Source organism: Gymnoscopelus braueri, assembly GCF_963280865.1.
Source record: "Gymnoscopelus braueri genome assembly, chromosome: 15".
In the NCBI taxonomy this organism is placed as follows: domain Eukaryota; kingdom Metazoa; phylum Chordata; class Actinopteri; order Myctophiformes; family Myctophidae; genus Gymnoscopelus; species Gymnoscopelus braueri.
The window spans coordinates 38214946-38341162 of record NC_137620.1 but is presented as its reverse complement, the minus strand read 5'-3'; the positions used below and the strand labels follow the sequence as shown (position 1 = coordinate 38341162).

Genomic DNA, 126217 nt, shown 5'->3' with positions numbered 1-126217 from the left:
CACATGAACAGTACATGTTGTGTGTTCTATAATAGGAGTGGGACCAACAATGATGCCAGAGCATTAGTAGAGCTGCAACTACCAATTATTTACTTAGCAATTGTTCTATTGATTAATCAAATAATGGAGTGTGTTGTTGTTTTCTTAAAATGTTCATACAAATCAACATTGAGAAAACATCCAATGTATTCTGCCTGATTAACAACTTGAGCCCTATTTGATCCTTAGCCATACAATGGTGTTGTGCAAAACATTATAATTATTATAAAATTGAGCAGTTCCATTAGCAGTTCGCACCTCTACATGGTAGCAGTGTAAAGTAATGCCAAGCTTAGACAGTAATGTAAACATATACAGGTCCTTATGTAGGCAAACAGGATATGTTTTAAGAGTATATACAGACTATGTAGGCTACAGTGTGCACTACAGCTTAGAATATACAAACAGTCCTCCCTGTCATCAGGAGAGAGTGTGTTTACATAGTGTCACCCTGCCTGTTGTCGACTACTCATATCACTATGGATATCACTATTTATATCAATGCACATCAGTCTAGGCATGATATCACTTGACAGGCTGCTCCGCTGTGACTCACATCCTGTTCTGACTGAGTCTGACGGTCAGCCCTCACTTGACCCTCATGTGAAAGTATGGATCCACCAAACACCTTAATTAAGACCCCGAGAATCCAATTTCCTCCAGGCTTAAGTCTGCCTGATTCACCAACACGAGAACAGCAGAGACAGACTGAGAGAGAGAGAGAATGACAGACAGACAGACAGACAGACAGACAGAGAGAATGACAGGCAGACAGAGACAGACACAGACACTGTAGACCGACACACAGACAATGTGGACAGACAGACAGACAGACAGACAGACAGACAGACAGACGACAGACAGAACAGATAGATAGATATATAGATGTGATCTTGAAGACAGTCAAAAATGAACAACATTTTTGCTTATATAAACACAGACACACAAATGCAATAACACGTGTCACTTGACAACACCTAGATGACGGGGAACACTCAACCGCACTGTGTGTGTGTGTGTGTGTGTGTGTGTGTGTGTGTGTGTGTGTGTGTGTGTGTGTGTGTGTGTGTGTGTGTGTGTGTGTGTGTGTGTGTGTGTGTGTGTGTGTGTGTGTGTGTAACATGCTTCAACACAGTGAAATACAGATATTTCCTTGGGTTTTTACAACAGCACTAAAGACTGTCAAAGCAGCAGGAAACACGCACCTGTGTGTCAGACGGTGTGTGTGACGCGTTTACAAACACAACAGTTGTTAGTATATCGGTACACACATGAAGTAAAGTAAAGTAAAATATAACTCTTACCTGTTTGAAATGACGGTAGTATTCGTCCCAACACACACCTCACTCACACACACACAGCTTCCTCCTTCTCTCTCGGTCTCATTAGGTATAATGCGTGTGAGTTTCGGTGTGACGGTGGAACCCCTTCACGCTCCCTAAAGGCAAACGTCAACACACGCAGTAGCCACCGGCAACCGTCCCATCTCCCGGACGGACGACTGCTCAGAAGTAGAAGAAGTAGGCTAGAGCCAGTGGTTCTCAACATTTTCAAGCCGCGACCCCCCAAAATAATCATATTTGAACTGGGGACCCCCCAAAATAACCATATTTCAACTGGGGACCCACCAAAATAATCATATTTCAACTGGGGACGGGACCCCCCAAAATAATCCTATTTCAACTGGGGACCCCCCAAAATAATCCTGAACTGGGGAACCCCCACCCTGTCAAGCACCTGGAATTGTGGGAGTTTAATAGAGCACCGAAGTCCTGACGTGACTCGTTCATCCCCAGGTTTGCGGAAGTAATTTCTCTATGGAGAATAACATTGGGTCATCTTAGAATCGTCTCATATAAGAATTGTGGTCCAAAAATAAACACCGCGTGTCGGCGTTATTGTCAGGGAGGGGGTTCTGTATCGTTTATGATAGTCAGTCACTTATATTTGATACAGTCTGTTTCTGGCGAAAATGTAACTAATTTGGCGGAAGTAACATTAGCGTTTTTTCACCGTCAGTTGATGCTTCATATCCATAAGAGTCAACACGCCGGGGTCATTTGTTTATTTTTGGAACACAGTTCTTATTTGACGCGATATTAAATACGTCTATGGGATTCAGAACGGGGGTGGAAAACTGCGAACCAGGTAGACAAACAAAGGATGTGTAAATGACGTCAGACTTCGGCGGTCTATAGGCATTACATTTAGTTTCTACAGATAAATAATGTGAAAATAGCCGATCTACAAGCTCACAACGCCACACAACACGAGGCATTGTGAGCTTGTAGATCGGCTATTTTCCAAAATGTTTGCCTGTCTTATATTATTTGACAATTTGGCCAATATTTGACCAGTATTTATAGTATAGTTTGTTGATTACTTTTGATGCAGGAGTAAAAAAGGTCTTAAAAGTCCTTAAATTGTCACTTTACTGTCATATGGGGACCCCCCCCCCCCCCCCCCCCCCCAAAAGAAAACATGTGGGGACCAGACCCACAGATTGAGAACAACGTCCACATAGCGTGGTCTATTTACGCATATTTTAGCCCTGAAACATGACTTGTCATACCATGACAGTCATGGTGCCGAGTCCCCCTGGTCTAAAGTTGTGTTCGATTTTTTCACATTGCCATCTCTCACATAAACATAAACGTTCAGATTTCAAATATAAAGTGCTTACCACCGAGCCACGGATGTTACACGGCGATGCGGACCGCGATGAGTACCCGTATCTCCCGTATTGTTCAATAAAAAGCATTTTAATCCCATCGCCGGCCATTTTCTTTTTTTCTTTTTTTTTCTTTTGTAATGTATCAGAGTGCAATACACCTCCCAACCATTAGTGTCGCATGGTTGAAAGTATCGGAGACAATTTGGAGAAAATGGCCGGCGATGGGATTAAAATGCTTTTTATTGAACAATACGGGAGATACGGGTACTCATCGCGGTCCGCATCGCCTTGTAACATCCGTGGCTCGGTGGTAAGCACTTTATATTTGAAATCTGAACGTTTATGTTTATGTGAGAGAGATGGCAATGTGACAAAATCGAACACAACTTTAGACCAGGGGGACTCGGCACCATGACGCTTGTATACAAGCGTCATGTGAACCATGGCTACGCATATTTAAGCTTTAAGCTTTGGAAAATAGTTGTGCGTAATATTTTTTGTCATAATTATTATTAATAATAATTAATAGTTCAGTTATAAGTGTGTGTGTGTGTGTGTGTGTGTGTGTGTGTGTGTGTGTGTGTGTGTGTGTGTGTGTGTGTGTGTGTGTGTGTGTGTGTGTGTGTGTGCGTGCGTGCGTGCGCGCGCGCGTGACCAGAGAAGGCTCTGGTCGCGACGGTCTCTCCGGGCTATGGGACGTTGACTCAGCTATTCACGACACGCCTCAATTCCGACGGACACTCCCACACCTTGACCATATTTGGTGTCTCTACTCCCGCCAATCAGAGCCAGCTGACTCCACCGGTGAGGTGAGGTTGGGTGAGGCTGAGAGAGACACACACACACACACACACACACACACACACACACACACACACACACACACACACACACACACACACACACACACACACACACACACACACACACACACACACACACACACACACACACAGTCAGTGGTTCTCAAACTGTTTCATGTCGAGGACCCCCAAATTCATATCCTATTTGGCCACGGACCCCCACCCCCATCTGAAAATGTTTTTTTCCCCCAGGGAACCACATACGTATATGTATACAAGATTATAGCATTGTTAAAATGCTTCAAAATGTATGTTCACATTTTTGTGATGCAAGGCATTGTGCGTTTGTAGATCGGCTATTTTCAAATAGCCAATGTATAGGGTTAAAGTGGTTAAACAAATGTTACATTACATTACATTACAGTCATTTAGCAGACGCTTTTATCCAAAGCGACTTACAATAAGTGCATTCAACATAGGTAGGGAACGAAAACTACTAATCACCAGAAGTATTAAGTGCATTTTCTGCAAAAACAAGCAACCAAGAGTATACCTAGCACTAAGGTAAAAGTGCAATATACCTATTTTCCTTAAACAGATGAGACAACAATAGCAAAATCAAATGAGCAGGAGCTAAAACAAATAAGTGTATCGACTAAACAAGATCCAATAAAACAGTACAACAATAACACAAGCGTTCGTACAACTAGTTAACAACAAGTAGGCCAGGCAGAGAGGATGGGTAGTGTTTCCTGAAGAGGTGGGTTTTCAGCCTGCGGCGAAAGATGGGCAGTGACTCTGCTGTCCTGACATCAGTGGGAAGTTCATTCCACCACTGTGGGGCCAGAACAGAAAAAAGTCGTGACCGTGTGGACCGGCCAGAAGGACCCTTGAGTGACGAGGCAATCAGTCGCCCCGAGGTGGCAGACCGAAGTGGTCGGGCAGGGGTGTAGGCATCGACCATTAGCCCGGAGGTAAGAAGGAGCTGTTCCTTTCACTGCCCTATAGGCTAGCACCAGGGTTTTAAACTGGATGCGTGCCGCTACGGGGAGCCAGTGTAGAGAACGGAGAAGGATAGTTGTGTGGGAGAACTTGGGGCGGTTGAACACCAGACGAGCCGCAGCTTTCTGAACAAGCTCCAGAGGTCTGATGGCAGATGCCGGAGCACCAACAAGGAGGGAGTTGCAGTAGTCCAGGCGGGAGATGACAAGAGCCTGGATGAGCACCAGGGCTGCCTTCTCCGTGAGGAAGGGGCGAATCCTCCTGATGTTGTAGAGGAGGAATCTGCAGGACCTTGTCACTGATGCGATGTTTGCCGAGAACGACAGTTGATCGTCCAGGGTCACACCCAGATTCTTCGCAGTCCGAGTTGAGGTCACCACAGCATTATCAATGGTGATGGCCATGTCTCGGTGCGGACAGCCCTTCCCCGGGAGGAACATCAGCTCGGTCTTGTCCAGGTTGAGCTTCAGGTGGTGCGTCGACATCCACTCCGAGATGTCAGCCAAATGTTGATGCTATATTAACATTTTGCAAGGACCCCCGGACAACATTTTAGAGACCCACTGTCACAGCCTGTGTCATTTATGTTTAATTTGCTGCAGATAAGATGGGGAATTATATTGTGATTGTACCCAGGCTTTGACATCTTTGACAAATTTGACATGTTGTACGATAGCTGCTATTCTTATTCAATTATTCTGTTACGTTAAACCTTTCAAGTGACTGTACTTCAAACGCAACAGTTTTGGAGGCAGTCTGTCTGTCTGTCTGTCTGTCTGTCTGTCTGTCTGTCTGTCTGTCTGTCTGTCTGTCTGTCTGTCTGTCTGTCTGTCTGTCTGTCTGTCTGTCTGTCTGTCTGTCTGTCTGTCTGTCTGTCTGTCTGTCTGTCTGTCTGTCTGTCTGCCTGCCTGCCTGTCTGTCTGTCTGTCTGTCTGTATGTATGTCTGTCCATGTTCACACCAGTGGACAGTGGTGGAAAGTAACTCAGTACATTTACTCAAGTACTGTACTTAAGTACAATGTTGAGGTATTTGTTTTACTTTACTGGAGTATTTCCAGTTTTCAGTACTTCTACTTGTAACAGATTATTTCTACATTGCAGTATTGATACTTTTACACTCCACTACACATTCACACTGTCTGACTCTACTTCACACTGGCTGCTACTATTGGAAGATGTTGCGTATGGTGCCAGCTCCTCTGGCTGGTTGAAGAAGGCAGTGCACTCTCTTCCAAATCAACCACTTTAAACCCGCCGTCCCTCCTATATTTTGGGCAACATTTTTCAAAAACATTCCAAGAATATTCATATTTCCAGCTTAAAGCTCACAACGTGTCGCATCACGACTCGAGAACGTGGCACGTAAGCTTGAAGCTTTGGGAATGTTAGAATAAAGGCTTGTATGTGACAAAGTATTTCGACCACTTCGCACAACTGAGACAATATAAAACAAAGTGATGCCAAAGGTAGTGGAATTTTAGAGCCTACTGGGAAGGTAGTGCTTTGCATGGTGAGCTTGTAGATCTGCTATTTTCAGGATTTTTTTTATACATTTGAAAACTTGTGAAATGGGACATTCTGCCTAATGAGTACTTTAACTTTTGTCCTTAAAGTATATTTTGTACAGTACTTGAGTAAATATACTTAGTAACTTTACACCACTGGCGGAGGGTTGGCTTGGTAGGTAGAGCAGCAACATCAGATAGTCTAAAATAAATGCTGAAAATGAGGAAGAGCCTGTTTGTGAAATCTAGACAATCTGAATGCTATTTGTGTCATGAGTGTGGTATTTATTTCCCTTTTCCAGGCATGATACTGATCCCTAACCATACCAAAACACAACAGACTCACTGTATAATGAGTATAGGCTAGTTTACATATAGGCCTACTTTGCAACACATTTTGCAACATTTGATGTGATTTAAATATGTCTGTTTGTGTGATTTGTTTTGTTGCTGGAAATGGTCAAATAATGTGACCATGTTATTACTTATCTAAAAGCAAAACACTGTAAAAAAAAAAATAGAATTACTGGGGCGCCCGCTGGCCTAGCGATCCAGGCGCATACCACATATGCTGGTAATCCAGCCTGACAGCATGTCGCGCGTTCGACTCCTGATCCCGACGACCTTTGCTGTGTCACTCTCCCCTTTTCCTGTCAGCCTACTTTCCTATCAATAAAGGCAGAAAAAATATATATCTTTTTAAAAAAAATAGAATTACTTTGATGAAGCAGGATTTGCATGTTTCTTCGGAATGTTTCATTGAAAAACATTTGGAGATTAAGTTACCAAGAAGCATGCCACTGTCAGAGTTAACACAAGCAGGCCAGCACCGAGGAACAAACACATTACATGATCTTCAAAGAGAACAGTGGCTTTTAAACAAGGGCAACGATGGAGAACATCAAGTGTGTATTAGTTGGAAATGAAATAACATAACAATAAAGAAACAACCAAAACCACATTATTCATTGGAGGGTAAACCCATGTATATCTTATCTCCCTGTGGTCTCCAGAAGGTTTCTATTAACCTGCTGGTCAAGACAGACCTGCTGGCAAGTGTAGAACAAGGTGCTCTTTGTCTTCTCCTCGACTCCCCTGGAGACTCAAGTACATTTTTAATTCCAGACTTTACTCGTAACAGACTACTTTTACATTGCAGCATTGATACTTTTACTTAAGTAAAACATGTGAGTACTTATTCCACCACTGCGTCATACACGCCAATGATCTGTATGCTACCCCTCTCACTTAAACACTTACACTATACAGATGTTCCATACCAAACACAAACATATTTCACATTCATGTTTCAATATACAAAAATAGCCACCTAATTTCCCTCTCAGGTTTCCTTCCACCTGTAATGAAAATAAAAGCAAAAGCTACATGAAATAAGGTAGGGTGCTGCCTCTTCAAAAGTGAAGAATATGAATCTTGCAATGCAAGTTGCAAAGCATAGGTGAGTGCTTACAGTATATGTCACATTGTTATTTATTGCTGGCTTTGCAGAGGACAGCGTTATACTTTAGCACAAGACGAGATCGAGTTGTTATAACGAAACTAGTTTTTGTTTGGCCAAGTAGCTTCAGTAGTTCTGTTGTCCATTAAGGCGAACAGGTGTTGATGATAAAGTCTAGTTGGAACATTATTGTGATTCCATGTGTAAGGTGTGCCAATCAAACCTGAGAGTCGAAACAGACACGTACATGATGAGGATTTAACGGAATGCAGTGTCACAACAGTTTTGATGATGTATCAAAGGTGTGAGGGTGGAGAGAGAGACAGACTAGGTAATAATAACACATTATGTTCCATAATAGTAGATTGTGTTTTTCATGTTGTTGTGTTTCCATTGTTGACTGTCCTGCATCATTCTTTTCTCCCTTTTAGAATACAAGACAGTCCAGAAACACCAGTTAGTGCAGAGGTAATCAGGTCCAGCACCGCCAGTCATGGCATTCCCTGCATGGATGCAGGCTATGCCTCTAGCCCTGAACCATGACTGTCATTGTCATATCATGACAGTCATGGCGGAACTTCAACCTGGTTTTGGAACTTTCTCCATTTACAACCCGTACATCTACATAAACGTTCAGATTTCAAAAATAAAGTGCTGACCCCACGGCCATGGATGTAACAAGTTGAAACGGGCGGGTCTAAGTACCCGTATCTTCCGTATTGTTCAATAAAAAGCATTTTAATCGGATCGGTGGCCATTTTCTTCGATTTCTTTCTTGCACTCTGATACATTAAAACTCTATGAGAAAATTGCCGCCGATCGGATTAAAATGTTTATAGATAGACAGTATAAAACATCAAAAGTACAAGCTTAAAACACTTGCAGAACTGCAACTTTTGATGCTTTTGATGCTTTTGTTATGCTCTAATAGGCCGTTCATTTACGAAAAAAAACACAAAAAGTTAGAAAATGGAGATACCAGGTTTCTCCCCGACAGCGACGATATGGGATGTGCAATTGTACATGTTCTATGACCTGTTTATATTTTAGGACATAGCAGGCTCTTTTAAGCCACTCTGACAGCAACATAGATGACATCACATACCTGTGACTTTGGAGGTAGGTATAGAGGAAAAGACAGCCAATGAGGTCATTGGGAGGTTCACCTGTTGAGTATCAGTTTGTGCTTGGGGAGACAGAGCCTGCTTGTGAAATACTGACAGTCTGCATGGTTTATCTACTTTCAGTGGTGGATTTCATTTTCTGGTATCGCCGGTGACCTGCTCCATCATGATACTCTTGGGTTGATTGCTCTTCAAAAGGAAACTTTTATCTTTATCCTCATTTTCCAGGTATGATACAGATTCAAAATGTTTTGTTGCTAGGAATGATCAAATTAATACACTGTAATTCTGAAACAAATGCACAAGAGTAAAACTATTGTAAATAAGAAAGTTTACTTAACAATGTTGTTACTTATCACCTGTGGGGATGAAATAAATTTGGTGTAAAATACAAGTACAGGATTTACAGTTTCATGAAATTGTTTTATTGAAAAATGAAAAAAAAAAACATGTTAAGATTTGTAGATAAGTAATGAGGGAATGTGATCTTTTTCAGGGCTACAACAACACAAGCGTATGCAGTACAGAGGAACAAATGACATGATCTTCAATGAGAACAAATGAAGTGATCTTCTATGAGAACAGTGGATTTTGAACGAGTACAACAATGCAGATCATCAAGTGTGTTTTAGTTGGAGATGGCTTAGTGGGTATATCTAGTCTTTTAGTCACCTACATGACGGACACATTTCCCACTGAACTACCAAACACTGTACCGACAGTTATGGACAATCATTCAAAACTGGCAACGATTGGCGGTGAAGAATACAACCTCCAATTATACGAAGCTTCAGGGAGTGAAGACTATGACAGGCTACGCCCGATCATGTACCCTGGAACAGATGTGGTTCTGGTGTGTTTCTCTGTCGTTGATCCCTCTTCATTTGAAAACATCAAAGAAAGGTGGATACCCGAGATCACCCACTACTGCCCAGGGTGCCCCTACCTGCTGGTGGGCCTGCAGACCGATCTGAGGGACGACCCCTCCACCGTGGAGACACTAGCCAGGACGAGAGAGAAGCCCATCCCTCCAGAGAGAGCAGAGGAACTGGCCCGCCACCTGAACGCTGTCGCATACGTTGAGTGTTCTGCTCTCACTAAGGAAGGTGTACAGGATATATTTGACCACCTGTTTTTAGCAGCTCTGCAGGGTCACTCTGAGCCCAAAGAGATGCACACATGTGAGCTGTTATGACCCCTTACTAAGCTTTTGCTTTAGAACCGTTTGGTGTTTGTTTAAACAGCCATCAGAGCCTGTGACTGCAAAATTAAATGAATCAAAAAATAAGTATTGTACATTCCAGAAGTGTTGCTGTTTAGTGGAGGTGGTTAGATATCCATCTCATTTCCATAATAGCCTTTTAATTTTGTTGTTAATCTAGATGCTACATATTTTCAAATCAAGGATGTGTCTCCAATACTATCACATTTAATCTACAACATTTTAAACAAATCAAGCCCTTCCTGACAGTTGGTGCCGCTAGGACATATACCTACATTGTATGATTTTTTTTATCTCACATTGATTATTGTTTAACTGTGTCTTTCACATGTGTGATGACACTTAAAAGTATAGCCTATAAGAAAGCCATAAAAGGTATATTCGACACAAAGCCTTGATGTATTAACATCAATGCAACATCCTGGGGGGGAAAAACATAGATATATTTGTTTTGTATGTGTGTGGCAATTTTAAGATTTTTAACGTGTCATGTACAAAACATTACATGGACTATAACTGCCTCCTCTGGTGAACTCATAAAAAGAAAGACTGATAGTGGCATTGACACTAGCCCTGCCACCAGAGGGGACTGTGAGGTACAGTACAGGTTAGACACACTTCCTTTGCTCATAATGTACAGTTCAGTGAAGCATACAAATATAAGAGAATGTCCACCATTAAGACTAAAATCAAAGAATGTCTGTGACAATTTTATAGTTAGGCAAACTTATTATTGTTAATGTTTTTGTTGTATTTCATTTTATAACACACATATTCTTTACCCAATCTGTGATTTTTTCTTTTATTATGTATTATGTTGCTGCTATCTGGTTTTATTGTTATACGTCAGGGACACTGGATGAAAATTTGCATCTTTGCTAAATCCAACATAATTACACTGTATGCATTATGTATCTATTGTTCTTATTATACGATGCCATTGAAGTTGACGTGGTCGTGTTTACACATATAGGCAAACACACAAAACATGAAACAATCCAAAGTAGCATGTGTAAAACATTTGTAGGGGAGAGCGGGATAGGTTGTGACCCTTTAAGCTTTTCTTCAAGTGTTCAGAGACATGTTTTTTTTTTAATCTTATTAATTAAAATCACTTTGAAAGCAGGTGTGCTTTTCTCTGTCACTTGTTGTGACTTGTTGTCTGAGAGGCACAACCGAACCCCTTTGTTCCCGGACCTAGGCACAACCTAGCCCCCTGACAACGTTCTTTGTAAAACATAATATAGGTCTTGCTTTTTGATACTGACAGTCAAAGCTTACATGAGATGATAGTGGACAGATAGATGATTAAAATGAGGTATATTGTGACTGTTTGACGACTAATATTGTCTTTGTCACTGCAATGTTCAATATTCCGTAAACAGCTCCAACCCCAGCAGAGCTGGATCCCTGAATGGACCTGTCAGGCCCAGGCTGCAGTGGCTTAAAGGGCTATTTCACTTCACAAACATGTTTGGGGTCATTTTATCATCTACTGAGGCTTTTGTGAGCACCCTATACCCCATTTGGAACCTCTGTTGCTATGAGCACCCCAGACAGTTTTTAAGTTGCTTGATTCAATATTTAGATAATTGATATTAATTTGATCAGCCACGCCCCTTTCACAAACCCATTGTAACTGCAAACTCTTTTAACCAATTCATCAACAACATGAACATGGCTCTGGTGACTGATATTGTCCTTCTAATACGTGAGGGGGCCGTGTTTTTTTCTTCTTTCTCATTTCCCTAAAAATGTACGTGGTCGTGTTTTTGCTGCCCTGAAATCACCATTCGCTGATCCCCCTAAGTTGCCCCTAATAAAACCCACAAATGCATCATTGTCCCTATATGCACTTTGTGCTCGCTTGGTGCCCTTCAAATCACACATTGTTATTTACATAGAGGACTTTGGATCAACAAAATACATACTTCTTTTTTTTAATACTTTATTGTCTCCGCCAGGCCGAAAGGCATGGCGAGAGAGTATGTTTTACCCCCTGTCCGTCCATACAGATTTCGGCCAAAAATCCCCCAAATCGGTACACAGTATCTCTATAGTCATTAAAAGAAACGGCTAATTTCAGATTTTTCATATTCCATCCTGATTGCCAAAAACTGTCTTTCAAAGTTTGCAGGAGTACTCTGTTTCGAACAAAATGCCTCAAATCATGAACACAGCATGCAATTTCCGTGAAATTTTGCACACACATTCCCATTAGGCCGAGGAAGAAATGCAATTTGAAAATGTTCAAATCAGCCTCATGGTGGCGCTGTAACAGGCCGATTCGTGTTTTTACCTATAACTGCACCGATCAGTGTAAAACTTTGTATGCACACTCTCTAGAGGCCAAGGAAAAACCTTTGCCCTGCATTTTTCACATTTGCCTTTTATAGCGCCACCAGGAGGCAGACTTATGTAAAACATTTTTTTTTATATTAAGCCTTCAGATTTGATCCAAATTTCACGCAAATCGGGACACATGATCTCTTTAGTCATGTGATCAAGACGGATCTGTTTGATTTTTCATATTCCATCCTGATTGGCTAACATTGACATGTAATGTTTGCAGGAGTGGACCGTTTTGAACAAAATAATAACCTACCTGACCTGGCGGAGACTTGTGCTCCGAGGAGCACTTTTTCTAGTTTTAATTATTTTTGTTTTTAGAACAAGCAGGCCAGCTTGGGCATCAATAAAATTGGTACATTTCAGATGTTTTTAACACTCATTATATTACGGGCTATTCAGTCCAGAAGAGAGGGATCCTATATTAAAGCAACATCAGTCCTTTACAAAGTTCTCAGTCCGTTTCTCCTTGATGCCAAAGTCCATGGCCATTTGCCAACAGATATTCCATTGATTCACTCCTAATCCTAACAGCACGGTGAGCAGGCCAATATAGCAAGAAAATAAAATAATAAAACAGAGAAATAAAATACAAGAAATGTAAGTTTTATATAATACAATGACAGTGATATACCTCCACCATAGCTCAGTTTCACCTACGTATACCTACATACAAACATAAATACATACTCAATCCCCCACATACATATAAAGATCCTTCACAGAATATCCATTTTCATGTATAATATCCATTTCAACCAGTATTTATAAAATGTATCCATACAGTCTTACAGAGAATGTGAGTTTCTCATTTTCCATATGTTTTGTACAGTGGCTATCCACTCCCCATTTGTTGGCGGGGTTTTGTCCAGCCACTTTCTGGTAATTGCCTTCTTGCTGGCTAGTGGCTACCAATAATATTTTAAGAAGGTACTTATCCAGGGTGCTAAATTTGGTTGGTATATTACTCAGGTAAATATTGGTAAAATTACATTCAATCTCAGATCCCACTATTGAGTTGATATCTGATGTCTTGCCAGTAGGTTGAACACGTTTTCTGTATAGGTCAACTCTTCTCACAGGGGCCCTCATCCAAGGTCATTTCGACTATGCATGCTTCTCATGGTATCACAACACCACTAAGGCCTTAAAAACAAGGCTCCAGACATCCCAAAATAAACTGGTAAGGCTACTTCTTGGCCTCAATCATACAACCCATCTAACCCCTGCTCATTTTGCTAGGGTTGGATGGCTCAGGGTTGAGGACAGAGTACAGCAACTTGCTATGGGCCTGGTCTACAAGATTCGACACAACATTGGAATCCCCCTGTATTTGTCAAAATACTTCCAAAACGTAAATGAATCGTCCACGATCATAACACCAGAGGCAGCCAGACTAATCATGTTCAACACAGATTTGGCACAAACAAGGGAATGAACTCCTTCTCATGCTATACAACAAAAATGTGGAATGCCCTGTAAAACCCTACTCACTTTCAAAACTGCCCTAAAGAATCACCTTCAGGAGGCTGCAATTCCAAACTGGCCCCTGTCAAAGTCTTAACCTAATCATGTTCTTCCATGACAACTCTCTCCAAAGGAGCTAGAAGTGGTGGATAGTAGGGCATTCACAACTAATGATTTTTACTAGTCGACTCATTTGACCAAGTAGTAGTTTTTTTTTGGGGGGGGGGGGCATTGTTTTAATGCCATCCTACTACTATATTACTATTATTATTATCCTCCTGACCAGTGTTGGAATAGTTACTACAACATAGTAATATGTTACTTATTACATATTACTTGTTTAAAAAGTAATGTAGTTACTTTACTTATTACTCCCTGCCAAAAGTAACTAGTTACTTATTACTTAGTTACTTTTTTTTTCTCGCCCCCAGTAATTGCATCCTTTCTCCCCAAAAGTCTGACTTTGCATTTTCAACATTAGCAGTTGTTTTTTTCTCTTTTCTGCAGCCTACATTGTAAAATCCTCATTGTTGATTTAACTCTGAAAAGTGTTCTGTACACATGACGGGTCCATTTGGTTCTATTTGTACACTCATTTCAATTATATTAACACTAAGACTTTTACTGTGTAAGTGTGTATGAATTCATAACTTACAGACTAAATGAAAACCATTTGACTATGAATTGAATACTAAGGACCTCAATGGAAACAAGACCGCAAGGACTTTTTTGGAAGTATTTTAAATGTATTTCATGTATTTTTTGCCTAAAACAATATTCAAATTCAAACACCTGGGCTCAAACAGATAATGACTCATCATGAGACACAATCTTTGAACAACTTCTGTTGTTTATTAAACAAAATGTATTCTAATAAAATACAAAAATAAAAAGGCTCCCATAGCAACACATATCACCAGTCTACCATTATATCAATTGACCAAAAACAACACAGGATCAAATAAACACACTCAAACCCAGAGTACCACCAAGGCTCGTGAAAAAAAAGTAATAAATTACTTTTTGAAAAAAAGTAAAGGTAATAATATTACTCAAAACGTGAAAGTAATTAGTTACTTTACTAGTTACTGGGAAAAAGTAATAATATTACTTTAAGTTACATATTACTTTAGTTACTTTCCAACACTGCTCCTGACCTTATTTTTATGGCGTTTTAAGGGAAGCGCTTCTGGCACAGCAGCACAGCACCACAGCAGCGTCTCCAAGGATCCCCATTGCCCAATAATAGGCTTTTATTGGGCATACTTTTGACCCCCTTTTGATAAAAAAATTAAGTCAGGAGGATAATAATAATAGTAAGATTGGTCATTACTATGGCATTAAAACATTTTTTTTTTCCCTCAACTATTCGACTAGTACCAACAAGGTCGACTAGTGGTTATACTAGTCGACTAGTCGACTAGTTGGTGAAAGCCCTAGTGGATAGTACACTACATATATTCAGCCATTTTATCATTCTTACAGTATATTTGCTTTATATGCATGCACAGAGAGGGGAAGAGAAGGGGAGAGGAGGGAAGAGGAAAGGAGAAAAGGGGAGATGAGGTCGAGAGGGAGGAGAGCGTCAAGTATGAGAAAGTTTGTCTTGTGTTTTCACCAGAGAGAGGTTAATGCAATGATTATCAACATCATACTCTTTATTCATTGACTTTAAAATCAATCTTCCCAACTACACCCTGCATGCGCTAAGCACATGTTCACCTCCCCCCAATCATTAAATCCACCCTAGTGTGCTTCATTGACTATATGCTCTGATGTCAATATTGTTGTGATGTGCAATTTAACATGTTATATGACCTGTTTATATTTTATGATTATGACATAGCAGGCTCTTTAAGCAACTCTGACAGCAACATAGATGACATCACATACCTGTGACTTTGGAGGTGGTTAGAGGGAAATACAGCCAATCAGGAGGTTCACCTGTTGAGTATCAGTCTGAATGGTTTATCTATTTCTTTCTAGTGGTTGATTGAAAATAGATCTCGTCTAATTCATGTTCTGGTATCGCCGGTGATCTGATCTGATCATGTTAATCTTGGGTTGATCTTCAAAAGGAAAGGCTGCTGATCGCTTTTCATCAGCCAGGCTTATCTACACACTAATCAATCACACCATCATTCCCTCAACAAGGTGGTCCGTTTAAATACATCTCTCTCCTACACTACACTAGATCACTGCTTCACTTGCTGCCACACTCTGCTGCTGCTGCTGCTGACAAAGCTTGGCTGTATTCCAGTGTTCCTGACTGAACTGATCTTCAACCCCCATTTCCAGGTATGATACAGATCTCTAACCAAAATATATATTTAAAATGTGATTTGTTTTGTCGCTAGGGATGGATGGTAAAATGTAAAAATGCTGTAACTGAGAAACAAATGTAAAAGACTAAAACGGATGCAAATAAGGATGTTAACTTAACACTGTTGAAAGTGTTAAATATAAGTAAAATAAAATACAAATAAGTGTAATAAATAAAATAAAAATATAAGTACTTTGATGAAACAGTATTTACAGTTTCATCAAAATGTTTTATTGAAAAATGTAAAGGAAAAAAAACATATTCCATTGTGGTCCTTTGTAGATTTGTAATGAGGAAATGTGTCTTGGTCGTGATCTTTTTCAGGGACACAACAACGCAGAGGATTAAACACAATTATCTTCAAGGAGAACAGTGGATTTTGAACGAGGACAACAATGCAGAGCATCAAGTGTGTTTTAGTTGGAGATGGCTCAGTGGGTAAATCTAGTCTTTTAGTCACCTACGTGACGGACACATTTCCCCACAACACTTGCCCAACAGTTTTTGATAATCATTCAAAACTGGCAACGATTGGCGGTGGTCGACAATACAACCTCCAATTACACGATGCTTCAGGGGTTGAAGACTATGACAGCCTACGCCCGATCATGTACCCTGGAACAGATGTGATTCTGGTGTGTTTCTCTGTCGTTTATCCCACTTCATTTGAAAACATCAAAGAAAAGTGGATGCCTGAGATCAAGCACTTCTGTCCAGGGTGCCCCTACCTGCTGGTGGGCCTGCGGACCGATCTGAGGGACGACCCCTCCACCGTGGAGAAACTAGCCAGGAGGAGAGAGAAGCCCATCACTCCAGAGAGAGCAGAGGAACTGGCGCGCCACCTGAACGCTGTCGCATACGTTGAGTGTTCTGCTCTCACTAAGGAAGGTGTACAGCATGTATTTGACCAGGTGGTTTCAGCAGCTTTGAAGGGTCACTCTAAGTCTAAGCCCAAAAAGAGGCCCTGCAAATGTGAGCTGATGTGACTCCTTACACTTTTTCTTTGGAACAGTATTTAATAGTGCACTGTGTTTGTTTAAACAGCATTCAGAGACTGTAACCCTACTTTTCTTTTTAAAAGTATTGTACGTTCCAGAAGTGTTGCTGTTTGACAAGTGGATCAAGTTTAGATTTCCAGCTCACTTCCATAATATCCTTCTTATTTTGTTGTTTATCTAGATGCTATAGGCTATATTTTCAAATCAAGGATGTGTCTCCAATACTAATACTAATCTTATGTACAACAATTTAAACAAATCAAGCCCTTCCTGACAGTTGGTGCTGCTAGGACATACCTACATTGTATGATTTTATTCCACATTGATTATTGTTTTTCAAACTTGTCATTCACATGATGACACTTAAGAACAGCTAAGAGATATAAGACAAAAGTATTCGACAAAAAGTCACTGTCTTAAAATAATGTTAATTTGTTTTGACAATTTTAAGGTTTTTAAATAAATGTGTCATATACAAAACATTACATGGACTATGACTTACGCCTCTTGGGAAAAGAAAGTATAGGCTGGAACAACCTAATAAACAAATATACAAATATAAGATAATGTCCACCATTCAGACTAAAATCAAAGAATGTCTGTGACTATTTTATTTTATTGTTTTATTATATATATGTATATTGTTTTATTTTATAGGTACAGTAGGCAAACTTATCTTTGTTAATGTTTTTTTTTTATTTCATTTTATAACACACATATTCTTTACCCAATCTGTGTTTTTTCTTTTATTATGTATTATGTTGCTGATATCTGGTTTTATTGTTATACGTTAGGGACACTGGATGAAAATGCATTTGCATCCTTGCTAAATCCAGAATAATTACACTGTCTGCATCATGTATCTATTGTTCTTATTATACGCTGTCCCTCCCAAATAAACGAATAAAGTAAAGTGTACCAACAATTTTGGACAATCATTCATTATTGGCGATGATTGGTGGTGAACATTACCACCTTCAACTATGGGAAGGTTCAGGGATGAGTGAATATGACACAAGTACTTGTGCATCCTGGGAAAGATGTGGTTCTGCTCTGTTTCTCTGTTGCTAAATCCACTTCATTTGAAAACATCAAAGAAAGGTGGATACCTGAGATCTACCATTACTCTCCAGGGTGCCCCATTGGTCATAGAAGTGTTGGTGTTTGACAGGTGGAAACACCAGAATTATTATTCTGCTGGTTTGGGGGTGTTTTGTCACCCAAAGCAGTATTTGAATGAAGACTTTTGGAATTAAAGTTTATTAGTTAAAGTAGGCCTGATTGATTGATTGATTGAAGTACTTTATCTAGAAAGACATGGAAACAGAAGCCTACATGGAAGTACAATTCACACTACACGGTCCTCTAAACTGGATCGCTCATAAAAGCACAATGGCTTATTTAAAATGAGATCCCCAAGCACTCAAATCATGATGACATTTAAGAAAACAGACAGATATACACTACTATGCAGAACATCATACAATCAGCTTACAGGTTACTGGTATGAAAAACAAGAAATATGTACAATAAACAGTTCGAGGAGGGGCGGGGCGGGGGACGGGGGACAGAGGGGCTTAGGTTAAGACTTTAACAGAGGCCAGTTTGGAATTGCAGCCTCCTGAAGGTGTTTTTTTAGGGCAGTCTTGAAAGTGAGTGGGGTTTTACACTGCTTTACTCCTTTATTCCTTTGTTTGTGCCAAATCTGGGTTGGACATGATGAGTGGAGCTGCCTCTGGTGTTGTGATGGTGGACTTCATTTACGTTTTTGAAGAACTTTGACAGGTACATGGGTATCCCAATGTTGTGGTGTATCTTGTAGACCAGGCATGGTGAGCAGGCCTCCAAATAGCAGAAAAATAAAATAATAAAACATAGAGAAATAAAATACAAGAAATGAAAGTTTTATATAATATAATGCAAGTGATATACCTCCAGCCATAGCTCAGTTTCACCTACTTATACCTACATACAAACATACATACTTACATACTCAATCCCCCACATACATATAAAGATCCTTCACAGAATATCCATTTTCATAACCCATTTAGACCTGAGGCCGATTCTAAAAACGCCTTCTAAATCCTGAAGTTTTCTGAAAAACATATGTATTAAAAAATTACAACAAATGTATGTTGCTATATACTGTACATAGCAACAAGAACCCCAAAAGAGGCTTCCCGCCCAAAATGGGATAATATCCTTTTCAACCAGTATTTATAAAATGTATCCATACAGAGTCTTACAGAGAATGTGAGTGTCTCCATTCTGTATATGTTTTGTACAGTGACTATCCACTTCCCCTTTGTTGGCGGGGTTTTGTCCAGCCACTTCCTGGTAATTGCCTTCTTGCTGGCTATAGTGGCTACTAATAGACCCCTTAACAGACGACGTCACACTGGTTGCAAGCGTCATACTGGTTGCAAAGGAAACCCATTCTGTCATGTCTCGCTAGGACGCGCCTCACAAGCCAACACACACGAGGATGTTGAATGAACTGAAACCAGCGCTCCCCGAAACAATATGTTGGGAATTGATTGCATGAAACAATCACCTGTGTGTCCAGTCTCAATGTTAGTACACAAATAATTGGTCTATAAAGAATAAAACAGAGTTAGAACTTCACTTGTAGGTACAGTTGAAATATGGATTGTGGTTGAAGGAGGTTGTGTGAGAAGTACTGTAGATTCAACTGGAATATCTTGTCTACTGCATAGCGTTAGTGCAGGACTGAGGTCTTTGTAGTTGTATAAATGTGGAAACTCCATTCCTATTGCATTACATAAATGTTGATGACAATAAACATTTAAGATAAATGCCATAACAATCCAATTTTCAGTTTATAGCCATTTGACATCATGCAGATGTTTTTAAAATGTCCCTCATGTCAAACCTTCCACAAAGTTTCATTAACTTACAGACCTTTTTCATGAGAAGCCAGCCATGCCCACTGCCACGCACCCTTTAGCCAATTGGTGTGAAAACTTAAGGTGAGACAAGTAAGTTCAGCTGATGGCAACAATATCAATGGTCAGGAAACAGTCATTTCTGACCTTGGCTATTAGCTAAGGTACAACAATGTCACATGATGACAAACTGCATCATCATTTAAACATCTTCAAGTAGAATGATCCAAGACATGAATACAAACTGTCACTGGCAGGTAGCTGAATCATCTTGTAGGTAAACAAGGGAACCAGGAGACCTGGTACTAACAGACCCCTAGTGGTTGAAAGATCAGAGCACTACGTCACGCTAAGCTTGGCCAATCAAGAAGAGGACAGAAGACAGACCTCTTTTATGCCCATGTATGGAGAAGAATGTTTGGAGAGGGGGACAGACAAAGCCACATAGGCCCCCCTGGGTCTGGCAAAAATCACACCCAGTGTGAAGTGAGCGGTGCTATTTATGAGCGAAGTTTTAAGTTAATTTCATCATGTGTCTCGCTAGCCAATCACAGCACGTCCTGCAAAGATAAGTATTCAGACCCTTTGCTGTGACACTTGTATATTTGCACCGCTCGGTGCTCAAAAACAACAGTGGTCATCACAGTGATGGAAGCTCACTTAAAAAGAAAAAGTATTGTTTTTGAAGTGAGTGGTGCTATTTATGAGTTATTAATTTCATCACGCGTCTCGCTAAGCCAATCACAGTACGTCACAGCCAATCAGCCAATCACAGTACAGCGAAAGAAAAATTTTCGCGACGGAAAGAAAAACTTTCGCCACGGATAGGTCCCAAACCCACTTATAGGAGCGGCTACACCGCTCAAAAAAAAAAAAAATGTGTGTATATGTATGTATATATATATATATATATATATGTATTGACTTTAAAATCTTCCCAACTACACCCTGCATGTGCTAAGCACGTGTTCACCTCCGACCCGATCACCAAATCCACCCTAGTGTGCTTCATTAATTGACTATGCTCTGATGTCAATATTGTTGTGATGTGCAATTTAACATGTTATATGACCTGTTTATATTTTATGACAGAACAGGCTCTTTAAGCCACTCTGACAGCAACATAGATGACATCACATGCCTGTGACTTTGGAGGTGGGTAGAGGAAAAGACAGCCAATAAGGAGGTTCACCTGTTGAGTATCAGTCTGTTTATCTATTTCTAGTGGTTGATTGAAAATAGATCTCGTCTATTTCATTTTCTGCTATCGCCGGTGATCTGATCTGATCATGTTAATGTTGGGTTGATTATTCTTCAAAAGGAAACAGTCTGCTGATTGCTTTAAATCAGCCACAAACCAATCACACCATCATTCCCTCAACAAGGTGGTTCGTTTAAATACGTCTCTCTCCTACACTACACTAGATCACTGCTTCAATTGCTGCCACACTCTGCGGCTGCTGCTACTGCTGCTGCTGCTGCTGCTGCTGCTGCTGCTGCTGCTGCTGCTGCTGCTGCTGCTGACAAGCTTGGCATTATTCCATTTGTTGCAGTAAATGGTTAAATCTACTTTGACATGAGTGTTCCTGACTGAACTGATCTTCAACCCCCATTTCCAGGTATGATAAGGTCTCTCTAACCAAAATATATATTTAAAATGTGCTTTGTTTTGTCGCTAGGGATGGTAAAAAATGTATAAATGCTGTAACTGAGAAACAAATGTAACTTAACACTGTTGAAAGTGTTAAATATAAGTAAAATAAAATACAAATAAGTGTTAAATAAAATAAAAATACAAGTACTTTGATGAAACAGTATACAGTTTCATGAATGTTTTATTGAAAAATGTTAAAGAAAAAATACTTGATTAGTCAGAAATGTAAAACAGCCCATGGTACAGTAAGACATTAAGGCTAAAAGGATAACATAAAAAAGTCCTGGGGATTTGTTTCCATTGTCGTCCGATTTGTAATGAGGAAACGTGTCTCGTTGTGATCTTTTTCAGGGGTTACAACAACGCAGAGGATTAAACACATTGAAATTATCTTCAAGGAGAACAGTGGATTTTGAACGAGGACAACAATGCAGAGCATCAAGTGTGCTTTAGTTGGAGATATGTTAGTAGGTATATCTAGTCTTTTAGTCACCTACGTGACGGACACATTTCCCCACAACACTTGCCCAACAGTTTATGAGAAACATTATAAACTGGCAACGATTGGCGGTGGACAATACAACCTCCAATTGTACGAAGCTTCAAGGAGTGAAGACTATGACAGGCTACGCCCGCTTATATACTCTGGAGCAGATGTGGTTCTGGTGTGTTTCTCTGTCGTTTATCCCACTTCATTTGAAAACATCAAACAAAAGTGGATACCTGAGATCAAGAACTTATGTCCAGGATGCCCCTACCTGCTGGTGGGCCTGCGGACCGATCTGAGGGACGACCCCTCCACCGTGGAGAAACTAGCCAGGAGGAGAGAGAAGCCCATCACTCCAGAGAGAGCAGAGGAACTGGCCCGCCACCTGAACGCTGTCGCATACGTTGAGTGTTCTGCTCTCACTAAGGAAGGTGTACAGCATGTATTTGACCAGGTGGTTTCAGCAGCTCTGAAGGGTCACTCTAAGTCTAAGCCCAAAAGGAGGCCCTGCAAATGTGAGCTGATGTGACTCCTTACACTTTTTCTTTGGAACAGTATCTAATGTGTTTGTTTAAACAGCATTCAGAGACTGTAACCCTACTTTTCTTTTTTAAAGTATTGTACGTTCCAGAAGTGTTGCTGTTTGACAAGTGGATCAAGTTTAGATTTCCAGCTCTTCCATAACTTCCATAATATCCTTCTTATTTTGTTGTTTATCTAGATGCTATAGGCTATATTTTCAAATCAAGGATGTGTCCAATACTAATACTAATCTTATGTACAACAATTTAAACAAATCAAGCCCTTCCTGACAGTTGGTGCTGCTAGGACATACCTACATTGTATGATTTTATTCCACATTGATTATTGTTTTTCAAACTTGTCATTCACATGTGTGATGACACTTAAGAACAGCTATAAGACAGAAGGTATTCGACAAAAAGCCACTGTCTTAAAACAATGTTAATTTGTTTTTGACAATTTTAAGGTTTTTAAATAAATGTGTCATAACTGCCTCCTCTTGGGAACTCATGTAAAGAAAGACTGATAGTGGCATTGGCACTAGCGCTGCCACCAGAGGGGACTGTGAGGTGCAGTTTAGACACACTTCCTTTGCTCAAAATGTACAGTTCAGGGAAGCATACGAATATAAGAGAATGTCCACCATTAAGACTGAAATCAAAGAATGTCTGTGACAATTTTATAGGTAGGCAAACTTATCATTGTTCATGTTTTTGTTGTATTTCATTTTATAACACAGATATTGTTCACCCAATCTGTGATTTTGTCTTTTATTATGTGTTATGTTGCTGCTATCTGGTTTTATTGTTATATGTCAGGGACACTGGATGAAAATGTGCCTCCTTGCTAAATCCAACATAATTACACTGTCTGCATTATGTATCTATTGTTCTTATTATACGCTGTCCCTCCCAAATAAACAAATAAAGTAAAGTCTACCAAACATTTTGGACAATCATTCATTAATGGCGATGATTGGTGGTGAACATTACCACCTTCAACTATTAGTTCATGAGCCAGAGCCCCAAAATTGAGTCATGATTATCAAATCGGTTAGCTTAGTGGTAGTTATCATGCGTTGAATATGTGGACCCCTATATTGTCACAGGATAAGTCACCAGTGCCGACGCACGTCATGCGTGGCCCCTAATAAAACCCACAAATGCATCATTGTCCCTATAGGCTATGCACTTTGTGCTCGCTTGGTCCCCTACAAATCACACATTGTTATTTACATAAAGGACTAGTAACTTTGGATCAACAAAATACATTTTTATAACTTTTTTTAAAATACTTTATTTTTATTCTTTTTCTTTTTAGAACAAGCAGGTCAGCTTGGGCATCAATAAAATGGGTACATTTCAGGTGTTTTTAACACTCATTATATTACGGGCTATTCAGTCCAGAAGAGAGGGATCCTATTAAAACAACATCAGTCCAGAATAAAGTGGTCAGCCATTGTATTATTGCATTTTCTCCAGCAATTCTGGGATTCCGCTGTACCGTTCTGTGAGTACTTTCTTTTCGGAGTAATACAGAACCTAATCATGTTCTTCCATGAAAGCTCTCTCCAAAGACCAGAGCTAGAAGTGGTGGATAGTACACTACATATATTCAGCCATTTTATAATTCTTACAGTATCTTTGCTTTATATGCATGCACAGAGAGGGGAAGAGAAGGGGTTCAAGGGGAGAGGAGGGAGGAGGAAATGAGAAAAGGTGAGATGAGGTCGAGAGTGAGGAGAGGATCAAGTATGAGAAAGTTTGTCTTGTGTTTTCACCAGAGAGAGGTTAATGCAATGATTATCAACATCATACTCTTTATTCATTGACTTTAAAATCTTCCCAACTACATCCTGCATGCGCTAAGCACGTGTTCACCTCTCACCCAATCACCAAATCAACCCTAGTGTGCGTCATTAATTGACTACAGTATATGCTCTGATGGTTTATCTATTTCTAGTGGTTGATTGAAAATAGATCTGGTCTATTTCATTTTCTGGCATCGCCGGTGATCTGATCTGATCATGTTAATCTGGTGTTGATTGTTCTTCAAAAGGAAACAGTCTGCTGATTGCTTTCAATCATCCACGCTTTCCTACACACTAATCAATCACACCATCATTCCCTCAACAAGGCGATCCGTTTAAATACGTCTCTCTCCTACACTACACTAGATCACTGCTTCACTTGCTGCCACACTCTGCTGCTGCTCCTGACAAAGCTTGGCTGTATTCCATTCGTTGCAATAAATAGTAAAATCTACTTTGACGTGAGTGTTCCTGACTGAACTGATCTTCAACCCCCCATTTCCAGGTATGATACGGTCTCTCAAACCAAAATGTATATTTAAAATGTGATTTGTTTTGTCCAGGGACGTGCTGGCCACTGGGAAATGTGGGACAATTCCAGAAAGGCCTGTCCATTCCAGGCCAACCAGGCCGGCCGTTTTAATTTACGTTGGCCGCACAATTTACGGGCCTCTCTATCTGAGATTCCCATGTTGAATTAGGGGCCCAGCACGTCCCTGGTTTTGTCGTTAGGGATGGTAAAAATGTATAAATGCTGTAACTGAGAAACAAATGTAAAAGAGTAAAACTGTTGCAAATAAGGATGTTAACTTAACACTGTTGAAAGTGTTAAATATAAGTAAAATAAAATACAAATATAAGTGTTAAATAAAATATATATATAAGTACTTTGATGAAACAGTATTTACAGTTTCATGAAAATGTTTTATTGAACAATGTAAAAGAAAATATATATATATGTTTTCCCCCAATTGATTACTTTATTAGTCATAAATGTAAAACAGCCCATGATGAAGACATTAAGGCTAAAAGGATAACATAAAAAAGTCCTGGGGATTTGTTTCCATTGTGGTCCTTTGTAGATTTGTAATGAGGAAATGTGTCTCGGTTGTGATCTTTTTTAGGGACTACAACAACGCAGAGGATTAAACACATTGAAATTATCTTCAAGGAGAACAGTGGATTTTGAACGAGGACAACAATGCAGAGCATCAAGTGTGTTTTAGTTGGAGATATCTTTGTAGGTAAATCTAGTCTTTTAGTCACCTACGTGACGGACACATTTCCCCACAACACTTGCCCAACAGTTTTTGATAATCATTCAAATTTTTTGAAAAGAACGATTGGTGGTGGACAATACAACCTCCAATTACACAAAGCTTCAGGGAGTGAAGACTATGACAGGCTACGCACGACTATGTACCCTGGAACAGATGTGGTTCTGGTGTGTTTCTCTGTCGTTTATCCCACTTCATTTGAAAACATCAAAGAAAGGTGGATACCTGAGATCACAAAACGCTGTCCAGGGTGCCCCTACCTGCTGGTGGGCCTGCAGACCGATCTGAGAGACGACCCCTCCACCGTGGAGAAACTAGCCAGGACGAGAGAGAAGCCCATCACTCCAGAGAGAGCAGAGGAACTGGCCCGCCACCTGAACGCTGTCGCATACGTTGAGTGTTCTGCTCTCACTAAGGAAGGTGTACAGCATGTATTTGACCAGCTGGTTTCAGCAGCTCTGAAGGGTCACTCTAAGTCTAAGTCTAAGCCCAAAAAGAGGCGCAGCAGATGTGAGCTGATGTGACTCCTTACACTTTTTCTTTGGAACAGTATTTAATACTGCACTGTGTTTGTTTAAACAGCAAACTGTATCTTTGTTAATGTTTTCTTTGTATTTCATTTTATAACACACATATTCTTTACCCAATGTGTGTTTTTTCTTTTATTATGTATTATGTTGCTGCTATCTGGTTTTATTGTTATACGTTAGGACACTGGATGAAAATTTGCATCCTTGCTAAATCCAGAATAACTACGCTGTCTGCATCATGTATCTATTGTTCTTATTATACGCTGTCCCTCCCAAATAAACAAATAAAGTATAAAGTCTACCAACAATTTTGGACAATCATTCATTAATGGCGATGATTTGGTGGTGAACATTACCACCTTCAACTATGGGAAGGTTCAGGGATGAGTGAATATGACACAAGTACTTGTCCATCCCGGTACAAATGTGGTTCTGCTCTGTTTCTCTGTTGCTAAATCCACTTAATTTGAAAACATCAAAGAAAGGTGGATACCTGAGATCTACCATTACTGTCCAGGGTGCCCCATTGGTCATAGAAGTGTTGGCGTCTTACAGAGTCTTACAGAGAATGGAGTGTCTCCATTCTGTATGTTTTGTACAGTAACTATCCACTTCCCCTTTGTTGGCGGGGTTTTGTCCAGCCACTTCCTGGTAATTGCCTTCTTGCTGGTTAGTGGCTAACAATAATATTTTAAGAAGGTACTTATCCAGGGTGCTAAATTTGGTTGGTATTTTACTCAGGTAAATATTGGTAAAATTACACTATTAGGTTGATATCTGATACAATGTCTTGCCAGTAGGTTTGGATTGCTGGACAATCCCAGAATAAAGTTGTCAGCCATTGTATTATTGCATTTTCTCCAGCAATTCCATGATTCCCGTGTAAGTGGTGGATAGTAAGTACTACATATATTCAGCCATTTTATAATTCTTACAGTATATTTGCTGTACTGTATATGCCTGCACAGAGAGGGGAAGAGAAGGGGAGAGGAGGGAAGAGGAAAGGAGAAAAGGTGAGGTGAGGTGAGATTGAGGTGAGATGAGGTTGAGAGGAAGGAGAGGATCAAGGATGAGAAAGTTTGTCTTGTGTTTCCACAAGAGAGAGGTTAATTAGACTATAATTATGCACATCATACTCTTTATTCATTGACTTACAGATCTTACCAGCTACACCCCGCATGCGCTAAGCACGTGTTCACCTCCCCCCATCACTAAATCCACCCTAGTGTGCTTCATTAATTGACTATATGCTCTGATGTCAATATTGTTGTGATGTGCAATTTAAGGTGTTATATGGGCCCGTTTCACGAAACCTGGATTAGGGATAAACCGGGTTTAATCGGCTATCCTCGCTTAAATTATCCAGGAATCGGTTTCACGAAAGCTGAGTTAGCTCGGCAGATTAACTTAGCCAGTAAACCTGGATATGTTTATCCATGACCCGGTTTCACGAAAGAAATTTGAAGCAATCCTGCCTTAGTTACCATGGCAATTTAGCTGTGAAGTTAGCCTGGTCCGGACCAGGCTAACAGCCAAGCTTTATTAATCCAGTGCCTTGTTCTTCAAGTTTTGTGAAATAGCTGTTAGTCCAATGACTCCAATCATAAACCAATGAGTTTTTCCACACTTATTCAATTATTATGCAAAAATCGATGATCTACAAGCCCGATTTTTTTTGTCTTACGGCGGCCGGGGGTCCCCCGCCCCCGTGGACCCCCGGACCCCCGTGTACCCCCGGCCCCCTGTGTACCTCCGGACCCCCATGGACCCCTGGCCCCCCATGGATCTCCGGACCCCCGTGAACCCCGGACCTCTGTCGGGGGTCAACGGGGGTCCGGGAGTACACGGGGGGCCTGGTACTCCCGGACCCCCGTTGACCCCCGTGGACCGGGGACCCCCGGCCGCCAAGCTTTTCACTTGTAGATCTTCGATTTTAGAAATTAGAAAATGATTCTAAGTGTTTATAATTATAATTCCAACATTCACTTAAACTCCTTTGAATTATATATTTATGGATTTGTATATAAATTAATTGCATATTTTTGGACAACATGTGCATTTAATTTGTCGGCAATACTTTGCCACGCTTTCTCCCTGGATCTATATTTATTGCGGCCGTGTTTCCTTTCTTGCTTATTATTATACATTTGACTTCCTTGTATGATTCCATGAGCTGCTGTTCAGCCACAGAGAAGAACGCTGCTCTGGTTTTGGGCTCCATGATTGGTCAAGTTCAAGGATTCTGCTATCGACTTTCATGGTCTTTTATAGGAATATGTGAACTCACATTCAGCCTGGTTTAACGATCCTGGTCCTGGATTTGCCTTTCAAACCAGGATAATTTAATTCCGCTTTCGTGAAATAGACTGTTTATATTTTATGACAAGGCAGGCTCTTTAAGCCACTCTGACAGAAACATAGATGACATCACATACCTGTGACTTTGGAGGTGGGTAGAGGAAAAGACAGCCAATCGGGTCATCAGGAGGTTCACCTGTTGAGTATCAGATTGTTCTTGGGAGACAGAGCCTGCTTGTGAAATAGCCTACTGACAGTCTGAATGGTTTGTCTATTTCTAGTGGTTGATTGAAAATAGATTCATGTTCTGGTATCGCCAGTGATCTGATCATGTTACTCTTGGGTTGATTGTTCTTCAGAAGGAAACAGTCTGGTGATTGCTTTCCATCAGCCAGGCTTTCCTACACACCAATCACACCTCATTCCCTCATCAAGGCGGTCTGCTTAAATACGTCTCTCTCCTACACTAGATCACTGCTTCAATTGCTGCCACACTCTGCTGCTAACAAAAGCTTGGCTGGATTCCATTTGTTGCAATAAATAGTTCAATCTACTTTGACGTGAGTGTTCCTGACTGAACTGATCTTCAACCCCCATTTCCAGGTATGATACAGATCTCTAACCAAAATATATAAATCTGATTTGTTTTGTTGCTAGGGATGGTAAAAATGTATAAATGCTGTAACTGAGAAACAAATGTAAAAGAGTAAAACTGTTGCAAATAAGGATGTTAACTTAACAAGTGTTAAATATAAGTAAAATAAAATACCAAATACAAATATAAGTGTTAAATAAAAGAAAATATAAGTATTTTGATGAAACAGTATTTATAGTTTCATGAAAATGTTTTATTGAAAAATGTAAAAGAAAAAGAACATTCCCCCCCCGATTGAATACTTTATTAGTCAGACATGTAAAACAGCCCATGGTTCAGTAAGACATGAAGGCTAAAGGATAACATAAAAAAGTCCTGGGGATTTGTTTCCATTGTGGTCCTTTTTGTTTTGATTTGTAATGAGGAAACGTGTCTCGGTCGTGATCTTTTTCAGGGGCTACAACAACGCAGAGGATTAAACACATTGAAATCGTCTTCAAGGAGAACAGTGGATTTTGAACGAGGACAACAATGCAGAGCATCAAGTGTGTTTTAGTTGGAGATATGTTAGTAGGTGTAACTTGTCTTTTAGTCACTTACGTGACGGACACATTTCCCCACGAAACATGCCTAACAATTACTGATAATCATCCAAAACTGGCAACGATTGGCGGTGAACAATACAACCTACAATTATACGAAGCTTCAGGGAGTGAAGACTATGACAGGCTACGCACGTTGATGTACCCTGGAACAGATGTGGCTCTGGTGTGCTTCTCTGTCGTTAAGCCCTCTTCATTTGAAAACGTCATAGAAAAGTGGATACCTGAGATCAAGCACAACTGTCCAGGATGCCCCTACCTGCTGGTGGGCCTGAAGACCGATCTGAGGAACGACCCCTACCAGAAGCCCATCCCTCCAGAGAGAGCAGAGGAACTGGCCCGCCACCTGAACGCTGTCGCATACGTTGAGTGTTCTGCTCTCACTAAGAAAGGTGTACAGCATGTATTTGACCAGCTGGTTTCAGCAGCTCTGCAGCCCAAAAAGAGGCGCAGCAAATGTGAGCTGCTGTGACCCCTTACACTACCACACCCCCTACACTACTTACTTGCTTGCTTTGGAACAGACCAGTATACTGCGCTGTGTTTGTGTAAACAGCATTCAGAGACTGTAGCCCTGCAAAACTAAAAGAATAAAAACAAGTATTGTTCAAGAAGTGTTGCTGTTTGACAAGTGGATCAAGGTTGGATTTCCAGCTCACTTCCATAATATCCTTTTTGTTTTTTATCTAGATGCTATAGGCTACCTTTTCAAATCAAGGATGTGTCTCTCTCCAATACTAATTTTATGTACAACAATTTAAACAAATCAAGCCCTTCCTGACAGTTGGTGCTGCTAGGACATACCAGTATGATTTGATCTAATATTGATTATTGTTTTCCAAACTTGTCATTCACATGTGTGATGGCACTTAAGAAAATTATTCATTATACGCTTTTCCTCCCAAATAAAGTAAAGACTACCAACAATTTTGGACAATCATTCATCAGCGTCAATGATTGGTGGAGAAAGAGATAAATCATGTTTTTTGCTTTAGAACAGTATTTAATACTTTATGGTGTTTAACTCATTTCAGTACAAAACTCTAACCCTGCGAAACTAAAAGAATTAAGAAAAATAAGTATGCACAGCGTCATGTCCCCCCTGGATTCCTAGGGAGAAGAGGGGGAAGGAGGAGGTTGGGGTGGAGGAGGATGAACTTGAAAGCCCGAACGAGCCGATCTACAAGCACAGTAGTCTCGACCCATGTTTGGTCTGTTGTGGAGCAGAACAAACAGGTGTAGAGAGATCACAGGTGTATTTATACTGTGGTGACTACAACAAGGATTGGCTGAGGTGAGCAGAGGCAGGTGTAGTGGATAGGGGTGAATGGGGCGTGGCTAATGAGTGAAGGTACTGTAGGTGTGGTAGACAGGGAAGCGATTGAGGACGGGGAGTGGCTGTGATAAGCAGAGGGTGGTCTCCACTCCTGAACCTACGTTGTATACAACTACATTACATTCTCTGCAGCAATGTCTTGATAGAAATAAAGCACTAACTTCCCAGCAGGCCTGGAATTTCGTAATTTTAGGGGCAAGGCCGCTTGGCCTTTGGTGTTGTCCATTTTCTTTAGGGCACAAAGGCCAAATGCCAGGGCAGGAAGGCCATCAAATAAAATAAGATTTTATTCCATTGTAATAATGTATTGGATTTAAGGGTTAAGAAATAATGTAAAGGAGTCCGTTTTAAACTCTATAGCAGAGAAATCAGAGATCAGGTGGTGTAGTTTTACATTGTGGCCACTAGATGGTGCACATTAACCACATTTAATAAGACATTATACAAATAAGGAATAAAACAGAGCTAGAACTTCACTTGTAAGTACAGTTGAAATATGGATTGTGGTTGAAGGAGGTCGTGTCAAAAGTACTGTAGAATCAACTGGAATAGCTTGTCTACTGCATAGCGTTAGTGCAGGACTGAGGTCTTTGTAGTTGTATAAATGTGGAAATTCCATTTCTATTGCATTACATAAATGTTGATGACAATAAAATGTTTAGATAAATGCCATAACAATCCAATGTTTCAGTTTATAACCATTTGAGATCACAGATGTTTTTGAAATGTCCCTCATGTCAAACTTTCCACAAAGTTTCATTAACTTACAGACCTTGGCCCAGCCATGCCCACTGCCACGCCGCCTTTAGCCAATTGTTGGTGTGAAAACTCAGTGGAATCAATTCAGCGAAAGCTAAGGTGTGACAAGTTCACCTGATGGCAACAATATCAATGGTCAGGAAACAGTCATTTCTAACCTTGGCTATTAGCTAAGGTCAATGTCACATGACAAACTGCATCATCATTTAAACATCTTCAAGTAGAATTATCCAAGACATGAATACAAACTGTCACTGGCAGGTATAGCTGAATCATCTTGTAGGTAAAAAATAAATATATATATATATATATATGTGTGACAGCCGGAAGGTAGACGGAACCCGGGAGCAGTATGGGTTGGCGCCCCAGCCTGCGTCTTCCGTGAGGAAGAAGCCCAACAAACCCACGGTGAGGCCTTTTAGGAGGGCCTTTCAGGCAAGCCGCAAGTGGAGCCTCCAGTGCCACCACGGCCCAAGACACCATCACGCCGGAGTGAAATGTTTGGAGCGGGGGAGTCTGGTGCAACGCTCAGGTCCTGGACCTTGTGAGACGAAGGAAGGGCCCGGACAGGAGGCCATCCACAGAGCCTAGTCCCTCCACGTGCCAGAGCCTCCCCCGGTCCCGGCAGAGTAGTTCCGGAGAAGCGGACTGAGGGGCCCTGTCTTTCCCTAAAAGGACTGACCGTGGGTAGCTACTGGGACGTAAGTCGGGGCTTGATCAACCCCGGCTGGTTCACCTGGGCGAGGGTGTATCACACAACAAACAATGGCATGAAAGTGAAATTACTCACTTTCTAAATGATAAAATCACAATCTTTAAAATCACTAGAGGTGTGCGTAGTTTGATACAACTTAGGTTAACCTTTCAAATGCAGTGTCATCCTTCTACGTAAGTTAAGTTCACACGGTCAGAGATTAGAACAGAGACAAATAAGGTTATTTATTCACTATGGGGATCTTACTGAACACTTTCTTTCTCTTTCAGTTCATCATAGAGGCAAGGCCTGTTCCAGCTGAGATGCGGATTGACTTGAAACAAATACAGGTTTTGGTAGTTACCTTGCCATGATGTAAATCCAAATACTGGCAAGATATCTTCAATATGTTGCTCCATTGATTAGAATATTGATATTCCACAATAGTATCCTCATTGACTTACAGCTCTCAAAGTAACTCTTTTAGCACATAAACAAACATACAAATCTGTGTAATCAAAGGCATTTGAGGTTTGAGGTTGTGTGAAATTGTGTGTTTCAATCCTAGGGATAGGTTGAGGGTTATTTCTCATATACGTCCAAGCTGTCAGACAGTTCTGAGAATTGACACATGACTGTAATGAGGTTTAGTAACAATCTATTGTTATCTATCTTACTACATTCTATGAATGCCACATAAACTACATTTGTAATATTCCATTGTGGGGTGATTACCTGGTGAATCTCATTGACCAAGAAACATTTGTGACATCACATACTTGCATACATGCTCACATGTGACATATGGAGTGGAGAGTGGAGACAGTACTGTGGGTTGGCCTGGATGTGTGTAGAGGGAAAGACAGCCAATTAGGAAGTCAGGCAGTTCACCCGTTGAGCAAAGAAAGAGCCTGCTTGTGAAATACTGACAATCTGAATGTCACAAGTGTGTGACACAGATTTCTGTCACAAGCGTGATCTTTCCTCTCCCTTTTTCAGGTACTGTGTGATTTTTATCTCTAACCATTAGCCTAATATAAACACAACGGTCGAAATAATAGCGTTGACGTTCACTCACTGTGAGTAGTTTACATAATATACTTTGTAATTTTGCAGTTAACTCATTTGTTTGTGATTTGTTTTGTGGCTAGGAATGGTAAAATGGATAAATGCTGAAACTGAACTGATGCCAATGTGAAAGGGATTAAAATAAACCACTGTAAAATAGAAGTACTTTGATGAACAGGATTCACATGATTCATGGAAAAGTTTTTATTGAAGAATGTTTTGAAAAAACATAAAAACATTTGGTAACATTTGCCTAATGAGGAAACGTGTCACGGTTGTGATCTTTTTCAGGGTTACAACAGAAGCATATGGCCAGCACGAAGGAACAAACACATGAAACGATCTTCACATGAGAACAGGGGATTTTGAACAGGGACAGACATGCAGGCCATTAAGTGTGTCTTCGTTGGCGATTGCCAAGTGGGTATATCAAAGCTTTTAGTCACCTACACGACTGACGAATATCCCACTGAATGGATAATAACGACCATGGACACCTATTCAGCAACGGCAATGATTGACGGTGAAGCTTACAACCTTCAGCTATTTGAAGGTTCAAGGATGGATGAATACGAGAGGCTACGGCTACTTATGTACCCTGGTACAGATGTGGCGCTGCTCTGTTTCTCTGTTGTTCAACCCACTTCATTTGAAAACATCGAAGAAAGGTGGATACCTGAGATCACACAACACTGTCCAGGGTGCCCCTACCTGCTGGTGGGCCTGCAGACCGATCTGAGGGACGACCCCTCCACCTTGGAGAAGCTCGCCAAGCAGAACCAGAAGCCCATCCCTCCAGAGAGAGCAGAGGAACTGGCCCGCCACCTGAACGCTGTCGCATACGTTGAGTGTTCTGCTCTCACAAAGGAAGGTGTACAGCATGTATTTGACCAGGTGGTTTTAGCAGCTCTGGGTCACTCCAAAGAAATGCACAAATGTAAGCTGTTATGAGCCCTTACGCTTTTGCTTTAAAAAGCATTCAATACTGTACGTTGTTTAAACTCATTTCAGCATGAGACTGTAACCCTGTAAAACTAAAGGAATCAACAAAAAGAAGTATGTTGTAGAAGTGTTGGTGTTTGACATTTTGACAAGTTATTTTTTCATTTCGTTTTTAATCCAAACAGTATGAAGATTGTAATGTGAGATTGTAATTGTAACCTGCCTTTTTTATTCTATTTTATAAACATGACTTTAAGTTAAGATTGTATGTCATACTCTAGAGTCTAACTCTATGCCACTCCCCGAAGCTATCATAAAATAAATCTTCACTGATCTGAGCTTATCCTGTGTACTTATTACCTACTATGTCAGTGGTTCTCAAACTTTTTCATGTGAAGGCCCCCTAAAATGACCCCCAGAAGCAATGATTTGAGTTAAACATGTTCACTTTACAAATATATATATATATTCAAAGATTTGCAAAAAACTCACTATTTATCAAAAATAGCAGATCTACAATTTCATAGCATGGCACAGAGTGCCGCACTATGAGCTTGTATATTTGCTATTTTTGAATAGCCAAAGTTGCAATAATAGTTAAAGTGGTTAAAATGATTGTGACGCAATATAAATTTATTTAGCTGGGGACCCGCTGGTACCCCGCCAAGGACCCCTGGGGGTCCCCGGACCCCACTTTGAGAACCAATGTACTATGTATGATCATGTACACTTCAAATGGAACCTGTGACATCCTTACATAAGTGTGGTTACTCTTTAATAACCTGACAACACGCCAATGCACAACCAATGGTGAGGAGGACTATACTACCACCACTCCTGCGTGTGTGTGTGTGTGTGTGTGTGTGTGTGTGTGTGTGTGTGTGTGTGTGTGTGTGTGTGCGTGTGCGTGCGTGCGTGCGTGCTTGGTGTTGTACATTATATATACCAAATTTTTTTTTGTTGATTTTTTTAGATTAGATATTTTTTTGTTCCTGGTCATCAAATTATTGGCTTAGGAATGCGACAAAAACTTAAAAATATCCATGAATTCAAGTCTTCATGGGGTGACTAATCAATAGACTAGGGTGAACTATCCCTTTAAGGAAAATTAAACCCTTTCAATAGGCTTACCGTACATCGATATTTATCATCTATCCGTAGTGTGTGCAACTTCCCCATATTAACAAATATGTTCGGTTTTTGTGTTTGCCACACAAACGACTTTCTTTGTACAACAATACAGGTGTTGATAAATGTGTTAAAAAGAGATGTCTGTCTTCCTGTCATTCAATGTTGTGACCTTTGTGGTCTGTGGGTATTACGCACACGGTGCATGGCAACACATTGTTGTGAGATTGTAAATCTCACAACAATGGTATTACTCACTATTTTTGGTGAGAAATACCTGCAGTCAACTACGTTTACTTCAGGCGTTAGTCTTTTCACTGCATTGTCCCACTCTGAGGCAAGGCTATTATAATTAACTAAAACTATTTAAATAACTAAAACTAGAATTGGAAAAACATTTCAGTTAACTGAAAAAAAAAAATCTAACTGCAGCTGTTTTGTGTGTCTATACGAAATGAACTAACAACACTAACTAACATCATAGAACAAATGTCCTTAGTTTTAGTCTTTGGCTTTGTTGAATCTCACCCCTGATTAAAAGTAAACTGAAACTACGCCTTAAAAAAGGAAACGAGGAAACTTTAATAACCTTTCTTTGAAAGAGCATGCATGAACACACATGCATACCAATGCAAGCGCACAGAAACACATACCTGCATAAACACACACACAAACACACAAACTCAAAATAGTATCAGATGGAAACATTAAGCGCTGAGCCGCCACTGTGATGGAGGTTGTGTGTGTGACTGTGGTTTCAACTTTCACAAACAGGCTGTTTCCTTTGTGGATGGTGAGGACTCTATAATACCAACCTAGTCTTCAGTGATTAATGTTGGTTATAGCCTGTTTTCACTCATATTGCTGTTGAATGTATTTTAAAACAGATTAGACATTAATGAGTGAACAGATAAATGCTCTCTCAGTGTGTGAATAAAAACTTTTCCTCCATGGCGTCCATAAAGGGAACCCAGTAGCACAGGTGCATGCTTCAGTGAACTGAAGTCTTACAACATTCCTTACTGTATCTTGCTTGTTTAAAGTCATGTCGACTCTGTCAGTCTGTAGATGAATGATACATCAAATCCATTTCTCCAGCTCATGGGACACGTATTCAGGGGGTCACCAACAAACCCAGCAAGTCCCACACACAACAGATCATAGTTTCCACTCAAACACACACCCACACAGTGTGTGTTGAGTGCATGTTGATTACTACTGTTCAACATGCCAAACAGATAGGCCTGTTCCTGACTAACATTAAAGTCAAAGACTACCCTTCTCAAAGTGGGTTCCAGGGGGTACCAAACTTAATTAACATTTTAATTTCATTGTTATTTCACTGGCTAGACGGTATAGCTCAAGGAGAGAATGACTTTTCAGATCATACAGTAGGTTTCACTCTCTCCACTGTTATCTTCCCATCTACAGTAGACAGTTGTACAACTCTGCACTAAATCCAGTCTGACAACCAAAATATTCCCCTATCGGGGTCCCTGGCTCAACCTCTTTTCAAAGGGGGTCCAGCAGCGTGTAATGCATATCAGTTTGGGGGTCCTTGACATGAAAATGTTACAGAACCACTGTATTAGACTATTACTGTCAGGCACACGTGGAAGGACTCATAATACAGACACAGAAGGCACTGAAAACAGGTTTTATTCACAAAAAAATCCAAAACAGGCAAGGGGCAGGCAAAATCTAAACTGTGGGAAGCAGGGGGTCGATATCCAGGGGGGGGGGGGGGCAGTCAACGAGGGCAGAGGTACCGGCAAGGGCTGGGCAAAAACTAAGTCTAGGGAACAAAACAGAGATCAGTAACAGCAAAACTTGGCTTAGAAACTTGGCTTTAGAACAACGCTTGAGTGCTTGCAAGCAAGACAATCTAGCAAAGGGCTGGAGAGAGGCTGAGCCTTAAATACTGTGGGCATGATTGCAGGTGAGTGAATGCAGGTGGTCACACTGGCAGGCACCAGGTCCAGACACACCCACACCCACTCCTAGGTCTGACTGTGACAATTACAGCCTTTAGTGTAACAACACTTGGAAACCACTGTTGCATTCTGGTACGTTACTCATACTGACCAGCCTTGTACTGTGCCAGGCTGTGGAATAGTGTCCATCCATCCATCCATACTGCGGTGTGACAGCAGAACAAGCAGCACTGCAGATCTCCAGAACCTGACGCATAGGATGGAGTGGAGGGTGGCAATCAGTCCCTTGCATCGTATATCAGGAGTGGAATGATTACAATTACAATTTAAGCAGCCTATCCAGAGGGACTAACAAAGTGCAAATTCTCATGAAACATTGTGGAATGAACACTATGCTGCCCTGAATATATGGGGGTTAGAAGGGTCAAAGGTCAAGGTCAGAATACAGGTCACGGTCAAAATTGCGTAATGGCTCATATCTCACGTATGGAGAATGGAGAATAAGACAATTTGGTGCATGTTTTTTGTTTTAATTTGTGAATGACCACGGAGTGACCATGTGTCTTATCATGGAAGATACAACTTTTATGCAAGATATTAATTTCACTTCAAAACAATGCATAATAACACAACATCTATTTAGACCTGCAGTGAATGAGATCACATCTTTATCTCAGCCTCTCTTGCAAACAATAGGAAGGAAGAGCAGACCTGACTTTAGTCAAAAATACATATGAGCTCATTGCATCGTTCAAACATCCTCCTCCACCTCCATCTTCTCTCACAGCAGTAGATATTAGTTCACTGTGAACAAGAAATAGAAAGGATTTTCAGAGGCGTTCATCACAGGACAGGATGGGCCAGATCTTGCCCTGCGTGCTCCTCTGTGAGTATACTGTATTACTATTATTACTAGTGGGTCTATTGAACTAATATTGACTATTTTTGACGACAAGATTTGGCATAGAGGGGGGGGGGGGTGCAGACCAAGTACAGAGCTGACTCTGGTCAAGTTCACACAATTTTTAGGGTTTGCTTTATTATTGTTAAAGGGCTGAGTTTGAATACATTAAAACCATTTCAATTGAATCAGTGCTGTAGTTGTCAAAATACAGCAGTGATGATGCAACTATACAGACTATAGAGACAGCCTCTAATGTCACCTCCTAATAGTATACAGTTAATTAATTTATTAATTTACGCATTGACAAATTATATTATAGTTTGATTATAGCTACCTAGGAGCTGCACATTTGTTGGATATCAGAATATTATTGCAAATCATTTTTACATCCATTCTATACCACGTCAGGTCTGAAACTGACGTTGGTGTGTGCAGCGTCAGATTGTGAGCTTGTATCCTGCTTTATGAAACCATAACCCTTTTTAGCATTTTCTTCAAACCACTGTCCACACACAAATAAAAGCACAATGCAAGAATGTGCTAATTCAGTGGTTTCACTAAGGACCCCCAAATTGATATATATTTGGCCGCGGACCCACATCTAAAAATGTTTTGTGCCAGGGACCCCCAGAAGAGATGATTTTTGTGTTAAAATGATTTTTGTTTTTTATGTCAGAAATAGCATATGTTCAAGCAAAGTGACCCGCTGTGAGTTTGTATATAAAGTGGTTAGAATGATTGTGATGCTGTATTAACTACTTTTGCTGGGGACCCCCTGGAACCCCCTCAAGGACCTGGGGGTCCCCAGACCCCACTTTGAGAACCACCGTGCTAATTAGTTTTCTGATTAACACAATATTCCAGGAATCCTGTCTATTTTGGTCAATTATCTTTAGCCTTTGATATTCATAAAACATTAACAGAATGGACAAGCTATTGTGGCTTGTTATTTGTTCTTATTGAACTTGAGTCAACTATAACTGTCTATTGGTGTCATGTTGATTAGGAATAATTAAAATGCACATATATTGTATATGCTTAGTTTGATATTGTCTCATCAAATATGTTTCAGTGCTGAGTAGCTTCCTCTTCTATGGACACAGTCAAGGTGAAGACAGATTTTCTATCTATTCTCTTTGTGATCTTCTCAATTTCTCAATCGTCTCAGTTACAGTATGATACATATTTATGTCAGTTTAATTAATTTTCTTGTCACTGTGATTTAGTGACAGAGAATTTGGATTTATTTTGCTTGTGTGTGTGTGTGTGTGTGTGTGTGTGTGTGTGTGTGTGTGTGTGTGTGTGTGTGTGTGTGTGTGTGTGTGAGTTGTAGAGAGACCAGACGCTGCTCTGACCCTGGAGCCCAACAAGTCCCAGATATTTACTGGAGAGTCTGTTGCATTCATATGTGACATGAGAGAAGGACAGCAGTCTGACTGGTTGTACAGATTAAACAGAAACAGCCGAACAGTTTTCAGTTTCTCTACTTATAATAGAGTTCAACTTCCATCTGTAAAGCTAAACCAAAGTGGTGAATACCAGTGTACTGGACTTCTTAAAACAGATAACCAGGTTAAAAAACAAACTAATAAAGTGTCTTTGATTGTATCAGGTAAGACATATCATCCTACATTCTCATCAATCTCATGTAGATCATTCGTAGAACTCGTACATTTTTCCATCTTTAATGGAATAGTTCACCCATTTGGTGTAGAGGGGAAGGAACAGGCCAAGTATAAAACCCTGGGGGACCCCGGTCAATGAAATGTATAGGGTTTAAGTGGTTAATAATGTGACAATTCTGTGTCCACAGCCCTGCCTACAGCTACTGTGTCATTTTCACCAGAGCCTGTCTACAATGGAGGGACACTGACTCTTACTTGTGCCATACAGTCTGAGTATACAGACTGGACTTATAGATGGTTCAGAGGTGAGACTCCAACTGAGGTTACCTCCTCCGGTAGACACGATATAGTTGAAAACACCCTCATCATTAGTGAATTGGAAGCTTCTGACCAGGACAACTACTGGTGTGTAGGTGAGAGACAGTCCCGTCCTACAACCTCAAAACACAGCGATAAGAAACGATTTGCAGTTATTGGTAAGAGGAACATTTTACACCTTTTAATGTCTGTTCTATGATAACTAAAGAAGCTACAGTATGTTCTAATGTCTGTGACTGACTGTACAGCATCTGTGTGTTCATGAATGTGCGATGCAACTTGTTGACTGCTCTGCTCAATCACTGTGTGCCTTGATTAGTGTACTTCATGACATATCAATATCTTCAGACAAATATCACGTCACATAGAAGACAATGTTTTTAATCCGGAGCGATGTGCTTTCCAACAGCCAAACCCCAGTCTGTTCTGAGTTTGTCTCCCCTGTGGTTGAGTCCTGGAGACTCAGTGACTCTGAGCTGTGACGTTAAAGAATCATCTGAAGGCTGGAGGTTCTACTGGTACAGGGCTGTTCCTAAACCATCACCCGACTCCTACACTTATGTGCTCGTACCTGGTAGCCAGCATGGGACTGTAGAGGGTTCCTACATCATTCATGGTCCTGGTAAAGGCACAGGAGGATATGTGTGTAGAGCTGGGAGAGGAGACCCAGCTTATTACACTTTGGATAGTCAACCTCAGTTTGTGTGGTCTGGTGGTGAGTGTGACTCATAATTCCTCATTCTTAATTCTTCTAGGTTGTTTTCTTAACAACCTTCAGGACAAACCCAGTGAATGACTGACTGATTCACTCTCTCACTCTAACTCACCTTTTTTCTATTTGTATTTCTTTCATATTATCTGATCTTTCTCTCACTTTTCTTGACATTATTTCACTCTGTTATTGCAACACTGCTCTTTGTTTGACATCTTATCCTGTGTTGTGTTATAGATCTTCATTCTTCAGCTTCTCTCACAGTGAGTTCTAACAGAACTCAGCACTTCATCTCTGAGTCTGTCTCACTGAGCTGTGAGGGAAACTCTACTGAATGGAAGGTGAAGGGGTTCACTTCTAAGCGAGGATCCTCCTGGTCACAGTGTCTATCTAGCAGCGTGTCAGTTACCAGATATGCATGCAATGTCCCCAGCTTTAAACCTAAAAGTGGTGTGTTCTGGTGTGAGTCTGGATTGGGAGAGTACAGCAATGCTGTCAACATCACAGTACACAGTGAGTCCAGTTACTTAATTCACTACCTAAAATACATCATTCCGTCAACTCATTAAAAGTTAAAGGAGAATTCCACCCGACGTTTTTCTTAGCTTTTTTATGATGTGAGGGAAACTCTACTGAATGGAAGGTGAAGGGGTTCACTTCTAAGCGAGGATCCTCCTGGTCACAGTGTCTATCTAGCAGCGTGTCAGTTACCAGATATGCATGCAATGTCCCCAGCTTTAAACCTAAAAGTGGTGTGTTCTGGTGTGAGTCTGGATTGGGAGAGTACAGCAATGCTGTCAACATCACAGTACACAGTGAGTCCAGTTACTTAATTCACTACCTAAAATACATCATTCCGTCAACTCATTAAAAGTTAAAGGAGAATTCCACCCGACGTTTTTCTTAGCTTTTTTATGATGTTATGTTATCCTAGGACAAGTGGCACAGTAGAAAAAACTCCAGCTAAAAACCTGCGCCTATGGGACTTGCTCTAAATCACGTATTTTAATAGCTTTTTCTTTTTGAGAGAGAGATCTAATGTTCATAGTGAGAGAACACTATGCAACGTGATTGAATGCGCTCCACCGGAAGTCTCCCTTTAGCGAGACTTCCGGTGGGGCGCCGGAAGGTGCGTGTTTTTAGCTGCGTCGGACCCGGAATGGAGTTATGCTTCATAAAAAAGGTAAGAAGAATGTCGGGTGAAATTCTCCTTTAATGTTTTTGTATTTGTTCAGTGTGAATGCTACCATGTGGACTGTTTTTAACTGTTTTAAAGATGGTTCTGTCATCCTGGTGAGTCCTGTTCACCCTGTGACTGAGGGACGTTCTGTCACTCTTCAATGCAAACACAGAACAGACAAGTCACTGTCCAACGTGGACTTTTATAGAAATGAAGAACTGGTCCAAACTAAAACCAATGGAGAGATGATCATACCTGCTGTATCTAAGTCTGATGAGGGCTTCTACAAGTGTAAATATTCTGGGGGAGAGTCACCACAGAGCTGGGTGGCAGTGACAGGTAACAATATTATGTAAATGTAAGCGGTATTTCTTTACTTTGTCATAATTCTGTATGTATGGTAATTATTTGGAAAACACAGAATTGTGCTTAGTACTAACTTCAAGCAAATCTAGGCAGAATAAGAGTTAAGAGTCACCCAGTAAAAGTTTCTCAATTATATGAAAGAATGAATACATTTTACAGATTTGTTTGTAAACTATTACAGAATAACATACACGACAGACAGAGATGTCTCCCAGGTTATAACTTATAACAGTATACTTGAAACATGTTTTGGGGCACTATACAGCCTGAATGCTAAAATGAGTTGTTTAAACTGCGGTTTAATCTGTTAACATATTTATTTCAAATGCTGTTTCCATTACAGTCATGGTGACTCAACCTTCAGTGCCTGGGCCCATAGAACCGATTTCTCCACTTATAGTGGCACTGGTTGTAGGACCTCTTGTTGTGATTCTACTGACCATCGTTCTGGTCCTGCTGTGTCGATGCAGAAGTTCCAAAGGTCAGAACTACTACTTTAGACAGTGGTGTAAAGTAACTAAGTATATTTACTCAAGTACTGTACTTAAGTACAATTTTGAAGTATTTCAAATTTTCAATTATTTTATTTCTACTCCACTACATCTCAGAGGCAAATATTGTACTTTTACTCCACTACAATTAATACAAAAAATTACTTGTTACTTTGCATATATAAATTATATTTTAAATTAATTACTTATAATTACATTTTATTATAAAACATACATTAACAACTTTAGCCCTATTTTATACATAGGCTATTTAAAAATAGCCAATTAGTAGATCTGCTATTTTCAAACATTTTAGTACTTTTACTTTTGGTACTTTAAGTATATTTAGATGCCAATACTTTTGTACTTTTACTCAAGTAACATTTTGAAAAACAGGTAATTTACTTGTAACAGAGTATTTTTATATTGTGGTATTGCTACTTTTACTTAAAGTAATACTAGGTAACGTTTTCAACAAAACTAAAGTTAAATTGTATATCTTTTGCGAGTGGCAAAAGTTTCACAACACCCACTCCGTGAATTTCACCCCCGGAAGCCTTTTATTTATATATTTTCTATTGAACGTGTACGGGGGGGACTTTCCCGGGAAAATGACGTTCCTGGCCAACGTCATGACGTCGTGGCCGACGTCCTCAGGAACTACCGCAACGGTTTCCTGTTTGGCCAGGAACTACCGCGCTATTAACAAAAAGGAACCTCACGCTGATTTTAAGATAATGTAGGATTGGAAGATCGAAAAAGAACAGAAAAAGAAAGCACAGCTCATGGTAACTAATGCTCCACTGGCTAAGAGAAACGATCCGTAGATAGTATAAAACAATTAAAAGATCGCTTTTTGAAACGCTTCCGGCTTCCGGTGAAAACGAATGGAATTCTGGGTAATCGAGGACTAGGGAAATTGTATGCAGTGACGGTAGTGACCAGCAGAGATTGCTAAAAATCGTTATTTGTGATTCTGCATTGTACAACTTTATGTAGCCAGTCGGGAAATGTCCCTCCTAGGCTACTGTGGAGATAGACATGCCACAGCCCCTCCCACTTCCTGTTTTCCAAATTGTTTGGTTCACTATAAAAGCCACACTGAGCAGAGGCTTCTCCCTCTTCGATCCCTGTTGTAGCAGGTTGCCTCTGCTCGGTGCAATGCCCTGGGTAGTGTATATTGTAGATTATAGGTGAAAGTACATGTATGTTTTACCTGCTTGAGGCTGACCCTTTGTTTGTCACACTTTAGGCCCTGCTCCATAGTGACTCTGCTCTCCTGTGTTGTGCCTTCCACATGGGTTGTGTTCAATAGTCAGACAGAGGTAATTGTCATTATTGTGTTTGTATATAATAGATCTGTCTTACAGTGTATTAATGTCTATCATTTGTTTCTTTTGTAGACTATGACTGCCACTGCTGTTTTGTTATGTTTGGGTTTTGTTTTATATTTATTTCAGTTATTTTACTATTTCCCCCAAGAACTATTGAAGCTCCTCTTATACTGTTTTTATACTCTATTACTGTGAATAATAACCTTTTCTTCCCTCCCTTGGTTACAGCCTACCATCCTGTAGTACTCCCTTTCCCTTCTCGCATTGCAGTTTTTACCTTTTGTGTATATAGAGTATATAGTCTATATTTTTTATACAATCTTTAACTTATGCTATCTAATAAAGTGCTTTTGAATTGATTAACTGTTTAATAAAAACCATTGTAATCTTGGGGGAAAATCCTTGTCGCAGTCCCATTTATTGTCACATGTGTATTAAGAATCTGTTCAGTTTTGAGTATTTAAAGTGTCTGTATTTAAAGTTAACTTTTAAACCAAACCCGGGCCACGGCCCGGTTACATTCTGGCGTAGTCGGCAATGACACAGTGACTGTTTAGATGGGCTTATGTGACAAGGATTTATACATTTTTATTCAGTTATTTTTTTTGGTGGGATTAAAACAAAACAGCAGTGTGCACGTCGAAGAACTGGTTCGAGCCCCAGTGCTTCCTTACATTATCCCTCCCAACCAAGTTGAAGTGCTCCCATTAACCGTGCTGCATTGACTCTTCCTCGTTCATGCCATGGCCGGTGAACTTCAAGAATTGAGGGACTTGGTTCAGCAGCTGCGAGCCGATAAAGACCAGCTAATGCAGGACCGAGCGGTAGCCTCTCAGGCAGATGTGGTTGCAGACTCTAGTGATTCTGATGGCCCCCAAGACCCTGATCCTAATGATCCTCTCCCTGTTGAACGTTTGCTTTATATCCAGAGGGAACGAAAATGTCCAATCTTTAGGGGGACATCTGGGATTCCAGTGGGGGATTGGATTGAGGAGATAAGGGCTACTCTGAGAACAAGACACTTGAGACCTGTTGACCAAGCTTATTTCATATACGATCACCTCAAGGGGACAGCAAAAGATGAGATTAGGTACCGGCCTAGGGCAGAAAGGGAGGATCCTACGAAAATCATAACTATTCTTGAAGAGTTGTATGGTGGTTCAAAATCTTATGTTTCCTTGCAAGAGAGTTTCTTTTCAAGAAAACAGCAGGAAGGGGAATCCCTTCAAGAGTTTTCACATGCTTTGCAATGTCTCATGGAACAGGTTGACCGTTGTGCCCCGAGGGAAGTGCAGGGTGGGCCAACCCTCCTTAGAGATCAGTTTGTTGAACATGTTCTTGACTCTAACCTTCGCAGGGAGTTAAAGCGAGTCGTTCGCCATCATCCTGATTATAGCCTCCTCGATGTAAGAGCAGAGGCCATTCACTGGGAGCGAGATGGACGACCTGAGGAGCCAAGGGGTAGGAGTTACTCAGTCCGATCCTTTAGTGCTATGCGGTATTCTGAGAGTAAGGCACTTACTAGTGCTGTTAACACCAAAATGGCTGAATTAAAATGCATGTTGCTGAACCAACAGGAGCAACTTCATAAATTGACACGGGGCCTATTTGCACTACAGGCAGCCTCCAGGCCCCCTTCTAAGCAGACATACCCAAACACCATTATATGTAATCGTTGTCAAAAACCAGGGTACTATGCTAACCAGTGCAGGAACGAACGTGTTAATTCCCATGTTCAGCCACCTAGGGCCCCATATCCTACAAGAGCAACCCTTGCTGCTCAGCGGTACCGCCCGGGACGCAGTAACCAGAATGCCTATGCCTTGTCCAGGCAGTATCCATCTCAAGGTGAAGCAATAGCTGGGCCGCGTAGCCCCGGGACTCCTGTGCCAGAGGTGGTCCAGGGGGCTGTCGTGGATGCCAGGTCGACGGTCCAACATGCCATCTCTGCGGTTCCAGAGCGATCAAATGATGACCTGAGGGCACTCCAGGACGACGACCCAGACATTAGCCAGGTCCTTCTGTTTTACCAGCAACGACGGATGCCAGGCCGGGTGGAGAAACGTGGACTCCAGCCTACAACATTAAGGCTGCTCCGCCAGTGGGACCGTCTGACGGTGAAAGATCGGCTCCTCTATAGGACATACCAACGGCCTGATGGTGGAGAGTATGTGTACCAGCTGGTGCTTCCAGAGGGCCTGAAGGAAGAAGTGTTCCGGCAACTGCACACCCATCACGGCCATCAAGGTATTGAGCGCACTACAGAACTCATTCGACAGCAATATTATTGGCCAGGTATGGTAAACATGATTAAAGACTGGTGCAAAACATGTGAGAGGTGCAGCGTCGCTAAAAATACACAGCCACAGGTTCAAGTGGCAGTGGAGAATGCCCGGGAAAGGATGAGACGGGCACCAGGACAACACGTCTATCTTCGGGACCACTCCCATAGAGGAAGGAGTAAAATCCAGGTGGTGAAACCTCCCAAGCAAGGAGATGCAGTGTATGCAGTTGCCCCACAATATAGGCCGACAGAGGTGCGTCACGTTCATCGCTCCAGGCTCAAACCTGTTCCGAGGGGCCATCCAATTCCTGTAACTCGGCCGAATCCAAATATGACAAGCCCTGACGCAGGGGAGCGATACACAATACAGACCCCACCTGAGGCAGACCCGGTGTGTCATCCTACAAGACCTACAACAGCTTGGCCTGAGGCCTTTACTGCCACCAGTTCCTGTTCACCCCCCCACCCCGAGGTAGTAAGAAGGTCCAACCGTGAGACGGCTGGCAGACACTCTAACCCTCACCATCTACCAGTGACGGTAAGGAATAGAAAAAATTGGACTACAAATTCAAGGATACTTGGCTTTAACAATACCACTCCACCACTCTTCAGACCCTGGTCTTAGCAAATTGTCGGGTCGCCAATTTAAGAACCCGGGGGTAGATGTAGCCAGTCGGGAAATGTCCCTCCTAGGCTACTGTGGAGATAGACATGCCACAGCCCCTCCCACTTCCTGTTTTCCAAATTGTTTGGTTCACTATAAAAGCCACACTGAGCAGAGGCTTCTCTCTCTTCGATCCCTGTTGTAGCAGGTTGCCTCTGCTCGGTGCAATGCCCTGGGTAGTGTATATTGTAGATTATAGGTGAAAGTACATGTATGTTTTACCTGCTTGAGGCTGACCCTTTGTTTGTCACACTTTAGGCCCTGCTCCATAGTGACTCTGCTCTCCTGTGTTGTGCCTTCCACATGGGTTGTGTTCAATAGTCAGACAGAGGTAATTGTCATTATTGTGTTTGTATATAATAGATCTGTCTTACAGTGTATTAATGTCTATCATTTGTTTCTTTTGTAGACTATGACTGCCACTGCTGTTTTGTTATGTTTGGGTTTTGTTTTATATTTATTTCAGTTATTTTACTATTTCCCCCAAGAACTATTGAAGCTCCTCTTATACTGTTTTTATACTCTATTACTGTGAATAATAACCTTTTCTTCCCTCCCTTGGTTACAGCCTACCATCCTGTAGTACTCCCTTTCCCTTCTCGCATTGCAGTTTTTACCTTTTGTGTATATAGAGTATATAGTCTATATTTTTTATACAATCTTTAACTTATGCTATCTAATAAAGTGCTTTTGAATTGATTAACTGTTTAATAAAAACCATTGTAATCTTGGGGGAAAATCCTTGTCGCAGTCCCATTTATTGTCACATGTGTATTAAGAATCTGTTCAGTTTTGAGTATTTAAAGTGTCTGTATTTAAAGTTAACTTTTAAACCAAACCCGGGCCACGGCCCGGTTACATTTAAGTAAAATATCTGAGTACTTCTTCCACCACTGACCAATTATAATCACTAAGCAACTCTACATAAAACATACTGACTACTATGGCATGGTAATTTTAAGGTTCAAAGATGTATGGCTTTTTTTTTCTTTACAGATCGATGTTGTGCCAGGTAAGTACAATATAGATTTCTGTCTATTGATCAACATGACAGCAGTAGATTGCATCCTGTTTTCTACTTCATTTATGATACATTTCTTATGCTTTAAACACAGTCCCGTTCAGACCAATCATCAGGACTCAGCTACAGACCAGAGAACCAATCAAAGTGCGGCTCCTGATGATGTGTACTACTCACTGCAGCACGGTCAGTCTTTGAACCACTCGTGTTGATTAAATGTCTTATTTTATATCAATTACACACCCCATGAAGCATTGAATGGAGATTTTTTTGTTTTTGGCACATTCCTAAGCCAATAATTTGATGACCGGCAGATGCTAATGTCAAAGGCTCTTTGAGTCTCCTATCAGAGAGATCACCAGTCATCAAATTATTGGCTTAGGAATACGTCAAAAACAAAAGAATCTCCATGAATTCAATGCTTCATGGTGTGTGTAATTGATAGAAAATAAGTCATTTTTGTGGTGAGCTACTCCTTTAAGGATGCTTCTGACAAAGCCAACTGGTTCCAATTTAAATAAATAAAAATGTCAGAACTGAACAATCAATTTCCTTTTAGCATGTGTATTGTCAGTTAATTTTGTGTAAATTTTTCCTAATTAGTAGAACATTAACATTTACAATGTAGGTATGTGTGCGTGTGTGTGTGTGTGTGTGTAGGTGTGTGATCTGCTATTTTCGGCAAAGAGCGGACCATGTACAGACGCCTGGGGGACCCTTTAAGTGGTTCATGTTTATTATGTTTACTTTTAGGCAACACCAGTATCTATGGAGTAATCCAACACTCTGATGACTATGAAAACGGTACAGTATGTTTAAAGATCCAAATCCAATTATTTAAATATATTTGGTTTTATTGTGGAACATTAATGTTTCTGATTCTATTTTTGAATCTAAATCAGTGCATAACGTTTGTACAAAATAAATGTCATTCGTCAAACAATGACTATCCTTTTTGGAAGTACATTGGGTTTTTTTCTGTGTTTTTCCTAATTAGCATCATAATTATAATAATTAATGCTCATTTGTTTACCTTCAGGCGATACAAGCGTCAATGAAGTAATCCAGCACTCTGATGATGACTATGAAGATGGTGCAGCATACTTTTTCAATCAAATTACATATGGTTTTATTGTAGAATCTTAAGGCTAGGAGTATAATTTGTTCAGGTTCAGATTTATCACTTGATTTCTTGCACCCTGCAGAGTAGTAAGTTCTCAGTGGGTAAGGGTGTTGACCCACTGTCAACTGCTCTGTCACCAGACCGTTTTGTTCACTGCATGGCAGTGTCACCACCTTGTTCACAGGCTTTCACTTGTATTTCATCATTGTCGTTTATCTTTTTTGCCATATGCTATTTTATCTAGTTGGTATACCTGGAACGGCTTCTGCTGTTGTGTCAACCAATTCCCCATCTGGAATTAATGAAGGTTATTATCTTATCTTATGTCTGTAGTCAGATTATAATCACTGAGTAACTCCTTCATAAATCACACTGAGTACGATGGCATAACAATTTAAAGGTTCAAATATTTATGATAACTTATTGTTTTTAATTTACAGATGTATGGGGTGTCAGGTGAGTACAGTTACAGTATTGATCTCTGACAGCAGTAGATTCCATCTTGTTTTATACTCTAACATTCATGATAAATACTTATATTTTAATTACAGACCTGTTCAGTCTCATGGAATCAATCAGGACTCTGCAGAGGAGGAGGCCAATCAAAGTGGGGCTCCTGATGATGTGTACTGCCCACTGCTGCACCGTCAGTATTTGATTGACTGATTGATCAAAGACAGACAGATAGACATACATACATACATACTGTACAAACAGACAGACAGACAGACAGACAGTATTAAACTCAGTATAGGTAGAGATTAGACGTCTGACCCTAGCCATGTGCACTAGGTCTGACTAGTCTATTCTTGGTCTATTCTATAAAACCTGAACCAAATCACAGTGGTTAAGGACACTTCTGACAAGGACAACTATTAATTTATAACGTTATACTGTAGCTTAACATAAGTGCATTAAGTCCATCAGTTTAGATACATTTGTTTTTTCCTGCTAAATTAATTAGCAGAATGATTAACACAATTCAAGCAGCTGAAGAAAAAAAAAGAAATGTTTTCTTTTTACTTTTAGGCAACACAAGTATCTATGAAGTAATCACACAATCTAATGACTATGAAAATGGTACAGTATACTGTTTAAATCCTCTCATGTCATATACTGGTGTCCAGAGTTATTCATATTTTGAGGTCAACTGGTTGGTGACTAAATGTCCATTAAGCAGAGATATCTATGTGATTTCATTAAGATGGAATGGGAATTGAACTGGGTGAAAGCCGAAACTCTGACAACCAACTGAGAGGTGAATGGACCAACATATCCATTAAACTATTAAAATATTACTGATGCACATTCTGCAAAGCTTCTAACTGCCTTTCAACTCATATTTCACTCACAGAATCACAAGGAAGGAATGAGTCTACGTAAGATGAAACCCTTTGATCTCTGATCATGCATGTGGAGGTAATGCTGTGCATCAACATAATTATGTTTATGCTGTTCTTTAAGACAGTGATCCTCAAAGTTTTCAGGTCGCGACCCTCCAAAATAATCACACTTGAACTGGGGACCCCCCCAAAATAATCATATTTGAACTGAGGACCCCCAAAGATAATCATATTTGAACTGGGGACCCCCCAAAATAATCATATTTGAACTGAGGATCCGGCAACATAATCATATTTGAACTGCGGAGGGGGGGGGAGTTATCTGAGGATCCCCCAAAATATTTTGGGGACCTGACCCACAGGTTGAGAACCATTGCTTTAAGACATATAAACAGTTAATTAGAAATGTTACCGCAGTAGATAAAATGGCAGACTACATTGTACTGCATGTTCAATGACAGTCTAGCCTGTCCGTTAATACTGTAACTTTGTTTCAGGTCCTTGGATGGAGACGTGTAGGACAACCCAACATGACAGATTGTTAAAAATGTCAACTCAGAGAAATAAATGTATAGAGTAGACCTATGTTTATGTGCTGGCATGGCTGTGAGATGACTGGCCCTTTTATACATAAAGCACCGCCCAGAAGTATTTGGGGTGAATATGAAAGCTTTCTGATAAAAAAAAAATTAATAGAGGGTGTATTAAGTAAGAATAAAAAATAAAAAATAATTACAACACTTGATTGGATGAACATTTCTCTCAGTGAAACAGAAAATACTTACTTTATTTTTTTATTGTGGAAGCTGAGGAAATCAAACTTTCAATATAGACAAGTGGCTAAAGGTGATTTTTTTTATTTGGTAACCAAGCAGCAATGGTTCTTCAAGATCTATTCTGAACACCGAGCACATCATCTTATCATGACAATTTTGAACAAAATGTTGTGGAAATTGTAATAAATTAGGATGCACCCTATTCTCCTCTGGAGGATGCACTCCAGAGGAGAATAGGAGTCCCTGTTTTGTTTTCATCGTGTTCCAATCTTTTGCTTTGTTTTGTTTTTACTTCATGTACACAGTGTATGTCATACTTTTAAATGATCGTACATAATGCAGGTTGTTGGTCCACAAGACCATGATTGTAATGACCCTATATACAGTATGTTGGTGTATAGCACCCTGAATTTGCATGTATAGTATATGACCATGTATGCATGTATATATAGCCTATTTGATATCTGTGTTCTGATGAGGTAATAATAATCAAGACACGATGGGTTTAGCACCTGTTAGCTTGCTTGAGATGTGATTGCTTTTAATATTGTTCATGTAACTATTTAAGTGTGACACTGCCATCCGCCGTGTATTTGTGTTTGTTTTGTTATGTTTTTATTTCTGTTTCTTTCTTCTTTTTTCCCGCTGAGAATTAGAATGTTTTTTGTTTTATTGTAAAATATGCTTTTAAATAGTTTTAAGATGTGTATTGTTCACTCTCTGCAAGGAGGCTTCTTCTTCTTTCGTGTAACGTCAGAGGTCCAACTCTGTGTCGTGTAGCCATGCCCGCATCTCTGGTCCAAGGTCGAAGAGGCTGGCTTCCGAGGGTGGTCTAGGGCAGATGGTGATTATATGGTCAGCGGTCTGCTCAGGGTCACCACACTCGCATGCCGCACTGTCCGCCAAGCCCCACGTCTTCATTGATGTTTTAAAGCGACCGACCCCAGTTCGTAGACGGTTCAGTGTGGTCCATTGCCGGCGTGGTAGGTCGTCTCCTCCAATAGCGCCATCTCCTGGGTCCCAGATGTAGCGGTGGATTCGGGAGGGCCCGGCTGACTCCCACTCCTGCTTCCAAGCTGCTGCCAACCATGCATCTCTGGAGATGTCCTCAGAGGTGGAGTTGAGCATCTCTTGTGCTGCCTTGTTGTAGGGGTGGCGGGACTTGAGTCTGCTTGGAGGTGCTGGTGTTATTGTGGTGTTGTGCAGGATGTGCAAGGAGGCTGGTCCCCAAGGAGGGAAGCACTGGTCACCTGGCCTGTTGTTGTAACTTACCATTGTCTTTGTTTTATATCATATTATGTTGTTTTGGGGGGGGTTTGTATCATAAACGTGGAAAATAAAGAAAATCTCTTTTAAGAAGATATAAACATAACATTGTTCTTTGTGGGTGAATTGTTTACTATATGTTTTACTCTTTTACTCCACTATAATTATTTGAAAACCTTAGCTACTAGTTACTTTGTAGATTTTGATTACTATTACAACACCCACATTAACTACTTCAGCCCTAAACTGTTTATACTTAGGCTATTTGAAAATAGCAGACCCCAGCGGGGTCCCGTCCCAGATCATTAACTTAATGTGCAACATTGTTTTCTCACTCAACAGTACAAACCAACATACAGCATTGACAGGGAATCTGCACAGTTCTAAAGCTGCAATTTAATGACTTTTAAGACCTTTTCAATACCAAATATTACGCAAAAAAGAGGCAAACATTGTGAAAATAGATTTACAAGCTTGTAGTTCTGCTATTTTCATTCCTGAAATGTTTGGGAACCACTGTACTAGAGTGTAATCGACATAGTCTATACAGCAATGATTACTATCACAATATAGAGATACTCAAACACTTATTTTAACAACACTTACTGGACCTTTAATTAATAAAAACGTTATTTTTACCAATCTCGGATACAAATACATGTACATGAAGCAGACAGTGCTGTTTTCATTGATGCAAAGCAACACTAAGCTGTTAAAAAGGCATTGACACGCTGCCCTCTGCTGGAGACAGTTGGCATAGCAGTCTGTGGTTCATTGGCAGACCATTGTTGCTGTTGGCTGGAAACCTTGTATCTCCATATATATATTATTAATTATTTGTTATATAAATCAATGTTAGTGGTCACCCTTTACATGTGTCCGTCTGTAGGTTTTACAAATATTTAACCAATTAAAAGCAATCAACATAATTATAATCTCTAAATCTCATAACTACGTTGAAACGCTGTTTTTATTTGTAATTTCCTGACAAGTAAGGGTGTTGGAAATATAAGGTTTTCCACCCAACAGCAACGATATTTGCTTTTTTTACACAACACAGATAACAACAGAACAATAATTTGTTTAGATCAGACAACACAAGTTGGAGTGAAATTAGTTTGGCACTAGAGTTAAGAGTAAAGGCATTAGGGATACTTCACTTTCGGGCCGGGGACACATTTAAAAATAAATGAAAAAAGTTATGGAAAATTCATGGCCCCCTCACACATTAGTAGGACACTGCGTGTCGTGAGGGGGCCATGAATTTTCCATAACTTTTTTCATTTATTTTTAATATTTTTTTTAAATGTGTCCCCGGCCCGAAAGTGAAGTATCCCTTTAGTGCTTTAAGGAGTAGTTCACCGAACAAATTACTTATTTTCTATCAATTACACACGCCATGAAGCCTTGAATTCATGGAGATTTTTTTTTTGTCACATTAGAGACAATAATTTGATGATCGGCGGAGTCTCCGGTAGTTTCCATGAATTCAAGGCTTCATGGGGTGTGTAATTGATAGAAGAAAAGTACTTTTTTTGGGTGAACTACTCCTTTAATAAACGCAAAGTTTAAAGGATTACTTTAAGTTAATTTCCTAGTTAAATACGCAAACATTCATACATGATAGTAACCCGTGTGAAATCAGTGGAGGACCAGTATTGGCACTTTTCTCTTTAGAGCAACCATCGCTTATCACATGATGCTGTGACAACGTGAAGCCCCATTTATACTTCTTTGTACGACGGTGTCGCGCGTTGAACATAGCCGATCTACAAGCCCACAACGCGCCGCGGTGTGCTTGTAGATCGGCTATGTTAGGCACGCAACACGTCGTACAATGAAGTATAAATCGGGCATAATGTTCCAATGGAGACGTTGAAAAGATTGAATGAACGTGTGTCTGTATCTTTAAGACACAACCTTCGTCTTCGCTGTGAGGTGTTGACTGGTGGGAGGTCTTCATCACTAGTGCACCAAATACTCCTGTAGACATTAAGACAAAAAATATGAAGAATGATTTCTAAAAATCACAGGAATAATTCAGCATTTAATTCAATATTTTCGAGGTAGATAAATATTGATCATTATCAACACGTAGAAGTTGTTTATCACAAACCCATAGACGTGTTAAGTCACAAGTCCCGATCATGCATTAGAAGGACAATATCAGTCATCAGAAGCAGGGACGTATGTTTTCACTTTTCAATGAGTCTAACATGGAGTTTGAACTTGACGTTGAATAGGTTTATACAGTAGGAGGGTCAAATGCATATCAAATATGAAAATATTGAATCAAACAACTTAAAAACTGTCTGGGGTGCACACAAAAGCTAGAGTAGACGTTAAAATGATCCCAGAAGTGTTTGAAAGACTAATCGATGGAGTCAATTATTGAAAAAATATATAAAACTCTTTCTGCGTCGATTCATTGATGTCTAAAATATATATTATATACATTTATTAAATTAATCGAAAAGATTATCAATAGAATAATAACGGCCTTATTCTCGTGTGTGAAATGTGCATTATAAATACATAAAATATAAATGAATATGAACGTACAATATGAATGATTATATGCCAGTGCTCACCTTGCGCTTGTTGAGTTTGATCTGGCAGAAGGAGAAGGCTCCCACCACCACGTAGACACCCGCTGCTATGAAACAGTTGTAGCTCACCTGGTCAAATAGACCATACACCGTGGTGGGAGGGTTTTTACTGTGGAGGGGGTGGGGATATGTTAATGAGTAGGGCTGTAACTACATCATTATTAAAATAGGGCTTAAGTGATTAAAACCAGGAAAACACAACACATATCATAATATTACAATAACCAAAATACCAGACCATATCCTGCCTCATATCATGATATCAATATTAGTGTGTGTGTGTGTGTGTGTGTGTGTGTGTGTGTGTGTGTGTGTGTGTGTGTGTGTGTGTGTGTGTGTGTGTGTGTGTGTGTGTGTGTGTGTGTGTGTGTGTGTGTGTGTGTGTGCGCGCGCACGCTCGTGCGCGCCACACACGTGGCATCACTGAAGCTATTCTTGAACTGTGACTCACACAGACACACTGTGACAATGTGGGTTTTTCTTTAGCAGGGAACTTACATTATAACATTTCTCCAACACCCTGAAATAACAGGACACAAACCCACCCCCTCTGTAAAATCCTCAGTCTTAATCTAACCCAGAGAGTGTATAAATGGAACAGTATACCAAGTACATTTATTTGAGTAATGTACTTTTGTTTTTGATACTACGATTTAGCCTGAAAGTGAATGAAAAAGTAGGGTTTTTTTGTGTGCTTAAAGCGATGTTTTGGAAGCACTGACATACGACTCAATACAAGACACTTTGGATTAAACTCTTGAGCATTGTTTTGGAGTATATAAACAGACTTTTGATATATAGTTTTTCTGCTGTTAATGTTGGACGCTAAGCCTATTAATTTTTATTCATCAAGAATTCTCCTAGTTTTTGGATTCTTCATTCACCATAAAGTAATGTGAGAAAAACTATAATTCTCTTTGTCTTCAAGGCTTCACAGGGTTAGTCATTTTTGGGGTGAACCATCCCTTTCAACAGGTCTCTGGACAGGCTCAAATGAGCATTGTAACTCACTCTCCACTGATGTCTGCTTCTGTCAGAGGAACGTCTTCGATCAGCACCGCAGAATGAGTCTTAAAGAAGATTCCAAGCATGGCCTGCAGGTGGAGAGATGGAAATAATATATTTTAATAAAACAGCGAAAAAAGCAGATCTACATGCAAGTTCATAACTATTCACGTGTTTTTATAAATGTATTAAAGGACGACTTCACCGATTTTCAACCTATCTTCATATAATTGGTCCTCACTAATACTCATGATAAAATGGTAAAAAAAAATCTACTCGGTCTGTGTCTCAGAGGAGGGCTGTGGACAGTTCAGAGTCCCGTCTACCAGTGACATCATCAATGGGGAATCCAAGCTAATAGAAACTGCAGGCTTTCTATTCCTGGAAAGTTGCAATGCAATAAAAGAAGCCATTGTTCTCGTGATAATAAAAATCTAAATAAAAAATGTGAAATCTTGTTGGAAAAATAAATCAAGCCTAACGATGATGTCACTGGTAGACGGGTTTCTGGACTGTCCACAGCCCTCCTCTGAGACACAGACCAAGTAGAAAAAAATGGTACCCTTTTATCATGTATTAGTGAGGACCAATTATATGAAGATAGGTTGAAAATCGGTGAAGTCGTCCTTTAAGAGCTTGCGACTAAATAATAACTACATTGGATTACAGTTTTTTTTCCTGAAATTTCCTGAAAAGTAATGCTTTTGGACAAGGTTTCCAACCAACAGCAACAATATATAATGCAGCCTAATCAGTTTTATTTAAAAGTAGCAATACCACAATGTAGAAATACTCTGTTACAAGGAAGGGTCCTGCATTCAACATTTTTATTTGAATGAAACTATTAAAGCATTGTCATCAAAATATACTTGAAGTAGCAAAGGTAAAAGTATTCCTTATGCAGAATGGTCCATTTCACAATCATATTATTGTATTGTAATTAGTAATGCATTAATGTGTTCATCACTTTAATAATAATACATCATACTGTATCACTTAATGTAGATTTCATAATAATAGACAGTCTAAATCTGCAACGTAGCTGGTAACTAAAGCTGTAAAATAATAGTGGATTAAAAAGTACAATATTTACCTCTGAGATGTAGTGGAATAAATACATTAATGTAGCATATGGCATGTAAGTATTAAAGTACATATAACTTTTAATTTGACTTAACTACAGTACCTGAGTAAATATACTTAGTTACTTTTTTTGAACTAATAAACTAATGAAGTCATGCAGGTCATTTTATATTTGCCTCTGAGTTAGCCTTGGATCAGGACTATCATAATTTATATATGTATTTTATCGATTTTGACATTTGCAGACTAGACAAATACATCTATGATAGACTTGATCCAAGGCTACCTCTGAGTGATATGGAGTAGAAGTATCAAAAACTGGAAATACTCAAGTAAAGTACAAGTCCCTCTAAAAACTGTACTTACATACAGTGCTTGAGTAAATGTAGGCTACTGTAATTTTTCACCACTGGGTTGAATATACACAGACCTACTAAAGTATGAAGGATTTTAAGAATATGCTATATAAATATTTATTTGTAAAGTTAACAAACAGACAGTAGCAAAGCTACTAATTAAAGTCCATACAGTAATAACTATTACAACATACAGTAAAGTACTTACCAACATAACTACTGCCCAGATACTGATCACAATGCCACAAGTAGCTATTTTGGGTCCACAAACCAACACCATGGCTGTTAAAACACCGTGACGAGGTTGTAAACAACTAGACTAATGATCGCCCGTGGTTTTCAGGTTGTTGAAGTGTTAGATAAAATATTACATTAAGTATTAAGTAAGAAAAACTGGTCGGAGTTGAGGGTTTTTTTCGGTCAAACTTTGTGTCACACTTTAAAGAGTCAGCTGACTTCTCCTCATTAACTGAAGAAACGGGGAAGTGGCAGTGTTGCCACAGTTAGCGAGAGAAACAAGCAACAACGGTCTAGGAAAACAAGCCCAAAAGAAGCGTTAAAAAATACGGTTAAAACCTATATGTGTATACAATCTAACAACGCGTCGTGATGTGACGCGTTGTGAGCTTGTGGATCTGCAATTTTCAGATAAAATGTGGAAGATTTGGAAGCTTTTTTTAAACATTCTAACAACACAAATCTGACATGAGGCTCCCCTGGCACAAAACATTTTCATGACATATAATAATATTTCAGAACCACTGGTTTAAACAACATTAGGAAACACGTCCAAATAATCAACTACACTTTTAGAAACAATTAAGCCCAAAAAACGCAACCCGCAACTATCAATATTTACAAGCAACTTACAAGCAGAAAAAACAAGCTCCAAATCGCTTATAATAAGCGGACATGGCAACCCTGGGAAGTGCAGTTGTGAAGTTGGACCAGAGGTGTCGCTGTAACAGATAGATCAGATAGCTTTGGACGAGTTACTACGGAACGCCACAAGGGTCATGTCAGGTTGCAAACTCCACCGGCCACGGTGTGTTCAAGAAAGCAACGTGTTTTCTTTTAGTTATTTCTCATTATTTCTTATTTTTTATTTAGTTATTTATTAATTATTGTTTGTTAAGATATTTCTTGTTTTAAAGTAATAGGCTATTAAAGTAGCCTAATATTAATCAAAGAAAAGACGTCAAAGAATGTATCTAAAATGATACTTTATTAACTTTGGGTAGTTTCATAAAAGCACTAGATAGGGGTGTGGTAGGATAGATAGACAGACAGAATAATAAATACAGATAATAATGTGATATCAGGTTTTTGCTCAAGTGGTATTGTAATGAGTGATCTCATTTTCTAGTGAGATACTAAGTCTAATACTTTTATTCATTTTCTACTGAGATGTTAATACTTTTACTCAAGTGTTGCTTGCAGGTATATTTTACATGTGTTTTATCAACTGCCTTGGTATTATTATTAAAAAGTCCTAGCAAATCACAGTTGAATATGACATTAGTCTTGTAAAGAGCTCTCTGTTGATATACATGTATGTAATGTATATGGTACTACTGCTACTACAATACTATGACTTGTAGAAGAAGGGATTACTACTGACAGTAAATGGAGTGCAGGAAGATCGGCCTCAAGCACAATGCCAAGAAAGTATCAGTTAACTCATACTTTGTCCAGCACTGACTACATTGGGGCCAAGCAAAACAAAATAAGTTATAACAAAACAGAACAAGTACAATTAGCATCTATGTGCTCTATGTGTCAAAAAGGTGACAAGAGGGGATACGAGGAAAAAGTGCTATGGGGTGAGGTGGAGTCTGAAGAGGAGAGTTTTCTTTTCAGAGTAGACTGCAGGGGAAAACAGGGAGTGAGCATGTGGTGGAAGAAGTACACACATTTTGTACTTAAGTAGAAGTACCAATATCACAATGTAGAAATATGTTACAAATAGAAGTCCGGTAGTCAGAATTTACTTGAGTAAAGGTACAAAGGTATTCGCATTAAAGTATACTTAAAGGGTTAGTTCAGATTTTTTGAGTATTTTCTGTAGGAAATACTTACCATTAATGTAGTGGTTGCAAAGGTATTAATTGATTGCCCGAGTCAGAGTTATGGTCCGGTTCTGATAAATATGAAGTAGTTCCGGTAGATTAGGTGGGGGCCGCTCATTAAAAATAAATTAATTTAAAAAACTAGCGTCATTTGTATTGTTGACCTATTTCTACCATATAGAGCAGGTTTCGTTCAATTTTGACCCCTCTGTCACATGGTACTAATGTTTGTGTCCAGAATCACTGCGCCGCGGCAGCCTACTCACGCACAAAATATATGACACAAATAACTCTGACCACGGGACTCGAGCAATCAATTAATACCTTTGCAACCACTACATTAATGGTAAGTATTTCCTACAGAAAAAAATCTTAACTAACCCTTTAAGTATTGAAAGTAAGTAGGCTACTCATTTTGCAGAATGTCCCATTTCACAAGTTTCCAAATGTATAAAAAGGCTTTGAAAATAGCAGATCTACAAGCTCACAATACTTAGTTACTTTACACCACTGGGAGTGAGTCTGCAGTTCTGACTGCAAGGGGGGGGGGGGGGTTTATTCCACAGTTTGCGAGCCAGGAGGGAGAAAAGTCTAGGTCATGGGTGTCCAAAGGTTTTCAAAGGGAGCCATTTTTGAAAATATTAAAATAGGCTACCTTAGGACCGACTGCATCTCCTGTCATACTGTACCGTTGGACCATCACAAAGTCACATACGAATACATCCCATCACAATTGTATTTAACTACAGTGCAATAACAATAGATTTTTTGCTGGCAGTGCAGCCAAATGTAACCAGGTGTGAAAAGGTCTCTACAAAAATTGTTATTAAATAAAATGGCCTTTTTATTTAATAACAATGGCCTTTCTTTCACATCTTGAGAATGAGACCACACAAGAAACAAGCAGTTAGGAATCCTTACAAAGTCTACTAAGAAATGGCACAGGTAAAAAGAAAATAAACAGTGTATGAATTTCACATGACTATACTGGTGGGCCATAAATAATACATTTTAGGAAGGAAGCCAAGCTACTATTGGGCCGGACTTTGGACATGCCTACAACTACTATGATTACAGCTTTAGAAACAAGTCAAATAATTGTAGTGGAGTAAAAAGTACAATATTTAAGATACCTCTGAGATGTAGAGCAGAAATACAAAGTATTTAATAATGGAAACACTCAACATCAAAATGTTAGTATAGTACTTGAGTAAATGTACTTGGTTACTTTCCACCACTGATTATTATTGTCTCATACTTTCCATCATAAGTTATGATGGAATTGCATTGTTTTGATTCATAACTGCAAACCATCACTGCAGAGTAGACACTTATATGACACACACACAAACGCACACGCACACACACACACACACACACACACACACACACACACACACACACACACACACACACACACACACACACACACACACACACACACGTACTGATCCAGTCAAATAGGACAACCCCCTACTTCTCTCGCTCATTGTCTCCGGCAGGCCGAGACTATGTTTTGCACCCTGTCCATCCGTCTGTGGTTCCGTCTGTGATCAGCTAATCTCCGGCACCGTTGACACCATTGCAGCGAAACTGTGCACACACACTCCCTGGATGCCCGAGCAGAACCTCTGCCCCACATGGGCCTGTTAGAGCGCCACCAGGAGGCAGTACTCCTACAGATTTTGGCCAAACATCACGCAAATCGGTACACAGTATCTCTATAGTCATAGTTGCTCTCTTGTTTTGATCTCCTTCCCACTTGCCCCCCACCCTCTTCTTTCTATGGAAACTAACGTTGCGATGGGAACGATGTACAAAAAAGAATTTCACCCACTTTTTTACCTTGTAAACCTGTGATGTGACAATAAAACTGATTCTGAACTAAACGTGTCTTTTAGATTTTTCATATTCCATCCTGATTGGCTAAGAATTGCTTCCAAAGTTTGCAGGAGTGCTCCGTTTTGAACAAAATGCCTCAAATCATGAACACAGCGTGCGATTTCCGTGAAATTTTGCACGTACATTCCCACTAGGCAGAGGAAGAAATGCCACTTGAAATTTCAAATCAGTCTCGTTGTGGCGCTATAACAGGCTGATTCTTGTTTTTACCACTTCACCGCCACCGACCTGTGTAAAACTTTGTATGCGCACTCCGAGGCCAAGGAAAAACCTTTGCCCTGCATCTTTCACATCGGCCTTTTACAGCGCCACCAGGAGGCCGACTTATGTAAAACAATTTATTTAATATTATAATATATTATTATTTTATCCAAATGTCACGCAAATCGGTATGTGATCTCATCTGATCAAGACAAATCTGTTTGCTTTTTCATATTATATCATGATTCATTGGCGAATTCCGAACATTGCTGGCTGGCCCACAATAACCTACCTGACCTGGCGGAGACCTGTGCTCCGAGGAGCACTTTTTTCTAGTTCCTTCTTTTATCTCCTCCCCTCTGGCCCCTCGTCTCCTCCACTTGTCTCCTCCCCTTGAGTCCTCGTCTCTCAGTGAGTGTTACATTCCTCAAGAGCTTCACTCTTTTGTTCCCCCAGTCTTCTCCTCTAGACCTGGAACGAATGGATTTTATACATGATCAACAACAAACAAACCAAATCAACCGCACCAACACCAGGCTACTTTAACAACGGCTCAGATCAGGTCATCAGCGCGGTTAAAAAACATCTAAACTGTGTTTGTTGAGAAGTTTATAAATTCTAAAGTTAGTGTGAAAAGCAGCGGGGTGTGTGCATACATTCTTATAGCAGGACAAACACTACGAGAAGAGGAGGAAGGAGGATTATTCAAGGACGAATTTATAAGGACGCAATAAGAGTGAAAGTAATGTGGAGAAATACTCCTTTACAAGGAGCTTTATAGACTGGGAGATCTGGTAAGAATAACTGTTTAATACTTCGTCTTTGCGTCATGATCAGTGTTGCCATGTCCGCTTATTATAAGCGACTTTGGGCTTCTTTTTCTGTAAAGTTGCTTGGAAATATAGACGAATCCACAGACGTGTAGCGTTTTTTGGGGGGCTTGTTTCTTTGCTTATTTAGGCTTGCTTCCACATTTTTTTTAATCATTATTTAAACCAGTGGTTTTCAAATATTTTCATTAAAATGTGCCAGGGAGCATTTGTGTTAGAATGTTTCAAAAAAATATTCCTAATCCACATTTCGTAGCAAGAGTTTTTTTGAAAATAGCAGATCTACAAGCTCACAACGCGTCGCATCGCGGTGTGAGCTTGTAGATCTGCTATTTTCAAATAACCGACCGCATACATTTTTAAAGTTAGTGCTCATGTGGCCCAGATGCTTCTTTTGGGCTTGTTTTCCTAGACTTTGGTTGCTTATTTCTCTCACACAATATGGCAACACTGTCAAGGAAACAAAGTATACTTATTTTCAAAGCAGAATCATATAAACTAAAGACTGCAAAAGGAAACGATGTACCTTTTGTTTAAAAAAACTGTAACTTGTATGTGTATATTTGTTTATTTAGTGAAATAACGGGCTACTTGTTGGTGTCTACGTTGCACGATGGGTTTTGCCTTGAAGCGTCCTTAAGGCACGGTTCAACAGTGGTGGGAAAACCACCAATCCTTAAGTAAAAGTATTGAAACTGCAATGTAGGAATACTAGTTATGAGTAAAGGTCCGGAATTCAAAATGTACTTGAGTAAAAGTACAAAAGTATTGGCATCAAAATGTACTTAAAGTACCAAAAGTAGAAAGTACTCATTATGCAGAATGTCCTGTTTCACAAGTTTTTAAATGTATACAAATCTTTTGAAAATAGCAGATCTACAAGTTCACAATCTTTGTGAGCCTGAAGATCTGCTATTTTCAAATGGTCGAAAATAGGGGCTGAAGTGGTTAATGTTTTGTAATAATCAAAATCTACAAGTAACTAGTAACTACAGTTTTCAAATACTTTTGGTGGAGTAAAAAGTATAATATTTGCCTTTGAGATGTAGTGGAGAAGAAGTAAAAGTATTGAAAATTGGAATACTCCAGTAAAGTAAAAAAAATACCTCAAAATTGTACTTAAGTACAGTACTTGAGTAAATGTACTTAGTTTCTTTCCACCACTGATTGTTATGCTAAGCATAGCATGCCTTTACAGACACAATTCAAGGCTAAACAGTGGCTGGCAGCCATTGCAGGAACTTTCATCATCAAATCAAACTAGAACTAATCAATTGACTAAAGGTACAAAGGTATTGCCATCAAAATATAGCCTACTTACAGTATAGCAAAGGTACTCATGCATTTTACAATCCTTGGATTGTAATTAATAATGCATTAATGTGTTAATCGCTTTAATGTTGTAATAAATAGAAGCCATTCAATAGCCTACCACACTCACTATTCTATGCCACTGGTTCTCTTAAAGTGGGGTCCAGGCCTCTAGGGGTCCTTGAGGGGGTTTCAGGGGGTTCCCAACTAAATGAGTTAAGTTTAACCACTTAAACCCTATACATTGGCTATTTGAAAATAGCAGAGAACTGCTATTCCCCCCCCCCAAAAAAAACGAATGTCCGTGACCAAATACATATGAATTTGGTGTGCTTGACATGACACAGTTTGAGAACCACCAGTGGTCTATTCCAGTGGTTCTCAACCTGCAACAAAAGTAATCAACAAACTATACTATAAAACATTTTGGCCAAATTGTCAAATAATATAAAAAAGAAGCAAACAGTTTGAAAATAGCCGATCTACAAGCTCACAACGCAAGGCGTTGTTTTTCTTTTTTAACCATGTCCTCATTCAGGGCCCAGAATCAGCTTTATTGTCACATTTTTACAGGTGTTAAGAAGTGGGTCAAATACATTTTCCTGCAAGTTCCATCATTTATAGTTTTATCATAAGATAAGACCTTTATTGATCCCGCAAGGGAAATTCAGACGCCATAGGCAGCACAGTTAAGATACAGATTACAGGACAAGAAAAAAGAACTGTAGATACAGCAGGGTTAGCCTTGGATCAAGATTATTATAGATGTATTTTATCGATTTTGACTTTTGCGTATATCATAGATACGAAAGTAAAAGTCAGACTTGATAAAATACATCTATGATAGTCTTGATCTAAGGCTACAGCAGGGTAAAGACTAAAGAGACATTCAACACAACACCATCAATAATTGACACATTTATGACACTATACACCCTCAACAGTGTTTGCATAGTGCACTGCAGGACCAATGAAATGAATTGAAAAGAGAAGGCACAGTGAGCATGTCGGATAGTGTCCATAGTACGGAACTGTTGTTTTCAGAGCAATTAGTCTTCAGGAAAGGGAAGAAGAACAGAGATAGAAATAATAAGAGCAAGGAAAACAAGGATGGAAACAGGTCAAATATTTACAGTGTAGAGTGAAAAAACAAAACAAAAACAAGGACAGCCATGTCATGGAGAAAAGCCCTGTTCTGAGTCTTGAGCTATGAGACACCTCCTGTGCTTTTTTCAGCGAGTTGTAAATACTCAAGTAAATTAAAGTAAAAATACGTATACTTGATAATCGAGTCAATTTACATCAGACAGGCTTAAAAAATTAATTATGAATCATGTTAGAAACTATAAAATTGCAGAGTTTTTACTGTTAAATTGGTCTAAATGTGAGTTGTACCACAGTGCTTCTCAACACGTGGTCAGGGGATCTCCTGGGCTCCTTGGCTTGAGGGGATCCCATGGGGTCCCCAGCAAAATAACTGATTGTTAGGAACCAAATGGACCCTTATGGGTCTGTAACTGTGAGTGTGTCCAAATGGACCCTTACGGGTCTGTAACTCTGAGAAATGGACCCTTACAGGTCTGTAACTCTGAGAGTGTACAAATGGACCCTTACAGGTCTGTAACTCTGAGAAATGGACCCTTACAGGTCTGTGACTCTGAGAAATGGACCCTTACAGGTCTGTAACTCTGAGAAATGGACCCTTACAGGTATGTAACTCAGAGAGTGTACAAATGAACCCTTACAGGTCTGTAACTCTGAGAGTGTACAAATGAACCCTTACAGGTCTGTAACTCAGAGAGTGTACATGTCTGTAACTCAGAGAGTGTACAAATGGACCCTTACAGGTCTGTAACTCAGAGAGTGTACAGGTCTGTAACTCTGAGAGTGTACCATTTGTACACTAAGAGTTATATAAATCAAATGGGTGTCCTTGGTGTAATCTAATGCATATCCAAGTAGGGGTCCATAAAATAAAATAAAAGGGTTGATAATCAATGTTATCGCCACTGTCCAGCAGGGTGCGCTGTCTCCTCTGAAGCAGACACAGGATGGAGGGAGAGAAAGAGAGGGAGAGGGAGCAGAGAGAGGAGAAGGAGAGCGACGAGGCAGAGGAGGAGTACGAGGAGGATCAAGATGAGGAGGAGGACCCGGAGGGGGCCGCTCTGGTGTGGCAGGAGGGCCAGCAGGACACGGACACGGACGAGCTGGGCCTTCCCATCATGCACTGGGAGGCGCTCAGCCTGCGCATCGCCGAGCTGGAGAAACAGGAAGAGGAGAAGAAGAAGAACGCCAAGGTCAGGGGTCACGGTGTCGTCGTTATGTGTGTCTGAAAGTAAAGAACGTTCACGAATTTTAATTTTATTAACATGACTTTACTTTATTAAAAGTACAGAGGTGCAGTTATACAATAATGCTAAAAGGATAACACAAAAAGCCCTGAGGGCTTGTTTCCATTGTGGTCCTGTGTAGGTACTAGTGTAAGTGATATGTTTTGGTTAAAACAAAAAGGTTTTTGTATAGTAATCATTGCTGTATTGAGTGTTCAGTAACAGGTCTCTCCAGTTCTTTAACCCACTTAGACCTGAGGCCGATTCTAAAAACGCCTTCTAAATCCTGACTTAATAAACAGATGATACAGGTGGGTTACAATTTCATCCCATCAGGAGAGATAATAAAACGTTCAGCTTCAAGTTTACAGTGTTCCAGTTCTGCTACTTTTAAATGTATTTCATCACTTGCAATTTCACACATACTGTATCCTGTATGAATTCTCTCTCCTGATTGGATGACGTTGGTATCCTGTGTGTCCTCAGTCATTCGTTGTACTGAGCTGTTTGACAGCGTGGGGACCACAGGGTGACTGGGTCACATAAGCAGTGAGGTCACTGGTGTGTGTGTGTGTGTGTGTGTGTGTGTGTGTGTGTGTGTGTGTGTGTGTGTGTGTGTGTGTGTGTGTGTGTGTGTGTGTGTGTGTGTGTGTGTGTGTGTGTGTGTGTGTGTGTGTGTGTGTGTGTGTGTGTGTGTGTGTGTGTGTGTGTGTGTGTGTGTGTGTGTGTGTGCGTGTGCGTGTGTGGTGACACTGTAGGATGAAACAGACCCAGTCCTCCTGAGTCATGTAATACTTAGATTACATTACTAAATATGTATAGAATCCTGTCAGAACGTGTCTGGTCATGTCAATATTCTCTGTGTGTGATTGGTTATCCTTGAGTTGGGATATGATTATTATACTCCCCAAGGTTTGATAGATTTTGATTGAATACTTTATTATTATTTAACAGTTTGCAAATAGTACAGAGGTACGGACAGTTAAAAAGAGAACACAAAAAGCCCTAGGGGCTTGTTTCCATTGTGGTCCTGTAGTGTGTATTCAATTCATCAAGACATTTAAAGACATACAATGATAAACAAGACAGAATCAACACTAGTAGCAATGAACGCATATTTGCAGTAAACGTGTGTGTGTGTGTCTGTCTGTCTGTCTGTCTGTCGGTCGGTCGTTAAGCTCAGAGGACTTTTCTAGGGTCAGTTACAAATTGCGGACAGGTGCTCTTTTATGGCGGTTTTGAAGGAGGGTAATAGGAGTTACACTTTTTGATGTTTGTTGGAAGGGCTGACTTACAGATGAACCACTTTCAACCTGGTGTCTGTATTATTTTGGGTGTGTTGTTATTATAGGTGACAGCAGGCAAAGGGAGCACTGAGGGTATAAATAGAGACAAGGACAAACTAGACACAGGTGAACTCAATGACTCAACCCGGGGACAGGCTGGGGTTCAGCAGGACACCGTGGTGGACAAAGTACTCAACTCAAAGTACTTGATTCAAAGTACTGAGGTTGAGTAAGTTGATACTCCTGGTCAAATATTGAGCCAAATACTCCAGTATTTTAACTCAAGTACAAATGACAGAGCTGCTTTCACTTGCAGTGAAAGCAGCTCTGTCATTTGTACTTGAGTTAAAGTACACTGGAGTGCTTGGCGTTTACAAATACTTGAATATTCAAAAGTACAAAATAAATTGCTACCTACTTTTTGGATGTCAATGAATTGCTGTATTAAAATGTAGACATTTCCCCAAAGAATTCAAAGGTTTTACAGAAACCTTCAAGCTGCTCACAACATTTCACGCCACAACACTACAACACTGAGCTTGTAGATCTGCTATTTATGGTATTTTATATTAACGTTGGTTTATTTTGAAGATTTGTGTAACCATGGTAAAACATAGATATGAGAGGAATGTTATATCTCAAGCAGTTCTTATAACAATACGTATCTTATACACAGTATAGGCAGCAGGTCAATATCTGAGTTTATCATGAAACCAAGGCTGAACGACACACTGTCTGTCATCAGATAAAGTCTAGTACACATGATAATAACAGTACCAGTGGTGGACAGTAACAAAGTACATTTACTTGTGTCCATTTTGGAGTATCTGTGCTTTTGCTGAAGACTACACTACATTTCAAAGTATAATATTGTACCACTGACTCCACTGCATTTCTAGTAATGTTTGTGTTACGTGTAAGCATAGCTTTGAAGTCAGCTGTGGATTTGCTTTTCTTTTCTAAAAATGCGAGTGGCCACATGCTGTGTTACTCACAGGAGGAAACCATTCACAGTAACCCCACTGGTTCTCAACGTGGGGTTCAGGGACCCCCAAGGGGGTCCTCGAGGAGGTCCCAGGGGGTCCCCACCTAAATAGAGTGATGGATGAATGAGTCAATGGACTCAATGTCTGTAACTCTGAGAGTGTGCAAATGGCGCCAAATGAACCCATAAGGTACACTCTCAGAGTGGCTTAATGCAGTGGTTCTCAAACCTTTTCATGTCAAGGACCCCCAAATTGACACATATTAGCCCGCGGACCCCCATTTGAAAAGATATGCCAAGGACTCCCATAAGAGAAGATCTTTACGGCTCTATAGCAGTGATTTTCAAGCATTTTAATTTCTTGGACCCCCAGTTTGACATGTATTAGGCTACGGACCCCCATCTAATGGCATTTCTATCTCTTGGACCCCAATTTATATCGTAAAATCTATGTTAATTTAACTCTGAGAGTGTACAAATGGTGTACACTCTCTGAGTTACAGACCCAGAAGGGTCCATTTGGTTCCATGTTGGACCATTTAGCTGGGGACCCCCTGGAACTCCCTCAAGGACCCCTGGGGGTCCCCGGACCCCACTTTGAGAACCAACGGCTTAATGCATATCAAACTGGGGCTCCTTTTTAAAATGAGAGTGACTGCAGTACCCACTCCTCAACTATCTGTATAAAGCTCACACAGCAGTTGATGGTAATGCTGACAGATGCATAGCTGAATGGCATATGTGCAGCTAGAGGTATGTAGGACATTCATCTACCTACACACTGTAGCTGTAATCATCCTGTCACTCAAGGTAAACACAGCCTTTACAGTCAACTGTGAAAGGCTTTTTAGAACAGCTGGATTGATCTACCAGGGGGGGATGGGGGGGGATACAACTTCTACTGAAGTTAAAGTGCAATGACACTTTGGTAGAGGTTTGGGTTGTGTAGTTACTTTGTCATTATGTAACTGGGTGGGTGGGGTTACATTTAAAGGACAATGGCTGTCCTTTTTTGTCGATTTTGATTGCATTTCAATGCCGGTGATTTGCATTAGTTTCTATAGGCTTTGTGTTTGAGGGCACACTGGTTCTACAAGCACTGGTTCTCAATGTATTGTATTTGGTGGTTTCAGAGAATTACAGGTCATTTATGGCAGGGTTTATGACGTGGTCTCCTATATCAGATCATTTACTGTACGGTAGGGTTTGTGAGGTCTCCTCTAGCCCATTAAGACCTGAGGCCGATTCTACGAATGCCTTCTAAATCAGTAGTTCTCACACTTTCTAACAAAATAGCAGATGTACAAGCTGTTTTTGAATAGCCAACGCAAAAATCTAAAATGACACATTATGCTTTCCTGCTTTTTAATGGGCTAGCAGATCATTTACGGAAGGGTTTGTGTGGTCTCTATCAGGTCATTTACTGTAGGGGCTCCTAGACTTTTTCACTGTGAGACACAAAATATTATATAATATAGAATATTATATTTATTTAAAAAAATAGACCACTGTGTTTTTTATTTTTTTTAAATCATTTGAAAAAATAATAAAACATAAATCTATGTTGTTGTGTGTTTGATCGTATAGCAGCACAGCAGCAGCTGTCTGGAGCGAGGCAGGACGCCGGTCAGCTGGACAGAGGACAGAGACCGAGGACGCAGTCACAGCCTGAGGGAGACCCGCTGGGAGGACTCTGAAGATGACTGCAACAGCAGAGTGACGGCACTCACCTCACGGTACACACACACACACACACACACACACACACACACACACACACACACACACACACACACACACACACACACACACACACACACACACACACTGCATGTTGTTCACCTCTACACTGTCAAAGAGTATATCGTCTCTCTGTCGGGTGGAAACCTCATATTATGTCCAAAACTGTTACTTTTCAGGATTCATATAAAATAGTAGCAGGGTTGCCAGATCTGCTTATTAGAATTTCCCCGCAAGATTTTATTTGAAAATAGCCGATCTACAAGTTCACAACGCGTCGCATCGCGGCGCGTTGTGAGCTTGTAGATCGGCTATTTTCAAATAGCTGATGTATAATATGTTAAATGTGAGACTATGGGCTCATGTGGCCCATAGTCGCTTCTTTTGGGCTGGTTTTCCTAGACCTGGTTGCTCGTTTCTCTCACAGAATCTGGCAACACTGGTAGCAGCCCTACAAGCTCGAAAAGCGTCGCTTCGCGCCACGTTTCGAGCTTTTGCAGATCTGCTACTTTTGATGCTTTTGTGTGACGCTGTAGTAGTGTGATCAAGTAGGGCGTTAATTTACGAAAAAAACACAAACGGTTAGAATATGGAGATGAGACGTTTCTGCCCGACAACGGCGATATGTAAGGACGAATTCAATTGAATTCACCATGTCTGCTAAAGCAGCAAGTTAGATATTTTTTGACCAAGTTGATTTAGAGTAGGGCTAGATTTGGAGGCCGCAAAAACAAAACGGAAGGGATTGGGGGGTTACAGGACATCCGTCCCCGCATTCATTCATGTCATTAATTTGTTTATTAATTGTTGAAGAGCAACACAAACGGAGATAGAATTAAATAAGTGCAAGAAAATGTTAGATTTTTTGCTACACAGTGACACAAGAATCGAAAGCAAAACCTCAGCTCTGTTGCTTGGCCCTGCTGGAACTTGAGCACAAAAAAAAAGTACCTCTAAGTAGTTCTAGGCGTGCCGACCTAGAACTATGCAGTGGAAATGCGACATTAGTACGGGTTAAATTTAGACATGGGTTTGGTGTGGGTAAGGTTTGAAACCTTTACTATGATTATAGTTAATAGCGGGTTTGGTGTAGTTACGGTTACCAACGTTTGCCCGTTGGTTGGTTGACACCGCCTTCAAAACAGGCTGCTTGTTAAAGCCTAATGCATAACTACACCAGAACAGACTAAATGTGTTGGGTTCGGCTGGCTGGCTACAGGCTACAATATGATGTCATTCAGGGGTTCGGGTGGGCGGGGTCAGAACTAATTTGGGGTTTTTGGGTGCCTCCGAGATGCTGTGTGACAACCCGGACTGATTTCGGCCACAGTGATTGGTCAGACGTTTGCGCATTGTTTCCGCATTCAGCACAGCTTCAAGTTAATCCGTTAAAACCCGGGTAAAGCACCTGTGACATTTTAGATTTGAGCGTTGGCTATTCGAAAATAGACGCAGCACTTGTACATCTGCTATTTTTGAATATTTTCGAAAAATCTTGAAAGTGTTTTAAAAAATGTTGAATAGTTTTGAATTACGAAAAAGTTTGAGAACTACTGATTTAGAAGGCATTTTGTAGGCCTCAGGTCTCAATGGGTTCATTCTGTCAGCAGAGTGAAAAGCAGCGGTATAGTTTGGAAGAGACATGAGCCAATAACTGGGACAAGCCTGTACGTTTGGTTCAAACCCGGGGTGTGTGTGCTCAGATGTGTTCGTGTGTGTGTAACCTGCACATGTTTGTTATATTCATGTGTGTGTAACCTGCACGTGTTTGTTATGTTCATGTGTGTTTGTTGTGTTCATGTGTGTGTAACCTGCGTGTGTTTCTTGTGTTCAGTCTGCAGACTCACATGAACCTGCAGCTGTGCTTCATCAACAACAGTGAGAGTGAGGAGGACGAGGAGGACGAAGACAACAACAAAAAGGTTACACACTTGCGTACACACACACACACACACACACACACACACACACACACACACACACACACACTTTTAATTGTAACAGTATTTCTACGTTGTGATATTACTACTATTACTGAAGTAAAAAAACAAACGTCTGAGTACTTGTTCTACCACTAATGATAGGTGTGATGGTGATGTAATATGAACAGGGATCAGATGAGTATGATCAACAGCATGAGGTCACTTGTTATCACTATAAAAAAACATAATTATTGTTTTGATTACATATCATCACTGTCGGTCAGAAACCTAACCTTGTATCTACACATTTCAACTTTTTATGTTTTTCTTCTTTTCATAAATTAACGCCGTGCTTCCTTGTTATTATGCAGCATATTTTAAGGTTTTTTAATATTAAAATTTATATTTTTAAGGATTGTAAAGGGTAGGCAAAGAATAGGCATTGTGCTTCAGCCTATTCCTTTTTTCGGTCATTGAATTTTATTGTGTGTGTGAGTTGGTTGGATATGTACATTTGTGATGATTTTCTTGTTGTAAGCCCACACACGTGTGTTTTGATTTGTTGTAAACAAAGACCGACAATAAACCATTCATTCATTCAAGTTGTACAAGAAATGTGGCAAAAAATGTAATTAAAACGCTACCATATTTTCATACCTGATCTGTGATCATAGAATTATCTCAGCAAACATTGTAAATAAGAAATATGTTTGATTAATCAAATCATATACAGTGTTTAACACCCAACATCCAAATCTGATTGACTGGGATAGGGATTTAAAGTTTTGACTTGGGCCCAGGTTATCAGCATTCATATTCACACACCGTTATGTGTGTGTAGCCTTACTAGACTACTGACTTAATAGTTTTGTTGTCCAGCCTACCACAGGGATCAATAACGGTCTGTCGGTCGGTCATAATAATAAGTGACAGCCTAATGGGAATTAACAGTAATGAGGCAACAACCCCGTTGATCTGAAATGACTTGAAGCATCATGGTTCCATGTGTTTATCCACAGAAGGCAGTGAAGAGAGGTACAGTGCAGGTTCCTCATCCACCCCAGACTGCCCCCGCTGTAGCTGAGAGAACCAAACCATCCAGGAGCTTCAAGAACGCTCTGAGGTCCCTACGAGACAAACTGAGGACTGACCACAAGCAGCAGGTGAGACGGACAGGGAGGGACGAAGGGAGGATGTGACACGTATCTGCCAGGATGAAAGTCTAATTGTCTCAGCTTAACTACTAGCTCAGACAGACAGACAGACAGAAACAGAGAGACAGACAGAAACAGAGAGACAGACAGACAAGGAGAAACAGAGAGACAGACAGACAAGGAGAAACAGAGAGACAGACAGACAAGGAGAAACAGAGAGACAGACAGACAAGGAGAAACAGAGAGACAGACAGACAAGGAGAAACAGAGAGACAGACAGACAAGGAGAAACAGAGAGACAGACAGACAAGGAGAAACAGAGAGACAGACAGACAAGGAGAAACAGAGAGACAGACAGACAAGGAGAAACAGAGAGACAGACAGACAGACAAAGAGAAACAGAGAGACAGACAGACAGACAGACAGACAAGGAGAAACAGAGAGACAGACAGACAGACAAAGAGAAACAGAGAGACAGACAGACAGACAAAGAGAAACAGAGAGACAGACAGACAGACAGACAGACAAAGAGAAACAGAGAGACAGACAGACAGACAAAGAGAAACAGAGAGACAGACAGACAGACAGACATAGGGTGGGATAGGACCATCAGAATAATCTTTATTGTCACATTGCACGTTTAAAGGTGTAAAACAGTGGGTGAAATTCGTTTTTGAGCAAGCTCCATCGTTTTTTGTTGTTTCCAGAGAAAGAAAAAAGGAAGAGTGGGGAGGGATAGGTAGAGAAAGGAGGGAGAGCGTTATCAGCACTGTAACTGACAACAAAGGGAAAGCTAATAATGCGTGCGTGTGCGCGCATGGCAGAATGGCTCAGAACCTCTGCCTGATGACCAAAAAGCCTAATATCTTTTTTGAGAGTACTCTTACATTTAGTATTGTAGGCCAGCAATACCCTCTGTACTTTTAGTCATCAAGTAACACTTTAAATGTAGGCCCTTTACTTGAGTAAAACAGAGTATTTCTACATTGTGGTGTTGCTACTTTTAATTAAGTAAAACATCAGACTACTTCTTCCACCACTGGTCCCGTGTTGGCACACAGAGCGTGATGGATCTGTGTTGATGTGACTTCATTGAATTGGATGGATAAGAACACAGGTTGTTTCAGACTAATGCAGTTAGAGTTGACTGGGACAGGCTGGTGCCACCGCTACACCGAGCAGTGAGTCATCGGTACTTCCTGTTTGGGGACAGCAGGTTCACACACATTTTGTCTTGGTTAGAACCATGTTCTGTTCTGCTGCTGTGTGTGTGTGTGTGTGTGTGTTGGTCTAATCCGATCTGTCCCCTGTCGCTACTCATACCTCTCTCTGTTAACCACTTCAGCTGGACCCAATGAACCCAGTGTGGTGCCCCATGTAGGAGGGTTGTCAGCACGATCATGACACTTTACTTGACGATTAATCGTCTTCCGTCTACACCAAATCTACATGCTCAAAACAGCATACATAATTCAGCACTGTGTTTCAAGTTTCAGTTCAATTTTCCAATGTGTGGCCCTTCGCTCCGGAGGCGCCAATGCGCGTTCTTCGCTCGTGCATGAGCCGGTTTAGCTTCCGCAGGTGATTTAAAAGTTTATTTTCTTCGTTGGTGATATTTCTGGAAGGTTTCTCAGCGGACTTCGGTAGAACAGAATCTAAATGATATGAGTGGTGTTTTGGACTTTACGCTCAACGCTAAATTCATCTTGCAGTCAAGAGTTACAGACCAGTAAGGGTCCATTTGGTTCCATGTGTACACTCGTGAGTTAGACCCATAGGGTTCCATTTGTCCCCAGAACCCCGACATTGAGAACCAGGTCTTCAGATATCATCAATCTCATTGTCATCGTCCATGTCATTCTGATGCACGTCGTCGTCAAACTGGATCTCGTCGTCGTCACCGGGACCGAACGCGGAGGTGGACTCGTCGATGCGGGCGTGTTCGGGCAGCTCTCCGTACGTCTTCAGACTCCTCGCCTCGTCCGCGTTGTACTTGAGGATGACATCGGCGTTGTCTTCCTGGTGATCCCTCAGCCCCACCAGGATGAAGTCCGTCGCGTTGATCCACACCTTCTTGCGCAGTTTACCTCGGATGTGACATCGGCGCTTGACTCCGTCGAAACATGCCGCCTCCAAATATAATAATAATATCCGTTCCCCAACATTTTAACCACCTGGCGTACCCCTGCTCTTCGCCTTTGAACACCAACTCTCTCTTCTCGCACTCGTTCTCGTTCTTCCCGCGCCTGCGGTTCTTGCCTCCTTTACCTTTGTTTTTAGGCATGTCGTTTATGCATCTAACTCACTCGCACGTTTGTCCCGGATTCTGATTGGTGAACTAATTACCCCCCTGTGCTCCTTGACTTTTACATGCTGAGCACAGCTGTGGCGTGACGCCACACGCAACCAAACTTTTGCAGCAACAACACAGATTAGCCTCTCACTCACTTCCATGTCATGGGTATATTGGCAATCTTTTTTAAGGTTTGACACATTTTGGCGAATTTTGTGTACTTTAGTATGTTTTTTAGAAACGCCCATCATCGCGACGAGGCACTGAGCGTTTATTTTTTTACTTGTGCGTCCCGTTTTTATCTGCTTGCTGAAAGCTAAAACATTTTCGACTTGAGTGTTTCGAAGTGTTTTTAGGCGAGCGCCTAAAAAAAGTTTTCACCCAGGGAAAATTACAGTCACTTCAAAATGACGCAGACTGAGCGAGGAGCATTTCCATTCCTTAAAGCAGTGGTTCTCATGGGCATGAGCATATTGCAAGTGGGCCCCCAAATAATTGGCAAAACATTAAGATTTGAATGATAATAACATTCATTCATTCATTCATTCACAATCGATTGCCTGATCAGGAGGAAAACGAATGCGAATGGTGGATGGAAGTTTGAGTGTTGGGATAGAAATGTCATTGTAATGATTGGTCTGACTGATACTATGTTCTTGGTTTATCCTAGTTTCTTGAGGCACTACACTGTCTCTTATCGTAAAGGGTGTCTGCTAAATGCCTAAATTGTAAATGTAAATATCCTGTCCTTGTTCCACTCAGGTGCCAGTAGTTGGTGGTGACAGTGCGGTGACCAGGAGGACATTGGAGCGTGGTGACTTGGTGACATTCAGTATAAAGGAGCTAAATGCTCTGTGTGGCTCTCTCAGCCAGGCTATACAAGGTACACACACACACACACACACACACACACACACACACACACACACACACACACACACACACACACACACACACACACATACCTTTGGGTACTATGGAATAAAAAAGTGACATAAGTGTGTGTGTGTGTGTGTGCCTTACAGAGCTCAGTACAGAGTTGGTGGGGCGTCTACAGACCAGGGATCAGTTGAGAACAGAACAGGACGCCATGCTGGTGGAGGTCCAGGACCTGACGTCACTCTGACCGACGTCACCACGGAAACGACAACAACACCAACCCCCGCCCCCACCAACGATGATGACACGTCTGGGACATGTGATGTGACATCACTCTTTGATTGATGATGTCACCGCAACAACGAGAACCCTGTGCCACCGACGGCACGTCTGAGGGATTCATCATCCTTGTTCAGTGATGTCATTAAAACAAGCAGGACACCTTTAAGTTGCAGTGAGACGTCACTCTTAAACTGTGATTGTCGTCCAAAAAAAAACAGAACGCCTTTTGGGTTACAATGTGACGCCATCGTAACGAGGTCCCCTGTCTGTGACGCGGCGGCGCATTTGGCTTTGTGCCGCGTCAACGACACAATCGCGTACACCGATGACATCGCAGTGCCACCCCGGTGAAGAAGACGGGAGAGGTCGGGGACATGGAATCACGTGACAAAGCGGTATATAGACACTCCATCAACACTCCTCACTCCTCCATAAGACAATGATCCTATTGCACATGTTTGATTTTAGTCCTCGTCATTGTCCTTTTTCAAATGTACCTTTTTTCTAATGTATTAGCGGCATCTGTTAAAGGCAGTGTTAAGTGATATTGTTTTGTTAAAATAAGTGTTAAATATCTCCATGTTGTGATGGTAACCATTGCTATAGAGTGTTTATTCAGTAACAGGGATCTATCTCCCTGTTTCTCCAGCTCTTGAATGAACACAAAATACATTTACAGGTCAGGATACCAATTTCATCAAATCAGGAGAGAGAACTCATACAGGATAAACAAGTGAAATTGGGAGTGATGACCCAAAGAAATGAGCAGACTAAATTGTAAATGGAACACTGATGAATGGGTTCTCCTGATTGGTATCCCACCTGAAAATGTATTTTCTGTTCAGAGATGGAGATACAGGGAGATCCCTGTTACTGAAAAAAACACTCTAGAGATAGCAATACGTTTTTATCAAAAACATATTGTTTTAACCACAAAAAGATCACTTACACTACCTTTTTAAGGTCCTTTTTATTCATTTCTTTCGTCCAATTAATTCACCGGGAAATATATTTTTCGGAACTGTCGTTTGTGTCATGAATACACACACACACACAGAACTCACATTTCACGTGGTGATAAAGCGATGCAACTTTTATTCGGAACAAGGTCGATTTTTTTCCACAAATAAAAGCATCGATCTGTATGAATGAGGCATCAACTACATTTATAGTTTTGATGCGAAATACCGGCCATTTTGGAATCGTTTATTCACCACGCCCTCGGTGTGTGACTTAAATTGTGACTGGGGTAAAACTGGCTTATTATTATGATGTTGTCGCTGTAGGGCAGAAACCTTGCATCTTTACATTTCAACTGTGTACATATTTTCTTAAATTAATGCCCTACTTCATCATACAAGTGTCGCGCAAAAGTAGTGAAATGAGCAGATCTACAAAGTCACAACGCGTCGGATTGTGAGCTTGTAAATCGGCTATTTTCACTGTTTTAAAATGTTTTTAAAATAATAATAAAAAAGGAAGGGTTTTGGACCCCAACGGCAGCGACATAAAGGGATTGTAACCATGCTGCTAACAGCTGCCATTTGGACAATCTTAACTCTATATAATGTTCGTGTCCATTTTGATTTCAAATGTAATGAAAGTATTTCCTTTTGTGTTGTTTGTACATACACTACATGTCTCTGTGTGTAGGATGTAAGCTTGTAGCCAGTAACTTAGATTCTAGTTTTTTTTATATAAGGGACGAGAGTGTCCTGTTCCGTACAGTCTCGGTACATGATGTGATGATATTAATTCCCTGAATATGATCAATTATGATAAATATGTGGTCGTGTTAACAATTAAGCGTTTCCTGAGCTCTCTTTGAGTTCAGTCTACTCAAGGATACCGATCTTTTTTTCAACCCCCACAAACAATGTTAAAACCACGATAAGTCCGATAATCTTTTAGAAAACCTTGCTGATTTCCTTTTCTTTATGTAGCAAAAACAGTTGATCAAGCTTGCGTATCATAAATATGTTGATACGAATATATTGTATGCTTGCATCACAACGTGTTGTGAGCTTGTAAATCAGCAATTTTTGCTATTTATTTTGTATTGAAATGATTTGATTTTATTTTTACAATTACAAATATTTATTTTTTGCCCCCACTATGATAACGATATGAAAGTGGTTAAACTCTTTATGGAATATAAGTTTGAACTGTTTCTGTTCAGCCACATGTAATAACAGAAATCTGGAGGACTTGTATCTGTTTTCTTGTCAGTTTTTTTGTCTTCTGGGTACAATTACTACCATATACAGGCATATCAGTGGTTCTAAAAGTGGGGTCCTTGAGGGTGTTGGGGTCCCCAGCAAAATGTGTTTTATTTTACATTTGCTATTCAAAAATAGCCAATCTACAAGCTCGTAGATTGGCTATTTTCCGGAAAAAAATCTGGAATAATTTCTCTGGCACAATCTGTTCAGATGGGGGTCCGTGGCCAAATACATAATCAATTTGAAACATGAAGATGTTTTAGAACCTCTTTTAGAACCTCTGTTATATATATATATATAACTCAAGGGTAGACTTTTGAACCGAACACAATGTTCTTGTCAAACCGGTGTGTGGACACAAACAAAAGCACCTGCCCTCAGAGCTGGTATTGTAACGGTTTTCTTAGAAAGAAATTGGTCCCCACGTTTATTTACATCTCTGTGTTTGCAAAACAAAGTAATCCGTGAACAAATCAAAAGAGATACAGGCTGGGTTCACGTCCTTGCCAACCAATCAGCGCTAGCCTTGACCCAGGCCCGCTAGAGTTCACGTAGACGCCACTGTTTTCACTTCTGGGTCATTTTCATGTCTAATCCGGCTTTTGTGTTCACCCCAGACAGTTTATAAGTTGCTTAGTTCAATATTTACATATTTGATATTCATTTAGATCACTCAATACTTATTAGATCAGCTCCTAATATACTCACTAGAAACACACATCCCTGGTTCTGGTGACCGATATTGTGAATGGTGAGACTAGTTATTTCAATATGTTCATATGTTCTGTAATACTGTGTATTTCATGAATGAGTCCTGTAAGTCAATGCATTGATAAATGGCGGTCCCCTAAAACATTAGAAGGACAATATCAGTTACCAGAAGCAGGGACGTGTGTTTTCAATTAGTCTTAAAAACCATCGCAAGGACAATATCAGTTACCAGAAGCAGGGACGTGTGTTTTCAATTAGTCTTAAAAACCATCGCAAGGACAATATCAGTCACCAGAAGCAGGGCCATGTGTTTTAAAATTAGTCTAACTTTCATTAGGACACATGTGAGTCAGGAGAGGGTTCGACCCAAATGGAGGCATTGGAGGGTCAAGAGCAGGTTCAGAAATGGGGAACATGAGGAGATCCTAGGAATACACTGAGAAAAAGATGGGAAGCACTCGCTTCGCAACAGGAGACAAACAGAACCAAGTCATGTAACAAATTGTCTTTCAAACTAATTGGGAATGGGGTATAAATACAACCAAGGTTACTGGTCACAGGTGAACACAATAGTTATCAACACTGGGATAGGCTAAAGACTAACAACACCGATGAACAACATTTGCTAACGATGGGACTGGTGAGACAAGACAGGCAACAGCTACTAGGGAAGACGGGAAACAGTAGGACTAAACATCAAAGTAAAGGTAGACATGTGTAAAGTAAAACCCTGACTAAAACAAGGAACACAAGAAAACGCAACAGGGATACAGACATGTCTCCACAATATCAGTCAGTGTTTTCAATGTTTTCATTTTCATTTGTGCGTTTTGATTTTAACATGGTTTGAAGTTCAATGGGTTTATATAGGAGGGGTGTGTGTCTGATATTAAATGAATAACAAATATCAAATATCGGAATATTGAAAAAACTTAACTGTCACAAAAAAGCCAGAGTAGACGTTAAGTTGACCCCAGAAATGTTTTAAAGTGAGATTCCCCACTTAGGCCCTTTATACTTATAGTCATACAATTTTTGCTATCTAGATCTGCTATGTTGTTTCTGGTTAATAGCAGACAGAATAAATAAATAAGGGTAAGACAAAACTTATTGTATAATTTCAGAGCTCAGAAGGTTAGAGAGAGGAGCTGATGGGGGTGTTTCTAGTGAACACATGCGTGGCGATGCGGGGTGGGACACTGTTTTCACAGCACTGACACCTTCAAGTTACAAACTACACCTTTTCACCCATGAGACCAGTGGTGGACAAATTACTCAACACCAGTACTTGAGTCAAAGTATTACTCAACTACAAGTGAAAGTTGCTCTGTCACATTTGTACTTGAGTTAAAGTACAGGAGTTCAATTACAAAGTAATTTTGTATCTTTTAATATCAATCTATTGCTGTATTGATTTTTTTTAAAATAACAGATCTACAAGCTCACAACTTGTTGCATCGCGAAGTGCTGTGAGCTTGTAGCTTGCTATTATCATAATTTACCTTTTCCCTTCTCAGAAATGTAGTGGAGTAAAAAGTACAGTATCTGGCTTTGAAATGTAGTGGAGTCAAAAGTACAGTATCTGGCTTTGAAATGTAGTGGAGTCAAAAGTACAGTATCTGGCTTTGAAATGTAGTGGAGTCAAAAGTACTGTATGAGTATCTGGCTTTGAAATGTATACCAAAAATACAAAAACTCAATTAAATTCAAAGGAGCTTTATTGGCATGAGAAACATACGTTTACATTGCCAAAGCAAATACTCGAGTAAAGTATAGATCCTCAAATAATTTACTCAAGTTAATGTACTTTTTCGCTGTCCATCTTTGCCGTATGTCCATGTTCTTATGAGTGTAGAGTTATCAAATATCTTCCATATAGGCTACAGTATTTAAGAGGAACAGAGGTGAGCTACTGTAGGTTTACATTTTGGCAAGTTGTGTCAGCAAGAGATTCAATTTTAAAGCTTCTTTTTCAGGCATTAGGAGTTTTGTTAAGTGTTTTATTTTATTAGGTACAAGGACTTCCTGCCATATTTTTAACCGTTTGAGTTGACACATTTGTCTTTGTAACATTCCAGAATGTTTTTTTTAAGACCCTCCATTTTAGTTCACATTTAAAACTGCAACCCCGCAATTTGTCCTTCCAGGATTTGAAGGTGACCATATTATTTCTACCACTCAGGCAAGAGGTATATTCCCCAGGAGGTAATGGGCTCATGAGTTTCATGCAGTGCTACTGTCAACCAGTAGGTGTCCTACCAGGCACCAGGGTCTTTTAAAATGTCTCAATGGAAGAGTTGGGAGACCACCTCCAACCACTGACTGCACATGTAGGCCTACTAGCTCTATTACTCTGTGATGCAGATTGGATCTAATTATGTTTTATTCATTAAAATAAGTTATGGATTGCATGACAATAATGTGTCAACAAGTGCTTTCTGGTGATGAAGCATCAGGCATGGTGTAGGATTGACTAAAGGTGGATCCATACAAGTTTTTCTACACCTAACTTTACACACAGTAAACATGTTCTCTTTCAATACAGTCTCATAAACACACAATTTAACTCTGAGAGTGTACAAATGGAACCAATTTGGTTCCATTTGTACACTCAGAGTTACAGACCTGTAAGGGCCCATTTGGTTCCATTTGTACACTCTCAGAGTTACAGACCTGTAAAGGTCCATTTGGTTCCATTTGTACACTCTCTGAGTAATAGACCTAAAGGGTACATGTCCTAATTGTCAATCTATTTAGCTGGGGACCCCCTGGAATCCCCTCAAGAACTGAGGGACTCTGGTCAACAGGTGACTTCTTCCACCAGGGAGTTTGAAGTAACAGAAACAGGGAGTGTGTCCATGCGTCATCAGTATTGATTGAGCAACAGATTGACGTCATATAGTCCACTATGAACGCATCCATGAATACACAACTTGTCAACAATATCTGTCTCTATACTGTTTTATGTATGCATGCAGCTAACCTGTTGTTACTGTTACTATGACGTGCGTGTGTGTGTGTGCGTGCCTGTGTGTATATTCTGTTTTGCATGTGTATTCCTGCATACTACGACAGCTGTCGTTTTCCTGTGATGCATTTGTCTTTGTGGAAAATGAAGTACATTTACTCAAAATTGAGGTTTGTTTACTTCACTTGAGTATTCCTATTTTTTAATACTTTATACTTCTATTCCACTACATCTCAGAGGCAAATATTTTACTTTTTTATCTTGACAGCCGTAAATTGCAAAGTAAACTAGTAAGTAGCAGATTTAGATAATTAAGTGACAAATTATGATGCATTATTATAGGTTAAAGTAGTCACTTTGTTTTGAATAATTTTGAATTTATTTTACATAATCTTCTGGGGGTCCCTGGCACAACATATTTTCAGATGGGGGTGCTTGGATTAACATGCTCAAGGACACTTCTTTGCACATCATGCATGGCTACATAATTTGCATATGCATATGAAAGGACCACAGTGGAAATAAGTTGCTGGCTTTCTTGCGTTTTATCATTTTCTTCCACAAAAGCCAATTGAACCAATTTAGCCTACTTAGTCTATTTGTTCAGAAAGGGGTCTATGATATCAAATCAAAGAAAAAGGTCCCGCACACACTGTCTGAACCTTCATCAGGATAAACACCATGTTACTGTTGATTTTGCTATTTTTATTAGAAAGAAAACCCGGACTGGATCGGTGGATCCAGCGGATCCGGATCCGGATCTTCAAATAGTAAAATCATCAGGAAGTTGACATTTATATTAAAAAAATAAACAGTACTGGGTTTGGTGATGTTCTATATTGTCTGAATCAGCTTTGTTTGTGTTCGTTTACGGGCTAAAAGAGTGACTTTGAGAGCTGTTTCAGTGTACAATGTAAGTCAACGAGGAGCATATTTTGAATTATCAATTTCTAATTAATGGAGCAATTATTTTTCATTTCTTGTCCACCTTTGGAGTTACATCATGGCAAGGTAACTACACAACACAAACCTCTACCAAAGTGGTCTTGCCCTTTAAGTTGATGCCAGTACTTTTATACTGTTACTCTTGTAAAATGTTGAATACAGGACTTTTACTTGTAACAGAACATTTATTATATTATGCTCTGGCTACTTTTACTAACATTACATTACAGCGCTGGGAGTTGGGAGGTGACTCACACAGATGAGGGAGGTGACAGAGAGAAAGCAGATGACCCACATGGAGAGACGGGGGGGACGGGGGGATGGTTGTCATCACCATGGAAACCGCAGGCTTCGGTTGGATGGTTGAGGACGCGGCGGTCGCCTCCACACCGCTACAGATCTTCTGATCACACGTACGCTCAAGGTCATCCATGATCAATCCCCAACTCATGGGCACGCCGTTTCCCAAGGTCGAACAAACCTCATCGATCACCCATATCATCTGATCGATTTGTTACTCCAACGTCAATTTTCCTATACAGCTTTTTTTTGGGAGACTTGATGATTTGACCTCTGACTTCTGTTGTCTTCTACAGGTAAGAAGTTTGAAAGTATTTTTGTAATTAAAGGTGTTAAGTACGAAAAACACAAGACTGGTGTTTTCCATGTCAATACATGAGAGTCAGAGTGAAGTTAAGAAAGATGTTTGTCTAGGTTCTGGGCCTCTGAGTTGTGTTTGTCTCTGTCTCTGTCTCTGTCTCTGTCTCTGTCTCTGTCTCTCTCAGACAGAGACAGATACAGAGAAAGAGAGAGACGGAGAGACAGAGACAGAGGAAGAGATGGAGAGAGACAGATAGAGAGAGAGAGAGAGAGAGACACACACACACACACACACACACACACACACACACACACACACACACACACACACACACACACACACACACACACACACACACACACACACACACACACACAGACAGACAGACAGACAGACAGACAGACAGACAGACAGACAGACAGACAGACAGACAGACAGACAGACAGACAGACAGACAGACAGACAGACAGACAGACAGACAGACAGACAGACAGACAGACAGACAGACAGACAGAGAGACAGACAGAGAGAGAGAGACAGAAACAGAGAGACAGGAGGCTGTTTACATCTCCAGGTACAGTCCAGTTTGGCAGCAGCAGCAGCAGACTACAGTGATTGAGGTATTTATGAGTTTTATTTATAGATACAGGTGCATTTACTGCCTGGATACATTTACAGCACACGTCTGACAGCCTGCTGTTTTGATTAAAAGCTTTTTTTAAATCAAAGTTACCCTGTTATTGTAGTGGTTCATAATGTGGTCCTTATAACTTCCAGGGTGTACAAATGTAACCAAATGGTTACATTGTACACTCTGGGAGTTACAGACCAATAAGTTACAAATTGATAAATGAGGACTGAGGATTTTACTGTTACTGTAGGTCAAGGTTTTTAGGTAAAGTGTTCTATGCTGAACTTATGTTGAAAACTAATACCACCAATGACGAAAATAAATATTGTTCAATGTTTTATGAACATTTGGAAGATATAGGTATTTATAGATATATACATGTATTTATTTTTGATCCCATAGAGACATAGACTCTAGAGAACCAAAATAGTTGTCAGTAATTTGTAAAATGGAAGGTTTATTGACTATAAATGTGGGAGGAAAAGTAGTCTACAAGTGTTGATGACAACATGTGAACCTTTTTGGGTATGCATCCCATGTATATAATGCATTGTAAACATATAATGCATTATAATGTATAATTATAATTATAAGCACAATAATATAAATATTCACAATGCTTTAAAACAATAATAACTTGTAATGTCCCGTATGTGTAATACTTCATAATTACTGGTCACTCACAGAGGCCGGGATCATAGTGTATAATAATTATCATAGTTGTAGTGCATTATAATAATATTACAATTTTACAATACATGATGATTGCAGTGTAATTATAAGGCAGTGTAAGTATGTTTGTATTATAGACATGGAATTCGTAGAAAGTGTTACCACATTTAGCTGTAGACTGTGTACTGTAAATACACAGACAGACACTATCAAACACGGGCCAACATAACAGTAAAACAACGTCTTGTGCAATAAGGTAATGGAGCAAAGGACTTGTTTTTGTGTCATCTGCCAACACTAGGATGTATTATAATAGATTAAATTGATTACAGTCAGTATATATAAAGTAATTAAAATCAGCCTACTCTACTGGCTGCAACATTCATACATAACACAATAAGATAATATTATTCTGAAGTAGGGCCCTCTGCACTGAGTACTTTTACTTTTGCTGCTTTATTTGGATCCAAATACTCTTGTGCTTATACTCACATTTTGAATGTAAGAGTTGTACTTGTAGAACAGAGTAGCTATTTCCACATTGATGCATGTGTACTTTTACTCCAGTAAGAGCTGTGAGTAGCCTACTTCTTCCAGGCAGATGACATACATACCCATGTCCCTGGAAAAGCCACCTGCTGTCACTGTGTCAACAACCAGCCTGAATGACATCACACATGATTAACATGAGAGAAGCATGTTCACATTTATAAATGCTCAATTAAAAGGTGCAGTAGGTGATTTTTTATTTATTTATATATTTACTTACTTAGGCCTACTTACTTAATTCCTTATTTATTTACTTATACAATTAGTGTCAAATAGCTCTTATATTCCAATAGCAATCCGAGTCTAACCCTTCAATAGGGTCTGAAATCCTGAAAAGTAACAGTTTTGGACATATGAGGTTTCCACCCGACAGAGAAAATATAGTCTTTTACAACATTTTTTTTAACAATAAACTTTTAGTTTGAACCAGAAAATATCCCCTTTAATAGACTGAGAAAGGCAGTTAGCCAGCGACTTATTCATTTGAAGTTTGATATGCATTATAGGCCACAGACCCCCATTTGATACCATTTTTTATCTCTGATACTCTACACTGTAGTATCCTCAGTGTTCATTTAACTCTCGGAGTTACAGACCCATAACTTCTGAAGGACTCCCGGGGGTCCTCGGACCACGTGTTGAGAACCAGTGTTCTAGGATGAACATGACACTAAGTGACAAAATGAGATGTCCTAATAGCTGATCCATGTCTCCTGTCAGCCCCTCAGAACACACTGTGTTCTATCTGTAGAGTTGCTGCATATGTGCGTATTCATAGCTATTATTGTCATTCAACAATACAAATGCATAATTGAACGAAATTCCGTTCCACTGGCTTAACTAAAACTACTCCTAGTTAAAAGAATACTAAAATACCACTAATACAATCATTGTCAGTTCATAATGAGACCGAAATATTGCACAGCAAGGAGTCCTCAGCAGCATATAGAGGACAGGATAGAGTATATTGATATATTAAAATTGGCTTAAGGGAGGACCAGCCAGACGTCACTCTGACTCAGACATAACCATTATACAAACCTGATACGCCCATATATAGGCATGCCACATACATGTAAACAAACCCGATATGCCTAGGCATAAATGGAGATACGGTTGTCCAGAGCCACAGATCCGACTGCTATGCACTCTGACAAAGACCCCGACACTATGACTCAGACATATATAGGTCGGATCGGCAATGCGTCGTAGGTGTGAGGGCCGCGTATCGGCCCGAGCTCTAGATGTGATATAACTACTGTGATTGGAGGTAGTCTCCTCATCTATTGAAACATTCAGACCCTGGTAGGTGTCTGGTACGACACCTACTGGACGACAAGTAGTACTGTCTGAAGCTCATAAACACAATAGTAGGTAGGACAGCTTTAAAGGCTGTACCTTTGGACTGCAGCTGGGGTCCTATCTACTAGCTACAAAATGTGCAGTTGCTCTCAGATGTTTCTCAATGAGGTGATAGATGTGCTTGTTTGGTGAAGTGTGATGAGTTCCCAGAATTCCAATGGCGTGGGGGCTGGAGGCGTGGCCTAAACAATGATGTTGTAGACACAGGAACAGATGATGAAGAGTCATCAGGGGAAGTGTGGTTACTTATTGCTGGGTTAATGATGTGAGAACAACCTGATTCAGCACTATACACCTGTACACAACCTGGGAACACACACGCACGAACGCACGCACGCATGAACGCACGCACACATACACATGTGCACACACATACACGCACCAACACACACACACACACACACACACACACACACACACACACACACACACACACACACACACACACACACACACACACACACACACACACACTGGAGGTGTGTGTGTGGAGGTTGTGCAAGGTGGCAGTTAATGGTCAGAGAGACAGGAAGAGGGCGGGTCAGGGCCCTTTTACCCCGAACAATCCTGAACTTTGATTTAACTTTACGAGTGTACAAAAATGACCATGGTCAGGAAATGTGGGTAATGACTGAAAGAATAAGATCGTGGATACAAGCGGACAAAATTAGGTTTCTCAGATGTGTGGCTGGCTTCTCCCTTAGAGATAGGGTGAGAAGTTCAGTCACCCGGGATAGACTTGGAGTACTTCTTCTCCTTTACATGGAAAGGAACCAGTTTAGGTGGTTCGGGCATCTAATACGGATGAGCGTCTCCCTAGGGAGGTCCCACTGGAAGGAGACCCCATGCAGGGCAGACCAAGGGCCAGATGGGGGGATTATATCTCCACTCTGGCCTTTGGAACGCCTCTGGATCTCCCAGGATGAAGTGGCTATGTTTGGTGTATCATCATCAGATGTCCAGCTCAATGTCGCGCAGCCACGCCCTTGTCACAGGTCCCACACCAAAGAGACCAGCATCCGATGGTGGTCTATACTGTACAGGGCACAGGTGGGTGCACTCGCATCTGTCTGCCAGGCCCCACTTCATCTGTTAAACTGTTGAACTGTTACCCCCGAGACATGGGTAACCTGGTGGTTAAGAACTCTCCAAAATCGGGATCGGCATCGGACCCAATGATTGAGTTTTGATGTGGCCTGACATTTCCAAAACAATCTGCTTTTGCAGGACAATTTATCAAGACCAAATTTAACTCACATAAAAAAACACAAAGTCAAATAATGATTATAAATCTCTTTCTCTCTCTCTCTCTCTCTCTCTCTCTCTCTCTCTCTCTCCAGATGAATATACTCTAGCAGAGGTGTTCCATCATAAATCCACCAATCGAGGATTCCAGGTCATTCAGAACAGATCGCAGATCAACGAGACGCCATGTGAGGGCAAGATGAAACAGGAAGTTCACCACGACACCATCCGTGGAAAGTCCCAAGCCCGTGAGAGCCTCTGAATCCCTCTCGCCATGGCTCCCATAGACGCACCGGCTCCTCCGAACCACCTGGACACCATCCTCCACGTTCTCCTCAACTCCTCATCTTCTTCATCTTCATCTCCTCCCTCCTCCGTTCCTCCTCCAGCCACCTCCTGCAGCATAGATGAGTCGTACAAGTACATCTTCCTCCCCATCTGCTACTCCTTCACCTTCGTCTTCAGCATCAGCCTCAACTCGGTGGTTCTGTACCGATCCTTCAGACGCACCAAGCGCTGGAACGCCTCCCTCATCTACATGGTCTGTGAATTAGTGGAGCAACAGTTAATTGATCTTAACCAATTGTGTTTTTGTATGGTTGCTTGTACTGTATAGTCTCTGTTGTGTGTTTTTTGTAATGGATAATGGAAACACGTTTCTGCTTTTTTGTGTTTAATCCATTATGGGTGCTTTTAATTGGTGATGCCTACTCTATTCTAAAATAATAGACTTTGGGGAAACAAATGAAAATTTCACTTGAAACAATTACATAGTGAAAATAGCAGATCTACAAGCTCACGTGTTGCGATGTGATGAAAATTTGATCTGCTATTATCGTTTTTTTATGATGAAGTATTAAACAGGGCTTAAGTGGTTAATCAGACTGCTCAGTTCAGATAAGAAAATCTATAATAATTGTTTAACATCGATTATCGATTAACATAGAAATTATTTTAAAACATACATGCTTCTCGAATAATCGCTACCAAAATAATCGATAGTTACAGTCCTAATAACATTTATACGTTCTTATTCATCATTTCCATAACAGGTGAACCTGGCGTCCACAGACTTCATGTACGGCCTGTCGCTGCCCTTCCTGGTGGCCAGCTACATCATGCGCGACCGCTGGGTGTTCGGGGACTTCATGTGCCGCCTGGTCCGCTTCCTGTTCTACTTCAACCTCTACGCCTCCATCTTCTTCCTCACCTGCATCTCCGTCCACCGTTACCTGGGCATCTGCCACCCCATGAGGACCATCACCCTGGAGAGCAAGCGGGCGGTCAAGTGGACGTGCGTGCTGGTGTGGGGCGTGGTGTTCGCCCTGACCTGCCCCATCTTCCGCTTCGCGCAGACCGGCCACGTGACGCGGGGCGGAAACGACGCCACCGGCGGACCGGGTCTCGGGCGAATGTCGAACAACAGCAGCTATGTCACCAGCAGGTAAGACTTTAAGTCTATACCGTTCTAGTGCTCCTGCTGCTAGTCTCGCGTGGCCAGACTGTTGCCTCCCACAATTTTCAAATGCTTCCGGTCATACAGTCTGGGACTCGGAAGCTCTGATCATGATTAAAATATAAACCGGACGTGAAGCCTCCTCCCCACTTCCGTTTCACACAAATTTATCCTAATATAAATGAAAATCATATAAATATATTTAGCTTGCTGCTTAGCAGAGATGTAAAATGTAAAGATATTTTTAAATATATTTTCGTGAACGGAAGTGCCAGTTTCCTCTCTCGGATTTTGGGAGGTGTAGTGTAGGTGTAGCATTCGGAGATTGTGGAATAGTTGTCTGGCTACGCGAGACAATCCTGCTGCTATCTTTTTTTAACCTGCACCTTACAGTGTGTCTAACCTCATGTGCATAACTGCTCCTTTTTTATTCTACAGTATGTATATGTGCATATCTTTGGTTTTTATTTTACCTGTTTCTTTCCTATGTTTTCCCCTTGCTCTAACTCTCTCTGCCCACCCCCCCTTTCCGGAAAACTACAAATGATGGAGCTTGCACGTAAAATAATATCACCCACTTCTTTACACCTGTGAACCTGTAAACCTGTGATGTCACATTAAGGTTGATTCTGCTTCTGATTCAACAGTGTCGGCGGGCCAACGTGGATGAATAGCAGTAACGACACCCTGGAGGAGGGCGTGGAACTATACCAGAACTGTTGGGACGACGCCATCGATAAGGAGTTCTCCGATTACGTGCCGTACGGGATCATACTCCACCTGCTGGGCTTCTTCGTGCCTTTCACCATCATCGCCTGGTGCTACTCTCACGTGGTTCTCACCATATTCCGCACGCTGCACTCACGAAACCAAGGAGAGAACGGAGGCGGGAGGTCCGTAGTCGGCGGAAGGGGAACGCGAAGAGGAGGAGGAGGAGGGGGTACGCCTAACGCAGGAGGAGGAGCGAGGTTGCCCGGGAGAATCTACCTGGGCGCCCACTCGCCGTACGCACACCGGCGTCGCAAATCCATCAGGACCATCATCACCATCACGCTGCTCTTCGCCCTCTGCTTCTTCCCCTTCCACGTCACCAGGACCATCTTCCTGGTGCTCAAGGTGACGCGCGGCGTGCCGTGCCACACCATGACCATGGTGTCCATGTGTTACAAGATCACCCGGCCGCTCGCGTCGTTCAACGCCTGGCTCAACGCTCTGCTTTACTTCCTCACCAAGGAGAAGGCTGGGGCTCCGTGTTGCCAGGACGACGTCCGACACCCGCAACACGGCGGCGGCGGCGGCACGCTGCTGTGGCCGCTGAGGATGATGGGAAAGGCTGCGGACGAGGAGGAAGGAGGGATGGGGGAAGGAGTGAACGACAAGGAGGATAAGGAAGTGAACAGGACTCTGGTGTACATACACAGAGGAATGACCAAAGTACGATATGCAGCGGATTGAACAGTCAATGACTGAATGAACAAATGAATGAATGAGATCAGACAACAGAGCCCCAGAAGTTAAATAATGGTGTTGTTTTTAAGTTTTTTTTAAAGTCATGGGGACATCATATATTATGTTTAGCCCTGACTTAATAACCTGAGGTAACGAGATCTGTATGTTGTGGCCAGTACTGTACTTTTGGCTGAGGGGCGGAGCCAAAAGTACACCTTGCGTATGTCACTGATCTCATGATCTCAATCAATTATCCAGTTCTAGGTAACATAGAGGGGGGGGGACTTTTTTCTTATTTACACACAACGAATGAATGAATGTACATACGGATCTTGTGGGTACATACTGATCTTGTGTGCACACCTTCATTAAGTCATGGCCTCAACATACAGATAACGTTCCCACGTTGTTAAGTTGTGGGCAGTGGGCATAACATGCAGATCTCATGCACACACGTAAAATCGTCTCCATGACATAAATATGACGTTCCTACGACAAAACAAAACACTATTTCACCTCTGGGGCTCAGTAGGGTCGACTGGGTTTCCAGAAGAAAAGAAAGAAGCGGAACCACTTGAACTATAGCGTCCCTATTCTGAGGCGAACATTTGCTGAAAATAGCAGATCTGCTATTTTCAGGGAAGATCTTTGGTGTAGTAGAGCGAGTCAATGACTGAAAGACTGAGCAAAGGAACGAGTGATGTCAGACTGCATGGAAGGAGTTTCCAGAAGAAAATAACACTTCACCCATTTTCAAACTTATCTTCATATAATTGGTCCTCACTAATGCTCATTGTAAGATGGCACCATTTCTGTGTACTCACTCTGTTTCTCATTGGTGGGTTGTGGACAGTTCTAGAACCTGAATTGGAGTGCTCCTCTGATAGGCCCTTGTTTATTTCCTGCAAACAGCTGTGATCAGATGAAGAATCAAAGTGAATATGTGGTTTGTCAGGACATTGACGTTGGACTGTTATTCAGGAAGGACAAACTGAAACCACATTACCAAGATGGAAATGTGTTTTATATGCCTTGTCATGCCACGGCCTGTATATATCAAATGTCACTAAACAACACTTTCATTCATTATAAAGCAGTGATGGACAGTAACTGAGTCACAATGTGACACTTTCTGCACTTGCAGATCTGTTATTTTCACGATTCTGAAATCAAATGTACTTTGAGTATTTTTAAAGCAAGCACTCCAGTACTTTCGCAAGTGGAGCTTACTATGAAACCGTGCTCGGGTTGTGTGTCTGTGTGCAGTATTGTGTGCACTGCCTGTGTGCAGCCGCGCCCCCATGTGACTCACGCTCTCATTGGCTGCTGACAGATCTCAGAGTGCACTACAGTGTGGCTGAAATCCGCCTGCCCCTGGGTGACTAATTACACTCCTCTGAGAGAAATATAGCAGCTACAGTCAAAAATAACACATCTAAAAGCATCTACACGAGTTCATCTATTGGGATATCTAAGAATTCCATGTCATTTGTGCATATTTCAGGCCGGATGGCAAGTTGAAAACGCCTTAGTTTGAGGACAGTTTCACGGAGCCTTCTTGTGGCGGCCCTGTTCTCACTAATTTAACTGTACCACCCACTTCTCTACAATTGCTCATTCCTTTCTATTCTTCTTATTGTTATTTTCGAGCTGCGTTTGCTTCCCGCGTTCGCGCGTCTTACTTGTTATGATCCAATGGGTCTAAAAATAAATCTAAAGCAATTCTGCTCCAAGACAGCATGTGTATGTGTGTGTGTGTGTGTGTGTGTGTGTGTGTGTGTGTGTGTGTGTGTGTGTGTGTGTAGAATTTATAGGCCCTTTGATTAAATACCGTCAACTAATCTTTGTTTTATTTAAAAAATCAGCATGAAATATATTTGTATAAAAAAGGATTTAATATTTTTGAATAGCCAAAGTATAAAATATGGTTAAATTGGTTAAAATGATTGTGACGCTATATTAACTACTTTTGCTGGGGACCCCCTGGAACCCCCCCTGGGGGTCCCCGGACCCCACTTTGATGCACGGTACGTTTCACACTTGTTATAGACATCTAAATGTCATGTCATTTCTGATTTTGGTAAAGTAGTACTCTTGAAACTGTTAATGCAAACATTGCGGTGGGAGCTACTTTATTTACTAAAGTGCTATACAGGAGATGGCTGCTATCAATGCATTGAATGGGACATTATCACCTTTTTTTACACTAAGTATTTTAATAGGAAATAAATAGGTAAAATGGCTGGTGCAATTTAACTAACCATAGCTGCTTCTTTTGGCAGCAAGGATTTTAGTTTGTGTAAAAAATGTCAAATCCTACAAAGCTATATTTATTTGTATGGCCTTTTTTTCTGTCAGCATCTGCCTTTTCTGGCAAAAAACAACGTTTCTGGAAATGTTTTCAATAAACTGATCTAAGTGGTCTGTCTGTATGTCTGTCTGTATCTCTCTGACAGTGTCTGAGTTCTGGACAAAAATGATATACTCTATGGTCTGACGCAATATTTATTTTAGATAGATAGATAGATACTTTATTTATCCTTGCGGAAATTCATTTTGTGCCAAGCAGTCATCAGGATACAAAAAATCACAAACACAAATAACATAATTACAAAATACATACACATGAACAATGGGTTTCCAACAAGCTAGTAAAGTGGACATGGCAAAACAAATGCTGGCAATGCATTCAGAATCACGAAAACCCCTAGTTTAACCCTACTTAGGGCAGAATTTCACATTTTCATCTTTTTTTTCCTTTCAGCAGCTTTCACGGGTTCCTCGAGGGGACTTGAATTTCACCTTTTAGTAATTGTGTTACTTACTATACAAAGACATTGGTGAAGACATTTCTTGGAAAGGAATTTGTTACCAGATTTGCAAAAGAACATAATGAATGTAAACTGGAATACTGTATGTACTGGAATCTCTGCAATGTTGTCCTGTTTATCTGCATATTTATACACCTGTACATCTGTTTGTACCTTTTCATAGACAAATGAACTCTTCATTTGATTGTGTAATAAAATTATGGCCAGACTGTGCTGAATATAAAACATGAGAAAATATTTTTCTGTGAAATTAATTTACATATATTTTACAGAGCAATCCATCATGTCACAAGAACATTAAACACTTGAGCCCCATTTAAAGCTTTTCAAAAATAACCGATCTATAAGCCCATAATGCGCCATGACTCAAGAACTCAAAACAATAAACCCAGGATACAACAATGATGCAGTTGACAGACTTTACTAGTAACTGCAATACACTTAACTAACACAAACACCCACAGTTTACATTCACAACATAGCAGCACAAGCACACACAGTAGAATACAACCATCCATGACTGTAGTGACGACAGAACAGGTGGCTTTAGCTGGGACGTAGTGCAGTAGTGCTCGCTCACAGCATGGATCCGTGTGCTCAAGTTCGGAATCGGCAGTCGTCTGTATAACCTGAAGGTTTAAGGAGCACTAAGGATAAGGACCAGTCTGCCAAGAATTCCCTGAAGACTTTGCTGAAGAAACCAGTGGACAGATTCACATGCATCAGCACACTGGTGCTACCGTACATAATACATCAGCACCATCCAGATTTCAGTATTTATTGCATTTCCCAGTATTAATTGTGGGCCAGCAGTGAGGGACCGAAGAACCACCATTAAGTTCTAGATGTGGCCTCCTCAATTACGGATCTCAACAGGCTGCAAGAGGTCATCGACAAGAAGTTCAGAGGCAGAGAAGAAAGAGAAGAGAAGACCTGTATCAATTGAAGGACAACCTGGGAGACGACCTGAAAATGCATGGAAGCAATCTACAATCAGGGCCTTGTATGTCTTTATGTCTTGATTAATTGAATACATAGGCCCAAGGTTCAAGGTTGTACTTTATTGTTACATCTTGTGTACAGGTACATAAGAGTAAAACTTATTTTTGTTTGGCTTTGGACCACAATGGAAACAAGCCCTCAGGTCTTTTTGTGTCGTCCTTTTTGCATTATTGTACACCAGCACTGAACAACACACAGTTTTCATTATCTATCCCACATACTGGTTTCTTTGATAAATCTAAAAACTGTGCCTCTCCCTGTGTTATCCTCTGCAGCACTAATTATCTTTTTAAAAGTAATCTCTTCAACTCCCACCTCCCTCAGCTCTTCCACCATGCTCTCTCTTTCCCTTTGATAGCGACTACAGTTCATATAGCATGCTCCACAGACTCCTCTTCCTGGCAGTGATCACTTAAACCTATAATCCATTAGGTGAAAAATAAATACAACTCAACCATGCTGGACCAGTGATCACTCTATAGGGTGAGGTTTACCCATCAACTGCAATGTTTTATTTAATGCAATGTGTCCCAGTCTTAATCTTGTTATGACTTCCTCTCTCCTACTTCCCTTACTGTACTATTTTTTACTGTTTTCACTGACTTCACTTTGAATTTGATAAAGATGCCTTCCTTTTCCTTCTCCATCCCAACTTTGTTCTGCCATCCCAGCTTTGTTCTGCCAACACATTCTTCCATATTATAGATTTCGCCTCTGCTTTGCTCATATGGATTGCTACCTGCATCTCCTCACTTGCTAGCGCCTCCTAGGCTAACACATCCACTGCTTCATTTCCCTCAATCCCCATATGAGCTGGAACCCACACAAACTGTATTTCAGTTCCTCTTTGGATTATGTTTTTATGCACCTGAACTGAAGCACTTTATAAAGTAAATCTTACATTTTGAGCTAAAGGATTCCAAGCTTTGGAGTGCCTCCTCCACCCACTGTAATACCATTAACACTGCATACTTTTCCATTGTATACACCCCCAGACTATCTGATGAACGTTTATATACTGCACAGTTGTTCCCAGGAACTACAAAGGCTGTCCCTGACCTTCCTGTATCTGGACTGTATCTAGACCTGTATACAATCACTGTGTTCTTGTTCAACATAGTTATTAAAAGCATTAACCAAATCTACTTCACCCCTTTCCCTCCTTTTGACATCTATACTATAAAAATCTAATTTTGATGCTGCATGTGGAGCCACTTCAGGGATCATTATTGTTGGACTAAACTCTGCTTCATTCACTCCCACCGTTTCTGCTATTTCATTCCCCCACCCAGGCAAAGCTAAACTTCCAGGCCCTTCCATGTTCCCAACATGGCCGCATCACCAGCTTTATATTGTCATGCCCCTTAATATGTGCCCAAGACTTTGACATAAACTGTCTCATAATGGCTCTTCCCCTGTCTCTAGTCAGCACAGTCTGGACACAAATAGAAGAACACAGTCTTAATAGTCTGAGGAGCTCATCACACAACCAGGCTCAGCTGGTCCTCACAGGTGACTGCACTTAGGGCCAATCAGACTCTTGGCCTCAGGGAGAGGGGGGAGGAGAGGTAGCATGGAAACCAGACGAATCTGCCAGTGCCAAAAAAAGAAAAAATAGCCCTAGTAATATTAATCTGCCAGGCTAGGGTTTAAGACAGACTAGAGGGGCAGAGGCACACCCAGTGTGGCAAACAGTCATGTCAGGGACGAAACAGAGGCACACTGTACACAGACAGAGGCTGTGATCATGACAGACAATGATAATGTCTTTAATTCCACCGTCCTCATATCACTCAAATAACAACAGTTGTGGTCTAAGGCAGTGGTTCTCGAAGTGAGGTCCGGAGACCTCCAGGGGTCCTTGGGGGGGTTCCAGGCTGTCCCCAGCAAAAGTAGTTAATACAGCATCACGATCATTTTAACCACTTTATAATACTTTGTGCCACACTGTTTTTTATTAACAAGACCAGGAGACCTGGTTCTGCCAGACCCAGACTTCACATGACGTGTCAGCCTGTGTCTATGCCCATGTATGGACGAAAGGGGGACAGACTTTTATGGCTGGGGCCTAAGGACAAAGTGACCAAAACCAGTTTTTTTGCCCATGTATGGAGAAAACAGGTACAAAACATGCCCATGTATGGACGAAAGGGGGACAGACTTTTATGGCTGGGGCCTAAGGACAAAGTGACCATGCCCATGTATGGAGAAAACAGGTACAAAGCCTCATGTAAGCCAGACCCCCTGGGTCCGGCAAAAATAGGCCTAATCATAATTAAACAAGGGAACCAGGGGACCCCTACTGCCAGACCCCTAGTGGTTGAAATCTGAATGGCCGGAAATCTGAATGGTTTCTAAACTACGTCACGCTAAGCTTGGCCAATCAAAAAGAGGGACATGTAAGAAAACGTTTTCGTCCATATACGGATGAAATGGGGACAGACAAAGCCTCATGTAGGCCTGACCCCCTGGGTCTGGCAAAAAAGGGAAACAAAAAGACTACCTTACTGAATGCATGGTCATGGACCACATGGTCCATGGATGGACCACAAACCCCTGATGTAGAGTGAGAGAGTGAGAGAGAGACATACTTTGTCCTTCCGTTAGTTAGTTGTGATGATGAGCATGTACTCAGTGAACCGTAGAGACCTCTGGCATGTTGTTGTTGTGCTCTGAGTGTTTCATCTTCACATTGTAAATGATTCATGTCAGTTGTGTAATGATGTAGACCGCTACTCTAGACAAATCACCAAAACCACTGGAGTAGCAAACTGACTTCCGCCCTGCAACTGCAACACTTGATGAAAAATGGAAAATAAACAAATACAATAAAATAAAAAGATTACTTTTCATTTCTTAACCGCATCCTCTGGTGTCTGGCATTTTGTTTTATAATGCAATTTTGGGTTGTGGGTGGTATGATGGCCGACTTGGAAGTATTAATTAAGCCCTATATACTTCATCTTGTGACAAAGAGTGAAAACAGCAGATTTATAAGCGCTGCTTGTTATATTGTGAGCTTCTGGATCTGCTATTTTGGCTATTATAGAAATAAATAATTAAATGATTGAGACATTTTGCTAAATTGGAGTTAGGGTTAGGGATGACATGGCATTTAAATTTCAGGTTTAGGGATTTGGGTTAGAGTTTTCCCTATTTTATCTTGCAGCAATGTTGTCAAACATCGAAATATATACGACCTACAAGTTTGTAGAGCTTGTAGATCAGCTATTTTCCAGCTTTTTTCTATGCCATCCTAAAATGTTGACGTCCTCACAAGTAAAGTAATACAAACACTGGGGGCATTTCAGAAACTCTTTGAGTCAGAGCTATGTGGAAGTGCGACCCATCCCACAGTGGTAGGCGTAGAGGTGTAATCGGTAATGGGGGCTTCCATGCATTGGGGATCAAGGTTTACCATGCATGATTGCACACTGTTATTACAGCTGTTGCTGTTTGTTAATTGTTGTTGCCGTGCAGTCTTTCTCTCTTTCTATGTCTCTCTCTGCATGCATGCACACACACCCTTGCCGTTTCCGTATCATGGCAGGATTGGGCAAGTTATAGGGAGTAACTTAGTATTGGCATCAAAATATAGGCTACAAAAAGTAAAAGTACTCATTGAAGACATTTAAAAATGTGTCAATTCATTTAAAAAAAATAGCAGATCTACAAGCTCACAGCATGTCACATTGCAAGGTGACAAAAAAAGAGCTTCCAGATTAAGATTTCCTATTTTCGAATAGCTGAAGTATAGAATATGGGTTTTGTAGGTTATTTAAAAAAAAAGCAAACTAACTAGTAACTGAAGTTTAATATCAAATGTTTTTTGTGGAATAAAAGGTAGCCTACAATATTGCCTCTGAATGCAGTAATAGGCTAGTAGATGTATAAAGTTAGGCTATACTGTAGAAATAATGAAGTAAAGTAGAAGTAAGTTATAAGTAAAGTATTTGTAGTGTAGTTAAGTTCGCTACTTTCCACCTATATGTCAAAAGTTGTGTGGCCATTACGGGGATCGAACCCGCGACCTTCGCGTTATTAGCACGACGCTCTAACCAACTGAGCTAAACGGCCTGGTCTATGCTAAGCCTTGTTACTCCACAAGTACACAATTTATAACAACGAAAGGACTTTGGATCCGTTTTTCTCAAACTTCTTCATGTCAAGGACGCTCAAATTAATATGTATCTGTCTGCGGACCCCCCAGCTGAAAATGAGGGACCGCCATACAAGATTTCTGTTGTTAAGCTAACCATTTTCTGCTATAATACAAATAATAGCCTATATGTCAATGTTAGCTGTAGAATACAACTCTCGTAGACGTATTTATGATTCTTACGTTTTCAATCTACGAGAGTTGTAGGGTTCACCCCCATGGACACAGGGACTTTCAGCACTATGCCCCGTAGACACTCCAAACATGTACAAATTGAAAATAAATGTGCTTAAACCCACGCCACAAATGTTAACTCTCGTTAAGGGGTAGTAGTTTAATGTAATAATCCATATCTTTCAATAAAGAAGTGTTCTAATGCCGTCTGTGGCCGATTCTGTCGGAAGTTCCCAATGGACGGTAGTGACGCGCCCCATCTGGTGAAACCCAGAATTACACTCAATGTAAACAGGAAGTAAACGAGGGTGAAAAAATGGCGTTCGGCCACAGACGGCATTAAAACACTTCTTTATTGAAATATATGGATTATTACATTAAACTACTACCCCGTAGCGAGAGTTAACATTTGGAACGTGGGGGTAAGCACCTTTATTTTCAATTTGTACATGTTTGGAGTGTCTGTGGGGCAGAAAGTCCCTGTCTCCATGGGGTGAACCCTACAACTCTCGTAGATTGAAAACGTCAGAATCATAAATACGTCTACGAGAGTTGTATTCTACAGCTATTTAATTGATATATTATTTCTGTTACAAAGTGTGTGTGTGTGTGTGTGTGTGTGTGTGTGTGTGTGTGTGTGTGTGTGTGTGTGTGTGTGTGTGTGTGTGTGTGTGTGTGTGTGTGTGTGTGTGTGTGAGATTTTATCATGATTATTTTTATTACACTCTCTCCTCGCTCCTGTAGAGGGCGACAGATCCCCGCTGGCAGCGCCAGTGTGTGTGTACTTCCTGCTTGTGGTTCAATTCAAACTCCAACCGCCGCTCCGCCGTCCCGTGCTGCAGCGCGGCCTCTGGGACGGTTACGACACAACCAAATTAAAACCAAATAAATTTATTAAAATTCACACGAGTCATATTATGACAAAACGACCACGGGGATCGAACATGCTCACCGACGCGCACATTTTTCAATTGACGAAAAATTATTCGGCGCACGTTTGTTGTTTTTGCGTGTGTGTGTGTACGTACGTGTGTATGTGTGTGACGGTTGTGTTTGTGTGTGTGTATATGTGTGTGTGTGTGTGTGTGTGTGTGTGTGTAGTAGTGGAGCCGCCTCGCTCGAGCCGTTGGCGCCACTTTCAAATCCTCCACTGCCAGAGAAGAGAGAAAAACTAGTTTTCACTCCATTTTTATCCACATTTTTTTTATATCCTTATTAATGACATTACAACCAGGAATATTTAAACCCTGTTTCATGTTTCGCTCGAGGCATTTTTTATTTTATTTTAAATCATCTGGAAGGTAAGGGCGTCTTTTTTTTAAATCCATTTTATTCACATTTTCTGCTTTTTAGAACTTGTTTTAACTTATAGTTTTTCGTCTTTTTGGTCAAAATTCAGAGCAGCCTTCGACGGGTTTTTGATACATTAACCCTTTACATTAAACTTTTAAATGTATTCGTGTAGGAAAAGTACAGTTTTACAGCCGTGTATGTATGTATGACTCGACGAAAAACTAAGTATTTCAGCCTATTCTCGCTTCTGCTTGCTTTTCATTTTGCTGAGTGCTGACTAACCCATATGTCTTCCTTTCCAGCCTAAAATACATCGTTAAAACAACGTTATAATATTTAAAAAAAAAACGCCACAACGTCGCTGTAACGACGTTGTGTGCGAACAGTTTTATTTTCGCCATATTCGCAGCATTTCCACGGAGCTTTGATGGTTCTGAATCTGCGGAGCCGGACACTCCCCCGTCCTACAACCCCCGTGCATGAAGCTCTGTCCCGGGGGTTAGACCCTCCCCACCGAGCCCCCCCTCCATAGCCAACACTGGGCAACTCCTCGGCGTTTATTTAACTCTGAGAGGGTACAAAATGGACCCAAATGGACCCGTGAGGGTCCATTTGGGTCCATTTTGTACCCTCTCAGAGTTATACATGGATAAAATCCACACTGAGGATTTTACTGTGTAATACCCCACCCACCCCACAACCGAACTAATAGAAAATAACGCGTAGTATCTACACTTTAAAGCGAATTAAACCGAGTTGTGCGTAAATTAAACTTACAGAAAAAAATATATTGTAATTGTGGCAGTCGAGTTGGAACTCGGGGTTAAAGTTTTGAGGCTTTTAGCGGCTGTCTCGAGCTGACAAAAATATATATAAATAAATAAACCCCAAAAACACGGAGTCAGCAGATTGTGTCGAGCCACACCGTGAAACCCCGAGGGTAAATTTAACCCTTTTAGAGCTTACAAATGGAGCCAAATGGGACCCCGTTGTGTTAAATCAACGCCGACGATTTTCATGCCGTCTTTACTTCATGAATTGAACTGAACGCTTTTAAAACAATGAAATGTATCGAATATGTTACAATGTTACAGTAGTTACTGTGTTGTACATTTAAATGTACAATGTTGCAGCTAAAGTTAAGTTGTTACAGTTACAATTACAACTGTTATAAACACTTACAACGTCAAGTTATAGTGTTACAGTACAATTAAAGTCACAACATTGCAGTTAAAGTTGCTGTTATTCATTTAAAGTTACATTGCTGCAGTTAATATTATACATTCAAAGTTACAATCAGTTACAGTTAAAGTTACAATGAAATTAACCAAAGGGTTTAAGTGGTTAAAGTTACAATAGTTACAGTTGAAGTTACATTGCTACAATTAAAGTTACATTGCTACAATTAAAGTTACAACCGTTACAGTTGCCAGTTGCAACCTTACAATGTTACACACGTAGCAGTGGACCAACACATAATCTTCCACCTATTCACTTGTGTACAACCAAGCCATTTTGTTTTTAAACAAAGGTTGTATGTACTGTATACTAAACATCTTTATTAGTTACATTTCTGTGTAATTTATTGTCTTTGAAATGGAGAGGGTTTCTGTTAAAATACGTGAGATCATGGTTTTCCCCACTGACGTGCCAGCAGTATAAAATCATAATACAGTATTGTTATGTAATGGTGGACATTTGATTTCATACTGTCTGATCAACAGTCTTCATCACTGACACAAAATGGATCCAACCGTCTCTACCGCCTTTTTAATAGAAGTGCCGCGTCATCATCTTTTGTCACTGTAGATGTACTGTTTCTTTATCATGTCCCCTCTCACCCCCCGCTCACTTGCTCACTTGCTTGCTCACTCACTCACTCACTCACTTTCTTGCTCGCTCACTCACTCACTCACTTTCTTGCTCACTCACTCAATCACCTTCTCACTCATTCACTCACTCACTCACTCACTCATTCACTCACCCACACTTTCTTTGCAATAAGAATTAGATTTGCATGTGAACTATAACACAACAAGCAGGGAACCTAGACTAACATCTAATCACCAATTAATTAGGATCCATCTAAAAGGACAATCTACATTTTCTGCTTTTAAATACACATATTGGGATTATGATTTGAGTGTCATGCTTATGACAGGACTGTTAGGCCTGTACATCTGTAGCATATAGTGCCCAGATAGGTGTAGGTGAATAAATAATAACTTGCCTTGCTATCTATCTCCCCTTACATATTTTGAAGTTGACCTTGTAATAAGGTATTAAATTCAGATGAATTTAGAAAAAAGCAGGGGAAAATTAAAGCTAAACTACTCGTACATTAGCAATTACTCTGTTCTAGATTCCACATTCTATTAATAATGTTCTTTTGTTACCATCTCCTATGTTCATATATCACATCATACAGTAAAGTTGTGATATGGACCAGGCCGTGAAATAGAATTGCATTAATATGTGTGTGTACTATGAGTTATGTTATAGTCAATGATCATTTGTACCAGGGTAAAGTAATATTACTGTTATTTATCATAATCATGACTATGATAGTGTAGTTAAGGCACCAAGTAAAGCAAAACATTTCAATAAAGGCTGATTCAAACTAGTACATCATCATCACAGACAGACAGTAAAATTCTCAGTGTTCATTTATACATTTTAACTCTGAGAAGGTACACGTGTAAACATATGGACCCTAGAGTTAAATGAACAACATCTGTGCACTCGCGCCTGGGGGTCCCGACTCAGTTCTTATCATAAATGAGGGTGAAGTATTTGAAGGCAGGTTATTACATTAATTTGTGGTCGGTTGGGCTGGAGTGTGTGGCCCCGCTTTCTTTATGTATCTCGTTTAAATTCAGCGTGTGTGTGTGTTTGTGTGTGTGTGTGTGTGTGTGTGTGTGTGTGTGTGTGTGTGTGCAGACACAGAGAGGAAGCCCCCCTCTCTCTGCCAGCTCAACGCTACAATCGTTTCACCTCTAAGCGTACGCGGTGCAGTGTGAACTACTTATTATATCTCTGATCATCCCCGAGAGTAAAAGCCTCGTCATTATATAGTCTAGATGTGTGTGTATCACACTCAGTATTGTGTGTGTATGTGAGTGTGTCTGTGTCTGTCTTAGTATTACTATACTTGTGAGGACCTAATGTCCCCACAAGTATAGTAGAATTAGAGGAATAGAAATTTCGAGGACAATTTTCCTGGTCATAACGATAGAAATTGTTGTTTTTATTATTAAAAACGATTTTTAGAGTTAGGTTTTCACAATTAGGAAAATATTCAGATTGGGTTTAGGATTAGATTATACGTTTAGAGGTTAAGGTTGGAGTTATGCCAGATTTCTACTTGCTTGCGCGCTGGTGTCGTGCACCAAAAATGGGCGATATACAAGCTCCCAACGCATCGCAGTGTGACACATTGTGAGCTTTAGATTGGCTATTTTCGGCTTAAGGGCTAGGGTTAAAATGGCGAAAAACTGAAAAAATGGCGTTTCTAAAATCACCATCCTAAACTTTTGGTGTCCTCACAAGTACAGTAATACAAACATGTGTGTGTGTGTGTGTGTGTGTGTGTGTGTGTGTGTGTGTGTGTGTGTGTGTTTGAGAGAGAGAGAGGGAGAGGTGGGAAAGGGTGGGGGTAGGGGGTGGGGGTACTGCCTCCATGTCGTTTAGTAAAACCGTGTAGTTTGATAGCAGCACTTTCGCCACGATGAGGGGACGGGCTCCCCTCCCTTCTCTGTGTGGGCTCCTCGCACAAAGAGCACACACTCCTCATCTCATGACCAAATTACATTATTGGCAAGTCCACAACAGACCAGACAAGCCTCCTACAATGTGCAAACCTCTTTTTTTTCCCCTAAAGATCTCCCCCCCCCCTTTCCCTCTCCACTCGCCCGTTCTTGCATTTTGTCGTGTGTTTTACTGTATGAAAACCAGAGGCTGGCTGCTTTTAACAAAAAAAAGTATTTTGCCGTCCTCATGTGCTCTGGTTTTTGTGGTGAGAGCCTAACTCCGAAGAGAGCACAAACGGAACGAAAAGGGTCCATTCCGTTCCTCTTCGGAATGAAAGCGATACTAAGGATTTTACTGTGCAGGCAGAAATGCCTCACAAATGTCACTGTCTTTTTTTAAAAGCACGCAACTTACTCAGGCAGACACACTTTCCTTATTTTATTCCCCTAGGTTTTTCTCTCCCTCTCTCTTTCTCCCCTCTCCCTCTTTCCCCCTCACTCCCTGACGCTTGTCTCTATTTCTCCCTCTCTCTCTCCCTCCCTCCCTCCCTACCTCCCTCTCCCTCTCCGCTCCCTGGCCGACCAGAGAGAAGTTTGGCAAGTGTACAAGCCAGCGCTGAGCGAGTGGAGGCAAACTGCACTAGTCGACTCGCAGCCCCCATTCATTGCCCCGACGCAAAATAATTTTTTGCCGCCCAACGGTGGCACCGGGAGACCCCCAATTTCACACCTGTGTCGCACCGGGCCCGGGGGACGCCCCGATTTTTTTCCTGATTTTTCGGTGCCCCCAAAAATGTTGATTTTTATTGTAGAAAGTGATGGCCGGGAAACAAGGCTATAGGGTTCTTATGCCTGCTCGGTCGGTCTCAGTCTCTCACTTAGCACCGAGGCAGCACGACACACTGGAGACTGAGACCTCAAGATATTACAGACAGACAGACAGATAGGCAGACAGACAGAGACAAGGTAGATGAAAAGGGGACCAGCTAGCTACAGTCAGTGGAGTAGAGGGGGGGGACAGTAAGTTTTTCGGGGGCCAATTTTTCGGGACGCCCTCCCCAACTAGGAAAAGAAGCAACCGGCTCCATTCACATACCTTTTTTTTTTCTTTTCTTTTTTTTCTTCCCTCATCTGATATTAGCCTGAGTATATATTATATTCCCATTCATACGTGTTTGTTGCGTGTGTGCGTGTGCGTGCGTGCGTGTGTGTGTGTGTGTGTGTGTGTGTGTGTGTGTGTATGTGTGTGTGCACGTGTGTGTGTGTGTGTGTGTGTGTGTGTGTGTGTGTGTTTGTCTTTGTGTGTGTGTGACATAGTTTTTTCCCTTTTCATTTGTATTACCCTGTGTGTGTGTGTGTGTGTGCGCGCGCGCCCTTGTGCGCGTGCGTGTGTCGTAGCTTAAAGGATGTTGTGCTGTTTGTTCAGCTGTTGTAATGTTAGATTGTGTGTTACAGTGTTACTTCCAGTAGCTTCGTTTCTTTGGGTTATGAGCAGCAGTTTTTTGTGAGTTTAGTGACACTGGCCTCTTGCTGACACCATCTACACTACACGAAAGACACACTGCTTTACACAGCTGGAAGGTGACACTTAACTGTGTGTGTGTGTGTGTGTGTGTGTGTGTGTGTGTGTGTGTGTGTGTGTGGGGGGGGGGGGGGTAGAGCTCTAGATAATTATAGTGTGGGGGGTGGCGGTTGTGGTAGTAATTGGCTAAGAAACCCCTTCTTGCCCTCATTGATTTTGTTTTTATAATAACATTATCCAGCAGTCCACGGTAAGTCAGCGTTTTTCCTCTCTCTCTCTCTCTCTCTCTCTCTCTCTCTCTCTCTCTGCTTCAAAGCTGTTTAAAATGGCCCCAGTTACTGTGAGCAGGCCTCAGTGGGGAAGAGAGAGAGAGAGAAAGAGAGAGAGAGCCTCCCTCTCACTCGCTTTTTCTCTCGCTTTTTCTCTTTCCCTCAACCACACTCTATCACACTTATTTCTTCTCTCTCCCCCCACCACACTCTCTCTGTATCTCTCTGTCTTTCTGTGTGTGTGTCTCTCTCTCTGTCTCTCTCTCTCTCTCTGTCTCTCTCTCATCTATCCTTTTCAGTGAATTTCAATAGGAGTGTGAATGTGAATTGCAGTTGCTTCACTTGCTTGCTGCTGTATTGATGTGAATACTTGCTTCATGATCTAATATTAAAGCTCATGTTATTGTACAGTGTTCATAAGACACGGTGTTCGCTATAACAGCTAAATGAAGGCCTTTTTAAAGCCTGTTCCACTGCGAGTTGTCATTAGCAAGTCAATGTGTGCGTTTTTGACCCTGGGCCTGGCTTTCCCCCCACTTTATTTTCACACACTATGTGTGTTTCATTTTGTCTTTGAAATGTGTGAGCAAACATTACAAAATGGGGAAGAAAATGTACTTTGAATATTATTATTCCTGGCTAATTGTGGCAAAAATATGTCTATTTTTGAAGCAAACTTTTCTTAGTGTGGTAATTTTCAGTGTACAGTAGGGCGGGCGTGGTACACTGCACAGAAAAATTCTCAGTGTTAATTTAACTCTGAGCAAATGGTTCCATTTGAACCCTCTCAGTTACAAATGGTTAAATTAAGACTGAGGATTGTTTTGTAAAAGACCTCTCTTATCAAACGAAGTATCTATTTGTACTTTTATGTTGAACCTGTCCTTCGTAATAATTATGTGTCTAGTTAGTTAGGTATAAAGTAACACAGGGTTAATTTAACCCTGAAATTGTAACACTTATGGGTTAAATGAAAACTCCAGATTGAGTGTTCATTCTGTTCAACAGACTGCTGCAGAAATCTAATTAAAACACACACGCACACGCAAAAAAACATAAATGTAGATGATAATTAATGTAGTCATTTACATTATTATGAAATTATATCACATGGTTAAGGTTTTGTTGTTTTGCTTGCAGCATAATCACCTTTAGCCTGCCCATACTTTCCTTCGCTTAGGGATTAGAATTGAAAAAGTCCTTATGCACAATGCAAATATTCAGTGGTGGAAAGTACATTTACTCCAGTACTGTACTTAAGTTCCATTTTGTGGTACTTATACTTTACTTGAGTATTTCTGTATTATTATACTTATACTCCACATAGGCCTACTACATTTTGGAGGCAAATGCAATTTCTACTCGACTACATTTATCTGACACTTAAGTTACCAGGCAGGTTGAGATTAAAAATATAAAATATAATTAACAAATACATTAGGAGGTATTTTAGACTTGGATACTGATAGGGATGGGCCATATGGCTTGAAATCAATAGCCCAATTTTTTTTTTATTGCCTTGATGACGATTAATGAACAATTATTTTTCAAATAAAATAGTGAAAATAGCAGATCTACAAGCTCACAATGTGACTGTGATTGATACTACAATAGATAAAATAGGCCTCTCCTTTATCAGCTTCAACACGAACTACATGAATACATCACTTATTATAATACAATAAAATGTATGATTCTGAAATTGGACACTCTGCATATGGAGTACTTTTGCAAGGTACTTCAAGTACATTTTGATGCCAATACTTTTGTACTTTTACCCAAGAAAAGACTGAATACAGAACTTCTACTTACAGAGTATTTCTACATTGTGGTATTCACTTAAGTAAAAGATGTCTGTGCTTCTTCCACCACTGCAAATATTTATGCTGTTTACAGTTGGGCTTACACACCTTTCAACCCCCCAAAAATGTGTAAGAAGTGTAACTCTTTGTAACACTGAGTGTGCAAATGTAACCAAATGGACCCTTACGGGTGCATTTGGTTACATTTGTACACTTCGATTCAGTAGGCTATCTAACATTAGGGTTAGATTTTAGCTCTAGTTAATTCCCTGTAAGGGCCACATCTAACACACACACACACACACACACACACACACACACACACACACACACACACACACACACACACACACACACACACACACACACACACACACACACACACACACACACACACAGATCCTCAGTTTCATTCTTGTCTTGTAGAAGTTGGTGTCCTTTTTTACTTAACCTTTCTCTGTTCATTTATTTAAATTGGTCATTAGTGTGTGCTTATCTAGAGCTGGGCAATTAACCAAAAATATATCCAAGCTGATATTTAATTCATCATCATCTTGCTCACGTAGGTTAATCGAATAATCAAGAAGAAGGATTTAGTGTTTTTCCTTTGAAACGACACAATTTTCTTTTCTAAAATAATTATAATAGACTAAATCGATGAGTCTGATTAACCACTTGACCCTGTATTAACGTCATTGTACAATGCTGGCTTACAAAGCCCCAATATTCATAATGTCTCTTGAAATGCATTACTCAATTTTTTCTTTTGCTGCCATTTGACTTGGTATATTTTATTTAGGGTTTTTGTGAGATATGGTTCTTTTTCTATACTATCATTTACTCCACATGCTGAGCTCAGCATTCACACACTAAATCCTGAGTATTTAATTAACTGTGTGTACTACACACAGTTAATGCAGCTCTGTGAACTACACACAGTTAATGCAGCTCTGTGAGAGTGTACAAATGGAACCAAATGGACCCGCACGGGTCCATTTGGTTCCATTTGTACAGGGTTACAAATGAGGAGTTTATTCTCAGCTGCTGGTAAAATGTAACCCCCCCCCCCAGTCTAAAAGCATTTATAATATGAAATATTTTCAATTATTGAATTGAATTGGACATCATTAAATTATGTTCTTTAGATTCTGAAAACAAACAAACAGGTGTAATACAATTAAAATGAAAATAGCTGCTTGTGAAAATAATGATGTGTAATAATGATAGTATTGAAAATGATGATGATGATACTGATAATGATGATGAAAATATGTAACTCAATTCACATTAAACTACAAGAAATCAGTGGAATTTGGCTTAATAATAATTTGCATATAGATAAAAACCAAAAATTGATGATGGGAAGGGTGGGAGGGTGGACTAAAACACAAAGACATGCTACAAAAATCCAGCTTGTTTTGTGAAGACATTATAGTTAGTTTAACTACTCTTATTTCAGTCTCATTAAACTTACTTTCAGAATTTTGCAAAGGTATCAGGTCTCTTCCTCCATTTTGTCCACTCACAGTTCTTCCATTTTGTCTGTGTTACATTTCTCAACTTTCTGTAAACGTGCTGTGTTGCAATGTCACATGAAAATACACATGGAATTTTAATTATACTGTCTGGTTTTCTTAGCTCAATTTTTTTGTTTTTACTCTTTTCCGCCTTATTTATTTTTAGCTTATGTTATACGTGGTTTTCTTATTTAAACCCTGATGTAAATTATTACATCGTTGACCGGGGTCCCCCCTGGGCTCTCTATTAGGTCCAATAGTATTTTCCATGACTAAATATCTTCACCTTAAAATAACTGATCTACAAACTTAAATTTCACTGAAGCTTCAGCTTCATTGTCACGTCACATCACAGGTTTAAAGCTTTACAAAGCAGGTGACATTTTTCGTAATTGCTCACAATATGTTGCGTTGTGTCAAGTTCTGAGCTTGTAGATTAGAGAGTATTTTAGCCAAATGTTCGCCCCAGAATAGGGAGAGTTCAGGTGCTTAACATGTACTTCATTGGCTTTTTCAGTTTTTTGGTGAAGTGCTATATTCTCAAGTCTTTTCTTGCAGCATACAACTTTCAGTAAACAGGTGTACGAGTACATCATTTATTCATGTTAATCGGCCACTTATAAAACAAACAAAACAGCAACCTGTTCAACGGCACAGACCACACAGAGTGAGGGGCGCTCGGGTGGTGCAGGGGTTAATTTTCTGTCCACCACCGACCGTGTGGAGTCAAAGGGTTCGAATCCACCGCCGTGCATCCGGCTTTGTTGAGCATCTACCGGTCTAGCCGTGTTCATGGGAGGAAAGCCAGGCGAGGGGGACGGTGATCTTTGTCACCGCACGTACTCCTACGGGCTGGGGGCGGGGCCTCTCAGTAAGGAATGTTAAACAGGAGGAGTTGGACGGAAGCTCCACGTCCTCCTGGTGGGGGCTCCTCACTGGTGGCTGAGCCAGGAGGGTACAACAGCCGTGACAACAAAGGGGAAGAATTAAGACTAAATTGGCTACTCTAAATTGAAATAAATAAATAAACAAAGTGTACAGACCAGTCTTCTACAAGCTCTATAAGATCAACGAGCATGTATATGTGCTATTTTTGCCCAATGTTCTTCCCCAGAATGGGGACACCAGGGTTCAAGTGGTTAAATTTGTATTGAACAGTGTATTCTTTACTCTTATCTCCCAACAGTTCAACTCCGGTTTCCAGCCACGGCAATGGAGAATGCTGTTCTTGCACCGTCCCAACAAAGACAAGCCTCTCCTCACCGGTCAAACTCAAAGACTGTCCCCACTGTCCTAGGAGAGGACAACTCAAGAAAGACTGTTGTGTCAAGATGCAGTATGTCCAGGCTTCGCTTTAGCAGCACATCATGTTTTGCAGATATGTGTTGTTCAACTCCAAATCATCTTGTGCTGCTACCGTGAGCCCTTGGCGCTCCGCCCACACACACCCCCTGATGCTGCTGAAGTCTCTGGTATAGGTAACACTACATTTAAGCCTGGCCCATGTATTGGTGTGGTTGATGTCAATCTGTTATTTGACTTTTATATATTGGTTATCAGTAGGCCTGTTGGCAATTATGGCACGTGTCTCGACGTCTAACCCCTTTCAACATGGCATCCCTATTTTTGTGTAAGTTATTATACATTATGCAAGGTTTGGCCTTTATAGATGGAAATGTGCTCGGTTTTGGCAGTTTTCTGTGTACTCATTTAATCAGTTACAAAAACATCATTTAAATAGCTGAAACAAGAAGTAAATAGCAGCTATATTCGCTCTTTTTGTGCGACACTGTTGTACAATGAACTATTGAGTACAGCTTAAGTGGTTAATCAGACTTTTTTTTTTAGATTTAGTCTATTTATAAAAAATCGACTAAATAGATAAAAAAAAAAAATCAATAGTTGCAGCCCTAAACATCAGTGAAATCCTAATAAATAATACCGTTAATACTTAATTGTCTCATGAAGAAAAGTGTGGGCCCATCTAGCAATATTAATAATGTAAAAAAAACATCTGTGATATCTTGACATATCAACTTAATAATCACTTGCTCATTCTCAGTTATGTTATTTATTTAAACCACCAATTAAAGCACGACAAAGACGATGCGGCCCGTGTGCCTGTGCGTCCTTGAATTGGAGCTCTATGGATATTAACGACTGTTAACTGCTGTCCATTGAGCAGAGACAGATAAAGAAGAAAGGCAATGGTTTCACCTCATTCTTACAGGATGAGAGGTATTTGAAGATATTCTGTAATAACGTGTTGGCCACTACTAAGTAAATGCATCTATTTTTCTCTCCCTCTCTCCTCACCACTTGTCTCTGTGCAAAGAAAACGGGCACTTAGTTACCCAATGCGATACATTGATAATCTGGCCTAGATCATTAATAATCTTTTGCACCTCAGTGCAGAGTCACGCAGAAATGTCAACTGCCATGTTGAACATAACTGTTACTGCATTGTATCACATCTTTCTCCTGTAGCCTAATATCTCCTCATGTCCAAGAGACATCTGTGAAAAGTTCACATATCAACTCAGTAATGATATGTTCACTCTCAGTTAGGTTGTTTTTAAACCACACATTAAAGCACGGTGGATGGCTGCGTGATCCGTGCGCTGGGTGCCCCGAATTTGTGACTTGTTAATGTGTTGAGCGCTGCGCTATCTAAATACTAAGGAAATATCTGCGCCATCACTGCGCTGGCTGATAAGACCAACTTGAAGCTGGTCTTAGCGCAAAGTGCAAACTCTATGCCTAAGATAGCATTGCTCCAGACCACAATAAGTACAAGATCATTTGATATCTAAACAACGCGGATGCCACCCATGCGTAGAAATGACAACTGCGCCGGTTGGATTAAACGTGGAAATAATGATAATTTCCGCTGCCTCTTTTGAGCTGTCTTGTGCCGGGTGGAAGATTGGGTCCAGAGTGTACAAATGGAACCACATGGACCGCTATGGGTCCATTTGGTTCTGTTTGTACACCCTGAGTTAAATTATCACTCAGAATTTGACTGTGTAGCTGCCCTCTCCTTCACCATGCTAGTGACCTGTGGTTTGGCTGTAAGCACAACACATGTGGTACATTGTATTAATGTCCTGTTCCTCTGAATGTGTATTGCACCACTATGTTTCCCATTGTCAGGACCGGGGGAAAAACCCGGCCTCAGCACGGTCAGGCTGAGGGGAAAAAACTACCCTAAGAGTTCTCAAAGGGTGATAATAAAAATAATTTAATTTCCATAAACAAAGAAGAACTTTAATCTAAAAAAAAATCAGCGTGCCCTGAATTTGACAAAAGTCATTCAAATTGTCTGAAAAAAACAAAAGGTTAATCCAAACCACTCAAAAGCTCCCCAGTAGGCTAAATGTCCAACACAAAATCCAATACACAAAAATCACAAAAGGCAAAGTCCAGAATCACTTGTATCAGCAATGGCATAAGAGAACTGGGGCCAAACACACACAGTCACACACACACAGAGACTAAGCACTGAAATGAGGAAAAAGCAGCGTTCAAGTGCACAGGCAAACTCAATCAGGGCAATTAAAGATCAGACACAGTAGGTGAGGTGGGAAACAAGGAAGTAATAAGGTGGCGGGGGGTTAAGCACAAAATAAATCCAGAATGGCCATCAGAGACAGCCACAAAACCTCGACCCATGACACCCATGGCGTCAACATGAAGAAATGTTTCCCAATGTTTGATTTTGTGTATTTAACCATGACTGATCGTAACTGAGAGATTTTAAAACATTGACGTGTGTGTGTGTGTGTGTGTGTGTGTGTGTGTGTGTGTGTGTGTGTGTGTGTGTGTGTGTGTGTGTGTGTGTGTGTGTGTGTGTGTGTGTGGGCTCTAGCAGCACATCATTACTGGTAGTGTGTCTATGTGATGCCAGTATGTGTTGTACTGCTCTAGTCAGACATACGTATTCATCAATGATCATCATTATAATTATATTATTATTATTAACATGTTTTTATTCCTTATCTATACCAGCTGTCCAAAACAAGCAGCACTTGTAAGGTGGTGTAAGTGATATTTGTTTTGGTTTTTGTTAAAAAGTTAATGCTCTATATTGTGATAGTAATCATTGCTATCGTTTAGAATCAGAATATTTGTTTCAGGATGTAGAGCGGGCGTCTTGGAATCAGAAGCTTCCAGATTTGATCTCCACTCCTCCTTGCTTCCTATTGAAGTGTCCTTGAGCAATAAATACATTGTAAAGCACTTTACAACGTGATAAAGTCGCTATTATAATTATAATTATAATGATACGTCTTTTAAAGCGATCGGGGGATCGATCATACTTGAGATAAATATTCTATGATTTTTCAAAAGGTTAGTGAAAACACTTGAAGATCGCTGGCAGTGGCTGAGCAAATTATGTTTTATTTCTAACAGTCAAATGCAGTCCATCTATAACAATGATTACAATCAGAATATAGAGCATTTTAACACTTATTTTTTACAAAAATAATAACATACACCACCTGTAATATGAACTGGAATAATATGTGCTGGCAGCTACATTATTATCATGCATTTCTTTAATGGGTTATGTTTTGTGTTTAAAGGTGCATGACATGTTCACATATACGGTATACCAACAATAAAATTTGTATTCAGTCAACTGGTGACTAATGTGGTTATATATGGATTTGGTTGAGTACAGAATTATTAAATCATGTATATATAACATTCCATACCTACTAATTATGGACAATTATTCAGTAAAAAGCAGCTGTGTAATATTCATGAGAATATGTCCAGTAAAATCCAGTGTTAAATTAACTCTAGGTGTGAATTAACTATTTGCATTACACTCATATTTTCCAATATCTATCTATATTGAACAATTCAATGCATCACATAATTACTAATACCTTTTTGAGTTAGTCATTATCAAGTAATCAAGTATTTTGATCTGCTCTTCTGTTTGTGAAAGGAAATATCTAAGATAAGGACAGTTTTTCCCCCAAGTTGGTGAAAAAGATGAATTCATATTCAGAGATGCTCTATCTATGGAGATAAATAAATAATGGAAAAGGGTTCAAATGTAATCGTTCATTCTTGTTGAATAGTCACTGCATCATGGAGCCATGGCCTCTCAAGCTGTAACTATTCATTATGGTCTGACTCTTTAAAGAGATTTAATGAAGCTTAATTCATACACTGTATTATAGAACAACCCGCATAATCATTATAATTCCAAATATTCATCTCAGGTTTAGGACAATTGTGTAGTGGTGTAAAGACATTGGCCTATGTGAGAACAAGAAAAGAAAGTTACACATGGCAATGAGGGATGAGAATCATACCTTATGAAATGGCATTTCACACAAAAGAGAAGAAATTCACCTCAAATCAACTCGTATTTTCATACGAAATTCAATTCATTTGACATAATCCTATGTTGGATATTAACAATTAAAGCTGCAATCCAGGACATATGCAGTGGTTGGAGGTTGTCTTCCTTCTCTTCCATTGAGACATTTACACCCTGGTGTCAAGGTAGGACACCTACTGGTTGACAAGTAGTACTGCATGAAGCTCATAAGCCCTCTGGGCAAGCAGGGATTCCGTCTTAGTTGGAATAGTGTACTAGGAGAACTTCACTCTCCCAATGCGGTAGCCACGTGCTGGAATCTCAGGCAGGATACACAACTTATGGAATTACAGCTTTAACATTTTAATTGGTGTCAAACAGGTGGTTAAACTCAAATAATAGTAGGTGAACTGGATTTCATTCCCTGCATGGAAGGATTGTAAATGTATACAATGTTAAAGTATATATAATATAATTTAATAAAATATATAATATTTCATAAAATAATAATACACTGTTTTCATTCGAGAATTTTACTGATTTATATTGCTGCTGTCGAGTGGAAACCTTGTATGTCAAAAACGGTTACTCTTCAGGAAATGGAAAATAAGAACCTGTGTTCCAGTGTAGTTATGATTTACTCACAAGCTCTTTAATACTTTAATACTTCTTCAATACTCTTCATTCTTTCAATATTTATAAAACCCAGACACTTTCACTTTTCAAAAATAGTGAAAATAGCAGATCTACAAGCTCACAGTGTCACAATGCAGTGCATTGGGAGCTTGTAGATCTGCCATGTTTGCTGCTTTTGCGTGACAATTCTATGAGGTTTCTGCCCAACAGCGATGAAATAATAAAATGACAATTCACTGTTTTCAAACTAGAGGGCTACCTAAGTAATTAGAGATGTACCGATACCAGTCCAGTGTGTAATTTTAGAATAATCTAGGATAGTGGTTCTCAAAGTGGGGTCCAGGGACCCTCAAGTGTCCCTTGAGGGGGTTCCAAATAACTCTGAGTGTAAAATTGAACCAAATGGACCCTTAAGGGTTTGATTTGTACACTCTCAGAGTTACAGTATGGTGGTTCTTTAATTAAATTAAATAGTTTGGGAACCAATAAAAATCCCATTAATAATTGTGCAGCAACAAGTTTGTAAACTAATAATGTAAATAGTACAGTTAGTACAGTGAGTATATATCAGTCGTGCAACATCAACTGAAACATTCAGAATATTACTGTAAATGAAATATCATGTGATAAATTACGTGGTATCGGAATGGCATAGACTGCCATACTCGCCGATACCGATACCAACATTTTAGGAAGTATCGGCAGCTTTTCTGATACTGGTATCGGTATCGTAACAACTACTTGGTTCAGTGTTGACTGATACTATATGACTCAACACTTTAAACAATATCAACACATTTCTAAATAATATTGATATAATTAAAACAAAACAAATAAAACAAGGAGCAAATTACAAAACACATTCGTTTTATCAAACAATTTCCTCTTTACACAAAACAGATGCATCCTCCATGTAAAACAAAACAGGAAGTGAAGCGAGCAGTGTTTTACATACATACGTACGTACAGATTTATACTTCCTCTTACAATGCAGAAAATAGCTGATCTACATGCTTTGCGCTTGTAGATCAGCTATTTTCTGGATGCTACTGTACCATATGAAAACGTATAAATTAGCATAAGGATCCACCTGCTCTTTTACATAACAAGACTAAATCTATCATTTTGCGACTGCATTCACATTAAATCCATACTTCTCTTAACACTGCAATCTGGGACTTATTTTAATGAATAAAAAAGGGAACTTTAATCAATGTGTATGCTCTTCTATTGAGACATTTAGACCCCGGCGTCAGGTAGGACACCTACTGCTTGACAAGTAGTGCTGCCTGAAGCTCATAAGCCCAATATCTCCCCCTGACCAGGCAAGGATTTCCTTTTGGGATGAGCGGTACATAGGTGGTTAGAATCCTGAGTGTTTACGGTTGTAATTGCCTTTTTACATGAACAGCACCTATTTCTATCACACATAAATATCTAAACAGTATCTTCTTGACTGTTGTAATTCCATAGTAATCCATTACATTTCATATCTAAATGAATGGTGGCGAGTAGGGTTTAGGAGCATTAGGATACAACACATCTCTCAGAGAAGAGGATGGAGTAAGATGGAGTTTTCTTTCAAGTCCACAAAATGAAGGTAAAAAGTGTCCAGGAAACACAGATGTGTTGAATGAAACTCTAAAACCTATATAAATAATCTACTGAAACAGTCACATGGAAGTCATTCCCATAGATATAGAAACGTGGATTCTATGTGTCATTGCGGCCGCCATAACAGCCGGGTCAAGCCATGCTCCATGTATGTCTGTTAAAGCAGGAGGTCTCTCCACTATTCAAATCATCATAACTCATAACGCATGTCTGTCGATTAAAGCAGGTCTCTCCGCTATTAACCCATTAAAACCGAGAACGCATCTGTGTAACCACTTAATCCATTATTTTATACTTTGGCTATTAAAAAATAGCAGATCTACAAGCTCATAGCGTGGCACCAAGTGCCACGCTATGAGCTTGTAGATCTGCTATTTTTTGAAAAATCGTGGGAAATTTGTGCAAATCTTTGAATGTATGTATTTTTTAAAGCGAATATTTGTAAATCTTTGCTTCTGCTGGGGCTCCCTGGAACAAATTATTTTGAGATGGGGTTACCCGGCCAAATACATATCATTTTGGGAGGTCCTTGACATGAACAAGTTTGAAAAAACTGATAGGATTTAGAATACATTTGTAGAATCCCCAGAAGCAAAGAGTTAAAAAAAAAGTTTGCTTTAAAAAATGTTCACGATTTTTCCCAAAAATAGCAGATTTCTGGGGGGAAAAATCAAGTGCAACCAAGTGCTGCTCTATGAGCTTGTATATCTGCTATTTTTGAATAGCCAAAGTAACCTAAAAATGACATAGATGCGTTCCCGGTCTTAATGGGTTGAAATAATCATAACTCATAATGCATGTATGTCTGCTAAAGCAGGTCAGTCTCCACTCTCCACTATTAAAATCATCATAACTCATAATGCATGTATGTCTGCTGAAGCAGGAGGTCAGTCTCCACTCTCCACTATTAAAATCATCATAACTCATAATGCATGTATGTCTGCTAAAGCAGTAAGTCTCTCCACCCTTAAAACCACCATAACTTGCTGTAGTCTCAAACGATTTTCAAGTGGTTTGGTTTGTTACAAATGTCAGACATGTAGTTACGCTATGATGTAGGATACTTGATACCAGAATTATTTGTCACCACCAGCCATGTGTTTGTAGACAGGTCCTCAGGGATAGAACTACGCATCGCATGTGCCGCCTTATTGTGGGGATGGCAGGACTTGAGTCTGCTTGGGGGCGCTGGCGCTGCTTTAGTTGTCGTTTCACGCAGGATGTGTCAGTCAGTCATGTTTCTGGGCTTTCCTTGCCAGGACGAGGTAAGCCGTCTCTCATCGAAGGACGGCTGGGGCAATTCCTGCTAGGACTGGCAGGTAGGGCACGGGAGTGGGCTTCAGGCAGCCAGTTATGATCATTGTTGTCTTGGACGAGTGGGCTTCTACTCCAGGCTGGGGCACAGTATTCGGCTGCAGAGAAGACCAGGTCAGGTGAAGCTGACATAGTTCATGATTGGAGGCGAGTTCTTAACCAATTAGGTCAGGTGAAGCTGACATAGTTCATGATTGGAGTTGAGTTCTTAACCTATCAGAATGGGAGTATAAATCAAGGTGACGTAGTTCATGGTTGGAGGCGAGTTCTTAACCAATCAGGATGGATTGGGTCCAAGTCCAAGTTCAGGCTGTCTGAAACACAAATTATTAATGATGAATTAATGATATGCACAAACACAAGGGACGATTTTTAAGTAAGCAGTAACGGTTAATTAATTATACAAAAGCAAAAGACAAACAGCCCTGTAAGGGCATTAACACAATGTAAGGTCATGATATGAACATTGTTATCACAGGAAAATAAAGTAAGGTTATGTTCACATTGGCCATCTTTTATCAGGAGAAAGTGCTGTCCTGAGAGCCTTTTTCTGCTGAGGGATCAACTTCAATATATGGAATTTACCGAATATTGATGAGGAAGGTTTAATTTAGCAGTAGCAAGTGAAAAAAGGAAGATTGAGCAACTACATGTTCCATTCCATGGCTAAAATACTGTATACAGATCGCTTACGGTCAAGCAGTCACAGACGCACACAACGAGCCTGTATTTTTCTCCTCCCCGGCTGGCATAGAAAATATGGACCCCTCCAGTGTTAATCTCACTCTGGGAGTGTACAAATGCAACCAAATGGACCCTTTTTGTAAACTACCACAGTTACAAATGGAAGTCCTTTCTTTTCGCCATTAACCGTGTCAGATATCACTGTGTGTGCACAACACTCTTGTGGAAATCCCAGATTCTACACACATAGCCAAACAAGTTGGCCGTTTGTTTGTAATAATATGTTTAATATTAAGTGGTGTGTGTGGGTGCCTCGGTGGCCGATAGCGGGGCATAAGGAGACCATCAGCCCGGACGTGGAGAAGGTCTGCATTTATGTACAGTTATGATTGGACAGCTGATAAAAAGCAATCCGCATCATAAGTGCATTTCTGGAGAAAAAAACATCCAGTCACTGAAAATGCTGTCTAGTGTGGACACAGCATTAGCTCATGATATGGACATTACAAACACACCTGTAAGGTCATGATATGGAAAACAACGCCCCCTACTGGACATAAAAAGTGATGACTTTTTAAATGATGAGGTTTATATTGCCTGACTTTGACTTAGCAATAAAGTTAGAGCAATTCGATATTCTTTTTACCCAAAGCTATGTTGGCTGTGGTGAAAGATCTATCCTTATAGAACTCTATAACAAATAATAATAATAGCATGTTGCAGCCCTGATGTAATAATGAATAGAGGTGTATAAATACTTTCTATCAATATTCAGCTCAATGTTTACTTCCGTGTCTTGTCTTAAAACCACTTAAACTCAATACTTTGTTGACCAGGGTCACCCAAGGGTCTGTACTTGGTCCCCCTCCTTTTCCCCCCTCTAAACCAAATCTCTTTGCCAAAAATAACCGATCTACAAGCTCTTTAGATCGCCTATTTTGGCAGAATTTTCACCTGTTATATAACATGCCCAGAATATGGATGCTAGGGCTCATGTGATTATGACCAATCCCTTACAGGATTATAAGACACAAAACAAACAAACAAATACATTATGAAATCTTTACCTCACTGGTAACAATTGCTATGCATCCCATGTGTTAAAACATACTTAATGGATTACACTCTGCTCATAACACTATAGAATTCACTCAGAGCATTTTATTATAGTGTATCTTAATTATCATAGTTGTAATACATTTTAATAATTGTATCATGTATTATAATCATTGTTATAATGCATTATTAGTGTGATTATTTATAGGTGGTCATTTGGGTGCTTTAAATACAGTTAGAATAAATAATAATTATTTTAATAATGATAATAATAATGAATGTGTATGGGTTCATGTTTACCTTGATCAAAGCTGTTGAGTTTGTTGGAGTTGTTAGTTTCTCCCAGTCCCTCCATGTCCACCACATCACTGTTGACATCTGAGTCGTTCAGAGCACTCAACGTCACATCTACACACACACACAAACACACGCGCACACACACACACACACACACACGCACGCGCACACGCACACACACACACGCAAACGCACACACCACAAGAGTAGGATTGAACAATTGATCAAAAAAACTATCAAATATTCAATATGAACTACTGCTTGGGGGGGGGTCCCAAACGGTCTTCTAAACCAGTGGTTATCAACCTGTGGGTTGAGAACCACTGGTTTAGAAGATTTTGGGGGGTCACCAGATAACAGTGAAGCAGTGGCGTACCCACCGTAGAGGCAGGGCAGGCCTCTACTCCCCTCTACTCCCCTAGAAAATAAAGTAAAAGACTGACTGAAAAACAGGCAGTGAAAAAACAGAATAGTGGCCGTCGGACCATAGCCCGCCTCCTCGTCGCGGGCAGGCAGCTAATCACCACCGTATCCATTCAGCAGAGCGACCCTCGCCTATAGTGATGCAAACGTATGCCTTTGTCTTCATGGGGTACCAGGAGTGCCAGCCTGGGGTGGGGGTCTGGGCCATCACCTGTACTCACCTGGCATAAAAAGGGCTCTGAGAGCAGCTTGAGCCATTCATTACTAAACTACAACATGAAGAGACCACCGCTGGCTGAAGAATTGATTGATTGATTGATTGATACTTGCATATTGTTTTTATTAAAGTTTTTCAGTTTTGTAGTCAGTGTAGTGTTGTTGTAAACTTGTTTCCCCCGAGATTTTCCCCCGAGTAATGTAATTCCTGGGAACGCCACTGCAGTGAAGTGACAATTTAAGGACTTTTAAGACCTTTTTAATACAAAAAAAAGTAAAAAGAAAAGAAAGAAGACCATTACAGCATCAAAATTAATCAACAAACTGTACTATAAATGGTAAAATGGTAACCAGCGTTTTGGTCTGCCCTCAGCCCTCCACTTCCGGTGGTGCGCCTATGTTTTCATTCCCACTAACAATATTTCTCCTCGGAACACTAACACCATTTCTCCCAAAGAACATGGATCGTTTTGGTTATAAGCCCACTTGTTTCTACGATGAAATAACAAGTTAAAATGTTACTAACTTTCCGTGTTTTTTGTCGGCTCCGAGGACGCCATTGTTAACACATCGGGTGTCAAACACGGTCTGAACCGTGTTTTCACAGAGCAGCGCTTTGGTAATCTGAGTTCCCAGAAGTTTTCGCCAGCTCTGGCGAGGAACTTCTGGGCCAGAGCCCTGGTATTTGTGGGCGGGATGTAGCTTACGCTCAGAATCTGAGCGGACACGCCTCTTACCGGTCTGAGAGCTGTGCAACTCGTCTAAACAGTCCGACGAGAGGCAAACAGCAGTGCACAACAATGGCGGCCGCAATTTCTCAAGGGGAAATTGCTTCCCGTCGATCCTATTTAGATGCAACACCCACTGCATGTGGATCCCGCCCCTTTTCTTCATTGGCTGTTGATTTGAATCACAACGTAGTGGCCGCGCCCCTGCTGTCCAAGCTCCGACGCAATGCCTCCCAGACTAGCGCTTTGGTGCCGAACACGGTCTGAACCGTGTTTTCAGTCTTTTAGTTTTTTTCGTTTTTTTCCACACGGGAGGGGCTGGAGCAGCTCTGGAATCACCCGTGGTGATTCTGAGAAGGATAGGACAGATGGATCACCGTGTCAAAAAACATGGCTCCCATCCGCTTCCGTTCTATCTCCTTCTCTAAAACCCCTATAACTCCGAAACTTCTTACGCAGGGGAAAACGACTCATTTTGTATGCACGATCGCTCCGCCATTGTTACTCACGTGAGAGATGTTATCGTTCCAGGCGTTAGCCAGGACCATCGGGCAAAATGGAGGCATGCTTTTATTCACATGGAATGCACGTCGTGGAGTCTACAGTTTAAACAGCACTGCGCAGCTCAACGGCCAAACTCTGTTATTATAAAATGCTGGCACCCAATGTGCTAAATGAGTTTGGGTTTGTTTTCAGTGGGAAGCGAGCGCACAGATGTAAATCCCGCCCACTACATTTGATTGGGTAAAGCGCGGCCTGCTTCCTGATCTGAAGGCACGGCCACTTGTAGGCTAACGCGCACACGTTCTGAACGGGGCTACCGACAGATTCAGTAGCGCAGCTCTGAATCTGTTCTTGAGAGATTAATTGGGGAGTGATGTGAGTGAGCCAAACTCTGCTGGCATCCCTCCTCCGCTCCGCTACTCTTCCTGTGCTCACCTGCAGTCTTCTGTTTCTTCACACGAAGCTGGGCGGGAACTCCCTGGAGGGGCCCCCTCGCTATGACCACCTCGCCTGTCGGCAAACTCGGCTGGAAAACGACGGGCGGGGCGGCCGGGACGACGGCGGGAACGGCGGCAGCGGCCTTCTTGGCCGACTTCTTTTCCGACGAGACGACCGTCACCATACCGCTGTCATCACTCAGCTTCCTTTTTACTGTCTTATTCTGAGTACTGAGAGAGAGACAGACAGACAGACAGACAGACAGACAGAGAGTGAGTCTATTGAAGATGAGAGGGTGATGCTAGTGTTAGTGTGTGTGTGTGTGTGTGTGTTACCTTGTAGGAGTGCAGTCAGCAACAGGGTGTAACTGCATGGTGAGTTCTCCTAGTTTGGTGAAGGCAGCGCCCGCCGCAGAGAAGATTTCACCTACCTGAAAAAATTTAAACAAACACACAGAAACACAATGAAAACTAATGTATACATATTACCTAAATGCACACAACACAATAAAAACAAACATGCGCGCACACGCGCGCACACACACACACACACACAGTCACCAACCTGACAAATCAAACACACACACTATGCTGTTGATATATATATGGACTGTATACATATGATATGACACATACAGTCAACCCTACACACACACACACACACACACACACACACACACACACACGTTGAGACTTGAGTACAACAACTTTGCAAGAGTAACAACATGGAAATACAAAGGTAAAGTCAACATACCTAAAAAAACTAATTACACAGTACAGTACTTAAGTAAAAGTACTTAGATACTTTCCACCAGTTTGAACCTAATGAAATCAGTAAATGAATGAATGACGTCATGCAGGTCAGACTTACTTTAGTTGATGCTGACGTCATTGTCTCTGCTCTCACAACTCACTGGACACAAAAGACAACTAAAGACACATGCTAAGCTAACATGCTAAAGCTAACCTGCTAAGATAACCTGCTAAACTAAAAGGGTTGACACACGCGCGCACAGCTGCTTTGCGCACTAACAACGCGTGCACGGCCTTGTGCGTGCACGTGCCGGTAGTGGTACATGTAGTCAGAGTGAAGCTCTGTATTAACGTTACAATGTGTTACCGTTGGTCGTTCTAAACGCAACACAACCACGTCGCGACCACATGTGTGACCTGTCGAATCCTGTGACCGCAGGGACCTAGTCTCCTCCATGCATTTCTGTGATTTGTTCAGTGGTGGAAAAAGTAACTTCGTTCGATAGGTCACAGATATCAGTGTAGCAGCTGCTCTGGCGCTCAAACGCCTGCAAGCTGATTGGTCCAAATGTGAACAGGCAGGGAGGTGCGTCATGGGCGGGCCAATCTGTTCTCAAGATCCCATAGATTGAAGCTGCTCTCATGCTGTGATTGGCTCATTGGTTGCTATGGTTGCATGGTTTCTAAAGATTGAAAAGCTGTGTCGTTGTCGCCCTCCTGTGGCCAAAAGAAGCCAGTTCACTCCGAATGAATGGAACTTTATGATATAATATATTTGTTGAAAGCGTTCATATGCCCGCCTGGCAGTGGTGTGGAAAAAGTACTTGTAAAGAGTAGTACATGTTTTACTTAAAGGTAGGGTAAGTGATTTTCTTTCATTAAAATAAGTGTTAAATAGCTCTATTGTGATAGTAGGCTACTCATTGCTATAGAGTGTTTGTTCAGTAACAGGAGTCTCCAATGTCTCTCCAGCTCTTTATTAAACAGAAAATGCATTTTCAGATCGGGATACCAATTTCGTCCAATCAGGATAGAGAACTCAGAAAGGATACAGATTAAACAAGTGAAATTGGAAGTGAGGACTCAAAGAAAAGAGCAGACAAAATTGGAACTGGAACACTATAGAAATGAAGCTGATAAATGGGTACTCTCTCCTGATTGGCTGACATTTTGTTACCTACCTGGAAATGTATATATTCAAAGATTTGCAAAAATGTTCACGATTTAAAACAAAATAGCAGATCTACAAGTTGTATAGCAGATCTAGAGCTTGTATATCTGCTATTTGCCAGACCCAGGGGGTCGGGCCTACATGAGGCTTTGTCAGTCCCCCTCTCCAAACGTTTTCGTCCATACATGGGCATAAAAGAGGTCTGTCTTCTGTCCTCTTTTTGATTGGCCAAGCTTAGCATGACGTAGTGCTCTGATCTTTCAACCACTAGGGGTCTGGCAGTACCAGGTCTCCTGGTTCCCTTGTTTTGAATTGCCAAAGAAATCCAAAAAATCACACAGATGTGTTCCCGGTCTTAATTTCTTAAGGGCCCATTGCAGCCACTCTGCCCCCCAGGGCTCTGGAGTCAGGAAACACATGCTGGCCCCTCGCATGACTGAGGAAGCACAATGAACTGAGGAGAATACTGCTGCTTTCAACATGATGCTAAAAATGACCACATGCTGCTGAACGATGCTGCTGTCTATTTCATACACTTTATTGTCCCTTGCATAGATAGATAGATAGATAGAGAGAGAGAGAGAGAGAGAGAGAGAGAGAGAGAGAGAGAGAGAGAGAGAGAGAGAGAGAGAGAGAGAGAGAGAGAGAGAGAGAGAGAGAGATAGATAGATAGATAGATAGATAGATAGATAGATAGATAGATAGATAGATAGATAGATAGATAGATAGATAAGAGGAGAGGAGGAATGACAACCAGTTATT

General features: G+C 40.6%; 10 protein-coding genes across 13 annotated transcripts in view; 6 read left to right on the top strand and 4 right to left on the bottom strand.

The window, feature by feature from the left end:
* Window positions 1-1418, bottom strand: part of LOC308101191 (phosphatidylcholine:ceramide cholinephosphotransferase 2-like) — a 17087-nt gene extending 15669 nt beyond the window's left edge. Inside the window, exon 1 of the mRNA XM_080450576.1 lies at window positions 1344-1418. The gene's annotated coding sequence lies outside the window, so the exon portion shown is untranslated. The remainder of the gene's footprint in view (window positions 1-1343) is intronic.
* Window positions 1419-16363: 14945 nt separating this feature from the next.
* On the top strand, window positions 16364-16954 carry LOC308101528 (cell division control protein 42 homolog; the record flags this gene model as incomplete). Its single annotated transcript, XM_080450947.1, has 1 exon — window positions 16364-16954. The coding sequence occupies one exon, from the start codon at window positions 16364-16366 to the stop codon at window positions 16952-16954; it is 591 nt and encodes a 196-aa protein (XP_080307073.1).
* Window positions 16955-21957: 5003 nt separating this feature from the next.
* Window positions 21958-22545, top strand: LOC308101526 (cell division control protein 42 homolog; the record flags this gene model as incomplete). The annotated part of the gene is made up of 1 exon (XM_080450945.1): window positions 21958-22545. One exon carries the CDS (start codon window positions 21958-21960, stop codon window positions 22543-22545), a length of 588 nt encoding a protein of 195 aa, XP_080307071.1.
* A 3004-nt stretch (window positions 22546-25549) lies between these two features.
* On the top strand, window positions 25550-26149 carry LOC308101525 (cell division control protein 42 homolog; the record flags this gene model as incomplete). The annotated part of the gene is made up of 1 exon (XM_080450944.1): window positions 25550-26149. One exon carries the CDS (start codon window positions 25550-25552, stop codon window positions 26147-26149), a length of 600 nt encoding a protein of 199 aa, XP_080307070.1.
* Window positions 26150-33996: 7847 nt separating this feature from the next.
* LOC308101524 (cell division control protein 42 homolog) lies at window positions 33997-34458 on the top strand (the record flags this gene model as incomplete). Its single annotated transcript, XM_080450943.1, has 1 exon — window positions 33997-34458. The coding sequence occupies one exon, from the start codon at window positions 33997-33999 to the stop codon at window positions 34456-34458; it is 462 nt and encodes a 153-aa protein (XP_080307069.1).
* A 19780-nt stretch (window positions 34459-54238) lies between these two features.
* Window positions 54239-58401, bottom strand: LOC308101941 (ribonuclease kappa-B-like). The gene is made up of 4 exons (XM_080451492.1): window positions 58180-58401; window positions 56539-56621; window positions 55510-55636; window positions 54239-54901 (listed from the first exon to the last, which is right to left on the bottom strand). Exons 1-4 carry the CDS (start codon window positions 58249-58251, stop codon window positions 54884-54886), a joined length of 300 nt encoding a protein of 99 aa, XP_080307618.1. The 5' UTR covers window positions 58252-58401; the 3' UTR covers window positions 54239-54883.
* A 4176-nt stretch (window positions 58402-62577) lies between these two features.
* On the top strand, window positions 62578-79441 carry LOC308102325 (schwannomin-interacting protein 1-like). Of its 3 annotated transcripts, none has more exons than XM_080451988.1 (7): window positions 62578-62937; window positions 66305-66581; window positions 70473-70621; window positions 72460-72547; window positions 73567-73710; window positions 76757-76877; window positions 77020-79441. In XM_080451988.1, exons 2-7 carry the CDS (start codon window positions 66336-66338, stop codon window positions 77118-77120), a joined length of 849 nt encoding a protein of 282 aa, XP_080308114.1. In that variant the 5' UTR covers window positions 62578-62937; window positions 66305-66335; the 3' UTR covers window positions 77121-79441. The 3 variants fall into 3 exon arrangements, with proteins under 3 accessions (XP_080308114.1, XP_080308115.1, XP_080308113.1); XM_080451989.1 differs by having other exon boundaries at window positions 66302-66581; window positions 73570-73710; XM_080451987.1 differs by having other exon boundaries at window positions 66302-66581.
* LOC308102135 (eukaryotic translation initiation factor 1A, Y-chromosomal-like) lies at window positions 75523-75985 on the bottom strand (the record flags this gene model as incomplete). Its single annotated transcript, XM_080451737.1, is given in 3 exon segments — window positions 75523-75851; window positions 75854-75880; window positions 75883-75985. Coding segments are annotated over 3 exon segments (459 nt in total).
* Window positions 79442-84343: 4902 nt separating the features above from the next.
* Window positions 84344-94390, top strand: LOC308102313 (P2Y purinoceptor 3-like). Of its 2 annotated transcripts, none has more exons than XM_080451971.1 (4): window positions 84344-84597; window positions 89157-89602; window positions 90114-90505; window positions 91165-94390. In XM_080451971.1, the coding sequence occupies exons 2-4, from the start codon at window positions 89336-89338 to the stop codon at window positions 91970-91972; spliced, it is 1467 nt and encodes a 488-aa protein (XP_080308097.1). In that variant the 5' UTR covers window positions 84344-84597; window positions 89157-89335; the 3' UTR covers window positions 91973-94390. The 2 variants fall into 2 exon arrangements, with proteins under 2 accessions (XP_080308097.1, XP_080308098.1); XM_080451972.1 differs by lacking the exon at window positions 84344-84597 and adding an exon at window positions 84937-85222.
* A 24289-nt stretch (window positions 94391-118679) lies between these two features.
* Window positions 118680-124650, bottom strand: LOC308101942 (BPTF-associated chromatin complex component 1-like). The gene is made up of 5 exons (XM_080451493.1): window positions 124403-124650; window positions 123868-123962; window positions 123530-123762; window positions 121227-121334; window positions 118680-119500 (listed from the first exon to the last, which is right to left on the bottom strand). Exons 1-5 carry the CDS (start codon window positions 124421-124423, stop codon window positions 119436-119438), a joined length of 522 nt encoding a protein of 173 aa, XP_080307619.1. The 5' UTR covers window positions 124424-124650; the 3' UTR covers window positions 118680-119435.
* Between the last annotated feature and the right edge of the window lie 1567 nt (window positions 124651-126217).

Bases quoted from the DNA above. Each gene is read 5' to 3' on its own strand.
- LOC308101941 (XM_080451492.1), bottom strand. From the start codon at position 58,251: ATGGTGTTGGTTTGTGGACCCAAAATAGCTACTTGTGGCATTGTGATC. The intron at 56,622-58,179 runs GTAAGTACTTTA...CTCCACCTGCAG, and splicing joins TCTGGGCAGTAGTTATGTTG to GCCATGCTTGGAATCTTCTT. The intron at 55,637-56,538 runs GTGAGTTACAAT...CCCCCTCCACAG, and splicing joins GAAGCAGACATCAGTGGAGA to TAAAAACCCTCCCACCACGG.
- LOC308102325 (XM_080451988.1), top strand. From the start codon at position 66,336: ATGGAGGGAGAGAAAGAGAGGGAGAGGGAGCAGAGAGAGGAGAAGGAG. The intron at 66,582-70,472 runs GTCAGGGGTCAC...TTGATCGTATAG, and splicing joins AGAAGAAGAAGAACGCCAAG to CAGCACAGCAGCAGCTGTCT. The intron at 76,878-77,019 runs GTACACACACAC...TGTGCCTTACAG, and splicing joins TCTCAGCCAGGCTATACAAG to AGCTCAGTACAGAGTTGGTG.
- LOC308102313 (XM_080451971.1), top strand. From the start codon at position 89,336: ATGGCTCCCATAGACGCACCGGCTCCTCCGAACCACCTGGACACCATC. The intron at 89,603-90,113 runs GTCTGTGAATTA...TTTCCATAACAG, and splicing joins ACGCCTCCCTCATCTACATG to GTGAACCTGGCGTCCACAGA. The intron at 90,506-91,164 runs GTAAGACTTTAA...CTGATTCAACAG, and splicing joins AGCAGCTATGTCACCAGCAG to TGTCGGCGGGCCAACGTGGA.
- LOC308101942 (XM_080451493.1), bottom strand. From the start codon at position 124,423: ATGACGTCAGCATCAACTAAA. The intron at 121,335-123,529 runs GTGAGCACAGGA...GTGTGTGTGTAG, and splicing joins GAAGAAACAGAAGACTGCAG to ATGTGACGTTGAGTGCTCTG. The intron at 119,501-121,226 runs GTAAACATGAAC...TTTGTGTTTCAG, and splicing joins ACTCAACAGCTTTGATCAAG to ACAGCCTGAACTTGGACTTG.